At 51.6% G+C, this 135,190-nt stretch overlaps 11 protein-coding genes across 23 annotated transcripts in view; 6 read left to right on the forward strand and 5 right to left on the reverse strand.

Moving 5' to 3' along the window:
* Positions 1-1,031: 1,031 nt before the first annotated feature.
* On the forward strand, positions 1,032-6,305 carry STX4 (syntaxin 4). Its single transcript, XM_035722421.1, has 11 exons — positions 1,032-1,415; positions 1,605-1,706; positions 1,820-1,919; positions 2,055-2,129; positions 2,640-2,710; positions 4,269-4,377; positions 4,450-4,526; positions 4,746-4,883; positions 5,636-5,746; positions 5,854-5,952; positions 6,048-6,305. Exons 1-10 carry the CDS (start codon positions 1,386-1,388, stop codon positions 5,932-5,934), a joined length of 894 nt encoding a protein of 297 aa, XP_035578314.1. The 5' UTR covers positions 1,032-1,385; the 3' UTR covers positions 5,935-5,952; positions 6,048-6,305.
* Positions 6,306-11,031: 4,726 nt separating this feature from the next.
* On the forward strand, positions 11,032-12,545 carry LOC113932105 (10 kDa heat shock protein, mitochondrial-like). The gene is made up of 2 exons (XM_035722229.1): positions 11,032-11,059; positions 12,175-12,545. The coding sequence occupies exons 1-2, from the start codon at positions 11,032-11,034 to the stop codon at positions 12,543-12,545; spliced, it is 399 nt and encodes a 132-aa protein (XP_035578122.1).
* An 11,134-nt stretch (positions 12,546-23,679) lies between these two features.
* Positions 23,680-32,852, reverse strand: ZNF668 (zinc finger protein 668). 3 transcript variants are annotated; one of them, XM_027612843.2, is made up of 3 exons: positions 32,692-32,852; positions 25,654-26,750; positions 23,680-25,102 (listed from the first exon to the last, which is right to left on the reverse strand). In XM_027612843.2, the coding sequence occupies exons 2-3, from the start codon at positions 26,310-26,312 to the stop codon at positions 23,890-23,892; spliced, it is 1,872 nt and encodes a 623-aa protein (XP_027468644.2). In that variant the 5' UTR covers positions 26,313-26,750; positions 32,692-32,852; the 3' UTR covers positions 23,680-23,889. The 3 variants fall into 3 exon arrangements, with proteins under 3 accessions (XP_027468644.2, XP_027468645.2, XP_035578313.1); XM_027612844.2 differs by lacking the exon at positions 32,692-32,852 and adding an exon at positions 32,343-32,452 and having other exon boundaries at positions 25,654-26,334; XM_035722420.1 differs by lacking the exon at positions 32,692-32,852 and adding an exon at positions 30,481-31,767 and having other exon boundaries at positions 25,654-26,334.
* Positions 32,853-33,100: 248 nt separating this feature from the next.
* ZNF646 (zinc finger protein 646) lies at positions 33,101-42,457 on the forward strand. 4 transcript variants are annotated; one of them, XR_003523060.2, is made up of 4 exons: positions 33,303-33,483; positions 34,554-39,966; positions 41,259-41,728; positions 42,163-42,457. XR_003523060.2 is itself a non-coding variant. In XM_027611503.2 (3 exons), the coding sequence occupies exons 2-3, from the start codon at positions 34,626-34,628 to the stop codon at positions 41,378-41,380; spliced, it is 5,463 nt and encodes a 1,820-aa protein (XP_027467304.2). In that variant the 5' UTR covers positions 33,101-33,381; positions 34,554-34,625; the 3' UTR covers positions 41,381-41,414. The 4 variants fall into 4 exon arrangements, 3 of the variants coding, with proteins under 3 accessions (XP_027467304.2, XP_027467305.2, XP_027467303.2); XM_027611503.2 differs by lacking the exon at positions 42,163-42,457 and having other exon boundaries at positions 33,101-33,381; positions 41,259-41,414; XM_027611504.2 differs by lacking the exons at positions 33,303-33,483; positions 42,163-42,457 and adding an exon at positions 33,101-33,292 and having other exon boundaries at positions 41,259-41,414.
* Positions 42,062-47,669, reverse strand: PRSS53 (serine protease 53). 3 transcript variants are annotated; one of them, XR_004819348.1, is made up of 11 exons: positions 46,919-47,669; positions 45,962-45,982; positions 45,694-45,856; positions 45,090-45,355; positions 44,811-44,965; positions 44,426-44,645; positions 43,507-43,657; positions 43,177-43,421; positions 42,968-43,093; positions 42,496-42,712; positions 42,062-42,199 (listed from the first exon to the last, which is right to left on the reverse strand). XR_004819348.1 is itself a non-coding variant. In XM_027611506.2 (11 exons), exons 1-11 carry the CDS (start codon positions 46,974-46,976, stop codon positions 42,180-42,182), a joined length of 1,662 nt encoding a protein of 553 aa, XP_027467307.1. In that variant the 5' UTR covers positions 46,977-47,669; the 3' UTR covers positions 42,062-42,179. The 3 variants fall into 3 exon arrangements, 2 of the variants coding, with proteins under 2 accessions (XP_027467307.1, XP_035577999.1); XM_027611506.2 differs by having other exon boundaries at positions 42,948-43,093; XM_035722106.1 differs by lacking the exon at positions 42,062-42,199 and having other exon boundaries at positions 42,480-42,712.
* A 697-nt stretch (positions 47,670-48,366) lies between these two features.
* VKORC1 (vitamin K epoxide reductase complex subunit 1) lies at positions 48,367-50,480 on the reverse strand. 2 transcript variants are annotated; one of them, XM_027611509.1, is made up of 3 exons: positions 50,196-50,480; positions 49,318-49,427; positions 48,367-48,825 (listed from the first exon to the last, which is right to left on the reverse strand). In XM_027611509.1, exons 1-3 carry the CDS (start codon positions 50,366-50,368, stop codon positions 48,617-48,619), a joined length of 492 nt encoding a protein of 163 aa, XP_027467310.1. In that variant the 5' UTR covers positions 50,369-50,480; the 3' UTR covers positions 48,367-48,616. The 2 variants fall into 2 exon arrangements, with proteins under 2 accessions (XP_027467310.1, XP_027467311.1); XM_027611510.2 differs by lacking the exon at positions 49,318-49,427 and having other exon boundaries at positions 48,720-48,825; positions 50,196-50,454.
* Positions 50,481-57,629: 7,149 nt separating this feature from the next.
* Positions 57,630-62,227, forward strand: BCKDK (branched chain keto acid dehydrogenase kinase). Of its 3 annotated transcripts, none has more exons than XM_027614059.1 (12): positions 57,630-57,745; positions 58,331-58,710; positions 58,809-58,877; positions 58,969-59,079; positions 59,398-59,445; positions 59,526-59,645; positions 59,728-59,826; positions 60,027-60,100; positions 60,397-60,525; positions 60,616-60,705; positions 61,162-61,320; positions 61,413-62,227. In XM_027614059.1, exons 2-12 carry the CDS (start codon positions 58,516-58,518, stop codon positions 61,555-61,557), a joined length of 1,239 nt encoding a protein of 412 aa, XP_027469860.1. In that variant the 5' UTR covers positions 57,630-57,745; positions 58,331-58,515; the 3' UTR covers positions 61,558-62,227. The 3 variants fall into 3 exon arrangements, with proteins under 3 accessions (XP_027469860.1, XP_027469862.1, XP_027469861.1); XM_027614060.1 differs by lacking the exon at positions 57,630-57,745 and adding an exon at positions 58,123-58,167; XM_027614061.1 differs by lacking the exons at positions 59,398-59,445; positions 59,526-59,645.
* A 3,455-nt stretch (positions 62,228-65,682) lies between these two features.
* Positions 65,683-75,959, forward strand: KAT8 (lysine acetyltransferase 8). The gene is made up of 11 exons (XM_027611603.2): positions 65,683-65,926; positions 67,261-67,335; positions 67,419-67,594; positions 71,212-71,265; positions 71,366-71,530; positions 72,326-72,415; positions 74,612-74,752; positions 74,852-74,945; positions 75,066-75,216; positions 75,356-75,510; positions 75,772-75,959. Exons 1-11 carry the CDS (start codon positions 65,716-65,718, stop codon positions 75,834-75,836), a joined length of 1,377 nt encoding a protein of 458 aa, XP_027467404.1. The 5' UTR covers positions 65,683-65,715; the 3' UTR covers positions 75,837-75,959.
* A 685-nt stretch (positions 75,960-76,644) lies between these two features.
* PRSS36 (serine protease 36) lies at positions 76,645-93,836 on the reverse strand. The gene is made up of 21 exons (XM_035722230.1): positions 93,740-93,836; positions 93,399-93,434; positions 93,157-93,192; positions 92,771-92,933; positions 92,062-92,342; positions 89,388-89,554; positions 86,261-86,501; positions 86,023-86,152; positions 85,322-85,578; positions 85,056-85,219; positions 84,451-84,688; positions 84,177-84,318; positions 83,638-83,903; positions 83,440-83,561; positions 82,922-83,198; positions 82,676-82,833; positions 79,853-80,201; positions 77,971-78,133; positions 77,368-77,639; positions 77,112-77,278; positions 76,645-76,988 (listed from the first exon to the last, which is right to left on the reverse strand). Exons 1-21 carry the CDS (start codon positions 93,774-93,776, stop codon positions 76,680-76,682), a joined length of 3,975 nt encoding a protein of 1,324 aa, XP_035578123.1. The 5' UTR covers positions 93,777-93,836; the 3' UTR covers positions 76,645-76,679.
* A 21,063-nt stretch (positions 93,837-114,899) lies between these two features.
* FUS (FUS RNA binding protein) lies at positions 114,900-125,844 on the forward strand. Of its 3 annotated transcripts, none has more exons than XM_027612025.2 (15): positions 114,900-115,006; positions 116,553-116,577; positions 116,671-116,825; positions 117,561-117,705; positions 117,927-118,117; positions 118,313-118,520; positions 120,135-120,169; positions 121,668-121,700; positions 122,797-122,900; positions 123,309-123,438; positions 123,949-124,050; positions 124,200-124,323; positions 124,657-124,757; positions 125,086-125,233; positions 125,481-125,844. In XM_027612025.2, exons 1-15 carry the CDS (start codon positions 114,994-114,996, stop codon positions 125,518-125,520), a joined length of 1,554 nt encoding a protein of 517 aa, XP_027467826.1. In that variant the 5' UTR covers positions 114,900-114,993; the 3' UTR covers positions 125,521-125,844. The 3 variants fall into 3 exon arrangements, with proteins under 3 accessions (XP_027467826.1, XP_027467828.1, XP_027467827.1); XM_027612027.2 differs by having other exon boundaries at positions 117,927-118,093; XM_027612026.1 differs by having other exon boundaries at positions 117,564-117,705.
* An 8,727-nt stretch (positions 125,845-134,571) lies between these two features.
* Positions 134,572-135,190, reverse strand: part of PYCARD (PYD and CARD domain containing) — a 1,522-nt gene continuing 903 nt past the window's right edge. Inside the window, exon 3 of the mRNA XM_027612253.1 lies at positions 134,572-134,935. Coding sequence (XP_027468054.1) covers positions 134,679-134,935 — 257 coding nt within the window. The 3' untranslated portion in view covers positions 134,572-134,678. The remainder of the gene's footprint in view (positions 134,936-135,190) is intronic.

Genomic DNA, 135,190 nt, shown 5'->3' on the forward strand with positions numbered 1-135,190 from the left:
ATCCATTGAATGAGTGACCGTCTAGAGAGCTAGGGCAGTGTCACCACGAGAGGCTGAAGCCTGAAAGACTAGGGAACCACGAGCTTTATCTTCAGATATATGAAAGGCTAAATTTCTGTCCACAGATATTTATTGAGGACCCATATGTGCTGGGTACTGGGGATTCAGGTAAGAACAGGACTGCCATGCCCTGACCTCAAGAGCTCACAGTCCACTATAATGTGGAATGTGTGCAGATTTTTTTGCGGGCTTCAGAGGGTAGACCCAGATGCTAGGTAGGGAGTTAGATGTAAGTGGCAGACTGCTCAATGTAATACAGACACTTTTCTCAGCTTTAGTTGCCCTGAAATGGTCTCATGCTCAGAAGGTGGTGAGTGCGGCGGAACTGCAGTGTTCAAGCAGGGCGCCAGCCGCCCACTTGTCAGAGGCTGCGCCAGGAGTATGCGGGAGAAGAGATTTCTGCCTTGGGTGAGGTCACTTTCCACCCCCAGATTCTCTGCCTACAAAACCCTGCAATTCTCTGACTCTGGATCTTATTATTCTCTGAATTTCAAGGTCCCATGATGCTGACAGCCGCGAATTCTAAGTTCTCTGTCTGCCCACACCCCCGGACCCAAAAGAAATGAAGCCGAATTCAGCAAGGGGCCTACCACCCACTGCCTCAAAAGGTCTCTGGGGATAGCCAGCAGCCCCCTCCCCGCTTCGTGGGGGCTGGAGGGGCGTAGCTTGGGCGCCAGGGTGCCGGAGACATCGTGGGGAGAAGGGTGTTCCAGAGACGGAGTTGACAGCGCCGAGACACATGACAATCAAAGCGTCACGTTCTGTGGTCCGCGAAGGTGGGACCGGGCTGGTCATGTGACGTGGGAGGAGGGGGGCACCATGGGGTGATGTGAGATGCAAGGCCTCTTACATTACGCACCAATGACGCATTCCCACCCGGTTTGGCAACTAGATTTCCGTTGGAAGATGCGACAGTTCCGGCAAAGGGGGCGGGTTCTCACGTCCTGGCAGCTTTGCTTCCGTTCGGGGCGCTGCAGCTTCCGACCTCAGCCTCTCCCTCGGGCGAGGAAGAGACGCGACCCCGTGCGCATGCCCCGATCATCCCAGAGGGGCGGGGCTGAGGCTGCGGGAGCGGGAGGGGGGGGGAAAGAAAAGGGAATTCCAACCTGTGGAATCTTGGGGGGTCCCCGAGGTCGGCTTCTTCCCATTGACTGTGGATGGTGCCCGGGACAGAGCCTCTGGTGGCTCGTGGGGGGGTTTGGGGGTCCGCAGGGTGAGGGTGGAGGGGAGCGTCAGTGTCAGAGTGCGAGTGGGGTACGGGAGTTCCAAACTTAGTCTTGAGGCCCTTGGGGCTTCGGCGCCGGGGAGAGGGAGCTCGGGCCACCATGCGCGACAGGACCCACGAACTGAGGCAGGTGAGAAGTGGGGGCTGCAGGGTTGGACACGGGCGGACGGGACAGGGTCTGGCTGGAATACAGGACTCCTGGTCTTCGGGGCAGGGAGGGGTGGTTGAGGGCTAGGAAGGAAAGACCCGGAAGTCCGTGAGTCCTGCGGGGAGAGAGCAACAGCAAGGAAGTGATGCCAGTTGACCCCGGCCCTGGCAGGGGGATGACAGCTCGGACGATGAGGACAAGGAACGGGTCGCGCTGGTGGTACACCCGGGCACGGCACGGCTGGGGAGCCCGGACGATGAGTTCTTCCAAAAGGTAAGATGCTGGGGTCTCTGCCCTGTCTTCGCGAGGGGGCTGGATGACCCGAGGAGCAGCGCGGTCCGGAGTACCCCCATATCTCCTTCAGCCCTCTCGGTCACCTTCCCCAGGTCCGGACAATTCGACAGACTATTGTCAAGCTGGAGAATAAAGTCCGAGAGTTGGAGAAGCAGCAGGTCACCATCCTGGCCACGCCCCTTCCCGAGGAAAGTGAGTGAAACCCCAAGTGCAAACGCAAGCTCAGCCGGAGGGATTGTGGGGATTGTAGTTCCATGCAGGTGGTGGCCACGGAGGTTTGTTGAGGTAGGGGCTGCTGTTTGGGAGTCATGGCTTTCTCTTGTCCAGGTATGAAGCAGGACCTGCAGAACCTGCGTGAGGAGATCAAACAGCTGGGGAGGGAGATCCGATCGCAGCTGAAGGGTAAGCTCCTAGGACCTCAGACAGATCCTTCCCTGTGGTCCAGCCCAGCTCCTGGTATATCTGGGGAGTGTGTGGCCCAGAGAGGCCAGTGAGGTATCCAGGTCACACAGCAGGCCTAGACCTAGAATCTCTTTCTCCTGGCTTCCTACTTTCCACAGCACATGCCTGCCTCTCGAGCTCCTTTATTTGAAACAAAACTATTTACTCCTGCAATTCTTGCTGCCCAATGTGCATCCTTTGGACAGGCAGATGGGGGTTTCTCAAGAGGCCTCTGTATACCTGTGGGAATTCTCTGATGTACTGCAAAGAAAAATACACTTTCTCCCATCAGAGGCTCAGAATTAGTCATTTATGATCAATTATAATTCCCAAAAGAATCCCATGGAGATAAGCACCTCTCTGTTATATGGATGGGGTATGGCCCTGGCCCTGTGTCCTGGTTCCCACATGATTTTCCGAAATCACAGATCAAATCCCCTTCCCCACTAATACCCTTGTATCTTCCCACAGCCATAGAGCCCCAGAATGAGGAAGCTGATGAGAATTACAACTCAGTCAACACAAGGATGAGAAAAACCCAGGTGGGTTATTGTTCCCAGAACTAAGACATTTTGCAAGGCTTTCATAGATCATTAGATGGCCGAAGTAAGGAGGAAGGGCTCTTAGAGATCAAGTCCAACCTGATGGTTTTCAAATGGGGAAACTGAGATTGAGAGAGAAAAAGGACTTGCCCAAGGTCAAGACTCCTGATTCCCAGTCCACTTAACATCCTGTCACCTTCTCCATTTAACGAGAAGTTGCTGAGTCCCCAGATATGACCTGGGTTTGGCTGTGGAAGGCATGCTTTCTAGAAACCAAGATCGGGAGTCAGGCTTGACTAGATGACAAAGACATTACTCAGATAGGGTTTGGTAGCTAATATCCCTGCCCAGGGAAGAAGGGGGAACAGTCATAAGTGACTGGGAGGTTTCCTGCCCATGTGACAGGGACATCCTCTGCCCCATGGGTGGAATTCAGGAAGTCAGGAAGAGGAACTTCTCTGGAGGCGGAAGGTCACTGAATCAACATCTTAGTAAGGAGATTTGAGGTGATCTAACTGCCCCCCCCCCCGGGGTGCCCAGTGAGGAGTAATTTGACTTCCTGGAGGTCAGAGTTGGAGTAGGTGGGCCCAGAGCTCAGCAAGTCCCCTAGATTGAAGGTAGAGCAGTTTTGGCATCTTGCAAGGGTGCAGCTGAAGGCCTGAGAGCAGATATGTCTCTGAGGAAGGAGCTCCAAGGAATGAACACATTGAAGGCGGCAGGGGAATGGACAAGATGAGAGGACGTTTCAGGGGGAGCCTGTGGTGGTCATTGGTGTGAGAGGCTGAGGGCCCAGCTGGACCTGTAAAATCTAGGCAATGGACTGACCTCCAGGCATACTAGCACTCCCTTAGTCTAAGCAGTGAGGCTGGTGTTCAGCAAGCATTCACAGGTATTTATTGAGTGCCTGTTGTGTGCTAGACCCTTTTCTAGCTGTTTGGGATCCAGCAGTGAACCAAAGAACCCTATCCTCATGGAGCTTATGTTCTGGTGGGGAGAAACAAACGCCATAATAAATACGTACGTTATTTTAGAACATAGTTAAGCATTAAGGGGAAAACTGAGAAGAGGGCTTGAGAGTGCTGGGAGAAGGCAGGTTGCAGTTTTAGTAAGGTAGAGAAAACCTCATTCAGAAGGTGACCTCAACCCAGAACGCGCCCGATCTCATCTGATCTGGGAAGCTAAGCAGGGTCAGGCCTGGTTAGTACTTGGATGGCAGAAGGTGACCTCTGTGGGGCATGAGCATTCTAGGCCCAGGGAGCAGTGAATGCAAAAGTCTGAGGTGGGGGTGGCTTTGGTGGGGGAGGGGGGAGGAGTTCACCATGGCTGGAGGGAGTGAGTGAGGGAATGGCTGGAGGAGGTAAGGTCACAGGGGAAATGGGGGAAAGGGAAGGTCATGCAGGGCCTTATAAGCCCTGGTAAGGGCTTTGACTTTTACTTTGAGAGAAGGGTGGTCAAGGGGCAGGCACCTAGAACAGCTTACGCTGTTTGTTCACTGTACCTGTGGGGATGTTGAGGCCAAATCCTTCCGGGGTGCCCAGCCTATATTCTCTACCGCTAGCACGGGGTCCTGTCCCAGCAATTTGTGGAACTCATCAACAAGTGCAACTTGACACAGTCCGAATACCGGGAGAAGAATGTGGAGCGGATTCGGAGGCAGCTGAAGATCAGTGAGTTGTGGCGTCTGGCCTCCAGGGTCAGGTAACCTGACCCAGCTCTGAGCCCGGCTTTTTCCTTCACAGCGAATGCTGGAATGGTGTCTGACGAGGAGCTGGAACAGATGCTGGACAGTGGGCAGAGCGAGGTGTTTGTGTCCAATGTAAGTGGCCACAGCTATCCTCCCTCTTCTGGGACTCTCATCTTCTCTGATTGAGGGGATACGGAGGCCCGGGGGGGAAGGAGGTAGCAGGCCTAGAGTCACTCATCAGGGCCCCAGCCCCAGTTCTAAGCCCGAGAGCTGCCTGAGAGCTCAACAGGAACTTCCGACCTGCTGCCGGGTTCCCGGTGACCTGTCTGTCCGTTCCTGTCCACTCCCCAGATACTGAAGGACACACAGGTGACTCGACAGGCCCTAAATGAGATCTCTGCCCGGCACAGTGAGATCCAGCAGCTTGAACGCAGTATCCGTGAACTTCATGAGATCTTCACTTTTCTGGCTACTGAAGTGGAGATGCAGGTGGGCACCCAAGAAGGCCGGCCGGGCTTGACGTGAGGACTGTGTTCAGTCAGAACCGCCCCGCCCCCCCCCCCCCCCCCCCGCCGGGACTGTGGGCCCATCTCCACCCTCCAGCCTCTCTCCCCGAGGCTTTCGTCCCCCCGCCCCCCAGGCTGGCCCTCACTCCTCAGAGGGCCTGCCTCCGCAAATCTGCATGAGGTTGGGGTGGGAGGTGGTGGTCTTCTGCTGCACCTGGTTTCATGGGGGTGAGGTAAGCTTCCAGCCCTGTCCTGGAACTGACCCCTAGTGCTGCAGCCAGTGGCCTTGGGGCCACTAGGGGAGGGATTTCATTCAGTAGGGGTACTAGGACCTGAAGGCTGGCGGTGCCATGAGGAGGCAGGGATGGGGAAGGCTTCACAGCTGTTGAGAGGCAGGCCTAGAAGAATGGGCGAATTCAGACAGATTTACGAAGGGACAAAAGTTCACCCTCTGTGAAAAGGTATGAGCACTTGCCTCCAAACCAGCACAGCAAATGAAGGCTGTAGGGGGTAAGGGAGCAGGGCGGAAGGGACCACATGACAAAAGGGAGCCCGGAAGCCACCCTCAGGTGTGCGAACTTTTGTCAGATGTGGTCCTGCCCCACACCTTTGTTAGTGCTGTGTTTGCTGCCGGAAAACGTCCTTCAGGCGGCTAGCGTGAGCAAGCAGAGGGGCTGCTGGGCCCTCCACCCCCGGTCATCCCTACCTGCCTGAACCACCCCCTCCTCTGAGCAGGGAGAGATGATCAACCGGATTGAGAAGAACATCCTGAGCTCAGCAGACTATGTGGAACGCGGGCAGGAACATGTCAAGATTGCCCTGGAAAACCAGAAAAAGGCTCGGAAGGTGAGCCTCCCCTCCCCTGCTGTCCCCTCCCCCCCCCCCCCCCCCCCCCGGCCCTGGTGGCCTTCCCTCCCCGGCTGAGTGAGTTTCCCTGAACTCCTCTCCCGCAGAAGAAAGTCTTGATCGCCATCTGTGTGTCTGTCACTGTCGTCATTGTGGCAGTCATCATTGGTGTCGCCACATTGGTTTGAGAGCTTCGCACATTCTCGGTGAGACACTGTGGGCCTGCCCCCTGGCCTGCCTCATCCCAGGCCCCAGCCTTTCCCTGTCCCCTCAGTTCCTCTTCTCCTGCCTTCCCTTGCAGGCACTAAGAGCACCAGAGACCCAGGTCTGCCCTCTCTCCGAGCAGCTGAGGGGGGAGGGCAGGACAGAGCCTCCAGCTGGACCCCCTTCCTCACACTGGCCCCCGAGCAGAGGGGCGGACGGTTCTCCTGCAGTTGCCAGCCTCTCATTCATGGGGGCTTCCCCACTCAGGCCCCAGTGCCTGGGGGAAGGCCTGCAGCGTCCTGTTTGGCTGGGACACACGGTTTTGTAAGAAATTAAAAAAAAAAAAAAAAAAAAAGGTGCTTGGAGACTGCCGTGTGCATGTGTGTTCCTGGAAGGGGCAGCTCAGACCCTTCAGGCATCCAGCCTCCCCTTTTCCTGGCCATCCTTGGGGCCAGGCCCAGCCCAGGGAGCCTCAAATCAGACCGTTCTAGGTGCTGTGGCCACAGCAAGCTGGCACTGCCCTTCTCTCCGTAGGAACAGGTGGGACAGGGAGGGGCTAACACCTGCATCTGGCTCAGTATTGTCCTTGGGGAAAGACAACTGGGAGTCCCTAACCCCAGAGCAGTGAAGCTGGGCCAGGCCAGGCTGGGACATAGGTGAGGTGTGCGTGGGCTTCGGGTATTCCTGAGGCCAGGAAGAGGCACCGTGAGTAATGGAGGCTGTTACTTCAGATACAGTGAACAGGGAAAGGCCTGTCTCAGAAGGGGCAACATTTGAGTGGAACATTAAATGAGGAGGAGCCAGTATGGGAAGAAACGGGGAGAGTTGCCAGGCAGAGGGGAGCAGCCCTGTGCCCAGAAAAAGGCGTAGCCTTTGACCGAAGAGTCTGGTGTAGAGAGCCAGGGACTCTGGATCAACACACCCGGTTACTAGGGGGTTATGTGGCTGGAGCAGTAGAAGAGGCGGAGGAGCCTGAGCCCTGGTTTCTCTGAGGCACCTAAGCTCCAGGCCCCAACTCTAAATTTCTAAGAGTTCCGAGTCCAGAAGCCTGGTTTCCAGAGCTGGGTATGGCACCCGTCCCCGGACACCTGGTTTCAGGGGTAGGCTAGCTCCTGGCTCCGAAGCCTGGTTGGAGTGGGGCGGCGCCTGACCCCAAACAAGGTCTGGGGGCCGGGTTCCAGCCACCGCCTCGCGTCCCCCTTTCGATGCCACGGGCCCCTGCTGCTGCTGTCGCCGCTGCTGCTCCAGGCTGCCCTTGCCCCGTCCATCTGGCCGCAGTAGCGCTGGCTTCGAGTGCTGGGGTGCCGCGAGTCACAGAAGGGCTGGACGAGATTGTCCTCGGTGCAGTCTCGGACCCCGCCCCTGGACCCGGCCTGGGGGAGGAGCCAGAGGGCCGGATTAGGCCCCAGGGACCCCGGCCTGCTTCGCCTCCAAGCACCTGGGCACCCGCCTGCAGCGCCTCCCAGTGGTCCTAGAGCGACGCTGGCTTGGCGGTTGCAAGGCGCCTGCGCCAGGTCCGAGCCTTTGCCCGGCCCCTCGTGTAGGGGGCGTGGCCTGGCCGCAACTGGAAAATGATTGGCCCGCGGAACAAATGTTGCTCCTAAGGAGCATCAGGATTGGTCTGTAGGACTTCCAGGGACCTCCTGGGGGAGCGAGCCCTGGGTATTAAACCACAATTAACCTTGCGCGGATATGGGAGGGGCCTCAGCGAGTCCTCCGTCGCACCCAAAAGTGATTGGATCACAGGGCGGGGCATGATCAAACCTCTAAATGACGAGGAAGGGGCACGGGTTTGAGAGCGTCTGACCCGGGTAGGTGAGTCAGGGACTTCACCCGAGAAGGCGTGGCTGGGTCCCCCCCCTAACCGCTGAACTTGGCAGCTGCACGAGTCTGGGAGGGTACCCACGCCTCCGTCCTGCCTGAGCTCATGTGTCTTATGTACAGATGAAGCCCTAGATACCTCAGGAAAGAGCTCCTCATTCTCACCAGTGTGCAAACACAACCTGGATGTCCACTCTCTGGGAAAACTGCAGGGCCAGACGGATCCTGCCCCACTAGAAGACTAATTTGGATACTGGGCCTCCGGGCTTCCCTAATTCTCCATCTCTTCCCCGGCGGCCTGCATCTTCCCCGGAATTCTGCCCTATTGGTCGCCTTTGTCCACCCCCTCACCTTTCTGCCTTCAGAGGAAAACTGCACAACCCACTGGCACCTACTGGGATCTGACAGAGATTATCAGATCTATGCCGGGACTGCGTCACATCTACGCACCTGGGTGTCAGTGTGCGGTATGTGACCTCGGATTGGCTTTGCTGGACGGCGGCACCCCTGAAAGCCTGCTTACCTGTCTGTCTCACCCAGGAAGTGGTCCAGAACCTCCTGACAGACGTAACTAGATGGCCAAGTGAGGCCTTGGATGCCAGGCCCAGTAGTTTGAACTTTTCCTGGGGGCTAGGGGACACATGGAAGGTTTTTGAACAGGTGAGTGGCAAGTTTGGGGCAGATTTAGCCGTCAGGTGGACCCATGCACTGGAGATTTCACAGGCTCCCCTGTGAATACCCTTTCCCTGGGGGGAACTGACCTAAATGAGGAGTTAAGGGCAGGTTTTTCACTGAAATCCTGTCTTGGCTGCTGGCAGCCCAACTTTCAGGGAACAGGGTCTTGGTTGGATGTGGCTTTTCCAAATCCATCTTGCATCATAACTTTTCAGCTCTAGCTCTCCCCGCTTATTGCCTCATTGACTTGATATTTTATGGTTCAAATTGCCAGGAAAAAGAACCTGACTGGTCTGGGTCAGGCTACTTTGACCAACCTATAAATTGTCTAGCTCAAGTCAAGACTTTACCGTTGACCACGATGTATGTGAAGTGTTTACATGGTACAAAACACTGCTGCAGAGTGTGTATAAAGGAGTAGTGGACGGCCTCAGTGATTGACATTTCTTGTGCAGCCCTGTGATAGACTGTATTATTGTTCCAAATATATACTGTCCTTTCTACTGGACCACTCACTATAGGATTATATCCATTTGTGTAGGCTTGGCTATATGTCTTGCTTTGGCCAATGGGATGTGAGTAGAAATGTAAAGTATCACTTTCAGATATTTAAGTGTCAGTAAGTAGCCTGGCGGCTTGCCTTTTCTTTTCCCACTTGCTGCGAACCACTGATATTTGGAGAATAGTTTTTGCCACATCAGAATAAGTCTAAACCAACTGTCACAGAACTAGTACCCAGAAGTGGGGTGCTACCACGTTAAAAATGAACCTGAATTATGTGCCATTGGCTCTGGAGCTAGGCAGCGGCTGATGAGGAAACCATTAGTGGAAGTTGGAAAGATGGTGATGTGTGTTAGGCAGCGGTGAAGCATTTGGTTAAACGGTAGGCTGGAAATAAGTAAGAATATAAATAATGTCCAGGGTAGGGGGATGGGTTAGCCTGGTGATGGGCATTGAGGAGGGCACGTTCTGCATGGAGCACTGGGTGTTATGAACAAACAATGAATCATGGAACACTGCACCAAAAACTAATAATGTAATATATGGTGATTAACATAACAATAAAAAAATTTAAAAAAATGGAAAAAAAAAAAGAATATAAATAATGTCCAAATGAGCTTGGGGCTTTAGGGAAAAAAGAATTTGAGAAAGAATATTAGTAGCATGACTTGATTGCTTTGGGGGTGCATTTGACAAGTTACTGTAAGAAAGAGATGACTCCGAAAATAATTGGCCAGTTTTTAAGCAGAAATGGAAGAGATGGGCGCGTGGGTGGCTCAGTCGTTAAGTGTCTGCCTTCGGCTCAGGGCATGATCCCAGGGTCCTGGGATCGAGCCCCGCATCGGGCTCCCTGCTCCGCGGGAAGCCTGCTTCCCCCTCTCCCACTCCCCCTGCTTGTGTTCCCTCTCTCGCTGTGTCCCTCTGTGTCAAATAAATAAAATCTTTAAAAAAAAAAAAAAAAGAAAGAAATGGAAGAGATTATAGAAACCCCAGGAAGGTGATCTACATTTTTAACCAGTGAAAGATACAGTTGACAAGGCCCTTAAGCTGAAAAGTTTGAGTGAAATTCATCTTTGTGGCAAGGGTCTTATCAAGTGTATGGCTCTCATGCCTTTTGTAGAAACTTCTGAATTGGTCGGTGTGGTTCCCAGTAAAGCCTTTCAGTTAGTCAAGGTGATTCAGAAAAGCGAGATTAAGAGTACAACTCCCAAAGGAGTTAGTAGGTTCCATTTGCTTACAATTAAGTCTAAAGAGAGAGGCATGTCTGAAAAGAATTGTGGGTTTGGCAGTTAGCCCATAGAACTGACTGGAATCAAATAGATAAGAAGCTTCTTTCCCTCCACACAAAAAGCCACTAGGTTGGGTTTTTAAAAGACCATGAATGTTCAAGACCTTGAGGGTTCCCAAATTTCTATGGGCATGAAGGAGACGGAAAGCTGCTTTGCCTCAGAAGGGCATAATCTCCAATGTTTTCTCAAATGTGGCGAAGGAGAATAAACGGGAAAGGATGAGCTACTCTATGGGAACTAGGGAACTGGTCCCAGGAAGCAATCCCACTCCCAGGTAAAGGTGGGGGGCCTTTGCAACATCTGCTCAGCAGGATGTTGCAATTACTCTGGACCAGTAAGTGCTGTGTGTCTCCCATTCTTCCTTCTAAATGGGAGTGTTTACTGCTATTATCCTGTCCCTGTTCCACTTCATCTGTTGGATGTGTGTGAGGAGGTGGGGGCAGAGATAACTTGTGATGATGATGATGATGGTGATGATTTTGGTTCATAGGTCTCTGGATCAAGAGAAGCCACCTCTGGACCTGATATAGAGACCATTAGTGGTCCTGGACTTGAGCCTAATGCCATGATTAGATGGGTCATTTGGGTGGTCTCCCTGGGGAAGGATATGTGTTTATTTTGCATGTAGAAGAAACACAAAGGCTGTATTTGTGACAGAGAAGGCAGACTAAGAGGATTTCACAATTGTTCAAAAACCTCATTCATTAACCCTCTCTGTGGGGCCCCGCCATATGAAAAGATTATATATCCCTACTCCACTGACATCAGCTTTGGGTGTGTGGCTTGCTTTAGGCCATGGAACTCGAGTTCCATGGAGTAACGTGTACCACTTCCAAGAGGAAGCTTTTAAGAGCCATCATGGGGCCTGACACCTTTCTTCTCTTCTCTGTCTTGAGATTGAAAATTCCAGATTGAAGCTGTTCCTTCAGACTAGATTCTGGAATGAAGATGATGTAGAACAGAGCCACAGCTGTCCCATGGAAGATGTTGGCTCATAATATCCTCAGGAGCTTCCCAAGTGAAATCCGAAACCAGCCCCTGTACACAGAGAGCACGGAGAGATCGAACAAAGAGGCAGGCCACTGCAGATCGGTACATGGCGGGGTTAAGAAGCAAGGGGACTTGAGGCGCCTGGGTGGCTCAGTTGGTTAAGCGACTGCCTTCAGCTCAGGTCATGATCCTGGAGTCTCAGGATTGAGTCCCGCATCAGGCTCCCTGCTCAGCGGAGAGTCTGCTTCTCCCTCTGACCCTCCCCCCTCTCATGTCTCTCTCTCTCAAATAAATAAAATCTTAAAAAAAAAAAAAAGAAGCAAGGGGACTTACATGCAAGGCTTGTCTTGGGCAGCCACCAGATGAGTAGATCTCTGCACCTCCTCCCACCAAGTCTTTTTTTTTTTTCAGCTCCCACCAAATCTTAAAAATTTATATAGAGGCCTTGGGTGCCTGGCTGGCTCACCGGGCGTGGAGCCTTCTTAAAAAAAAATGTTTTATATAGAGCCTTAACTGGGTTCAGGCATGTATACCATCCAGATGGTCTCAAAAGCACAGTGCTCTCTCAAAGCTGCATTCTTGGGGCAGTCTCTGGGCGCAGGGAAGGCAAGTACATTCCAAGGACAGGGGAGGGGTATGAGGAACCTTTGATTATGGGGGTGCTGCTCACAGGTCTACTGGCAGTGATATCCTCTCGGTGACTTCCCCCAACAGAGGACATGGAATATGAGTGAGAAAAACACATTTGGGGCGGCAGCTCCAGAGCAGAGTACAAACTGCGGCGGCTGGAGTCATGGCAGGGCAGGCGTTTATTTATTTATTTATTTTTAAAGATTTTACTTATTTATTTGACAGAGAAAGACACAGTGAGAGAGGGAACACAAGCAGGGGGAGTGGGAGAGGGAGAAGCAGGCTTCCCGCGGAGCAGGGAGCCTGACATGGGGCTCGATCCCAGGACCCAGGGAGCACGACCTGAGCCGAAGGCAGACGCTCAACGACTGAGCCACCCAGGCGCCCCAGGGCAGGCGTTTAGAAAGTTTCTTCCCCTCTTTGACCGAGTTTTAGTTGAAAGGAGTGCAGCTGAAACTGTAACCAAAGGAGGTATTATGCTTCCAGAAAAATCTCAAGGAACAGTGTTGCAAGCAACAGTAGTAGCTGTTGGATCCCGCTCTAAAGGAAAGGGTGGGGAGATTCAACCAGTTAGCGTGAAAGTTGAAGATAAAGTTCTCCCAGAATATGGAGGTACCAAATTAGTTCTAGATGACAAGGATTATTTCTTATTTAGAGATGGTGACATTCTTGGAAAGTATGTGGACTGAAATCATTACTAAAATGGCACGAAGTGAAGCTGCCCATTCCAGTGAAGTTGTGAAATCTCTCATCATGTAAATAATTTTCATTTCTCTCTTTTATAATAAACTAATGGTATCCAAACTAATAATATCCAGTGTCTCTAAAATTTAGTTTTAGTGTACTGATATAAACATTAGCAAATAAAAAAAATAAAAGAAAAACACATTTGTTGTGAGCCACTGAAATTTTGGGATGGTTGTTATTGCAGTGTAATTTGATCCTAGCTGACTGATAAAAGCTCCCTCCATGTTGCAGAGATTCTCTATTCAGGTCTCCTTTCCTATTTTTTTTTTTTAAAGATTTCATTATTTATTTGAGACAGAGAGCACAGAGGGAGAGTGTGAGGGAGAAGCAGATTCCCCACCCAGCAGACAGCCTGATGCGGGGCTCGATCCCAGGACCCTGAGATCATGACCTGAGCTGAAGGCAGACGCTTAACCGACTGAGCCACCCAGGCGCCCCGTAGTTCTCCTTTCCTATCATCAAGACAATGACATACCAAAATGAGCTGCAGTGGCTCTCTAAGGTCTGAGGCTTGCCCCTTGTTTGGAGATATTTACCCTCAGGTCCAGTGAGCCTTCTTGATTCTTGCTGGTTCTTGGCAACTTGTGGTAGCTGCTTATGTGAACTAGAAAAACATCTGGGGGATGGGGCCCCAGACCTTCTAGCGTCAACTTGGTGCCTAGTAAATGCCAATCTCACATATGTTCTAAGACCACCATGGCACCATTACAAGGGACTTGTCCAAAAGGAAAAACAATAGAACCCAAACTTGCCTTAATTGCATGGATGTCTGCCCTTCCAAGAAGCCCCAACATGATGGATAATAAGTGGAAATTCTGTATTTTTGCCTATGGGTACATCTGCATGAAAGAGAGACCCAAACTAACCATGGCTTACACAAGGCAGGAGTTTATTTCTCTCTTATACAAAAGTCCAAATTAGTATGGTGGGTCTTTGCATGAAGTCATCAGGACCAATGAATAATAATAAAAATTTTTAAAGGTTTTATTTATTTGACAGAGAGAGAGCGCAAGCAGGGGGAGTGGCGGGCAGAGGGAGAAGGAGAAGCAGACGCCCAGCTTAGCAAGGAGCCCAATGTGGGGCTCGATCCCAGGACCCTGGGATCATGACCTGAGCCAAAGGCAGACGCTTAACCAACTGAGCCACCCAGGCGCCCCAATAATAAATTCTTTTATTTATCTTGTTTTCGTTCCATCCCTGGGATATTGCCCTCACCCACATGGTCTAAGATGGTCCCTCACCACTTCCACAGTTTAGCCCTTGTGAAGCAGAAAAGTCAAGGGGGTGGCTTATTCTTTACCCTAAATTGCAGAAGTTGCACTGAGAATTTCTGCTGTAATCCTATTGACCAGAATGTAGTCACATGGCCAAGAAATACAATCTTCACCCTGGGCAAGCTTTTTGTCCGGATAAAAGTTCTAGGGGACCTGGGCAACTACTCCCAGGAAACAAGCTAACCTTGGAAGGATGAATATTGGGGGACCATCAGCAGTCACAGCCCCACACTACCCGTGTTAACCCATCCCAATTGTATTAATGTCCTATTACTCCTGTTACAAAGTACTACAAACGTAGTGGCTTAAAACAACACGCATTTATGCTTTTACAGCTCCGGAGATCAGAAATCCAAAATTAGTTTCACTGGGCTAAAGTCAAGGAGTTGGCAGGGCTGGCTCCTTCTGGAGGAACTGTTTGCTTGCCTTTTTTTTTTTTTTTTTAAGATTTTATTTATTTGAGAGAGAGAGAGAGAATGAGAGAGAGCACGAGAGGGAAGAGGGTCAGAGGGAGAAGCAGACTCCCCGCTGAGCAGGGAGCCCGATGCGGGACTCGATCCCGGGACCCCAGGATCATGACCTGAGCCGAAAGCAGTCGCTTAACCAACTGAGCCACCCAGGCGCCCTGCTTGCCTTTTTCAGCTTCTGTTGGATGCCTGCATCCTTGACTAGTGGCCTCATCCTCCACTTCAAAGAACATTTTCCATGCTCAGCTTCCGCTGTCACATCACCTTCTGCTCTGATTCTGACCTTCCTGTCTCCCTCTTATAAGGATGCTTCTGATTACTTTGAGCCCATCCAGATACTCCAGGATAATCTCCCATTTTACAATTCCTAATTACATCTGCAAAGTCCCTTTTGTCATCTAAGACAACATTCTGAGGTTCCAGGGATTAGGATGTGGACATGGTTAGGGGGCCATTGTTTCGCCTACCATACCACCCCATTCCACATTTAAGTCATTCATTCATTTATTCATAAAATATTGAGCAAGAGTTATGTACCTGATATTATGGAAAGTGCTGGAGAAATAGAGGTGAAAATACAGACAAGGTCTCTGCCTTTCATGGAGTTTTTATTTTAGTGGAAAGGACAAGTAAAGAAATAACTAAGATATTCCCAAACCATGACATGCATGACAAAAAATGGCAAGGGGTTGGAGATGGCTGTCCTAATAGGTAGTCAGGAATGGCTTCTTAGAGAAGGTGACTAATCCAAAGGACAGACCTGAGAGCTCAGGGCAGAACAGAGCCATGGAGGAGGATTCCTTCTAGAACTGGAAACCTAAGGGAATTTGCTCAGCTGGATTTTGGAATTGCTTTGGATCAGTGACTCCTTTTTACCTTCCATTTCTCCCCATTTTGAACCAGAATGTCTATAACTATTATCCTATGCATGTCCCACCTTTGCACATTGGGAATACACGACTCGTTTAGTTTCATAGGTCCAAAAATGGCAGGAATTGTGCTCTAGGAAGGATTACACCCAGAGCCTCATCTGCATCTACTTTTAGGTAATGAGATTCAGGACTTTGGACTTGATAAGATTTGTATGAGATTTTTTTTGGGCTCTGACTTGATGCTGTAATGGGATGAGACTTTTAGGGACTTTGGGAGGAAGTGAATGTATTTTGCATGTGGAACAGACAAATCTTTGAGGGCTAGAGGGTGAACTGTAGTAAGGAGAGTAATGGCTGCCAAAGATTACGTGCCCTAATCTCTATGAATATGTTACCTTACATGACAGAAGGGACTTTGCACATGTAATTAAGTTTACTAATTGGTTGGGGCACCTGGGTGGCTCAGTCGTTAAGCGACTGCCTTCGGCTCAGGTCATGATTCCAGGGTCCTGGGATCGAGTCCCACATTGGGCTCCCTGCTCCGCGGGAGGCCTGCTTCTCCCTCTCCCACTCCCTCTGGTGTTCCCTCTCTTTCTGTGTTTCTCTCTGTCAAATAAATAAATAAAATCTTAAAAAAAAAAGTTTACTAATTGGTTGACCTTAAGATAGGGAGAGTATCCTGAATTATTCAGGTGGACCCAATGTGATTACATGAACTCTGAAAAGCAGAGAAGCTTCTCCAGCTAGCAACAGAAGAGGAAGACAGAAGTCAGAGAAATTTGAAAGAGGAGGATTTGATGTGCCATTGCCAGTTTTGAAGGGATCCCAGCCAAGGAATGTAGATGGCCTTTAGAAGCTGAGATCAACCTCTGAATGACAGCCAGCAAAGAAAACAGGGACCTGATTTCTACAGCCAAATGGGACTGAATTCCGTTAATAACCTCGTTAAGTCTGGAAGTGGACTCTTTGCGAGAGCCTCCAAATAAGAACCCAGACTGGCCAAGACCTTGACGACAGTTTTGTGAGACCCTAAGTAGAGGACCCAGCTGAGTCAGCCTGGACTTCTGACCTATAGAACTATGAAATAAGAAATGGGTGGGGCGCCTGGGTGGCTCAGTAGGTTAAGCATCCGACTCTTGATTTCAGCTCAGGTCATGATCTCGGTGCTGGGATCATGCTCAGTGGGGAGTCTATTTCTCCCTCTGCCCCCTGCTGGTGTGCTCTCTCTCTCAAATAAACAAATAAATCTTAAAAAATGGGTGTTGTTTTTAAGATGCTAAGTTTGTGGTTATTTAATATGCAGGAATAGAAACCTAATACAGTATGACTGGAGCTGAGACTTGAATGAGGAGAAAGAGCATCATGGATGGGCAAATCTGGGGCAGTGTGTTCCATCCCCAGGGAGGAGCAAGTGCAAAGGCCCCAAGCCTGGGAAGAAACAAATTTGTTTGCTGGAGCCTGCTGAGTAGGAGTAGGTAGATGAGGTCAGAGCAGGGATAGGGACTGAAAGGAAGTCAGGGTCCAAGTGGAGGGATTTCTGTTGAGAGGGGACTATGTGTAGATAATTGAGAACTGGCCTCCAAATCTTGGTTGAATTCAGAATCACTGCCCTGCCCAGAAAGCTTGCTGCCTTCCCCTATCTCATCCTCAGCCCTGGTCCTGGAGCATTCTCCTGTGAGAAGCCCGTAATTTATCCAGCCATTTGGCTGGGTAGGGGGTGATGACTGTAGTCTATAGTACAGACTGAGAAGGGATACCAGCTGCTGCTCCAGCAGCAGGGCCTATGATATGGCATTCCCAGGATGTACTCACTACCTGGGACAGTCCTGCTAGAGAGCCAGGGAGGTAAAGGAAGTTAGGGTGGAAGAAAAGTGAAGGTCAGGAGTTAGACCGGACATTATCCAGATAATAAAACTGGACAAAGACATCACAAGAAAAGAAAACTACAGGTGTATTTCTTACAAAAATCCTCAACGAAATACTAACAAACCAAATCTAGCAATATATAAAAATTATTATACAGCATTACCAAGTGGGATTTTTCTCAGGAATGCAAGGTTGGTTTAACATCCAAAAATCAATTAATGTAATTTTTTACTTTTATGTAACCTCTACACCCAATGTGGGGCTCAAACTCATGACCCTGAGATCAAGAGTTGAATGATCTTCCAACTGAGCCAGCCAGGCATACTTCAATTAATGTAATTCTGAATATTTTTTAAAGATTTTATTTATTTATTTGAGAGAGAGAAAGAGAGCACGAGCAGGGTATGGTGCAGGGACAGAGGGAGAGGGAGAAGCACACTCCCTGCTGAGCAGGGAGCTGGACCCATGGCTCGATCACAGGACCCTGAGATCATGACCTGAGCCGGAGACAGATACTTAACCAGCTGACCCAGGCATCCCTAAATAGATTTTTTAAATCCCAAATTCATGGGTCAGAAGATTTAATATTGTTAAGATGGCAATACTTCTCAAATTGATCTATAGATTCAATGCAATCCCCATCAAAATCCTAGCTTCTTTTTATTTTTCGCAAAAATTGGCAAGCAGATCCTAAAATTCATATGGAAATGCAAGGAATCCAGAAAAACTTGAAATAGAGGAATAAGTTGGAGGAATCACGGGTCTCGATAAAACTTACTACAAAGTTACAATAAGCAAAATAGTGTGGTACTAGCATAAAGGAAGTAAAGAGATAGATGATGATAGATAGATAGCTATGTATATCTTCATGGAATACAATTGAGATTCTAGAGATAAACGATGTGTACAGTTAGTTTATTTTCAACAAGGGTATCAAGAGAATTCAATGGAGAAAGAACATTCTTTTTAACTAATAGTGCTAGGATAATGGGATATGCATGTGCAAAAGAGTGAAATCAGACCCCTCTCTCAAACACATACAAAGATTAGCTCAAAATGGATCCAAGATCCAAATATAAGAGCTTTTAGCTATAAAACAATTACAGTTTACAAAAAAACTTTTTTTAAACATTTTATTTACTTATTCATGAGAGACAGAGAGAAAGAGAGAGAGGCAGAGGGAGAAGCAGGCTCCCAGGGAGCAGGGAGCCCGATGCGGGACTTGATCCCAGGACCCTGCGATCATGACCTGAGCCGAAGGCAGACGCTTAACCATCTGAGCCACCCAGGCGCCCCTACAAAAAAAATTTTTATAAATTTTTAAAAAGGATTTATTTATTTTTAGAGAGAGAGAGAGAGAGAGAGAGAGCACATGGGGCTGGCGGGGAGGGGCAGAGGGAGAGGGAGAGAATCCTCAAGCAGATTCCCTGCTGAGTGTGGAGCCAGTTGCAGGGCTCCATCCCAGGACCCTGAGATCATGACCTGAGGCAAAATCAAGAGTTGGATGTTTAACCGACTCAGCCACCCAGGTGCCCCAAAAGTTTTCTAAATTTTAAGCTTATAAGTTTATAACTAGGTTGTAAACTTTATGTTTCTAACCGACTCAGCCACCCAGGTGCCCCAAAAGTTTTCTAAATTTTAAGCTTATAAGTTTATAACTAGGTTGTAAACTTTATGTTTCTAACACTCTAACACTCTAGATAAAAACAGGCACAAATCTTCATGAACTTAGATTAGGAAATGGTTTCTTATGTATGGCTCACAAAGCACAAGCAACTAAAGAACAAAATAGATAAATGAGATATTCTCAAAATCGAAAACTTTTGTGCTTCAGAGGGCACCCAGAAAGTACAAGGACAATCCACACAATGAGAGAGAATTTTTGCAAATCATAGGAAACTTCTATCTAGCATATAGAAACATTTTTGCCACTCCACAGCAAAAAGTCAAATAGTCCAATTAAAAAATGGGTAAAGAACTTGAAAAGACATTTATCCAAAGATGATGTACAAATGGCCAATAAGCACACAAAAAGATGTTCAACATTGGTCTACATCAAGGGAATGCAAATCACAACCACAAATTCACACCCACTAGGATGGCAATAATAAAAAGAGAATAGGAGCTGTTGGTAAAGGTATGAAGAAATTGGAACAGTCATACCCTGTTGGTGGGAATGTAAAATGGTGCAGCCACTTTAGAAAACATTCTGACAGTTCTTCAAACAAGAGAATTGAAACACATGTCCATGTCCAGGAACACCTGGGTGGCTCAGTCGGTTAAGCTAATGACCTTCAGGGCGCCTGGGTGGCTCAGTTGGTTAAGCGACTGCCTTCGGCTCAGGTCATGATCCTGGAGTCCCGGGATCGAGTCCCACATCGAGCTCCCTGCTCAGCAGGGAGTCTGCTTCTCCCTCTGACCCTCTCCCCTCTCATGCTCTCTCTCTATCTCATTCTCTCTCTCAAATAAATAAATAAAATCTTTAAAAAAAAAAAAGCTAATGACCTTCAGCTCAGGTCATGAACCCAGGGTCCTGGGATCGAGTCCTACATCGGGCTCCCTGCTCTGCGGGGAGCCTGCTTCTCCCACAGCTTGTGTGCACTCTCTCTCTCTCTGACAAATAAGTAAATAAGTAAGTAAGTAAATAAATAAATAAATAAGAAAAACATGTCCACATAAAAACTTGTACATGAATGTTCATAGCAGCATTATTCATAGTAGACAAACAATGGAAACCCAAATGTGCATCAAGTGATGAACGGATTAGAACATGTATCTCCATGGGGTGCCTGGATGGCTCAGTTGGTTAAGTGTGGGACTCTTGACTTTGGTTCAAGTCGTGATCTCAGGGTTGTGAAATCAAGCCCCTCGTTGGGCTCTTGCACTGGGCATGGAACCTGCTTAAGGTTCTTCTTCTCCCTGTCTCTCAAAAAAATAAATAAATAAAAAATAAGTGAAAAACACGTATCTCTATACAATGGAATATTATTCAGCAGTGAAGAGGAATGAGTACTGACACGTGCTACAGCATGGCTGAACCTTGAGAACGTTGTGGGAAGTGAAAGAGGCCAGTTACAAAGACCACATATTGTATGATTCTGTTTGCACGAATTGTCCACAAGAGGCAACTCCAGAAAGATAGAAAGTAGATTAGTGATTGACCAGGGCTGAGGGAAAGGAAATGGGGTCGGGGACAATAGGGAGTGACAGCTAATGGGTGTGGAGTTTCTTTCAAGCAGGTGAAACTACTCTAAAATTAGATTGCTCGAGGGGCGCCTGGGTGGCTCAGCGTCTGCCTTCGGCTCAGGTCATGATCCCAGGGTCCTGGATCGAGCCCCGCACTGGGCTCCCTGCTCGGCGGGAAGCCTGCTTCTCCCTCTCCTGCTCCCCCTGCTTGTGTTCCTTCTCTCGCTGTGTCTCTCTCTGTCAAATAAATAAAATCTTTAAAAAAAAAATTAGATTGCTCGATAACCCTGTGAATATACTAAAAACCACTGAATTGGATATTTTAAATAGATTAATTTTATGGCATGTAAGTATTATCTTAATAAAGCTGTTAAAATAATTTTTTAGAAAAGTCAGACCATCTGAGTCCTTAAGGAGCAGGAACTGGGGTATAGGATGCCTGGGGTAGCAGAGAAAGGGAACCAAGGCATGGGTGCACTGTCTGGTCTGAGAAAGGGAACAGAGGCTGTGGATTCCTTCTAAACATCCATGGGACCCACTTCATCCTTCATTGTAGATAGATACCATGGGTATCTATTGATTAATTAGGGTATATGGATCTTGCTCAAGGTCACAAAGCAAGTTAGTAGTAACCAAAACCCCAGTCCAGTCTGTTTCTTTCCTGGACCCTGTCAGTCTTTGGTTCCAGCCTGGACAGGCAGAAAGCCTGGGGTCAGTGCTTGTCCTGCTTTGGGCAGTGAGTGTCCTTGGCCAAACTGGTGTCTCTTCCTGCAGCCACGACACCCTGCTCCCTGCTGTTGCCATGGGGCCCCCTTGTCCTGCAATGGAATGCAGGAATAAGAACGCTTTCTAAAGCTAATGTCTGAGGACCGGGCACGGCAACTGTGAGTGAGGTCCCTGACGTCAAGGGAATACTTGATACTTCTGTTCTGGAGCTACTGGGGTTCACAGTCCTGACATTGCCAGCTGCAAAGTCCCCTATGACTGGCCTGTGGGCCTGGAGAGGGGCTGCCCAATGGTTACTTCCTGAGGCTGCCAGCTTGGTCTGGAGTTGGTAAGAGCAAGTCTAGAGATAAGAGCATGGAAAGGGGGATCTGGTTCACTCTGATCTTTGGATTCATTTTGGCTTATAAATCAGGAAGGCCCTAGTGGCTGGACTTTATAATCCAGCATCAGTTCTTGAGTATCCTTCTAAGAATATTCTAGAGGAATTTGAGCTACTAAGATGTAATTAAGCCCATACTAATCACACTGCCTTGCACTTTATTTTTTTCACTTGACATATTTTTGGGATATCTTTCAACAACATGGGTTAATAAGCCTCATTTTTAAAAAAATAGCTGCATCATATATTTTACAGCAGCTAGCCTTATTTAATTAGTCCTTCGCTAATGGACATTTAGGGTATTCCTGGTTATCACAAATTTTGCTGCACTGAACATTCTTTTTTTTTTTTTTTTAAAGATTTTATTTATTTATTTGACAGAGAGAGACAGCGAGAGAGGGAACACAAGCAGGGGGAATGGGAGAGGGAGAAGCAGGCTTCCCGCGGAGCAGGGAGCCCGATGCAGGGCTCGACCCCAGGACCCCGGGATCATGACCTGAGCTGAAGGCAGACGCTTAACTGAGCCACCCAGGCGCCCCTGCACTGAACATTCTTATCTTCGATTTTGCCATGGAACATGGAAGTGGAAAAAGAACTCTGTGGTGTAATTCTTTGACGCATGCTTGCCAAGTCCTAGGGTATACGCATTTAACTTTTTAATAAACATGATCAAATCATCTTCCCAGGTGCCTGGGTGGCTCAGTCGTTAAGCGTCTGCCTCCGGCTCAGGTCATGATCCCAGGGTCCTGGGATCGAGTCCCACATCGGGCTCCCTGCTCGGCAGGAAGCCTGCTTCTCCCTCTCCCACTCCCCCTGCTTGTGTTCCTGCTCTCACTCTCTCTCTCTCTGTCAAATAAATAAATAAAATCTTAAAAAAAATCATCTTCCCAAAAGGTTATACCAATTCACATTAAACATGGGCCTTTTTTTTCTTTAAAAAGTTGTGTAGCCTTTCAGAATATGGATATGACTATAATTTAACAGCCTATCTTTCTCCACTGATTTAAATAATCACATTTATCGTAAACTAAATTCCCAGAAATAGGGCAGTTTCTAAACCTTTCTCCCCCACTCCATTGGCTAATGGATTCTTGTGCCAATAACTTATTTTAACTTCAGTGCATTGCTGTTTATCTAGTATATCAAATATATCACCTCAAACATGTATTACATAGAATTTTGGGTTTTTAAGTTGTGTTAAAAACCTTTTTGGGGGGCGCCTGGGTGGCTCAGTTGGTTAAGCGACTGCCTTCGGCTCATGTCATGATCCTGGAGTCCAGGGATCGAGTCCCACATCGGGCTCCCTGCTCAGCAGGGCATCTGCTTCTCCCTCTGACCTTCTTCCCTCTCGTGCTCTCTATCTCTCATTCTCTCTCTCTCAAATAAATAAATAAAATCTTAAAAAAGAAAAAAGAAAATTCCATACTGCTGTAACTTTCCTATAAAAAAAAAACCACAAACCTTTTTGGGGGTGCCTGGGTGGCTTAGTCTGTTAAGCCTACAGCTCTTGATTTAGGTTCCGGTCACAATCTCAGGGATCGAGCCCCAAGTCAGTCTTCATGCTCAGTGTGGAGTCGGCTGGAGATTCTCTCCTCTCTCTCTGCCGCTCTGCCCCCTCCCCACTCACGCACGCCCTCTCTAAAATAATAAATAAATAAATAATCTTTAAAAGCAACAAAAAACCTTTTTGGATGACAATGAATCTAAGGATTAAACTAGGAAGAATCAACATTTTTAATGTCTTTCCATTCAGGTACATGGTATGTCTCCATTCAGTTAGGGTTTAGAACCTTCAGGATGATACCATGTTTTTCATATATGTTTTGCATGTTTCTTGTGAGGTTTACTTCTTCATAGTTTATGGGTTTTGTTGTTACTATGAATGGAACTCCTTTGTCCCCCAAGTGGGTTTTCTAGTTTGTTATTGCAGTATGCGGGAAATATTCTAATTTTGGACCTCAGTGTATTATCTGTAAAAGGATAGAACTACTCAATAAAAGGTTTCCACGATGGGCTAAACAAAGATAAATAGATTTGTTCATTGTTGGACTTATCAATGACTTTAATACACTTTTGATCACCAACAATCCCCAAGAAGAGCATAGGGAATTTCCTGTACTTCCTTGACCAGGGAACTCTTTGTCAGGACATTCTGAAAATATACATTGGGAAACAATGCAGCCAAAGACCCTTCTAGTTTCTAATCTGTCAATCTAGGGGTCTCCACTGAACCTTACCCCATGCCCAAACTCCCACTCCCTTTCCCCCAACCAAAAAACAGAAGACAGCCCAGTATCAAAGTGAAATGCTTTAATGAGTGTTACTCAGAACCACACGTGTCTCTCAACAGCGCTGCCCGCCTCCATTGTCCCCAGCTCTTTGTTGGCAAGGAGAGCTAGCTGCCTGGGGTGGGGGGCAGGGATCTGGAGTCTAAAGAGTGAGCTGGGGCAGAGAGGTTCAGGAGACACCCTGTGAGGTCTGGGCTCTTGGGAGTGAGGTGGAGGGGGCGATGGGCCTCACGCGGGTCCCTCTTCAGGCATTCCTAGCAAAGCCACAAGGGGCTCGAGGGGCGTGGGGGTCCCGATGGGCACAGGGTGGGTGCGCTCGTGCTTGCGCAGGTCGCTGGCACTCAAGAAGGCCTTGGGGCAGTGGGAGCAGGTGTAGGGGCGCACAGAGCTGTGGGTGCGGCTGTGTTTGCGAAGCCCTGCCCGGTCAGAGAAGCTCTTGCCGCACTGGGTGCAGGGAAAGGGCCGGAGCTCTGGGTGTGAGCGCTCATGCCGTCGCAGCAACGTCAGCGTGGAGAACGTCTCCTTGCACTCCCGGCACACAAATTGCGGTGGCTTCTCATCATTCTCCTCGCCCCCCACCTCGCCTGCTCCCCCCAAGGGACCAGGAGCCTCCCCAACCCCAGCATCTTGGCACTCCACATGTTCCACCGTCATGCCCACCACTTGCCACTGGGTGGCCATCACACCACCTGATTCCGGGGGCAGCCCCAGCAGCCCTGCTGGGGGGTCCCCTAGCCCTGCACCTGCTGCCGGGGCCGCGGGGCCCTCGCCTGCCACGCTGACTGGCAGTGCCAGCCCCACTACCAGCTCCTGCTGTGGGGGCGCCCCTGCGGCCTCGCTACTTCGATGGGTCCGCTCATGCTTCCTCAGGCTTGATGATACCACGAAGGACTTCCCGCAGGCGTTACAGTGGAAGGGACGCTCGCCCGAGTGCACCCGGCTGTGCTTAGTGAGACTGGCTCGCTCGGCGAAGGCTCGCCCACACTCCTCACAGCGGAAGGGCCGCTGGCCCGAGTGCACCAACGCATGGCGCTTGAGGTCCCAAGACGCCACAAACGTCTTGTCACACTGCAGGCACTTGAACGGCCGGTCACCCGTGTGCACCCGCCGGTGCATGGCCAGGTCTGCGGGCTGCCGAAAGTCTTTGCCGCACTTCTCGCAGCGATAAGGCTTCACGCCCTCGTGCGCCCGCTGGTGGCGCCGGAAGCTCGAGGGGTCGGAGAACATGCGGCCGCAACGCGGGCACAGGAAGGGCTTCTCGCCGGAGTGGGTGCGCTCGTGGCTCTGGTAGGAGCTGAGCTGCGTGAAGCCCTTGCCACAGGCTGGACAGCGATAGGGCTTCTGAGCCGCATGGATGCGCTGGTGGCACGTGAGCGAGGATGAGCGGGAGAAGCTCTTGCCACACTCTGAGCAGAGGAAGGGGCGCTCACCGGTGTGGGACCTGTGGAGGACGGAGGACCGGACGTGAAGGTGGCAGGCCTATCACCTGACCCCTGCTGCCTGTCTGCCCTGTACAGTAGGGGCTCCTAACATCCTCGGGGAACACAGGGCTGCACCCCCGGAGTCAGAAACCTTCAGGCTGGGTGTCTAGATCCCAGATAAGACCCCCTCTCTGCAGACCAAAGGCCAGGCTCCACTCCCACCTACGGGCCTCCACCAGAGATCCTCTGGGTGGCACGACTTCCGGCCCTGCCCCCTATCCAGCTGTCCAGGGACCCAGGCCAGTTAGATCCCCGCAGAATCCTCCAGGGCTGGCTTCCAACACAGTCTGCCCCGCCCCCCGCCCAAGCTGGGGCACCCGCTTCTCGCGTTCTTTCACTCGGCTCTCCCTGCAGCCCCGCCCCCCTCACCTTCCATTGGCTCTTTTCACTCTGTGAGACTCAACCCCTGTTCCCATTGGTCACAGGGCAGCCTTGCCCCACCTCCGCCCCATTGGCCGGCTCTTCCCGAAGCTCTTCCCAGCCGGGATCACCCACAGCACAACGCCCTCACCGCTCGTGGTTGCGCAGGTCCTTGAGCTCCGCGTAAGCCTTGCCGCAGCGCTCGCAGCCGTATGGCCGCAGGCCCGCGTGCGTGCGCCGGTGTTTGCGGAACACCGAAGGGTCGGCGAAGCTCTTGCCGCAGTCGGCGCAAGCGTAAGGCCGCTCGCCTGTGTGACCACGCTGGTGAATCTTGAGCTTGGAGAGCGCGCCGTAGGCCTTGGGGCAGTGAGCGCAGCGGAAGGGCAGCTCGCCAGCGTGCGAGGCCAGGTGCACGCGCAGGCACACGGGCTGCATGAAGCGGCGGCCACACTCGGGGCAAGGGAAGGGCTTTTCACCAGTGTGGCTGCGGCCGTGACTGCGCAGCTCGGGTGCCGTCTTGTAGGCCTTGGGGCACAGCGGGCATGCGTAAGGCCGAGGCTTAGCCGATGCACCTGACACCTTGTCCCCGCCAGCATCCTCTGCTTTGGGTTCTGTCTCCGGCTTCAGCTTCGCTTCCGCCACCTCCTCTGCGCAGTCTACAGGACCGTGTGTGGCAGCGTGACGTGCTGCCCTAGGCGCATTTGGAAATGTCTTAGTACAGGACAGGCACTTGTAGCGGCGACCCGAACGCTTGTAGCCGGGGGCGGGGGCGGGGGCGGAGGACCGGGCCTCCGCAGACTCCACCTCCATGGCTCCAATGGGCGGAACTTCTCTAGGAAAGACGCAAAGTTACACTCAAGCCACATGCCTTTGCCGTTCTCCAAGGCCTCTCCTTGCTAAGGTCTCAAAGGGGGGCTCTGTCTTATCTGCATTTCTCTCACCAGGGATGGCCATATCTTTCCTTCTAAGCATTCCTGGCTCTTACACTCTGCCCTCGAGTTTCCTCTCTGGTCTGTTCATTGATGAAAGAAGTTGGACCAGGTAACCTCAGGGGGGCCAAGAGAGGTTGGCGTCATCAAAATGCCCCCAGCCTCTGGGCTTCTTCAAATGCTGTAGCATTCCCAGAAGACCCAGGTTCCATCCATCTCACCATCTTCCTTCTTCAGCTCAGAGGCTAAGGCCTTGTGCCAGGGCACAGGGTCCTCTGCAGGGCTGCAGACACAGAGGCTATCTGGATGTGGGTCTGGCCTGAAGGTTGCCAAGTGCCCAGGGAAGACAGAGGTAGGTCCAGAAGAAGGCAGAATTAGTGGGCTAACTGGTAATTGGCACCGTCTGTCTGAAGCGAAAGGTCCCCAGTGTATGTATTTTGTCTTTCCCCTCTGGTTAGTCAGAGGCAGCAACTGTTTGCACACAATTCTGGCCTTGCACAGCTGGAAGGGACTCCACCCCAGGCAGGAATCCTGGTCCACCCTCTGCTCTGGAATTGCTGTTGGGCTCATGTTCCCAAAGCTCTGGAAATGGGGAACTCATTACCCTCAAGGCAGCTTGGGCCACTGCTAGCAGTTAGAAGTGTCTCAGTCATAATATGTCTGATTTAGCCTGGCCTCCTGGGGCACCCGCTCTAGTTAGGCCCCTTCTTTCTCATTCAGTGCTTGGACACCCTCCACCCAGCTGCTCCTGGGGATCATGGCTGGGAGGAAATAGGATTAATGGCTGCATTAGTCTTAACACCAGCTCATCCTCCCAAGGGGATGAAAAGAAGAGGATTATGGGCAGATCCACTTAGGGAGTACTCAGCAGCAGCTGCTGGGGGCGGCCAGTGTGAGGGGGTAAGGACGCTGCCATAGGCAGGGGAGGGAGCCAGGTGGGTCCCGAAGCTAGGCTGGGAAGAAGGAGACCTGAGTCTAGTGCTCCTTTCTAGGCCTGTTTCTTCATCTGTATACCTCAGGGTTTGGTGGCTTCCAAGTTATGACCCACGGGGAGCCCTTGGGGTAAGTGGCAAGGGCTGCATCTTTAGAGTCAGTGCCCTTATGCCCAGTGGCCCTGCCCCAGTCCCCTGCCCCTAGACGCATAATATGCTTTGTGTACAGGCAGCCAGAATCTTCATAAAGTATCATGTCATACTTTGTCCCCTGCTCAGTAACTTTCCATGACTTGCATCACACCATGCAAGCTCCCAGGTCCCTCCTGGCTGTTACAAATCCCACCAATCCTTCCTTTGAGCCCCACTTCCCCAGGATGCTTTTCCTGCATCTCCCCTATGGTTTTTGGACCCAATCCCACACAACTCTGTTCTAACCTCAGCTCGTTCCCCCGCCCCCCCCCCGCCCTTTCCCACCAAGTGCTGGGGCTGGAAGGTGAGTTAAAGGGCATGAGGCCTAACCTTCCCCATGGCTTGAATTCCCCCTAGAAATTCCAGCGGATTCTTCCCTATCTCTAGATGAGGCAGTCACACTACCTCCTTTCCAGACCATCTCTGGATAGTCTGATAAAGTTTCCCTTTAATAAAAATTATAGCTCCTATAGCACTTGCTAAATAAAAGGCAGTATCCTAAGCTCTTTACATGTATTAACTCAAACTTCACGTCAACACCACGAGAAGAGTTCTATTATATAGATTCCTTTTCTACAGAGAAGGAAACTGAGGCCCAGAGAAACAATGTAGCACTGTAGTTAAGTGTCCCATCTCTGAGGCCAAACTGCCTGGCTTACAATCTTGCCTTAATTAACTTCCTAGCTGTGACCTTGTGCTATGGTACCTCGATTTTCTCATCTGAAAAATGGAGGTAATAATAGTACTTACTTCACAGTGTTGGTTGAGTTATATGAATAACTGCCCTCAATTATTGAGAGTCTTCTTAGAGCCAGACACTTTGCTGAGCGTGCTACCTTATTTCTCTCACAGCTTCCTGAGATAGAGATTCTTGTCCTCATTTTACAAACAAATGAACTGAGGTTCCAAGAGGTTTAGTGACTAGCCCATGGTCACAAAGCTAGACTCACAGCTGGGACTTGAATTCAGGTGTTTAACTTGCCTTGAGTTACTGGGATCTTTATCAGCTGTCTGGGCCCCCCAGATTTGTCTGCTGCCTGGGCCTGCCCTACGCTGACCAGAACCCAGAGTTCAGGCCACATCTTCATGTTCTCTCATCCCTGTGGAACTGCCTTGAGACCAGAACCAGCACCCTTTATGTTTCTGTGTCCCTCTCAGAGGGCCTGACCCCTGGGTTCTAAGCTCTGGGCTTCAGTGTTCCTATCTGTGAACCAGAAATCAGAGAGCTGGAGGTGTACATCTCTCCTCCTAAAGCACTTCCTTGGGGGAAAAGGTAGGGAAGCACCAGGTTGGTTGCAGCAGGTGCCCAGCTCCATGAAGAGCAGGGGACCACGTAGGCTAGGCCCCTATCTAAAATCCCACCATGAGGTCCTCACTTCATGGTTTACCAAGGACTCTTCCACCCACCACTCTCTAGACTGATGTTTCTCCCAAGTCAGGTCTGTGAACACTCTGCGTGAGGATAATCACCCAGAGAGTATGGGGCTGGACTCAGAAATCTGTACTTTAAACAGGCTCTTGGGGTCATGACAGCCAACACTTAACACTTAAGAACCAAAGACATGGGCGCCTGGGTGGCTCAGATGGTTAACCATCTGCCTTCGGCTCAGGTCATGATCCCAGAGTCCTGGGATCTAGTCCCACATCGGGCTCCCTGCTCCTTGGGAGCCTGCTTCTCCCTCTGCCTCTCTCTCTCTCTCTCTCTCTCTCTCTGTCTCTCATGAATAAATAAATAAAATCTTAAAAAACAAAAAAACCCCAAAAAGAACCAAAGACATATCCTTAGGTCTTCACAAAGCTTCTAGGAGAGAGGCATTTTTACTAGGCCTCTCTTCAGATACGGAGATTCACCCCCCCTCCCCCCCGTAAGGGAAAACACTTGTATAAGGACACCAAGCTAGTCAAGAGGCCAGACTCAAATCCAAGTCTTCAGGCCCCTGGGCTGGGTTCTTTCTCTACTAGTCTGTATTTACTTCAGGTTTATGAACCAAATCAGGAGATTTTCCACTGCTCCTAGAACAAAGACCTGTATCTTTTCCATGTGGAAGGCTACCTCACCTCCCACTCCTCTTTGTGGTCTTACGAGGCTCCACCCACACAGGCTCCCTTTCTTTTCTAAAAGAGCTATGGGGCGCCTGGGTGGCTCAATTGGTTAAGCATCTGCCTTTGGCTCAGGTCATGATCCCAGGGTCTTGGGATCGAGCCCCGCATTCGGCTCCCTACTCACCGGGAAGCCTGCTTCTCCCTTTGCCCCTCCACCTGCTTGTGCTTTCCCTCTCTCTGTCAAATAAATGAATAAAATCTTAAAAAAAAAAAAAAAAAAGCGAAATTCCTTCCCACCTCAGGGCCTTTGTACTAGTGGCTCCCTCCACCAGGACCACTGTTCCCCAAAGATCATTGTGTAGCTATCTCTTTGATTTCATTTGGGCCTCAGCCCCCTGTCACCTCCTCAAAGTAGGCTTTCCTGACCACTTTTCCTTCTTTTTTTTTTTTTTTAAGATTTTATTTATTTATGTGAGAGAGAGAGAGCTTAAGGGGGTAGGGTCAGAGAGAGAGAAGCAGACTCCCTGCTGGGTAGGGAGCCTGATGTGGGACTCGATCCTGGGACTCCAGGATCATGACCTGAGCGGAAGGCAGTTGCTTAACCAACTGAGCCACCCAGGCGCCCCTCCTGGCCACCTTTCTTTATGCTGTTTGTATTCTCGCTAATCACTATCTCCTCCTCTTTAGTTTCCCAAATGGTGCTCATTAAGATAACATTCCCTGCAAGCTTACCACGGGCCAGGTCTCATTCTATGCATTTTGTGGGTACTCCTCAAGCTAAGCCTCACAACTGCCTAGAAATTTCTTATGGACTGAATGCACGCATGCACAGAGGATATAACAAGAGGGTGGATATCTACAGGCCAGGAAGAGAGTCCTCACCAGGAACTGAATTGGCCAGCATCTTGATCTTGGACTTCCCAGCCTCCAGAACTGTGAGAAATAAATTTCTGTTGTTTAAGCCCCTTAAGTCTGTGTGGGGTTTTGTTGTTGTTGTTATGCATAGCCTGAACAGACTAAATTAAACAGTATTATTTCCGCCATTTTACAGACAAGGATACTGAGGCACACAGACATGACGTCGTGGCCACAACCAGTGTTCAAAGCCAGGTGGTCCGGCTCTCAAACTTCTGCTTTCTGTCCTGATTGTTGCTTTGGTGCACTTACACATCTTATGGCTGGATTATTAATTCTCTGCCTCCAGCACCAGGGTCTAGGCTGGCAAAGAGCCAGGAACCTTCATTTTTTTGGTATCCTCTACACCTAGAACTGTGGCTGATGCCCCAAAACAAAGTGAATGAATCAACCTCTGAAACAGAACTCAAACCCACGTCTATTGCCTCTGCCTCCTCCATAGTAGGAGTTTGTGAGAATTTCTGTAAACAATTATTTATTAACTGAATTTCTCTGCCTTTCCAAGTTCACAAGGTCCAAATATCACCCAGTATCCTACAGTGGGTTCATTGCTCTGGTGAGGGAGGCTTGTCTTTGCTTCACTACTGGCTTAGGAGGGAGATGCAGGCCTGCGGCCTGAACATGCCAGAGATGCACTGATTTCATTCCCAGACAGCTTAGGCTAGGACCCTGTGAGCTGGGATGAGGTAAAAAAAGAATTACTTTTTATCCCCCCTGCACCTTGGTCTCCCCATGTGTAAACAAGTAGACATCAATAAGGCCTCACCGGCCATGAGACCTGGTGAGATGGTGAATGGGGAACTGTAAACCGTGCAGAAGTGAGGGCTAATCATCTCCTAGGCCTCCAAGCTGGTCAGTTCACAACCTAATCCTAACCTACTTTTTCAGCCTCAGCTCCAGCGGCAGTGTCCCCCTCCCAACAGCAAACTAAGCCCCAGCCTCAATTCTCAAAACTTTCTCACCTAAATGCATCTCCACTTGGAGTTCTCGCTGCCTCGGGAGCCCTTGCTTACCTTCTCCCACGGGAAAAACTCTTTTGCATCCTTCAAATACCCCCTTCCTCAGTGCCCTCAAGAATGCTTAATAGGCAGTAGAGGTAAGGACGCCACGGCGCTTTGGGCCTCAGTTTTCTCATCAGTAAAATGGGATCTCTCAGGTACGTGGGAGTTTGAAGGGCTTTAAGGCCTAAGACACGCTAAGGGGCCTAGAGCTGCAGAAACCCTGCGCCTCCAGTTCCCAGCAACTATCTACACGTCGGCGCCCCCACCAGACAGCCCCGCAGGGCAGATCCCTGGGCTGACTCGTCTCGGAAGGCTGGGAAAACGTGGCCTCGGAGAACGAGTCAGGAAGGAGTGAACGAAGAATGAGAGATGAACAAATGAATGGGCCAAGGGCCGGACGCTGGACAAAGGCCTGCAAGATGGCGTTCTCTAGGACCGCGGGAGGGGCGACTAGCACCTCGGCCGGGGAGGGGTGCCGCCGGCGCCGGGGACCTTGTGAGGCGGGCCGCGCGCCTGGGACAAAAGCCCGCAACATGGCGGGCTCTAGGACCCCCAAGGCCCGCACCGTGCGAGGCTGGCAGCCGCGCCGGCCGAGCCCAGGAGTCCGCAGCAGACGGCCCGCGGGCACAGCCGGCGGGTTCTAGGACCCGCTGGGCCGGAGCCCGCCGGCGCCCTCCCGGGGCCGCACTCCTCCCGCCCCGCCCGCTCTGCTCGCGCCAGGCCAACTCCATCCGTCCTCTGCACCCACAGGGAAACTGAGGCCTCTCGGACTGCGTCCGCGCTGGGGCGGCCCGGGGGTCCCCGCGGCTTCCCGCTGGCATTTCCTACCTTAACGAACTTGGGTTGGCTCCGTGGCGTCAGCGGCAGCTGCTCTCGCCGACGGAGCCCGGGACACTGCCAGGGAGGGGCAGGCGCTAGGACCCAGTGGGGGGAGGGGGAAGGCGGGGCCCGCAAGCGGAAGTGGGCGGGAGCTTCTCCCGCCCGGGAGGAAGGCAAAGTTGACCCGAGCAATGCAGGCGAAGGTGGCAGAGAGACATCTTGCAAGGGTTCTCTGTGGGTGCTAATGACAGGGGACGCCACACAGGTTTACGGTATACACCGGGCTATTGCTAGCTTGGGGCCAAGTCACCAAGAAGAAGGCGGGAGGACAGAAGGGCCATAGCAAGCTTTGTAGTACCCAAATCCGCTTATATTCCACCACATTTCCCTCAGCAAGGAGTGAATGAAACTCCCTCCATCCGTCTTGGGAAGGTTTTCAGGGAGCTCCACGAAACGTGTCGCTAAAGTGCCGAGGCCAGAGCAGCAGAACGCATTTTTTCCTCGTCTGCTTTCAGCTAATATGCACCGGAACAATTTTCGCAGCTCTTGCCGGAAGTGTGGCTAAGACTAGTGGCAAAACAACCCAGCGCTTTGACCCCCCTGGGCGGGGTCACAGTCCCGTTTCAGCTACCTCTCCCTTAGCCCCGGAAGTGTGTCTGTGTAGAACCGCTGCTTGGAGGCGGCACAGGAAGTGTTCTCGAGGCAGAGCTTTCGAGGGGAACCTTTTGCGGCTAGGACACTTCCTGTTTCCTAGTAACAATAGGAAGTGTCCGCAGAGCTGGGGGTGGACTCTGGCTCCGGCCAGCTGCGCCCTCTTTCCTCTCCCTCTTTCCTTCTCCCTTTTCTCCTTTCCTTCTTTTCCTCCTTTCCCGCCTCCCAGGAACCCTGGCGAAGTGTGCGTGTGTGGGAGCGCGAGAGCCCCCCGCAGCCACCCCTTGGGGCGCGCGGCTGCAGTTAGGGTGAGGGTCCCAGTGCGCAGGCGCGCTCCCGTTCGCGGTCCCCAACGGACTCACCCGCGGCGGGAACGAAAAGGGGCCACCCGAGCGAGGTAGGGGTCCTGAGAGGAAATTGGCCGAGGAGATGAGTGAGGCGAGAAGACCTGGTTGGTGGCTGATCAGGAGAAGGGGCTCGAGCGAAGGGGCTTTGTGAGGTGAGAAGTCGGGGAGCAGGTTCAGTGAGGGGGTTTAGATCCGGAGATATGAGTTGTGTGTATAGAGGTCCCATGGGAGTGAAGAATCAGAGTCAGCGAAGGCCAAGGTGATGGAGGAGGCATAGGGGCCTGCTAGGGAGAGAGTAAGGGCTTTGGAAAGAAGATTGCCCCAGTCACTGGGTTTGCTCCTGTGTAAGCTGGGATAACAGGCGCTGCAGTGTGTTTCGAGGATTCAGTGACACAACGAATATTCTTTACTTAACACAGTGCCCCACACATGGTAATGCCCACTTAGCATGTGTTGATGTCACCATGCATATTTTAAGAGGAGACAGAAAAAAATGAGAAGGGTAAGAAAGAAAAAGGTAGGGGGTGAAGAACAACCAGAAATGAGTTGGAATTTCCAAGATACAAGATAATTTGGGTTCAGGGGAAGTAGGTGAAGGAAGTGGCCAAGAGAGTCTTAGGAAAGAGACCTTGTGACCCTGAAAGGAATAGGGGAGGTGGGGGAACAAGCCAGCCCTTTCTTTGAAGAGGGTCTAACCCTACCTCTCAGGTCCTCAGCTGTCAACTGAAGAAAAAGACTGCTTTTCAGTGTCTCTAGGCCACTCTGTTTAGCGGAGGGGTCAAGGAGAGAGGATTGGACTTCGCCCATTTGAAGGTCCTAGAAAAGGTTCAGGTTTCCTTTTAAGAGGTCACAAGAGATAGGTTGGTTGGTTGTTTCCGAATTATACAGAGGAGAGGGTTAGGGACAGTAGATTTTTTGGATTTGGTCTGATGAATAGAGGTAGGTAAGTCTGTGATCAGAGATGAGGTTGCATCCCTCTAGACTTCAATGTCCTTATCTCTGTCTCTAGGGATGAGTTAGGCCTAGGGGAGCTTCCATATTTGGGGAGCTTTTGTGCAGGGAGGCCTTAAATGATGGATGCTTTCAGATCTAGCAGAAAGCAAGTCCCTGGGCATTACTGCTTGGGGACCATTTCTGTGACCTCTGATGAGCTTGTTGCTTGTAGAGCCAAGAGGCAAAGTTAACTCAGGCCTTCCTTCTGACCACCACCCCCTCTTCCTAGGCCTCCCAGAGGAAGATGCTGCTGCCACCTGCCTGGTGTTCCTGAACCTCCAGGTTTCTGCCACACTGCCCCATGGAGGACACGCCCACCTCACTCAGCTGCTCTGACTGTCAGCGCCACTTTCCCAGTCTCCCGGAACTGTCCCGGCACCGCGAGCTGCTCCATCCATCTTCCCAGCAGGACAGTGAGGAGGCAGACAGCATCCCTCGGCCCTACCGCTGTCAGCAGTGTGGGCGTGGCTACCGTCACCCGGGGAGCTTGGTCAACCACCGGCGGACCCACGAGACTGGTCTTTTCCCCTGTACCACCTGTGGCAAGGACTTTACCAATCCCGTGGCCCTCAAGAGCCACATGAGGACTCATGCTCCCGAGGGCCGCCGTAGGCGCAGGCCTCCCCGCTCCAAGGAAGTCATTCCGCGCCTGCAGGGGGAAACAGCATCCTCTGACTCTAGGGACCAGAGGCTTAGCCCTGGGGAAAGCTGGACAAGCCAGAAAAAACATGCCGAAGAGACATCTGGCTGTGAGTCTGGGCCTGACCCCAGGGCAGCTCTGAGCGCTAGGGAGGATCCACCCACCAGACAAAGAGAAGGCTGGGAAAGGCAGCCAGATTCTGAGGAGGGTGCAGAGGGCTGGGGGCCCACTACCAGTTCTGCCAGAGCCACCCCGCTCCCCACCGCAGCCAGCAGCCTCCTTAGCAATTTGGAACAGTATTTGGCTGAATCCGTAGTGAACTTCGCCGGGGGCCACGAGCCCCCTCAGTCAACTCGTGCTGAGGAGGAACGGCGGTACAAGTGCGCTCAGTGCGGCAAGACTTACAAGCATGCCGGGAGCCTGACCAATCACCGCCAGAGCCACAGCCTGGGCGTCTACCCTTGTGCCATCTGCTTCAAGGAGTTCTCTAACCTCATGGCCCTGAAGAACCACTCCCGACTCCATGCCCAGTATCAGCCTTACCAGTGTCCTCACTGTCCCCGTGCCTTCCGGCTCCCCCGAGAGCTGCTGGACCACCAACAGTCCCATGAGGGTGAAAGGCAGGAGCGGCTATGGGAAGGGAAAGGGACGCCCGCCACCAACGGGCACGTGGAGGAGAGCAGCCAGGACCAGCTCCCGACTACACAGATGCTGAACTGCTCCGGGGAGCGCAGCGCCTCTGGGGAGCTGGAGGACGGTGGCCTAGAGGAGTACCGGCCTTTCCGCTGTGGGGACTGCGGCCGCACTTACCGCCATGCTGGGAGCCTCATCAACCATCGCAAGAGCCACCAGACAGGTGTCTACCCCTGTTCCATCTGTTCCAAGCAGCTGTTCAACGCGGCTGCCCTCAAAAACCATGTGCGGGCTCATCACAGACCCCGGCAGGGAGCCGGGGAGGATGGGCAGCCATCAGTGCCACCAGCCCCCCTGCCTGGGGCTGATACCCCTCACAAAGAGGAAGAGGTCCCTGCCACCACCCTGGACCACCGCCCCTATAAGTGCGACGAGTGTGGTCGGGCTTACCGCCACCGGGGGAGCCTGGTGAACCACCGCCACAGCCATCGGACAGGAGAGTACCAGTGCTCACTCTGTCCCCGCAAGTACCCCAACCTTATGGCCCTGCGTAACCACGTGCGGGTCCATTGCAAAGCTGCTCGCCGCAGCGCAGGCCCAGGGGCTGAGGGTCCCCCCAGCCACCTCAAGGGAGAGCTCCCTCCTGACCAAGTGGAAGCAGAGGCAGCCCCACATACAGATCAGGGGCGTGGGTGCAAACACGAAGAGGAGGCGGCTGCGGCCGATGTCCCCCCAGCAGCAAATAGGACAGCACCACAGATCTGTAGCGTGTGTGGGATGCTCTTTGAAGACCCTGAGAGCCTTGAACGTCACGGCCGGACCCATGGGGATGGGGAAGACAGCAGGACAGAAACCAGGGCGTCCCCTCCTCGGGCATTTGCTTGCCAAGATTGTGGAAAGAGCTATCGCCACTCAGGCAGTCTTATCAACCACAGGCAGACCCACCAGACGGGGGACTTCAGCTGTGGGGCCTGCGCCAAGCACTTCCACACCATGGCCGCCATGAAGAACCATTTGCGACGCCACAGTGGGCGGTGGGGCCGACAGCACGGGAGGCGGGCCAGCAGTGCTGGCAGTGGGGGTGAAGCCAAACTCCCGTCAGGCGGGAACTGGGCCCAGGACTTCGTGGGAAACAGCAAGGGCCTGGACTGTGCGCGAGACCCTTCAGGGGGAGGTCCTAATGGAACCGCAGGCAGCTCGGAAAGCAATGAGGGCTGTCTGCAGACTGAAGCCGAAAGGGCTAGATGTGGGCTCGAGCGGGCGGAGGCCCGTATCCAGGGTGATAAAGAGAGCAGGGGTACTGAGGAAGGGCTGGAAAGGAAGGAGGCCTGTTTCCTAGACAACTTGGACATCCCAGGCAATGAGGAAAGCAATGGGACTCGCTTCTGTGATGGTCTCCCTGGGGTGGACGAAGACCGGAAACGAGCCCCTGGCCAGCCCAGCTCCCCGCACCACTCTCCTGTCACTGGCTGGCAGGCGGAGGTCTCCCACACGTGTTCGGACTGTGGGCATTCTTTTCCTCATGCCACCGGCCTGCTGAGCCACAGGCCGTGCCACCCCCCGGGCATCTATCAGTGCTCCCTCTGCCCGAAGGAGTTTGACTCTCTGCCTGCCCTGCGCAGCCACTTCCAGAACCACGGACCCGGGGAGGCCGCCCCTGCACAGCCTTTCCTCTGCTGCCTCTGCGGCATGATCTTCCCGGGACGGGCTGGCTACAGGCTTCACCGGCGCCAGGCTCATGACTCCTCTGGCCTGACCGAGGGGGAGGAAGAGGAGGGGGAGGAGGAAGGAGCCGCAGGGGCAGCCTCCACCCGGAGCCCTCCGCTGCAGCTCTCTGAAGCAGAGCTGTTGAATCAGCTGCAGCGGGAGGTGGAGGCGCTGGACGGAGCTGGTTATGGGCACATCTGTGGCTGCTGCGGTCAGACCTATGATGACCTAGGGAGCTTGGAGCGTCACCACCAAAGCCAGACTTCTGGGAACACCACAGACAAACCTCCCAGCCACTTAGGAGAGTCAGGCGATGCCATGGGAAGGGTTGCAGGTGACGACCGTGTCTTTGAGGGCACGGTGACCTCTCTCTCTGGGGAAGGTGGGGACACAAAGTCTGGAGAGGGAGTGGGTGCTATGGTTGTAGACAGCCTTTGCATGCGGGGGGAGGAAAGTCCGCCAGAGGCCCAGCCCCGCCCCTTCCGCTGCAACCAGTGTGGCAAGACCTATCGCCACGGGGGCAGCCTGGTGAACCACCGCAAGATCCACCAGACTGGAGACTTCATCTGTCCCGTCTGCTCCCGCTGCTACCCCAACCTGGCTGCCTATCGGAATCACCTGCGAAACCACCCGCGCTGCAAGGGCTCCGAGCCCCAGTTGGGGCCCGCCCCGGAGGCCGGAGGCAGCAGCGAGCCTCGGAACGTGGCAGAAGAAGGGCTGGGGCAGGCAGATGGCGGAAAGCTCCAGGAAGAACTTAAAGTGGAGCCCTCGGAGGAGGTGGCAAGGGTGAAAGAGGAGGAGTGGGGGGAGGCCACCGTGAAGGGGGAGGAGGTGGAGCCGAGGCTGGAGACGGCAGAGAAGAGCTGCCAGACCGAGGCCAGCTCTGAGCGGCCCTTCAGCTGTGAGGTGTGCGGCCGGTCGTACAAGCACGCTGGCAGCCTCATCAATCACCGGCAGAGCCACCAGACTGGCCACTTCGGCTGCCAGGCCTGCTCCAAAGGCTTCTCAAACCTCATGTCCCTCAAGAACCACCGGCGCATCCATGCAGATCCTCGGCGGTTCCGCTGCGGTGAATGTGGGAAGGCCTTCCGCCTGCGGAAGCAGCTGGCCAGCCACCAGCGGGTCCACGCCGAGCGGGGCGCGAGCGGGGGCACCCGGAAGCTGACGCGGGAAGATCGGCCCTTCAGGTGCGGGCAGTGTGGGCGCACCTACCGCCATGCCGGCAGCCTCCTGAACCACCGGCGCAGCCACGAGACCGGCCAGTACAGCTGCCCCACATGCCCCAAGACCTACTCCAACAGCATGGCCCTGAAGGACCACCAGCGGCTGCACTCAGAGAGCCGGCGGCGGCGAGCAGGGCTGTGCCGGCGGGCAGCTGTGCGCTGTGCCCTGTGTGGCCGGGGTTTCCCTGGCCGGGGAGCTCTGGAGCAGCACCTGCGAGAGCATGAAGAGGAGACCAAAAGTGGTCAGAGAGGCACGGAGGACAGTGAGGGGACCCTGGCCGATGACCAGGGACTAGAGGAAAGGTCGGGTGGTCCTGAGTCAGTTCTCCAGCTGGAGGACAGAGCCAGGAGGCTGCGGGAGCAGAGGCCGAGCCCCACCGGGGCAGCAGGTTCAGAACCCACCGAGCCGGGACCCGGGGACGTGGGGAATGCCGAAGAGAGGCAAGGAGACGGGGGGCCAGTGAGTCGCGGTGGAGATTGGGTTCCTCGGGGTCATGTACTGACCAAGCCAGCAGATGAGTCAGAGGATAGTATCCCCAAGAGTCCTTGCCATCTTGGCAACACCCAGCCCAACGGACCTAGTCTGAGTTCTGTGGCTGGCTGGCACAGTGCAGACAGCCGACCTCAGCTCCAGCCCGAGAGTCCCCCATTTTCCTGCAGCCGTTGTGGCAAGACATACTGCCAGTCGGAAGGCCCTTTGAACCGCCACAGCACCCCCGAGACAGACTGCCACCATTGCCTGCCCTGCTCCAAGGAGTTCTCGAACCCTGTGGCCACTAAGAGCCACAGCCGCAACCACGTAGCTGCCCAGACCTTTGCCTGCCCCGACTGTGGTAAGGCTTTTCAGGCCCATCATGAACTAGCCAGCCACCTGCACACTCAGGCCAGCGGCCTCAGTCAGATGCCACCCCAGATACGGGAGGCCACAGGACCTGAAGGTGGGACTGTGGAGGATGAGGTAGATAGCCCCGGCCAAGGGGAAATCCAGAAGTCCCCACCGGAACCCCCCAGGGGCCCAGGAGAGAATGCTGGGAGAGCTGATGGGGGGCAAGGAGTAAAGTCCCCAGTGGCTGAAGACGAGGAACGGCCCTTCCGCTGTGCCCAGTGTGGGCGGTCCTACCGCCACGCCGGTAGCCTGCTGAACCATCAGAAGGCCCACACCACTGGACTCTACCCCTGCTCCCTCTGCCCCAAACTTCTACCCAATCTGCTGTCCCTTAAGAACCATGGCAGGACCCACACAGACCCCAAGCGCCACCGCTGCAGCGTCTGTGGCAAGGCCTTCCGGACTGCTGCCCGGCTGGAGGGTCATGGGCGGGTCCATGCACCTCGGGAGGGGCCCTTCACTTGCCCTCACTGTCCCCGCCACTTCCGTCGCCGAGTCAGCTTCCAGCAGCACCAGCAGCAGCACCAGGAGGAATGGACAGTGGCCAGCTCTGGTACGGGGGCATGAATGGCTTGGGCAGAGGACAGAAAGGTCCCAGAGGAGGTGGGCACAGAGTGGGGGTGGGGGGGCGAGGAATGAGAGGAGAGGGTCCTATGGCTTCCAAGAGGTGTCGGGGGGCAGGGGGGCTTGGATGTGGAGAAGAGTAGTTTGAGGATCCTGCCTTGTGAGGGCTGAGATTGAAACCCTGGGCCAGGCCAACAGCATGGTGGGTTGGACAGTGGGGTGGGATAGGGTGTGCGCAGGGGCAGAGGCAGCTGCTGTGCAGGAGCCGAAGAGGAAGGGGCTTTTTGTTTGGGGAGGGGAGGCGAGGCAGCTCTCTGGCTACTACCTCTGGGAACTCCCCTGATCCAGCCAGTAAAGGAATGATTTCCAGAGAAAAATATGGTCTAGGTGGTGCTCTTTCCTTGAGGGGGGCAGGGAGCAGGAGAGTGAGGAATGGGGCGTGGGAGGCACCCCCAGACTAGACTGCTCTGTGGCTTTTGTGCTGACTTGGCCAGGGAAACCGGGCCACCGGTTGGCCCCCAGCTCCCTGTCCCTCTTCCCTGCATCTTGTCTCTGGTCCCCCTCCTCATTTCTTGGAAACTAGACCTTTGGTCCTTTGCTACTGATACTGCCCCATGTCTCTTCTTCCCCTTATTGAACCCTTTCTTTGCTGCGCATCTCCTTTTTAGGAGCCAACCAAACCACTCCTTCTACCTGCATACCCTCCTTCCCACCAACACACCTTTAACTGGAGAACTGAGTCACAGATAATTGTTTCTTTGAAGCCAGGCACAGCTGTAGCAACAACAGTCATTAGCCCCTATCTCCCGTCCTCTATCAGGGGGAATCTCCCTGGAAAGTCACTCCACCCAGCCCAGCTGGAGGATGAAGCTGCGGGGGGAGTGGGGCAGCCTGTTGTTGAGCCCTGGGCTCACACCTTCAGCCTCCCCTAGAGATGTATAGGCCTTCTCCCAGGACCCATTCCATTTAGCGGCCACCAAGGGTGGGCGTCTCTGAGATGGCAGGTCCTTGACCAGAGATTGTCAGGGAAGGAGGGAATGGTGGGTGAGAGTCCCCTGAGAGAGCTGACGAGATAGCTTTCAGGGTAAAAGAGTTCTTGTGACCTCAAGGGAATGAGCAAGAAGCCAGTTAATCAGGCCTGGAAAAGTAATTGGGAGTTCTCATGCAGGCCTCTGGGGCCATGGGGGATGGCGGCAGGGTGGCCTGCAGGCCTAGGGAATGGGGTGCAAGCTGTGTGGGGTTTGCCACCCTCAGTCAGTGACCACCTCTCTTTCTCCCCAGGAGTCCCAAAGGCACCAGCAGCGGGGAGAGGGGACTTGTCATTGCCCCCTCCTCCCACCCCCACGACCTCACTTCTGGATCCTTCACCCCAGTGGCCTGCAGACCTCAGCTTCTCCCTCTAAACTTCAAGTCTCCAAAGATCAGAATACGGGCGGGGTGGGGGGGGGGGTGGCGGGTTGCAGGGAAAGGCTTGATCTCCATGTTTTGCTCAGGAGTAGTTAGGCATCCCCATCTCTCACTCTCCTCTCCCACTGTGCAGAGGGCCCAGATCTCGCTTCTTGCCCAAGGAGGGGCTAAGGTATTCCTCATGTCCTTGTCCTTGAAGGCTCTCCTTTCCCCAGCCTTTGTCACTATGCTCTTCCCTATGACCAGCCCTGCAAGAAACCCGGTGCCAGGCTCTGCCACGATGTGGGGCCACGGTCACCAGCCAGATTCCAACACCAAGGAGAGGCCGATTCAGAGAGCCACAGGTGGGAATGTTGCCTGTGGAAGGGGAGCCTTTTGCTACAATTTGTAACTTATTTTCTAAAGTCTATTTTGTAACAATTTATTTAAGTTTTAAAAAAAAAGGAGAATTGCTCCCCCACCCCCTTAAAAAAAAAAAAAAAGAACGAATTTTCAAAGTAAGTGGCTGGTGTGATCATATCTGAGGGGATGAATAAGGAAGGCTGGGGACGCCTGCATCGCACAGCAGAGCTGGGTGTGGGGGAGCATCCACAGGCGACATCTCCCTGTGCTGCAGGGTGGGGAGTAAGGGCAGCTGCCGGTCCAGGCAGGCTCCTTCCCAGAGCCCGCTGGGCTGTTGGGCCCACCCCAGTGCCTGGGATCACGGGGGGCTGCGGGGGGGTGAGGATGGGAGAGGGGCAGGGGCAGTGACGCAGGATTTGTCTCACTGTGTCTGCAGCATCCCAGAGCCACCTGTCAACAGCCAGCTGGTTTGCCTGTCAGGAAGAGGAAGGAGGGTGGGGTTGGCCTCATCCTCAGAACTTTCCTCCCTCCCTGGAAGAGGAAGAAGGTACTACTTAACCCCCATGACAGATGAGAAAACTGAGGTTTGAAGAAGTTGAGAGGCCTGCTCCAAGTCACAATGATGAAGAACCAGAATTTTGTCCACTTACCCCCCGCCCGCCGCCCTCCGGGGCAGCTAGAGGTGGGTCAGAACAGATCTTTTCCCTGGATTGAGAGAGCATGGGTCTGGAGAGGGACGGGTCAGCAGGGAGGCCCTAGGGCCACATACTCGTGTTGGCGGAGCAGCTCTCGGGCTCGGCCTCGGGCTCCGGCTCCTCAGCAAAATAGACCTGCCAGTCCAAACTGCTGACCCAGTTCTCATACGCAGGGAGCGCCACGAAGACCGCAGGCCTTGCGGGGCCTTGGCAGGCATCTCCAAAGCTGTGTAGCCCAGCCAGGAACCATGTGCCCCTCACCTCGTGCACCAGGGGTGCCCCGGACAGGCCCTGTCAGGGGGCAGGTGACACTGGGTGACTTCCTCTTCTCCCTAGGCCGCTGTGGGGGCAGAAGGGGCTAGGGGCCAGGCCGAGGCTCTGGCTGTTTGGGAGCCAGTTGGCAGAAAGGCCCCGTTTCAAGTGAGAGGCAGGTCTGGAGGCCAAGGCTGGCAGAAGGTCTGTTCGTGAGTTACAGGACAAAGATGCCAGGGGTTGGTGGGGTAAGGTTTGGGGGACCGGGGCTCACCTCACAGTGGGGCGGCTCACCCACAACACTGGAACACACCATCCCTGGCAGAATGGGGACGCTGTCGCTCCCAAGAGTTGCATGCAGCCGGTTGCAGGCCCTGGGCCCCAAGAGGGTCACAGGCACTGTCTGAGGGGATCTGGCGCCTGTAAGGCCAAGGGAAAAGACCCAGCTGCCCCAGTGGCTTCTGAGATGGATGGACGGTTGCTGGTGGGCCTGTCCTACGTACCTGCTCCGTGGCGGGGCAGCCCCAGGACCCAGCCACGTTCCCCATCGGGCAGATGGTGGTCGGAATAGGGCAGGCAGAGCGGCCGAAGGCTGGGGCCTAGTGTCACGGGTTGGGCCAGCAACAGGAGGGCCACATCGTAGCCCCCCTCTGGGTGGGTGTAAGCCCCATGCAGGACGAGTTGCTTCAGGCCCCACTCCTCTGGTCCGGCCCCCAGCCCGATGCTCCATTCCTCTGGGGTCTGGCGCCTGGGCAGAAGCAGCATTGACGGCATCGGGTGGCAGGGCTGCCGACCAGGGCGGGGGACACAAAGGCAAGAGAGACACGGCTCACCCGATGAAGCAGTGGGCAGCAGTCAGCACGACCTCCTCTGACACCAGGGCTCCGCCACAGGCCAGCTTCCCCTGGTGCTTCAGCCTGGCCTCCCAGGGCCATGTGGAGGGGGCTCCTGCCTGGGGACCTTCTCTCCTCAAGGATCCACAGGCTGGAACAGACGGGATGACATCACCTGCCTTCTTGCTAAGTGCTCCCTGCATGCCTGGCCCTGTGCTAAGCACTTCCCACGTACTATCCAATCCTCACAATATCCTTTTAAGTTGGATTTTGTTACCCTCGTTACTGAAGTAACCACAGTCCCAGAGAGGTTAAGTGACTCTCTAGCTCGGCAACCACAGGCAGGTAGCCAACTTGAGACACAAAAGCCGGGGCCCAAGCTTTTACACCCCGATTGTCTGGCCTCGTGAGAGTGGCCCCCATCTGTCTGCACCCCTCCGGGCTTGGACTGGCCCCAGAACTCCTGGCTCACTGGTACTTCTCTTACCATCAAGACACAGCTCTGTCCTAGGAATTCCTTCGCATGCAGTTTGCGTGTCAGTCGGCCTGGCATCCCAGGGCGTGGCTAGAATTTTGAGTGGGAGCCCTGCCCTGTCCCATCTCCCTGGGTCCCTGCTTGGAAACCTGCAGTTTGCTCCCACAACCTTCAATTAGATCTCAGATCCCTCTTCTTACCTAAACTCTAAATGCACGAAGTTCTAAAGTATCTTCTGCCTCTCAGCCCTAAATGGGGCTGTTCCTCTCTTAAGGGCCGAAAGGGGCCTCCAAAGCCCCCTAATTAGCCCCTGACTGTATGTGAATGCCTTGTCCCAATCCTCTATTCTGAGCTCAAATTTCCTTCACTGTGCTGCCCAGAAGTCCTTATGACGCAGGCCTGGGCGTCCCCGCCTGTCCCACTGCTAACGCCCCCTGCTCATACCTACACAGCTGTCCTCGTCACTGATCTCCGGGGTCCCCGGGTTCTGGGACAGGAAGGCCGCCCCCTGAGCTCGAGCCTGCAGCCAGGAGCTGTGAGCAGCCGTGCTGGTCAGCAGCACAGGGGTGTCTTCTTGGGCACAGCTTGATGCAAAGCTGATGATCCCAGCCTGAACCCAGTGTCCGTCAGGCTCACGGCACAGCACGGGGCCCCCAGAATCCCCCTGGAGCCAGGCAAAGGAGTCAAGGGTGGACAGTTGAGCCCCAGCCATGGGCAGACACCCTGTCCCCTAACAGTGGCAGCCCACCCATCCCTGTGGACTTGAGCACCGAGCCCACGGCTAGGCCCCCTCCCCTTCTGTTCCCTTGCCTTGTCTCCCGCATCAGACCTGACAGGGCCCCTGCACCCCAGGCTGGGCGCCCCCGCACAGCATCCCCGGCCGAGCTGGGTTGGCCAGCAGCCGCTGGTGCAGCTGGTTGTAGAGGCAGTTACACGTGGGGCGGCTGATGAGACGCAGGCGCAGATTCCGCAGAGTCCTGGGAGCTGGCACGAGAAGGGGGGTTGGGGGGGAGCAAGGGAGACAGCAGGCGGACAGTTGGCAGCTGGGGCTGTGTGACCTTGGGCGAGCATAGTGCCTCTCTGGGCTTCAGGCTGGGCCACCACTTACCACCATTGGTGTCCTGATCCCAGCCAGTGGCCCAGCAGGAGGTCCCAAAAGGAAAGCGATGGGTAGGTTGGGGCAGGCAGAGGGGTGTGTGGGCCGTGGGGTGGGCAAGTCGTAGCAGGGCCAGGTCTGAGCCCTGGCTGTAGTGGTTATAGGCCCTCGGCAGCTGCAGAGCCGTCACCCCCACCTTCTCGGCCCCTGGGCTCAGCCCCTCACGTTGCAGAGAACCCAGGACAACTGACCAGGAGTTCAGTTCTGTCATTGCTGCCCTGGAAGGGGAGGGACAAGGCCGAGGCACTGAATGCAAAGGGGGACAGTGACACCATGGGAGACACTACTGGGTAGGTGAAAGATGGGCAGAAATCAGCCCAGAGCTTTAAGCCAGGTCCTTCCCTCTCCCAAAACTGTTTTCTCGCTTGTAAGGCTTCTACCACAAACGGTTCAGATTAACTTGATAACGTGTACCGAGCACATGGCACACTCTCAGTAAATGGTACTTTGTTATTCTAGGGGCAGGGGTCAGTTTTACGGGGTTTGGGGACATATCACCCACTCCCCACCCCCCCGCAAAAGCCAGAAACTCAGCTTGACCCCAGCCATGACTCACTTTTCAAAGCAGTGAGCAGCAGTGAGGACCCAGGTGTCGGCCACCAGGGATCCACTGCAGATGTGGACCCCCTGCCTCCTCACACTCGCTTGCCACGGCCACTCGCCAGGTACTGTGATGCCCTCCCGAGGCTCAGGGGGGCCAGGGCCACGCTGCCCACATACTGTAAAGAGGGGTGGATCAGACTGACAGAAGACCCTGGTCCTGCCCTCACCACAGGCCTGGGCCAGATCCAAGAAAGGCCTGACCCCATGTCCCCAGAGCTTACCGTGCTGAGCCGCTTGAAGACCTGGGAAGAGAGAGACACAGGTGAGACGGGGGAGCCTTACCTGCTGGGCCCAGCCTTGGTGGAAGGCAGAGGTTGGGGGGGATGGGCCCCAGGTCCTTGTCTATGACTGTGCGGCTACCTTCCCAGCCCCTCCCAGAATGAAAATATATGAGGTCAAGAAAGAGCTTTTATTAGAACCTATTCAGAGTGTACACTCAGTAATTAATTCTCCTCCTTCAGCTGTGCTCAGCAACTCCTAGGCCTGAGAAGCAGGGCCAGGGTTCAGCTTGGGACGGGTCCAGCCCTCCTCCAGGCTTCAGAACCCCCAACTCCAGCCCCCGCCACTGAGTCAGGGAGGCGGCCTATGTATGTGCAGAGCATTAGCTTAATTGTGCCCTCAGCCTCGATGCCTAAGAGGAAGGATTAGAGGCCGACGTCATGTCCAAGGGGGGGAGGGCTCCAGGAGATGGAGACTCACCCCACCCCTGTTCTGGCGACTCAGACTCCCCCACCTTTCCAGAATCTGCCGGAAACTCTACCAAAGGATCCCCTGCCCTGCCTGTGTCCCATCACAGGCACATCAACATCTGGGCCAGGAGAGGCCAGGAGAGATGGGACAGAGAGATGGAGAGACAGAGCCAAAGGGCTCCCAGAACCTGCCGAAGGTCATTCTGGAAGTAGAGAGGCAGAGAGGGACACAGGGTACACACAGGCACAGTGACTACAGGCACAGACTGTCATCTGGCCCAAGAAAGTCCCACCCGTTTTGTCACAGGTGGCCACATCCACCTCCCCTCCTCCACAGCCAGACACAGGAACATCAGCGAGGGCCTACTGTCACCCCGCAGGCACGCGCCCTCACCCACACCGAGCTGCAAGGCTGCTGGGACAGAGGGCGGCTGGCCCCTGAACGCCCCCCATCCCACGCCCCTCCCCGCTCACACACGGGTGGCTCACCCTCGACGAGGACCACTGCTCCCAGGATGAGCTGCCCTGGTCCCCAGCTCTGCTGCATGCTGCTCCAGGCCACTCTGCCGCCCGTGGTGCTCCGCTTTTCGGAGAGGCCACCTGGGTCTCCCTAGCTCCACCTCTGCTCCGCCCCCGGTTGGCTAAGAGTCAGGTGTCATTGCTTTTCCTCAGGCCCGGAAGGGAGCCAGCGGCTCCTAGCTCTGGGGCTGCGACTGTGTTACCCCAGGCTCTTCACCATCCCTCCGTGCGGCTCAGCCGTGGCCAGACTGCGTGGGTTCAAATCCTAGTTTCCCTAGTTACTGCCTGAGCGACCTCGGACAATTAGCCTGTCCGTGAACTCAGAATTGCTGAATGTGAAAATGCCCGGACCAGAGCCTGACATAGAGTAGACTTTGCCCCAGCGTGGAAGCTGTCCTCTGGGGACTGGGAAGGGCACTGTGGGCAGACTCCCAGGTCTCACTTTATTTCAGCTTTCCCACCTCTCTCCCAGGCCCACGTGCAGGTGGGTCTCACATACCTTCTCCCACCTTGCTTCAGAGGCCGCGTGTGCAGGGCTGGGGACTGAAGACCAGGGCTCTCTACCGGCAGCATGACTGACAAATCTCAGCACCTCTCTGCTGCCTTCCCAGGGCCCAGGGTTACAGCAGCGCCCACCTTTCTGGCAGGTGGTGGAAGACTCAGTTGGGAGGGAAGAACACTCAGGGCGCACCCTTTTTCTCTTCCCCACTTCTAACTCAGGCCGGCCCAAACTGCTCAGGAACCCTGACCGCAACACAGAGACACGAGCCAGATGGCCCCGATGGATCCGAATCCCGAGGGCTCCTTAACCCCCTCCCTGGCACCAGCTGTGTGATCTTAGGTAAATTACTCACCCTCTCTGTACCGCAGTTTCCTCATCAAGATAGGGATAAGAGCATCTACCTCATACAACTGGATATGTAAGGGCTACATGAGTTAACATACGTCATGTTCTTCAGCAGTGCTTGGCATGTGGGTAAGGTGCTTAATAATATATCAGGAAAAATAAAACAAATACTCAAAACGTGTCCCTGGTCCCCCAGGGTTGCCAAGGCTGGCTTGGGGTGGTGGATAAGGCAGCTGGAGGGGTTAAGGTTAGACCATAGGAAGAACTTCCCGGCTAGCATGCACAGAACTAGAAGGGTAGTTTGCCCTTGCAAGTGTGTGCTTGGCCCTCCCAGAAGAGAAAGCCTGGCTCTCGTTGGGCAGCAAGGACGAGCTGCCAGCCTGTTTTTTTGTGGGTGGGGCTGATGGCGCCCCAAGTCTTACTCCACACCCCGGAGAAGGGACTAACCACCCTTTCCAGGCGGGCCCTCCACTCTCCCTCGGACTCACACCCTTCCAAGTCCAGAGGAGGCAAGACTGGGGGAGGCCCAACACTAGGGTCCCTCGCAGACAGATGGCTCAGACTTAGCCAGTTTATTTAAGAAATTTTATTGCTCAGAACCTTCCCTCCTTGGGCAATGGCAGGAGCTTCGGAAACCAGCCCTTGGGGACAGAGCCAGAGGCACTAGTGTGGAGGAAAGAGTGGCACATTTGGTCCATTGTCCTATGTGGGAGTGTGGTGGGGTCGGGTTGCAGACTCTTCTAAGGACCCAGACATGGCCCCCTTGGGCAAGGCTCACATGCCAAAGCAGGGCATGAGGTCAGCCTGGCTTGGGTGAGGGCTCAGTGCCCCTTGACCTTGCCCTGCGGTTCCTGGACCTTCCGGAAGCTGAGCACCACCAGGCCCACATTGATGGCATAGGTGGTGATGCAAACGATGCAGAAATCATAGAGTACGAAGAATAGGATCCAGGCCAGGTAGACAGAACCGACAAGAGACACCAGGGAACTCAGCACCAGCAGGAGAGATGCCCAGCGGGCCCGGAGGCAACCTGCAAGGCAGACAAGGCTCAGGCATGGGCTTCAGGGACTGGCCATCTCTGGAACACTGCCTTGACTTTATGGTACCACCCAGATCTTGGGGGCTGCTGGGGAAGAGGCTCTGATGGGCCCCTCACCAGGCCTTGGTTCTCCTATCTGTTCAATGATCCTTGGAACCCAAATAGTGAATTTTCCTGCTGAGCTCTGCATGTGATGAAAGAGAAGCAGTCCTTGGAGTCCCGTCAGAGAGTAACTTTTGAGATTTTTCCACAAAAGTGGAGTGAGTCCTAGGAAGTCTTTAAGGGCCCTTCTGGCTCTGACAGTACTGAAACCAAGGGAAAGACTCGTTAGTTCCCGCCCCCAGGAGGCTCAGTGATGAGCCGCTGGCTATCTATCGGCCAGCTGGGTCGCCAAGACTGCAGGGGACCGGACTGGGCTGGCCCGGGGGGAGGTGGCCTGTCAGGAAGAGGTGGGGCCTGCAGGGAAGGGGCGGGGCCACTCACCCAACAACAGCTGTAAAGTGTAGAAGATGCAACCGAATATGCTATTGGATTGATTGAGGATGCTGTCCTGGCCGAGCACGTGTTCCACCAGTCCGAAGCCCCGGCCCCACCTGGTGGAGGGCAAGACCCAGGTTAGGAGTGGCAACGCAGGGCCTTGGCCCTGTCCTGGTGGGGTGATTTCCAAAAAGCCACCTAGGCTGGCCTTCCCCTTCCCTCCCCACGCCCTCCTGAGTCCAAGGGTCAGTGAGCTCCTGGCTGGCCTCCCTTTGGCCGCGACAGGATTCCATGTCACTGTCCCTGTCCTCCCCTATCCCCAGGCCAGGCCGGGCCTGGCCATGGCTCCACCATATGCCCCTCTTTTCATCTTAGACCTTCAGTAATTCTTAAGATGGCAAAGTAGGTAGAACGGTTGACCTTGCTTTACAGGGAATCAGGTGCAGACTCTCTCTGCCCTGGACCCCTAAATCTCCAGCTCCCTGGCCGCCCACTCCTCTCCTCTGTATTCGGTCAACCCCAGGCCCTCAAGCATAGACCTGGACACCTTATCCCCAGTCGCGGCCATCCTCAAGACCTCAAAACCATCACCAGTCCCTATACGCTATCCCATTCCCCCTTCGACCCCGGTTACCGTTATTCCTTGGCGTCAGGATCTCCGTGCTACTCCCCAGAATAACCACAGCGCCCAGCACTACCTGCACCACCGCGCCCCCGCCCCAGGCCCCACACTCCTATCTCGGACACACACCGTCTCCGCCCAGGCAACGCCCCCTCGAGCAGCCCCGCCGCCATGCGGCCGATCCCCAGCTCCAGAATCATCTGGCAACCTGGCCGCCAAGACGAGCAGCCCAGCCTCTCGAGCCTGCCACTCCCGCGCGCACCTGGAGGAGAAAACGCGCGAGCAGCTGATGGCGGTACCCACGTCGCAGAGCGCGCGGTAATCCCGGTCCCGGGCGCGCGCCGCCTTCACGTGCAGCGCGTAGAGAGACAGCACTAAACCCGCAAGGCACAGTGCGAGCCGCACCCATCCGGGGTTCCCCCAGGTAGCGCCCATGTCGTCTGGTCCCGCCCGAGGCACCCGCCGCAGGGAACCAGCCACGGAGCAGGGGCAGGGCAGGATGTGGCCACGCCTTCTCCCGCCCCTCTGGCCGGGCGATTGGCCTTCCGGGTCTCGCACTCCCTCATCCAATTGGTTGTTCCTACGACTTTGACAGGCGTTCTGTGGCAAGGTAGGAAAACAGAGAGGAACGCCGGGATTGGAAAACCAGATCAGGGACGGGTAATTACAGAGCACAGGGCCTGCCAGACATAATGGGAGTTGTAGTCGGAGCGGCCGCAATGCCTCGAGGGAAATGGAGTCCCCGAGGTTTTAAAAATTATATTAATGTAGCTAACAGCATAGCGTTTACGCTATGCCGAGCTCTGTTCTAAACTTTGGAACATCCAGGGACTAGGGACAGGCGGACCAGGGAATCCAGCGAATACTGCCATCCGATCAAGAACCAGCATTTTCACTGAAATTATTACTTCAGATACTCTTAGGCCTCTAATCTCCAGTCGTCCTATCTTGCTCAGCTGTTCCCTCCTGCCTCATCAGCGCCGCCTGCAGGCCAGTCTCTCTCCCTCTCTTCCTCTCGCTGTTAAATTCCCCGCTCTATTAGCACCTCCATACCCTTGACATTATCCTAACCTATGTTCTGTCGTGGCTCTAACCTGGCAAAACCTGAGTCTGGATCAACCCAACGGTCCCTCTTTTCCAAGCCTTCGGTGGGCTAGCTGCGCGCTTTCCCTCGCACACATCCCATCTATTGATGACCCATCTCTCCTACACCTCTCCTTCCTTCTCATCTGCGTTGAAACTTGCTTGCTTCTCTTTCCCCATTTTAGAAACAGTAACAAATCTCCCTTCGCAATCAAGGTTTTGGGAAGATTTTTACACTTCCAGTCTGTACTTCCTCACTTCTTCCTTGCTGCCCAGCACACCATAAACTAGCTCCTCCCCCAGAGGGAGGAGCTGACGACTAACGACTGACGTCACCTCGATGCTAAATCCACTGCGTATGTATATGTGTGTGTATATGTATATGATCTCTACACCCAATGTGGGGCTCAAACTCACGACCCTGAGATGAAGAGTCACATGCTCCTCCTACTGACCCAGCTAGGTACGCCTCCAATGGATTTTTTTTTCCTACATAAAGATTATATTTTTAAACTTTTTGCAGCAAAAGGAAATTGTAGTATTTGTACAGTATCCAAGTGAATAAAGAGCGTGCCTAAGGCTATCTCTGATCTGGTTCTTTCAGGGCCCCTCCCTAAGGCTATCTCTGATCTTGTTCTTTCAGGGCCCCTCCCTGGAGTTCTGCTCGATTGGTGTGGGTTGGGGCGGGTTACCTTTCTTGGAAAGGGAGGTGTGGCTGCTCTGGCATCTGGCCCTACCAATGGATATTTTTGAGTTCTTACCATGCTTGACCTCTCAACGGTATTAGTCACTATTGCACACTCCTGCCCAGGAACTCTCTTTCTCTAGATTCTGTGATACTTCGCTTTCCTACTGGCTCCTCTCTCTCTGGCTGCTCCTTCTCAGACCCACTCTTTTGTTTTTTAAGATTTTATTTATTTATTCGACAGAGAGAGAGAGGGCGGGAGAGGGAGAAGCAGGCTTCCCCCCAAGCAGGGAGCCCGATGCAGGGCTCGATCCCAGGACCCTGGGATCATGACCTGAGCCAAAGGCAGACGCTTAACAACTGAGCCACCCAGGTGCCCCTCAGACCCACTCTTCTTCCAGGCAGCATGATCAGCAGAATAATGGTTCCCAAAGATGCCCAATGTTCTAATCCCAGTGACTCGTGGATATGTTAGGTTTCATGGCAAACAGGAATTAAGATTGCAGATGGAATTAAGGTTACTAATCTGCTGGCTTTAAAACAGATTATCCTGTGCAACCAATATAATCACCTAAAAGTGAAAAAGGGCAGGGGAAAAATAAGAAAGGGCAGCAGAAGAAGGGAGTCAGAGGGAGGTGTGACTGCGGAAGGAAGACGCAGAGAGGATGCAGTATTGCTGGCTTTGAAGATGGAGGAAGGAGGTCATGAACTAAGGAACGTTGGGTGGCCTCTAGAAGAAAGAAAAGGCAAGGAAATGGATTCTGCCCAAAAGTGTCTGGAAAGGAACTGTTGATTTTAGCCTGGTAAGACCCTTGTCAGACTTCTGAACTGCAGAACGACAAGAGAATAAATTTGTGTGGTTTTAAGCCACTAAATCTGTGGTGATTTGTTAGAGCAGCCCTAGGCCTGTGTCTCTTCTCCATTATCCTATGGGGTCACATCAGCCCTAGTCAGTGCTGGAAGAGACTACAGAGTGGTGCGAATACCAGAAGGTGGGAATCATTGAGGACATACTGCTGTTCAACAAATCATCACAAAAAAAGAATGGCTTGAAACAAAAGCGGTCATTTAATTTTCTCTTAACAGATTTTATAGGTTGGGAATTTGGGAAGCGAGTTTTGGCTGAGAATTCTGGTTCCCATAGTTGCAGTCAGATGATGGCTAATACTGGAACAATGGGAGATTGAAGTAGCTGAGGGCTAATCTAGGAATTCTTTCTCTTTCTCTTGTAGTCTCAGGATCCATAGAGTCTCTCTGTAGGGGCTAGTTTGGGTTTCCTCGCAGCATGGCAGTCTCCACGCTACAATAGCCAGCTTTTGAAATTGTCCTGAATGATTTCCATTTTCTAGCATCCATATCATTCATTGTGTGGTCTCTTTCCACACTAGACAGGGCTGACCTGGGCCCATAGAATAATCCAGAAAATATGGTGTGTCACTTTCATGGCTAAGTCATAAGGAGATTGTGGCTTCCATCTTGCTCCCTCTTAGATTGCTGGCTCTGTGTGAAGCCAGTTGCCATGTTAGGAGGACACTCAGGCAGCCCTAGGGAATGGACCACTTAGTAAGGAACTGAGGCCTTTTGCCAACAACCAGCATGACCTTGCCAGGCATGTGAGAGAGCCACCCTGGAATTGGATTCTCCAGAATCAGTCAAGCCTTTAGGTGGCTCTAGTTTTAACCAACATCTTGACTGGAACTTCATGAGAGGTCCTGAGCCAGAACCACCTAGCTTAGCTGCTTCCGGATCCCTGACCCAAAGAAACCGTGTAGGATTCTAAATGTTTATTGTTTTGAGCTGTGATGCTGTGGGGGTAATTTGTTACACAGCCATAGATGATTAATACAGGGCAGTCAGACTGCTTGCATGGCAGCTCAGGATTCTAGTACAAGGGCTCCAGGGAGCGAGGGGGAAGCCGTATCATCTTTTATGATTTAGCTTAAAAGTCACACAGTAGGGTGCCTGGCTCAGTTGGTGTAGCATGTGACTCTTGATCTTGGGGTTGTACGTTTGAGCCCCACATTGGGCATAGAGATTACTTACAAATAAAGTTTTTTTTTTTTTTAAAGTCACATAGTATCCCTTCCACTGTAACACAAACGTCCTCAGTTCCAGGGGGAGGAACATAGAACTCCATCTCTTGATTTGAGAAGTGTCAAAGTCGTATTCTAAGAAGTTCATGTGGCGTGGGCCATTTTTGGAAATACAAACTGCCACATGGGACAGCATTATTTTCTCCCCTGTCTTCTCTTACTCCCTACAGGTCATGGCTTCCAACCTCTTTGCCCTGAGCCTACATCTCTCTCCTGGGCTACAAACCCCACAGTGGGATCACCTCTTGGCTGTCACCACCTGGATGCCTCACAGGCCATTCAGATGCAATGCAATGCACCCCAGAGTGAACCCCTTAAACTTCCCCAAACCTGTTCCTCGTCTGGGGTTTCCCATTTTAAACACGGCCCCTTCATCCACCCAAGCCACCCCTCCTGGATTACTCTCTCACTCCCTTTAATCTATGCAGACCACTACGCTGGTCCAAGCTACCTTCACCTCCTGCCTGAATAAATGCAGTAGTCTCCTCACTGGCCTCCCAGGTATCCTTGTCCCTCATCCACAGATTGATTCTCTACACCACAATCAAAGTGATCCTTTCAAAAAAAAAAAAAAAAGAATGATTGTAGGGGTGTCCGGCTGGCTCAGTTGGTAGAGCATGCGACTCTTGAACTTGGGTCGTGAGTTCAAGCCCCACTTTTGGCCTAGAGCTTATTTAAAAAAAAATGATGATGTAGTTCTGTCACTTTCTGCCTTTCAATAGCATCCCATTTCAATAGCTCAGAAAATAAAGCCCCAAATTTCCTTCATTTTTTCTTTTTTTTTAAGAATTTATTTACTTATTGAGAGAGAGAGAGAGAGAGAGAGCACAAGAGGGGGGAGGGTCATACAGAGAAGCAGACTCCCTGCTGAGCAGGGAGCCCGATGCGGGACTCGATCCCGGGACTCCAGGATCATGACCTGAGCCGAAGGCAGACACTTAACCAACTGAGCCACCCAGGCGCCCCTGGTCTTACATTTTAGAAGAGAAGAGAAAAGGGGCGCCTGCGTGGCTCGGTCAGTTGAGCATCCAACTTTTGATTTTGGCTCAGGTCATGGTCTCAGGGGTCGTGGGATGGAGCCCCACAGTGGGGCTCAGGGCTCCATGCTCAGCAGGGAGTCTGCTTGAGATTCTCTCTCTCCTTCTCCTTCTGCCCCTCCCCCCGCTCTCTTTCTGTAAAATAAATAAATCCTTTTAAAAAAAGAAATGAAAAAGTGCGCAATTGGGGCGCCTGGGTGGCTCAGTCGGTTAAGCCACTGCCTTCGCCTCAGGTCATGGTCCCGGGGTCCTGGGATCGAGCCCCGCATCGGGCTCCCTGCTCGGCGGGAGGCCTGCTTCCCCCTCTCCCGCTCCCCCTGCTTGTGTTCCTGCTCTCGCGGTGTGTGTGTCTCTCGCTCTGTTAATTAAATAAATAGAATCTTAAAAAAAAAAAAAAAGAAAAGAAAAAGTGCGCGATTAATACAATCAATACATAAAGTATATAATATGTTGTTGGTGACAAATGCTACAAATAAAATAAAAAGTAGAGCAGAGTGGGGAGAATGGAGGTGACTGCAAGTTTAAATAGGATGGTCAGGGTGGTCTTCATTCAGTTGACATTTGCGCAAAGGCTTGAAGGAGGTGAGGGGTAAGCTATGCGGATATCTACGGGAAGGGTGTTCCAGGCAGAGAGAACAGCCAGTGAGAGGCTCTGAGGTGGGCTGTACCTGGTTTGTTTAGGGAGCAACAGGGAGGGCCAGTTTGGCTGGAGCCGTTGTGTGTGTGTGTGTGTGTGGTGGGGGGGTAAGGACGGAGAGAAAAGAGGGGGGCAAGTCTTTTAATCTTTCTGTAAAGGGAGAACAATAACAGTACCTGCCTCAGAGAGTTGCTATGGAGAGAAAATTAATACAACCCAGGGCTCTTGGAAGAGTGCCTGACCAGCGGTGAGCTCTGCAGGAGTGTCAGGAAAGCCCTGGGTGCATGTCCACCCTCGGCCGCTAGGTGACAGCGACGGGTTCAGGCGGCGCGCCGCTCGAGCGAGCCGGGTTAAACGGGGTGAAGTCCTGCCCGACGTCTTCCGCCTCTGTGCCACCGTGACAGCTCCCCTCTCCCGGACGCGCCGCGGCCACGTGAGCACGGAGCTCTGGCACACTGCAAGCCCTCCCAGTCCTCTGCTTCTCGGCGCGTGCTGTCCTCGCCCCCGGAACCACCCTTCCCTCTCCCTTCTTCCCACCGGCTCAAGCCGAGCCCGCCTCCGGAGCTGAGTCGCCGCCCGGCCTCACTCCAGGATATTGCCAGGATGCTGGAAAAGAAAGGGTGGGAATGGTGTGGGGATGAGGGGGCACAGAGGAAATCCAGAGACTCAGGGAGCCCTATCCTCATGGTCTACGGAGACCTTCCCCCAATTCCTCAGGCAGGCCAGCCATGGTAAAGGGTCCCACCTCTGCTGAAGTTTAAAGACAGCCTTTGGGCTCCAAAGATGTTGCCTGCTTCATTTAATCCTTTTTTAATTTAAAAATTAAAAAAAATAGGGGGCACCTGGGTGGCTCAGTCGGTTAAGTGTCTGCCTTCGGCTCAGGTCATAATCTCCGGGTCCTGGGATCCAGTCCCATATCTGGCTCCCTGCTCAGCGGGGAGTCTGCTTCTCCCTCTGCCTTCCACTCCTCCTGCTTATGCTCTCTCTCTCTCTGACAAATGAATAAATAAATAAAATCTTAAACAAAACATATTAAAAAATAATAAAACTAAAATTAAAAAATTTAGAAAATATATAACCATGGTAAAGAAAAATCCAGTACAAATACAAGTACACACACACACACACACACACACACACACACAGTAAGGTCTCTCCTCCATCATCTCCTGCCTGGAAAAAGTAAATTGTTTTTTCACTGGTCTCTCTGCATTTGGTCTCACCAACACCCAATCTCCCAAACACTACAGCCACAGGGTTGTGTCTAAAGAGCAGATCAAATTAAAACCCTTCAGTGACTTCTTACTATCTCAGGACAAACGCAGACTTCTTGCCCTTTATGATCTGGTTCTGGTCACCCCATTCGGCCCCTCTTCTTCCTAGACTCCATATGGCTGCAGGTATATCCTCAGATTATCCAGGCTGTTCTCTGTCTTGTCATGCCCTTCCCACTACGGCTTGGGCACCTGGCCACGACCTACTCAAGCTGCACCTGTACCAATGTCCCAGACCCTATTTGATGCTTCCATCCCGTGCAGCCCTCATCAGGATTTATGACACTGAAACTGTCTTCCTCTGTGGGTCAGGGAAGAGTCTACTTAGTTGATTCAATGCCCAAGCTCCTCTTCTGGCACTGAAAAGTCACCCAATCAGAGTGACAGGCACGAATGAGTAATAATAACACACTCACATAGTGCTAATTCCATGCCTGGCACTGTTCTAGGTACTTTACATATATAAATTCATATACGCACACAACCCCAAAGTTGATAGATCCTAATTATACCAACACAGAAATTAAAGCATTGAGCAGTTTAAGTAAGTTGCCCCAGACAGTAAAAGTGGCTGAACTAGGGTTTGAACCAGCAGTCTGGTTTTTCCACAAATGAGTCAAGAAATGGAAGGAGAAGGATGGGACCGCAGGGAAGGGAACCAGGTAGGGTTTGGTCTGTGTGCTTCACATCTAAGGGTCTTCCCGCCCTCTCCCATTTCGCTCCCAGGAAGCCCATTTTATAAGGCAGGAGACAGAGACCCAGGGAGACCACAGATAACTCCGAGAGACCTGTAGAAGGAGCCGTGGAATTTATTTGGGGGTCCAGCAGCAGGGGCATAGCTGGGATGGTCTCGCTCCAAACTACAGCTCCCAGGAGGCACCGGGCCCCCAAGGCCACATGACGTCACGGCGGCAGAGGGCGCAGGCGGCTCGGCTATCCCGGCCGGTCGACTGTTGGGCCGTTCCGCTCGGCCCTCGGCCCTGGCCCTGGCCCTGGCCCCGCGGTAAGTGGAGCAACCGGCGCGGACCCTGCCTGCGGAGGCTTGGCGGCGCTGGCTCGTAGCCTCCGCCATCGAGCTGGACCGCGGAGTGCGCGTGGACGGGGATGGCATCTACCATATAGGGGGGATGCGGGCCGAACCAAGTGACCCTGCGGAGGGGGAACCCAGACGGCGACTCCAGGGCCGCTACTTCGATGCAGCCCGCCCCCGGGGGCAGAAAGCTGTGTGTGCCACACACGGGCAGGCCACGCTCCTGGGGGGCCCGGGTCTGAGGGTGTTGGGTAAGGGGTCAGCCCCGCCCCCTGAACGAGGGTGCCCAGAACCACCGGGAGGGGTGTTGTTTTCAGGCTGGACGGGTCTGAGGATCCCCTCCCTTCCAGGCACCAGATAGAGCGTCAAGTTGAAGAATAGCCCGGGAAAACAAGGTTGTACAGGCTTGGCCTGTATGTGTTTGGGGAGGTGGTTGAATGGGTGGGTCGAGATTGCCCAGGTCTGATGATACCAGTGCCACGTGGAGAGATGGTGCGAATTGTTTGGATTCGGATCCTTACAACTCCCCTCTTCCCTCCCCCCGCCCTCCCCCGGCAGATGGGAGCTGCTCCCTGGGGGCTGAGCTTGTCAGCATCCTTGACCTGCAGTCGCTCCTGAAGTCAGAAAAGAGCCCCTGCCCACCCAACACCCCCCTTGCCCCGCTTTGGGGTCGCCTCGGTGTATCTGGTCCTCTGCGCTAGCGGCCACCTAGTCCAAAAAGAAACAAAGGAGCAGAGAGGACGATGATACTGGCGTCCGTGCTGGGGAGTGGTCCCCGGAGCGGACCTCCACTCCGGCCCTTACTGGGGCCTGCACTCTCGCTCCGGGCCCGCTCCACATCAGCCACCGATACGCACCACGTGGAGATGGCGCGGGAGCGCTCCAAGACTGTCACCTCCTTTTACAACCAGTCGGCCATCGATGTGGCAGCGGAGAAGGTCCGGAGCTGGAGTGGGTGTCCGGGGAAGGGGTGGGGCTGATGTGGTGGGGGCGGGGCGTTGCAGATCCAATGCTCAAAGCCCATCTGCCCCTCCAGCCCTCAGTCCGCCTCACTCCGACCATGATGCTGTATTCAGGCCGCTCTCAGGATGGCAGCCACCTTCTGGTAAGATTCCAGCCCCCTATTTCTGTGTTGGTTCCTGGAGCCCTGGCACAGCCACTCAGGCCCTGGCCCTGACTTCCCTCTTTTTTCCTAGAAAAGTGCCCGGTACTTGCAGCAAGAGTTGCCAGTGAGGATCGCTCACCGCATCAAGGGCTTCCGTAGCCTTCCTTTTATCATTGGCTGCAACCCTACCATACTGCACGTGGTAAGGTGGCCTCTGGGGGGCGTGGGTTTCTCTCGAGGGGACTGTAGATCAGTGTGCCCCCAACTGCCCAAGGGACATATTGGGAGACAGGACCAGAGTGGCAGAAACTTGTCTGCCAAAAGGTTTCAGGGCCAGAGGGCTCAGACCCAGGCCTTAAGAGGCCAAAGTTCCATATTCATCGAGGCTTAAAAGGCCATGATAGGGGTTTAAACCAAGTGAGTTGGGATGGATGGCAATCCCCATGGGTAAGCATGGGTGGCTGTTCTCTACCCAGGGGCCAACGGCATCCCTGTGAATTCCTACACCTCTTCCTTGCAGCACGAGCTGTACATCCGTGCCTTCCAGAAGCTGACAGACTTCCCTCCGGTGAGGGCTGGGCCAGGGCAGGGTGAGGGGCTGAGAGGTCAGGGCTGAAACATCCAAGCTCATGACTCTGTGGCCTATAGATCAAGGACCAGGCGGACGAGGCCCAGTACTGCCAGCTGGTGCGACAGCTGCTGGACGACCACAAGGATGTGGTGACCCTCTTAGCTGAGGGCCTGCGCGAGAGCCGGAAGCACATAGAGGTCAGGGGCAGCACAGTGGGCACCCGGGCCTATCGGGGGGCCTGGGAAAGGCACGGGGTTTCTGAGGCCCCACTCTTCACAGGATGAGAAGCTTGTCCGCTACTTCTTGGACAAGACACTGACTTCGAGGCTTGGGATCCGCATGTTGGCCACACATCATCTGGCGCTGCATGAGGACAAGGTGGGGTGCTGGGAGAGACCTGAGAGACCTACCAGGTGGGGCAGAGGGGACTGAGCCAGGGTCTCCCTTGGGCTGGGGACTGGACCAATGGCCTGGGAGAGGCTTGGGGCTGCTTCAGCGGTCCAGAGAGATTGCAAGCATTTGGTGGCCGAGGTGTGGGTCAAGGTACTGCTTAGTCCTGACTTTCTTTCTCCTGCCAGCCCGACTTTGTTGGCATCATCTGCACTCGCTTATCGCCAAAGAAGATTATTGAAAAGTGGGTGGACTTTGCCAGGTGAGGCTAGAACAGCTAAGGGGGTGGATGTCTTCTGGGTGGGAAGGCTTGGGTCTGAGCCCTTGCCTACGGCAGGGTTTCTCAAATGTGGCATTTTGGGTCAGATAATTCTTAGGGGCTGTCCTGTGCCTGTTAGGATCTTTAGAAGGATCCCTGGCTTCTATTCAATGCAACTCCCGGTTGTGGCAAGGAAAAATATCTCTAGAAATTGCAAAATTCCTCTGGGGGTGGTGGGGGCAGAATCACCGCCATCTGAGAATCACTGGTCTAGGTTTGAACTTTGCTCCTATCCACAGACGCCTATGTGAGCACAAGTATGGCAATGCCCCCCGCGTCCGCATCAACGGACATGTGGCCGCCCGTTTCCCCTTCATCCCTATGCCGCTGGACTACATCCTGCCTGAGCTCCTCAAGAATGCCATGAGGTGGGCTGGCTGGATATGTTGGAAGGGGGCAGACAGGAACTGGGATGAGGCTGGGGTACCACCACCTACTGGTCTTTCCTCCCCGCGTAGAGCCACGATGGAGAGTCACCTAGACACTCCTTACAATGTCCCAGATGTGGTCATCACCATCGCCAACAATGATATCGATCTCGTCATCAGGTTTGCCCTGAGTGGGAGTTAGGCTAGGATACGTGGGGGTTCCAGGCACTGTTTCTTCCTTGCTGCATGACCTTGAGCCAGGACCTGCTCCACTGGTCAGACAAGATACTCTCTGGTTCTGAGAATGCCATGAGCTGGGTATGAATGGATCTGGGGCCGGCTGCAGGTGCCAGGGCCCTATCCTTGTCAGCAACTGAGGGGCCTGGAGTGGGGAGTTAGGATGTTGGGTTGACAGTTAAGTGTAAAATCCCGTGAGAAGGTACAGCAGCCAGTGGCCCAGGCAGAAGTGAGGATGGAAGGATGTTGCTTATAAAACACAAGGCCCCAGGGTCTAGGTGGATCACATTCCATCTTTGGGTGGAAGGGGCAAGAAGGCAGACTTAGCACTGTTTGTTTGGGAGGTAGTGAGGCCCCCACCAAAGCTGAGCCCAGCCCATGTTATCACCATCTTGCCAGGATTTCAGACCGGGGCGGGGGAATCGCTCACAAAGATCTGGATCGGGTTATGGACTACCACTTCACTACAGCTGAAGCCAGCACCCAGGACCCCCGGATCAGCCCCCTTTTTGGCCACCTGGACATGCACAGTGGCGGCCAGTCCGGGCCCATGCATGGGTGAGGCCCTGCCTGGCTAGGAGGGAGGGATGGGGGGGCCCCAGGAGACTCAAGCCTCTGAAGCCTCTGTCCTATGCCCCTGCCCATCCCAGCTTTGGCTTCGGGCTACCCACCTCACGGGCCTACGCGGAGTACCTCGGTGGTTCCCTTCGGCTGCAGTCCCTGCAGGGCATTGGCACAGATGTCTACTTGAGGCTCCGGCACATCGACGGTCGAGAGGAAAGCTTCCGCATCTGACCCCATATCCCTTGGCCTACTTGCCTGCCTAGCCTGGGCCCTCCACCCTGCCAGGACCTTCTGGGTGAGGCAGGGTGCCACCCTGCTCCACATGCTGCTGCATCTTGGGTCTTAGGGCCCCAAACAGATGGAATTACATGGAGCCCGGTGCCACCCCTCCTCTACAGAGGCCCACTGCTTCCCTGCCTCCAGGCCTTGGAGGAGAGGAAGTGGGGACCCTTGAGACCTCCAACACCAGCTCCGTTATTCTCGTTTCTGGGGAACCCCTACCTTGACCTGCTGTTTGTTATTAAAGTTCACATTTTGAATGCCCTCTTGGGCCCCGTGTGTGGGGAGGGCAGGTGGGCTTTTGTTTCCACCCTGTTCTGGTTCCCTGGGCCCTTGGGTTTAAGTAGCTCGTGTCCCAGTCTCGAACTGTCCAGACAGCCTGTCAGGCCAGGTATAGAATTGCCCCCAAATCTCTTTTCATTTAGCAAATGCTAAATTTCATGTAACAGATGTTTCTGGGTCCCAGGCGATATCGAAGGCCCAAGTTGGCCCAGCTTCAGGCCTCAGTTCTGACACTTCCCTTATTGAGTCACAGGTTCTGGAGGTGAAGGTTACCAGACTGGGCAACCTCCTGAGCCACCTGATTCCTGAGCCTGAGTGAGGTTAAAAATACTGCCTGCCAGTTGTGCCTGCTTCTGCCAAGAAAAAGGAACACACAAGATTATATCCCGGCATGCCCCAGGGGACAGTGGGGCCCTGGTAGGGGGGGCAAAAGAAAAGGGCTCCAGACAGCAGGTGGCGACCCAAGGGAGGGGGAAGAAAGGCCTGAAAGCCTGCTTGGTGGGACTGGTGATGGAAGTGGGGGGTTGAGGGGAGACAGGAATTGTATCTGGATGTCAGATGTGACTTACCAGGCTGAAAATCCTGCTGGCTCTGGCACGGGGGTGTTGAGGCTGGAATCTGGCCAGGAAGCATGGGCTTTCTCCTGTAGGCAGCAGGAATCCATGGACAGATCTTCAGCTAGAGAGGGATGTTTCCAGTTGGATTTCCCAGGAGAAGACGCTGAAAGGAGGGTTTGTGTCCATGTGATTTGTTGAGAAAGTGCTCCAGTTAGGGAGTAGGGGAAGCAGGAAAGGGAAGGGCAGGAGGCCAGACAAGGATGTCATCTCAGGCAAAAGTTCAGAGCCAGCTACTAAGTTCTGCCTTAGAGGTGGAGGCAGAAGAGCTAAGTTCCATAGTCATTGATGAACTCTGCTTGACAATCATCCGTTGGGAAGTAGGGGTGGGTAGGTACTTAAACTTTCAAGCTGAAAACTTCCCTTTGCAGTTTTGTTTTTTTTTAAAGGTTTTATTTATTTGAGCGTGCGCAAGAAGGGGGGGGGGGCGCCTGGGTGGCTCAGTCGTTGAGTGTCTGCCTTCGGCTCAGGTCATGGTCCCGGGGTCTTGGGATCGAGCCCTGCATCGGGCTCCCTGCTCGGCGGGAAGCCTGCTTCTCCCTCTCCCACTCCCCCTGCTTGTGTTCCCTCTCTCGCTGTGTCTCTCTCTGTCAAATAAATAAAATCTTAAAAAGAGAGAGAGGAGGGCGAGAGGGAAAGGGAGAGAGAGAATCCCAAGCAGAATCTGCACTGAGCCCGGAGTCCAACACAAGGCTCAATCTCACAACCCTGAGATCATGACCTGAGCCAAAATCGGAGTTGGACACATCACTGAGATCTTGACCTGAGCTGAAAGTGGGAGTCGGATGGACACTTAACCAACTGAGCCACCCAGGTGTGTGCCTGCCCCGTTCGACCCCCCCAACCCCCACACCCACCTTTTCAACTTTTTTAAGGCAAAACGGCTCTCTTAGCCCAAGGGATAGTTTGACAAAGAGCCTCTGGCTTTTGAAAGCACATCAAAGGTAATCTGGATCTGAAGAAGCAACAAAAAGAAATTCCAGAGGGTCTGGGTGAAGCATCTACACAGTTCTAGAAGTAACAGATTTGCACATGAGAAGGAGGATTAGAGGGAGAATAGTGAGGAGGTTGGTGTAGTAACCTGGATCAAGGATTTATAAAGCCCAGGCTAATCCTCAACTAGAAAGGACAGCACCCCTGTAACAAGATGTTGGGTGAAGTCAAAAGTGAGGCACCAGAACCCTGGGTGGAGAGAATAACAGTCTTGAAGATGGGGGGTGGTATGGGGAGTGGGAGAAGGCATTGGAATTTTTTTTTTAAGATTTTATTTATTTTATTTGAGAGAATGAGAGAGAGAGAGAGCGCGCACATGAGAGGGGGGAGGGTCAGAGGGAGAAGCAGACTCCCCGCTGAGCAGGGAGCCCGATGCGAGACTCGATCCAGGAACTCCAGGATCATGACCTGAGCCGAAGGCAGTCGCCCAACCAACTGAGCCACCCAGGCGCCCCTGAAATTTTTTTTATTTTTATTTTTATTTTTTAAAGATTTTATTTATTTGAGAGAGAGAGAATGAGAGACAGAGAGCACGAGAGGGAAGAGGGTCAGAGGGAGAAGCAGACTCCCTGCTGAGCAGGGAGCCCGATGTGGGACTCGATCCCGGGACTCCAGGATCATGACCTGAGCCGAAGGCAGTCGCTTAACCAACTGAGCCACCCAGGCGCCCGCCCCTGGAATTTTTTTTAAAGATTTTATTTTTTGACACAGAGAGACAGTGAGAGAGGGAACACAAGCATGGGGAGTGGGAGAGGGAGAAGCAGGCTTCCCACCGAGTAGGGAGCCCCATGTACGGCTCCATCCCAGGACCCTGGGATCATGACCTGAGCCAAAGACAGAAGCTTAACAACTGAGCCACCCAGGTGCCCCTGGAATTTTTTTCTTTTTTTTAAGATTTATTTTAGAGGGTGAGGCCGGGGAGAGGGAGAGAGAGAAACCGTCTTAGGCAGATTCTGTGCTGAGCATGGAGCCTCACATGGGGCTCGATCTCATGACCCGAGATCATGACCTGAGCCAAAACCAAGAGTCCAACGCTTAACCAACTGCACTACCCAGGCGCCCCAGGGCATTGCAATTTTTTTTATTGCCTGACTTATTTCTTTGGATTCTTATGCAGCCAGACACTTGGCATTCACTGCCCACTCTCCCCCCAATTCTTTAATTTCCCCAAAGCCAAGTTACCAGTGCTTCCCATTGCCATCACCTCACTCCCAACGAACTCCACTATTTCTTGATCTGAAACCTGAGCCCCATCCTCAGGCCTTGAACATTCCACCCCGTTAGAATTGCTTTTAATCCCAGTAACCAATTTATAAGTCAAAGAAGATTCAGAGAATGGCCAAAAAGAATGTTTATTGAGCACCTACCGTGTTTGACACTGTGCAACACACTTATATACAGAAGAGACAGGTAAATATATGGCTTACCCTTTATATAGCTATATGGATTATACAGTTATATGTAATTTAACCTTTACGGTCGCTCCGAGGATGGACACCCTTGTACAATTTACCCGGAGTAGGGTCAGAACTCTGGATTCCTCATTCACTAAGCCCAAGACGCTCTCCAGTATGTCCCACTGCCTTTGACTAGCTTGACACCCTAAAGGGATGTCTGTTGTAGGGGACCTGGTCCTTTCTTTAGAAAGGTTTCATTCTATGAGAGCAATTTACTCGCTATCCCTGGACAACAGACGTCCTGTCTCCCTCACCCTGAACAAGGAAGGCAGCTCCCTCAATCTCTATAAAAGGGGTGATCTGGGTTAGTCTGGCGGAAACGGGCGGCGCGGGGGTGGGTGTTAATTCCAGGCTCAAAGCCCTAAGCCAGGCAGCCAGGGAGGCCGCTCTGGCTCGCCCGGTACCGGGTGAAGTGGGGGCAGCGCCTCCGGTAAGTGGCACATCCTGGCTTCCTCGGGTACCAGGCCCTTTAAAAAGATTGGGCTGAGTCATCACATCAGGAAAGTCTTCCTCCTCTTTCAACTCGGGGGTTCAGCCATATTTCCAGACGGAAAAAAAAAAAATTCCAGACCAATTGGCACAGAAAGGTCAAACTTGTCCGGGGGCCGGGGGGGCGGGGGCGGTTGGAAAGCCGCACTAACCAATGAGCTCTTCCCACATCACAGACCCCACCCTCAAGCCGGTAGCGGCCTCCGCCACGCGTCGCTGACCCGGAACTAAAGGGCTGCGTGGCGCCGGATTCTGGCGTCATCTCCACTACAGCGATGGCGGCACAGGGAGCAACTGCGGCGGTTGCGGCGGCGGCTTCAGGGGTCGCGGGGGAGAGCGATCCCGGGCCCGGGGAGAATGCGGCGGTCGAGGGGACCGCCCCATCCCCGGGCCGCGTCTCTCCCCCGACCCCGGCGCGCGGCGAGCCGGAAGTCACCGTGGAGATCGGAGAAACGTACCTGTGCCGACGCCCGGACAGCACCTGGCGTGAGGGCGGGGCCCAAGGCCAGGGGGCGGGGTCTGAAGGCGGGTTCTCTCGGGGGCTGGGCGTCGTGAGGGCGGGGCTTGAGGGAAGAACGCGGAGTTTCGGGATCTCCCGGGCGCCGCCTCGTAACCGCAGTAGTCACCACAGTCACCGAGTTCTTCTAATGCTGTGTAGGGCTTCCATTCCACTTGCTTGTCCAATCTTAGGCTTCATTGCCTTTTCAGACAAAACCGTGGTTCCTTGCTGGTGTGTCTTGTCTCTGCGACTTCCTCTTCCAGCCCTCTTCTACAACTGCCAACGGAGAGGACCTACGGAAACACAAAAACGAGCTTCCCTTTTCCTCCCCCCCCCATCTTCAGAATAAACCCCGAATTCCTTAGAATGGCGTGCATCTTTGTGACCTCTCTGGTTTCTAGCCACTCCTAGCAAAGGCCATTGCCGGAGCAGACCACATTGTACCCACTGAAGACCATATGCCTTTTACCGCCTGTGCCCGCTGCTTTGAATGCCCTTTCTTCCCTTTCTCCTGCCTGGTTCACCTGGCTAGCGCTTACTCAACCTTTTAACATACCATAACTCCTGTGATGCCATTGCTGATTTCCTTCAGGCAGAGTGAGTCGTTCCCTTCTGTATGTGCCTGCAACATTTTCTTCATACCTCAGTCAGCCATGGTATATGTGACATTATGTTGTCATTGTCAGTCTGCATCTTCCCCTATCAAAGTGGGAATTTCTGGAGGGCAGGGCATCTTGTGATTCACTGCAATGTCCTCTCTACCCAGCAATAACACAGCATAGGACCAGACACGCAGTGGTTGCCTTACTCATTTGTTGAATGGTCTGTCAGTTGTCAGGCACTATGCTAAAAAAGCTTTAGAGGCATTGACTCTCCCTCTGAGGTGGGCACTATTATCCCTATTTTGTAGATGAAGAAACTGAGGCTCAACCAAAATAATTTGCCGTTAAATAAAGGAAGTGGGGAGCTAGGATTATATATAAACCCAGAGCCAGCCCTCATGACTCCTGAACAAATGAACAACTGAGTATAACACAAGCATTGAATTTGAAGCCAGACTTAAACCCAGTTAAGTGTTAGCTTCTTAGCACTTTTCAAATACGTGAGCCTGGGTAAGTCTCAGTTTTTCATCTGCAAAGTAAGAGTAACAGCTCCAACCTGGCCCACTTCACAGGCAGTGATCGATGGAATGGCAGATGTAGGCAGGTGATGTTAGCCTATGTATGGCCCTGGCATCTGGAAACTGCTCCTCGGTGTGAAGGATCCTTCTTGTCCCATCCCTGTCTGCCTTCCTGATGATCCTAGCCTTTTTCTTTCACAGATTCTGCTGAAGTGATTCAGTCTCGAGTGAATGATCAGGAGGGCCGAGAGGAATTCTATGTACACTACGTGGGCTGTGAGTGACTTGGGGGCATCGGGCCTGGGTGGGGGTTGGGGAGAGGGGTGGAAGGGCAGCACCCTCATGGCCCATCCTCACAGTTAACCGGCGACTGGACGAATGGGTAGACAAGAACCGGCTGGCGCTGACCAAGACAGTAAAAGATGCTGTGCAGAAGAACTCAGAGAAGTACCTGAGCGAGCTGGCTGAGCAGCCTGAGCGCAAGATCACTCGCAACCAAAAGCGCAAGCATGATGAGATCAACCACGTGCAGAAGGTCCGGGCCCCCTCCCCTTCTCCAAGGCCCCAGGAGGCTCAGCTGCCTCTGCCAGCTCCCTTGAGTCCCAGTGCCCAAACCACAGCAGCTCCCGTTTCTAAAGCTCCTACGGTGTGTCAGGGACTTTACCTGTGTTTTGTCAAATATTCTTCACAGAAGAAAAATGAGGCTCAGAGAGGGCAAGCACTTGGCTGCAGTCTCACAGGAAATGGCACAGCTGGGACTGGAACTCAGGCCTCCTGCACCACTAGCCTCCTTTGTCTCCTATTTGCTGTGCCACCTTAGACAAAGAATTGAAGTCCAAAAGGAAGGAAGAGAATGAATGATATTGGGCACTTGCTGCTGCCAAGCACCGTGCTGAGTCCTGCACGTATATAAGCTCATCATATCCTTCCTAACAATTAAAGTGCCACGGGGATAATGGTTTCTGTAGGTGGGAAAGCAGGATCAGAGAGGTTAGGTAACATGCCCAAGGTTACACAGCTAGTAAAAGGGTGGGCTGGAATTAGAATAATAATGGCAAACATTTATTGGCTTGTGAGCCAAAGTTTTAGGCTAAGTATTTTAATACATGATCTCCCTGAAGTTTCACAGCAACCTTGTGAGGTAAGCATCATTATTGTGTCCAGTTTATAGGGGAAGAACAGATAGGTTTAAGAACCTGGTCAGGAATTAGATTTGCCAACTGGATTGTCCGACTTCAGGGCACCAGCCCTTAACCATGACTTTGCCACGTCCTGGAAACTTGGGCCACTTGATCCAAAACCTGGAAGGATCCTTCTTGATCCAAAACCTGGGTATTTTTCCCCAACCCATGCCACCCCTGGGGGTTATTTCCCCCCACTCTGAGCCTCAGTTTCTTGATTTGTAAAATGGGGAGTGTAGATGAGACCGGGGTTTATTGAGTTCTCAAGCACTTAGACATTCATTAGTTTCAGCCAGTGTGACGTCTTCCTTCTGAGTGCTCATTGTGTGCTTTGGGCCAATGTTTTTTCCAGCTGTGGGGCATAGCCAAATTAGCTCAGTGGGTTGTAACAGGCTTTTAAATTTAAAAATGAAAGAGAGGGGCGCCTGGCTGGCTCAGTTGGTGGAGCATGCAACTCTTGATCTCGGGGTTGTGTGAGTTTAAGCCCCATGTTAGGTGGAGAGATTACTTAAAAAAAATAAAATAAAAATATGGGGCGTTTGGGTGGCTCGGTCGGTCAAGTGTCCGGCTCGATCTCAGCTCAGGTCTTGATCTCAGGGTCATGAGTTCAGGCCCCGCGTTGGGCTTCACGCTGGGTGTGGAGCCTGCTTTAAAAAAAAAGAAAGAAATAGGGTAAGATAGGCAATACCACAGTACGTTGCCCTTTATTAAAGGTAAGAATTATTTGTGAGAAGCTTTTATTTCAAGTACAGATACATGTACTGTGTATACACAGATAGGTCAACTGGTTTACAGTGCTGACTGCATTTCAAAAAAAATCTGAAATACCCTAAGCTAGAAAGACCCCTCAGGGTCTAAGGCAGCAGTGTCCAGTTGACCTTCCTGTGATTAGTGGAAATATATCTGTACTGTCCGATCGAGTAGCCCCACTAACCATATGTGGTGACCGAGCACTTGAAATGTGTTTGGTGTGGCTAAAAATTCATTTTGTGTTCAACTTAACGAATTCACATAGCCACACGTGGCCAGGTCTAAGTTTCTCTTAGTTCCTCGACCAGGTTGCGCTGGCAAATTTAAGTCTTAAAAATGTACGTCGAAGCTGGTAGTTGGCAGGGCGGATGACAATGGGCCAGAGGTGATAAAATCAAAGGATGGATAATCGGCGAGTTAATAATCAGCAAGGTTCTTCGGAGCCTAATTAATGTTTAATTCTAAATAAATTGCAGCATTTAAGAAAAGTAGTGTTTTTGTAGTTCTTTAATGCATTTGCAGAAGAGGATTGTCTTTTATGAGAGTTGGGAAGTGGGTTTTTAAAGAGGCACATGAGGAGGAAAATCTTTCTTCTCGCATCTTTGCAGGGGTTAGGCTCGGAGTTAGACCAACCAGGGTCCTGTGCTCAATGGTGCTGGGTACCAGTTCTGTAACCTTGCCGCTCTTTGTGCAGTGTGGATAATGAGCACTCTTGTCTCAGGGTCTTTGTGAGGACTAAAGAAAATACTGCCTGTGGAGTGTTTGGCACTTGGAATAAATGGCAGCTAGCTAGTCCCCAAGGGCAGGTGACCTCACCTCTCCCTGCCTATTTACTTCTCTGTAAAATCAAAATAAAAAGGCTACATCTCAGGGTGGCCGAAACGGTTACATGAGGCCAGACAAGCAAAGTGCTTTGTGGAAGGGGGTCTGGGTAAAATGCTGACTCCTTCCTCCCTTCTCAACTGCAGGGCGAGGCTGCTGTCTCCCCTGGTGTAGGTCATAGGCCTTCTTGGGCCCTCTCTCCATTATCAGGCTGTGCTTGGTTGCTCCTACAGAGTCTGGCTGAGGAACAGGATGTGCTGGGAGTGTGACATGACTTCTAGTCTCTGCCTTCTAAGGACTTGGGAAAATCAGGGAAACTAAGTGGGAGCAGTCAGAGGGGATTGCTGTTAACCAGCGCGTTCCCGACTTGGAAAGGAGAGGGTGTGTTGTGTGTCGGAAGAATTCAGTCAGGTCTCCGGGAGGGGACGGGCAGGGCGCGGGCTGGGCGCGAAGCCTTGAAGGACAGGAAAGAGCCCAGTAAAAAATGATTACACACGATGGCTCACAAAACTGCCTCATCTCACACTCCCCTGGCTCACGCTCTGCTCGAGGTTGAGTAAGTGTTTTTTGGCGGCGAAGGAGAGGGAACTGCATGCTCACAGCACGAAGGCCACAGAAAGAGGGGCCTTGAGAGTGTAGACGTGGAGGGGCTGCGACTGGAGGCTGGGAATCTGCGGAGGCGTCGTTAATGGTCCAGACTTGAGATGGTGGCAGTGGCTCTTTGGAGTTGGACAGAGGAGAGTTCCAGAGAGGGACCGATTGCAGAGACATCAGGGAGGTAGAACTGACGGACCGTGGCCCTTGATTGAATGCCAGGCTGAGAGGAGGAGGAGCTACACTGAAGGTGATGCCCCCAGTGAGACGGGGACCCCGGGAGGATGAATAGGTCTGCAGGGAGGACGGGTTGAGTTCCTTTCCGGACACCTCGAGTCTGATGTGGCTGCGGGAGGGACCTCGGGAGCAGGCAGCTCCCTGGACCTGGTGCTCAGGAAAGAGGTCAGGTCACGCTGGGGAGTCCAGCACCAGTTCCTGCTATGGGCACGGAAGAGGAGATCCATTCTTCATCTGCCTCATGACAATTTTGGCAGAGCTGGATTGATCCTTTTGTATAGCCCAAGGACCGGAAGCGGGCCTCCTGCTCCTAGCCCTGTTCATCTGGCAAAAGGTCCAAACGTGGGCATGAGGGATGTGTGGGTGGGTGGGTGGAAAGGCAGGAGAGGAGCTTGGCCCAGCCAGCTTCAAAACCGAGTCAAACAAGTTAGCTGTTCGTGCGGTTATTAGTGTCATCCGGGGGATGAGGTCTGGAAGATAGGAGGGAAGCACCGGGCTCTGGTTCAGGGGAGGGACAGCTTGAGCACCACTTCTGTTCACCTCTGTTCCCGGCTCTGTCCTTGCCCAGACCTACGCAGAGATGGACCCCACCACAGCAGCCTTGGAGAAGGAACACGAGGCGGTAAGCAGGGGCCGGGCTCCTGCCCGCGGGCGCTCCCTCGGCCGCCTTCCCTTGCCCCGACTGAGCCAGCCACTGCCCTGCGCTCCCACCTTACTCACAGATCACCAAGGTGAAGTACGTGGACAAGATCCACATCGGGAACTACGAGATCGATGCCTGGTACTTCTCACCGTTCCCTGAAGACTACGGGAAACAGCCCAAGCTGTGGCTCTGCGAGTATTGCCTCAAGTACATGAAATTTGAGAAGAGCTACCGTTTCCACTTGGTGAGCCTGGGCCGGTTGGGCCCGGTGAGAGAGGCGGCCGTGGAGGCTGCGGGCCCGAGGCAGCAGGGATAGGGAAGAGAGACAGGTCCAGCAGAGTTGAGTCCAAGGAAAAGCTGCCCGTGGCTCAAGAGACCCGGGTTCTAGGCCTGGCCTTGCCTCGGCTGGTGTGACCTTGGCCAACTCGCTGCCTTCCCCCAGGCCTCAGTTTCCTCTCCTGTGGAATGGGGACGGTAATCCCCGCCCTTACCACCTCCTCAGGTCACCCCAGACACTACATGTTTATCGGGGCCAGCCCAGTGCGAGGTTCCTCGGGGCAAAAGAGGAAGTGAGCGTAGCCCCTGAGCAATGGGGCTGGAAGGTGGGGACGGATGGGAGGCGTTGGCAGGGGTGGCCCGGGGGTGGGGTGCTGGGGGCTCGCAGGCTAGCGCAGCAGGGCGTTTCCCAGAGGGCGTGACCTGAGGCAAATGTGTGCGGTTTAGGGATTGCCAGTGTCATGGATGAGAGCCCTCCAGAGTCCTCCAGAGCTAGGCTGGCCTGAACTTGAGACCATCTAGCTGTGTGATATTCAAGCCAGTTACTTAGCCTCTCTGCGCCTCGGTTTCTTCATCTGTAAAATAGGCTCTGTCTCCTCAGGTAGTTGGGAGGCTTACGTGATGTAGGTGAAGTACGGAGCCCAGGGTCTGTAGATGGGGAAACAGAAGAGAGACCTGTTGCAAGCCACACAGGGTGGGATGGGGGCACCTAGCAGAAAACCTCAAGGTCTCAAGCCTTTGTCTCCCCGTCCCTACTCCCCAGGGCCAGTGTCAGTGGCGGCAGCCCCCCGGGAAGGAGATCTATCGCAAGAGCAACATCTCTGTGTATGAGGTCGATGGCAAAGACCACAAGGTGAGTTAGGGGGCCGGAAGTGCTGTGGGGAGGTGGGGGGAAGCACCTCCTGGATGATCCTCATTGTCGCTGAAGGGTAGAGGCCAGCCTGAGGACAAGCCCCCACCCGGGAGAGACCTGTGAGGTCATGCTTAGCCTGGCGCTTGGCCTGTGGTTGGTGCCCGGTAAACACCCGGCTCTGGGGCGCCAGCCTGGGGGACAGGGTTTCTGTTCTGTCCCTGAAGACTTTCCTCCTGATGGGGTGGCTTAGGTTGGGGCAGTCCTGGCCCAGAGTAGAGATTGTCATGCCTGAGGCTGCTTCTAGAAGCGCTTTCTCTTTCTGCCTGAAGGAAAGTTTTCTTCCCTGGGAGGGGACGGCTTTGTGTGACTTGCTGCCAGAGAGCTGGGTAGCTCTGGCCGCAGAGTTCCTTGTTTCTGGCAGGAGGACCTTGGTGGGGCAGGGTGGGGCATTTGGGGCCTTGCTTTGCTGCCATTGAGCACCTGGCCTTTGCCTGGTCAGTCTGGGAAGCTCTGACCAAATGTCCCTGTTTCCCAGGGAAGGGGACGGTAGAGGGTAAGGCCTAGAGGGCAGGCTTCTGAGGTGGCTCTTGCTTCAAACAGTGCTGTCATTGACTAGCTGACTGTGGACAAGTGACTTAACGCTGTTTGTTCCTCTTTCCTCATCTGTAGGACAGGAGTCATGGTTATGTTTACCTAATAGGATTGTTGGTGGAACAAATGAGCAATGTCAAGTACTTAAGGCATCAAGTAGGTGTTTAGTAAACATAGGCCTTTGTTATTATTGGTGACCTCCTTGAGTTCAGCCAGCCTTGAGGTAAATAGCTCAAGGGGAATATTGGCTCTTAGCCTGGCCTGGGTCCCCGTGCTTTGCCTTTCTGAGCATGAACAGGGGGAGTGGCAGAAAGGGCTCTAGCAGGAGACGTGGGTGTTCTCTCTAACTCTACCCTGTTAACTTTGAAGCCTCGGCCAGGGACTGCCTCTTCCCGGAACCTCAGTTTCCTCCTAGGTAAAATGGGCTAGCAATGCCAGACTTCACAATTGTTGGGTCAAATAAGAGTGGATGTAAAAGGTGTCATAAACCAGAGGGTCTCCTGATCTGTGCCATGAAGCCAACATCAAGGTCTCATTATCCGTCCTGATATTGGTCTCTAGCCTGGGTAGGTGTTTGGGCCTACTGCAAGGAGGCTGCTGAGGCCCAGCAGAAGCGTGTGGCCAAGTGGGCAGACCACTCAGGCTTTGGAATCAGGCTCAAAGCTCATCCATCCAGCAAACATTTACCAAGCACCAGGCTTCATGCTTCGCCTCGTGCTGGGTATTGGGGATACAGCTACGGATAAGACAGAACGCACTTACCGGTTTGAATCCTGCCCCAGCACTCACCAGCCATGGAGCCTTACACCAGCCACTTAGCTCCTCTGAGCCTCACTTTCCTGATCTGAAACCTAAAAGTTAATGTCCCTGAAGATTGAACTCCTATTTAGCACTCAGAAGTGGTAACTGTTTGGGACCCCTGGCTGGCTCAGTCGGTGGAGCGTGTGACCCCTGCACTCGGGGTTGTGAGTTCCAGCCCCATGTTGGGTGTAGAGAGTACATAAAAATAAAATCTTTAAAACAACAACAAAAAAAAGAGCTTTTCCTGCCCATGACTCCTGTTCCCATGCTATAACTTAAACAGACACCTTTGGGGCGCCTGGGTGGCTCAGTCGGTTGAGTGTCTGACTCTTGATTTTGGCTCAGGTCATGATCTCGGGGTCATGAGATCCAGCCCTGCACTCAGTGTGGAGTCGGCTTGGGATTCTCATCTCCTTCTGCCCCCCCCCCCCCGCCCCATTCGCGCACACACACACTCTCTCTAAATAAATAAATAAATAAATAAATAAATAAAATCTTTAAAAAAACAAAACAAAGCAACTCACCTTTTTGCACGGGGGTTGGGGGAGAAGCGGTCACTGATTAATCGAGCTCTCTGGTTTTTAGTTTCCCTGTCCATCCAGAAAATGACTGTAAGACTCCTTTCGGTTCTAAGCGCTCTTGTTCTGGGGGGGGGGGGGGGCACTTCTCAGCGGTTCGGCATTGGCTGCTCTCTGAAGGCGGGCGTTTGCAGAGCGGGTGGCGGCCGCTGCCCAGGCCTCCGAGAAGCTAGGTGGGGAGTTATACCTGCTCCCTGAGCCTGCTTCCACCTCCCCTGCCCCTCAGATTTACTGTCAGAACCTGTGTCTGCTCGCCAAGCTTTTCCTGGACCACAAGACCTTGTACTTTGACGTGGAGCCCTTCGTCTTTTACATCCTGACTGAGGTGGACAGGCAGGGGGCCCACATCGTTGGCTACTTCTCGAAGGTGCTGGATTGGGAAGCCCAGGTTGAGGGAGGGTGGGGACTTTGACTGGCAGAAGGGGCCGAACCTCCCCAGAGGTCCTGACCACACACATCCCTGTAGGAGAAGGAGTCTCCAGATGGGAACAATGTGGCCTGCATCCTGACCCTGCCCCCCTACCAGCGCCGTGGTTATGGCAAATTCCTCATTGCTTTCAGTGAGTGGTTCCTAGCCTATGGAGGAAGGGGCAGCTGTGGTGGGGGTGCCATGGCGGGGGAGGGGGGGAGGCGCCAGGGCGGGGCAGGGTCCTCCGAACCCTCCTTTCCACCGCCGCCAGGTTACGAGCTCTCCAAGCTAGAGAGCACGGTCGGCTCCCCTGAGAAGCCGCTGTCCGACCTGGGCAAGCTCAGCTACCGCAGCTACTGGTCTTGGGTCCTGCTGGAGATTCTGCGAGACTTCCGGGGCACACTATCCATCAAGGACCTTAGGTGAGGGCCCTGGAACCCTTAAAGAGGGAAGGACTCTTCCAAGATTGGCCATGATCCCATGTCCTTGTCCCCTTTTGCTGTCCCAGTCCGACCCCACAAGGGAACTCTCCCCAACGTCCGTGCTAATCCCTTTCTGCAGCCAGATGACTAGCATCACCCAGAATGACATCATCAGCACCCTACAGTCCCTCAACATGGTCAAGTACTGGAAGGGCCAGCATGTGATCTGTGTCACACCCAAGCTGGTAGAAGAACACCTCAAAAGTGCCCAGTATAAGAAACCACCCATAACAGGTAAGTGGGGGGCTGCCCAGGGTGTGTGTGGTCAGGGGGTAGGTGTTAAGATCTACTGGGAGCCAAAGCTACCTTTTGACTGTTACATGATCCCAAACTGGTCCGACCAGCTCCTGGGACGGAAGCCTGGGGCAGGCTCCTCATTCCCAAGGTTTCCCTGCCCCCTCCCCAGGACTCAGTATGCCCTTGTTCTCGCCTAGAGGTGAAACCTGGCCCGGGCCCAGAGGCCCAGCCCTGCCTCTCATGCCTCTCTCCCCACAGTGGACTCGGTCTGTCTCAAGTGGGCGCCCCCCAAGCACAAGCAAGTCAAACTCTCCAAGAAGTGAGTGGGCTGCGCCCCTGCTGCTGGACCCGTGCCTCCCTGCCCCCCTCCCCCCGCCTGTAAATATGTACAGACCTGTTTCGTCATTTTTTTTAATAAAGTAAGTTCTGCCAGTGGTTCTGGACTTTGGAGGTGGGAGGGAGAGGCCAAGAGCTGATGTTCTTCGCTGCACATGTCACGCACAGCCAGTTGTGCTCAAAACATTTCACTCCTGCTTGTTCTTTCCGTCCCTCACCCCAGGCCCAAGCCCACGCCCAGTTCCGGTGGGGGCTCAGTCCTCCGGAGTCTAGGAGTCGGGCTTCAAGGAGGGCATGGCAGCCGATGGGGCAAGACTGGGGCCTTTTCTGTTCTTAAGAATATGCTGCCCGGAGGCAGCCCCAGCTCAGGAGACAGGAAGAGGGTGAAGGGATGGGGCTCATCAGGCAGAAGGAGCGCTCAGGGTGCTGGAGCCAGCCCTTCAGCAGCAATTAACTAGGCAGGTACCCAATCTTCTGGAAACAAAGCAGGGAGCCAGGGCTCGTTTTCATCGTTAAGGGTCCTCAGGGGCTCCAGAGGAGCCCAGCCAGCGGGTGGAGGTGGCCAGAGGTTCTAGCCAATACCACAGGTAGTAAAGCCTCTTTGACTGTGGGTTGTAGTCCCAAAGAACGAACCCAGAAGAGAGGGCTCAAAGATCAGGACGGTGCTCTGGGCTCCCACAGGTCCGGGGAGGAAGGAAGGGGTGGCTCGAGCCAGTCCCCCAGGCCCAGAAGATGTCAGGGAAGGGCCAGCTCCGTTCCCGGGCCATGCATCTGTCCTTGGGTGCAGTGTGGAAGTCCAGGAAGCAGGGTCAGCTCCCAGGATGACTAGCTTAGCAGACGAGGCCCAGGGTCAGGCCCAGTGGCAACAGAAGGACGAGCCCCTGTAAGCCCCAGGCTGGGGCCAAGCTGAAGGCCTGATGGTTGACACAGAGATGGCCATCGGGCTGGGACTCCTGGACCTGGGGCACCGCACGAGGCTGCAGCTCTGTCACGTGATAGTGAATCCAGGTGGCATAGCTGGAGGTCAGAGTGTACACGCCAGGCCTGTTGGGGGCCCCACAGGCATCGCCCCAGCTCACAATGCCTGCCAGGTACCAGAGGCCCCCCACGGGGCAGGAGAGTGGGCCCCCAGAGTCACCCTGAAGACAAAAGCCATAGAGTACTGTTAGGATGGGGCCCCGGGCCTCAGGTCGGCCATGCCAGCCCCTCTGGCCCTCATCTGCCAAAAGGCACTGGTCTCACTGGACCCCCCCTGCATTTACCTGGCAGGCATCCTTGCCCCCCTCCACGTAGCCGGCACACACCATGTCCTGCTGGATAAAGTGGGGCTCGTCAGGCTTGGCGTTGATGTTGTACAGGCAGTTACACGTCTCACGGCTGATCAGTGGTACCTCAAGTTGCTGTAGCTGCCGGGGGACCAGGAGGCTCACTGTGGGAGCAAAAGATGCTTACCTGGGGCCTCCTCCCCTGAGTCAGACACCCCCCCCCCATGCCTCTAGACGTCAGCGCCCATCTCACCTGAGGGCGCCACGTGGCCCCATCCAGTGACAGTACATTGGAGGCCATTGGGGAAGGAGGTGTTGGCTGCAGGGAGGCAGATGGGCCGGATGTAGCGGGAGAAGGTGACCGGCCTCCCGAGCCGGAGAAGCGCGATGTCGCCCTGGGAGCCCTCCTGGCGGTAGCTGGGGTGAGAAATGACCTGGGCCACGGTGCGGACCTCGGCCTCAGGGGTGTAGGAGTCCAGCTGGTGGGCCCCCAGCTTTACCTCATAGTCTTCCTTGAGGTGCTCCCTGCAGGCAGAGGGGCCAAGGCTGGGACCCAGGAGACCTCTCCTAGTTCCCTGATCCCTGTTGGGGATCCCCGTTCCATCCACCCCCAGGTTCTGGTCCCAGGCAAAGGGCCTTTTCCATCCCAAACTGCATATTAGTTTTATCCTGTGACCCGTGACCTCTGGCCTTCACTCCTCACTGATCCTTTCGGACTTAATTATTGCTACCCCTGGACCCAACAACCCAAGAACTCTAACCTCCGGCCTGGGCTGATCCCTGAACTTTGACCTTAGCCCACTTTGACTCCCCCCCGGCGCCCCCCCCCCCTCCGCCCCCACCACCCGGCTGGTACCTTGGGAAGCAGTGAGCAGCTGAGAGCACCCACTGCTCAGACACGAGAGACCCGCCACACACGTGGGTGCCGTCGTAGGTGATGCTGACCTGCCAGGGCCACTGGCCGGCAGCTGCGCCAGCACCCCCGGTGATGCGTGCTTGGGAGGCCACACCACAGGAGGCTGTCCAGGGAGGAAGGGGAGAGGGTCAGGTCCCTCTGGGGCCCCCCGCACCGGGTTCCTCAGGCCTGCCGCTTCCTGTTGATCTGGTTTGGAGCTTGGGAAGTGAGCTCACGGGAGCCAGCCACCCTTCTGGCCCCAATCCACTGCTCAGTGGGCACGGCTGGTTCTGCCCCCTCACCGTCCTTGTTACCTAGCTCGGGTTTCGTCCAGCTTCCTCTCTCTCAGGTCCTCCTACCTTCCGTTCCGTCCACTCCTTACAAGTCAGAAGATCTTTATAAACCACAGATCTGATCGGGTCGCACCTCAGCTTGAATCGTTTCCTGGCTCCACACTGCCCTCCAGATACATTCCCGACCTTCCAGGACGCTACCACCTAGTCCAGCCATCCCTCCAGACACTTCCTGTCACACACACTGGGCCACACACTTGCTTGCCTCTAGACCTCTGCTTATCCAGGTCACTCTGCCGAGCACACCTTTCCTCATCCCTACTCAGCTCAGCAAACCTATTTGCCTACAGAGGTGATCCCAAACGTCAGCCTCTCCTTCAGCTGCCCTCACGGGGCTGGCTGAGTTGGACGATGCTGGGGGCTCCGGCCCCCCACCCCCAACACCGCCCCCTCACACAACTGTTGTGCTGGGGTCTGTGACAGCACAGAATCCGGGCATTCCCCGCTGACGGGGCCTGGAGCAGACCTCCTAGTGCCCCGTGCCCAGCACACGGGGCTGGGCACACAGCCGGAGTCGTGGATGCGTGCTGAACAAACAAGAGGCCTCCCACACTGAGCATCTGGTTTCCGGGACAGCCTCACCCCCACGGAGGCTGCGGCCCTTGGGAGCAGGACCCGACAGCCCTTCCCAAAGTCACCTTCCTCAGAGCAGAGCAAACCGTCCGGCCAAGCTCCTTCTTCTGTCCTCCTAATAACGACAATAGCTACTAATGAGTGACTGCCCAAGCAACGCGCGGGGCTGCGAGAGGGCTTTCACTCACTGACTTTATCTCCCTGAGTCCTCACTGGGGCCCCAGGAGACAAACATCATCGACTTCATTCTGGAGGTGAGGGGACTGGCCAAGAATACACAGTGTGCGGTGAAGCGGGGACTGAAAACCAGACTCAGAGTCGCGTGGTGTGCCTTGGTTGGTTTTCCTCAAAGGTCGTACCTTTGGACTCAGACGTGGGTTTAAAATCCCAGCTATGCCTCTCAGTGGCTGTGTGCTCTTGGGCAAGTCACTTCTCCGTACCTCAGTTTCTTTCTCCAGAGAATGCCGGCTACCGTCCCCAACTTACAGACTAATGGGAGGATTTACACAAGGCAATAAGGATGGGCAAGTGGGCCCTACCGGAGAGAGGGTCAGGCACTCATGAAACACTCCGTTGGAATCTGAATCCAAGTCCCCTTCCTTTCCCCTCCCCCACACAAGCCTCACCTTCATCCCCGTCTGCTCCTGGAGGAAGAGAGAAAGAGGGAAGGGTAAACAGGAAAGGCCAGAGTTCCCAGACCCCTGAGCACCTGCCACTTCTCCAGAGGACTGTCCCCCACCCCCACTCCGCACCCCCCAGGAGGCCAAAGCTGAAGGGAGAGGGAGAGGCCCGGAGCTAGGGAGGCTGAAGCCGAGATAAAGGATAAGGGATGTGCCCAGAAAAGGGTTATACCCTTGGCCTATGTCCACCACCCCTCCCCCCAAGCCCCACATTCTCTGACCGCCGCAAATACTCACCAAGTCCGGACCGGAATAATCCAAGTAAAAGCAGAATGGCCACAGCCCCCAGCCACCCAGGCCCCAGGCCTGCCCTGTGGGCCATGGCCCAGGACCAGGGCCCCTGGGGAGAGACACCAGGCACCCTAGGGAAGGTACCTAGGGCTGGTTTCAAAACGCAAGTTCCAGGTATCGGCCCCAGAGGGAAGGGATCCTGGAATCGTGCTGGGAAGGGGAAAGAGACGTTCAAGGCTAGCTTCGAAGGCAGGAATAAGGCGCGAAGGGAGACGCTGGGGTCTCCGCAGTCGCCCGTGAGGACACGTCTCCAGCCGGGCCAGGCTACGCAGAGACCTTCCAGAGTGCTGGATCCCTGGAGAAAGGCACCTACCTGCCTGCCCCTCCCCTAGCCCCGCCCTCCTCGCTTAGCTCCGCCAGCTTTGCTAACACGGTCCTAAGTCCTTCCAGACCCCCGGGGGTGGGTGTGTGTGTGTGTGTGTGTCTGTTCCAGGCGGGACTGGAAATCCTTGATAGCTAGACTCCCTAGAATGTGACCCCACCGCCCTCTGTCCCAGGTCTTGCAAGTCTCCCGGACCAGTAATGTCCCCCAGGTTCTGGCCCCGTCTTTGTTGTCCTGGGGCCGCTGTGCTCCTCCTTTCTTCCCTCCTTAGGCCGGGTGTCTGAGCCCAGGACACCTGGGGCCGCCCCGGACCTGCCATTTCAGGCCCTTCCATAGAGCCTGCAGCTGCATCTGTGTGTGGTGAGGTGTGTTGAGTGTGATGGCAATGCCGATCATCTCACAAATATTTCCCGAGTGCCTACTATGTTCCAGGCACAGGAGACAAAACAGACACCACCTTCTGCCTTCGCGGAGCTCACCGTGAAATAGGGCTGACAGCTCTGAATCAAATAATCACATAGCAATTACAGAATAATTTCAAGCTAGGCACTATGATAAAGAAGGATGGGGGCTCTGGGGGCCTGCTCACAGGAGCTTCGCATAGGCTGGCATCAGGAAGGTGCTATTAGAACTGAGGCCTGAGGGGCTCTGGGAAGGTGTTAAGGCAGATGGAGGAGAAGGGCGGTCCGGGGAGAGCCTTCTCAGGTGGACGGTGCAGGTGGCACAGGCTCTGGGGCCGGAGGCCCATGTGACCGGGTTGGGGGTCAGGTTCATCCTCTGTCCGTGTACGGGTCTATGGGCAACTAGGCATGTACGTTGGCTTCGAGCCTCAGAAAAACAGAGCCCCATTTCCCCACCTACTTTCCATAAGGCTAAGACCTCTTAAGCCAAAACTTCAGGGCCCCTCCTGGAGGGCAGGGAATTCCTGGAGTGGGTGAGGGGCTAGAGGCTAACTGCTGGGGAGGAGGGGGCAACATTGGACACTGCGGTGGGTTGGGCAGAGGGTTGGGTGTATTAAATGTTTGTGGGGGATGGCATATGGGTGACTGACTGGGTATGGGACCCAGGTGGGGATGTAATATTCTCTTCGGGATCTGGCAGCTAATGATAAGCCTGGCTCTTTAAGAACCTCTGCCTATCGGGGTGCCTGGGGGGCTCAGTTGGTTGAGCGACTGCCTTCCACTCAGGTCGTTGATTCATCAATCGATTCATCGATCGGGGAGTCTGCTTCTCCCTCTAATCCTCCCCCCTCTCATGCTCTCTCTCTCTCTCTTTCAAATGAATAAATAAAATCTTAAAACTAGTTTGTCTTTGAAAAAGCAAACAAACAATAACCTCTGCCCGTCTCCTCAATCTCCCAAGAACTTCCTACTTCCCCTCCCCTATCCTCTGCCCACTCAACCCAGAGATGGTGACTCCGGCCCCAGAGGCGACCCCTCTGCTACTCTCATCAGCTGGCTTCCACCCCAAGCACTCCTTCCCCAGGTCTCCATTTGCCCCTTTTCTGTGCTCAAACATCACCTCTTCTGTGATTCTTTCCTAATCCCCAGCCAGGGGTGTCCATGTGTGCTCCCCATTACATTGGGAGCACTTCAGGGACTGATCTATCAGACCCCCAGACCCCCTGACTTAGTAGTTCGCAGGAAATGTGGTTGAATTCACGCAGGAAGGCGCACTACTAAATGGTGGGTGAGGGGGGCGCTTGGGTGGCTCAGTTGATAAAGCATTTCAGCTCATGTCATGATCTCTTGAGACCCCGGATCAAGGCTCCCTGCTCAGAGGGAAGCCAGCTTCTCCCTACCCCCCGCCCCGTGCTCGCTCACTCTCTCTCATGCCCGCACCCTCGATCTCAAATAAATAAATAAATAAATAAAATCTTAAAAAAAAAAAAAGGTGGGTGAGGGAGTGGGATGTACACACAAGGACACATGTTGGTGCTCAAACTCTGGGGACACCGGGCAGGCTGTGCAAGTGGGGGACCGTCGAAGGTGTGTACTGGGGACACTGGTGGCACATACCCCGGGGCATTCATCAGGGTGTGCACATGAGGGGGCAGCCGTCTGTGGGCATGGGAGATGCTAGGTCCCGGACTCCCAGACTGAGACCCTTCCCTCACCCTCACCGGCAGTCCTTGCTCTGAGGGGCGGCGGCGGCGGGAGGGGGGGGGCGGGGCGGTGAGGGCAGGAGGTCTGAGCTAGGGCTGAGGTGTCTAGCAGGTGCTAGAGATGCCGATTCCGCTGGGGAGGTGACGCACGCCCAGCTGCCACCCCACGTCCCCCGCCCTGGGGCGGGAATGAGGGATAGCTGCCACGTTATCGGGGACACATTTCCTGGGAGCCCAAGGCCTGACTCACAGAAGCCCGGGAGGGATGGGCCCAATTCCCGGGCTTCCCCCAGCCCCTCGGCCTGCCCACAGCAACGCCACAAGGCCACGTGCCTGTGTTTACACCTTTATTATCCGCTGCCCGCTGCCCCCAAGGCTCCTGAGCCCTCAACAGCCGGGCGCTGAGGCCCGATGACCCGAAGGCCCTGCAGCCCAGGTGGGCGGGGCGCTGCGGAGGCTCCGGCAGGGGAACAGAGCCGGTTGGGCCACATTCCAGCCGCGCTGGGCGGGAAGTGGAGGGCAGGAGGGGGTGGGGGGGGAGAAGGACGAGGCGCCCCCTCCCCCCCCCCCCCCAGACCCAGGCCCCCTCAGTCCTGGATCAGGGGGGTTAGTAGCAGCAGGAATACAGCAGCCTGAGGGGAGCCTGGGGCGCTGGCCATGTAGGGGGGGCACAGGTCGCTGCCTTCAGGGGGCCAGTGGGGGTAGCCACTGGGAGGCAGGAAATGGGCCTCCCCCACTGTCTGGGAGATCCAGGCCTCTTCGGGGCCAATGGCAGCAAATAGCTCCCGGCTCCCCGGAACAGCCATGCCCATGAGGACCCAGGAGCCTCGCTCGGTCAGGCACAGGAGCGGAGGTGCCGAGGTCACCTGCGTATCAGAGCCAAGCCCCAAAGGGTCTCTCACCCTTCCTCCTGATTCCCTGCCCCTTCTTAGAGTCCAGCCACAAAGCACTGCTTGTTCCCATCCTTGGGCCTCCTGGCCCCTGGTCTCTCTCAGGTCCGGCCAGGAAGCACTGCTGCTTCCCACTTGGGGCCCAGCACTCAAGAATTCCAACCCTGTTCTCTCTCTAGGGTCCGGCTGCCCAGCACTGCCTCTCCCCTCCCTTTACCTCACATCTGTCCTCCTGACCCTCCGAATACAGAACACAGAGAGTCCCAGGGGGCAGAATGCCCTGATAGAGACAGTGACAGAGTCGTGGCATCAAGATGGAGACAGCTGCGGCCACCGGGACTAGAGAGGAGAGAGGGCTGTCGCAGGGATTCTGGCCTTCAGTCACGTCTCACCCCCCAGGGCCCCGGGCTCTCACCTCGGTCCCGGGGGTCCTTCCAGCCCAGCACCCAACAGCTGGCCCCCAGGGGGATACCCCCTGGGTGAAGGCAGATGGGCAAGGCTGATGGGGAGGGTTCCACCCGGGAGCTCAGCTCCAGGAGGGCCAAGCGGGGCCGAAGTCCCAGGTGCCGGGGCAGGCGGATGCTGATGACCAACCGGGATACCTGGTGGCCCTGTGGGAGGGGGCTGGCCCCTGCCTGGCCCAGGTACACTTCAACATAAGGCACTGTGGTAGAGCCTGGCCTGTTGGAACAAAGCCCAAAGTCACCTTCTCCTTCCCCAGTCGCTGTAAAGTCCTTCCCAGTGCAGGGGACAGGGCAGAATGAACTCCATTCATCAGGGGCAAGGTCACTCCATTCATAATTCCTCCTTCCAAATCTCTCTTCTATCTCAAAACACTTGTCGCAGTTCCCTGCACCATAAGAGCCCTAAAGGGAGAATATCCCACTATTTTAAGAGTCCTTTCGCCCATCTCTCCAATTTTTCCTTCTTGTCCAAGAGATGGGTGAGACCCACCTGAGGACACAGTGAGTGGCTGCCAGAACCCAGCCTGGGGCCACGAGGATCCCAGTGCAGACTCGATCTCCAGCTACGTGCACCTCTGCCAGCCAGGGCCACAGGACCCCCATCACAGCGGGCTCTGGTCTCAGGCCACAGGCTAGGGAGAGGAGGTGACCACTTAAGTGGGGGCTCCACAGCTGACCCCTGAAGACCCTACCATGGATCTTAGCCCATGTAGGAGACTCTAAGTCCCAAAGCCCTAAGGAGACTTTAAGCCCTGAGCCCTCACCACCATGTTCTGTGTGGGGGGGACAAGTCTGTGTCTCGGTCTCCTCCCCCTCAGGGCCCCAGTCCCAGTTCAGCTGGTCTTCGAGGGAGGCTCCCCCAGTCACATGGCTGATCCACCGGCCATGGGTCTGCAGGGGGTGGAAGACTCTGGGGCGTAGGCAGCCACTGGAGAGATCGCTGATTCCAGCCAGGAACCAGGTCCCCTCCTCCTTGCACAGAAGACTCCGATGAGAGTAGTTCTGCAGCAAGAATGTGTGCGCGTGGGTAAGAGGCTCTCAGAGGTCCTGGGGCTTTCCTGTACTCCACTCTCTCTCCATACTCAGACATAACACGTCCCACCGCCAGTACGATTCTGTATAAGTCAGCCCTCACTTTAGGATTCTCTTTAAACCTGGGGGTAACCAGAAGGCCCGACACGGCCCAGGGCCCATCTCAGGCCCCTCCCCAAAGTCCTCCAGGGCCAGACTCCGCCCCCAGCGCCTTCAGGACCCGCCTTAATCTCCGTCCCGGCCCCAGAGCCCCCGGCCTCATTCCCAGGCCCTCGCAGACCCTGCCCCCACCGCCCCCTACAAATTCGGTCCCGCAGGCCCCGCCCCCGTCGCTCACCCAGCAGCGGCCCGCCTCCTCCTCCTCCTGGTAGGCGGGGCAGAGCGCGTGCGGCGGGTCTCCCGGCGGCGGCACCGACGCCCCCTGGCGGCCGTACAGGCAGTGACACCACCAGCCGCTCAACAGCTCCGCCTCCAGCTGTGAGTTGGGGCCAGGCGCAGGCTCTGGAAGGGAGAAGGGAGGGAGCTGGCGCTGCGGCGGAGCCCCGCCCGACTCCGTCCAGCCCCGCCCGACTCCGTCCAGCCCCGCGCGGGCCCCCTGCTCACCCCCGCGACCCCAGAGAGCCAGGCGGCAGCGGCTCCTGGGCAGGAAATAATGTTCTGGGTGAGGTAGGCACACTGGCCGCGGGGCCGTGCTCAGGTTCACCGGCGCTCGCAGCTGCAGCAGCGCCAGGTCCGAGGCGTCGTCCCACGAGGCATTCTCGTGCAGCACGAGGCGCGCCACCAGCTCTGCGCGCCGACGCGAGGGCAGCAGCACGCGCCAGTTGTCCCGGTCGCGGGGCGGGCCGTCTGAATTGATGGGGCTGCGGGATGGTGGAAACTGGGGACGTGGGCTGGATCCTGCACACTCAGCTCAAAACCACGCACGTCTCGCTTGGACTTTGGACTTCCAGAGAATTGGGCACTCAGCCCGCAGCATCCTGGATCGAACTTATAATGCCCCCTACTCGCCCCCAGTAGACAAGGACCCCGCTTTGCAAGCTGGATCCTACACCTGCCAGTGAGACCCCGCACTCCAGACCGATGTGCCCCTCCACCACCCCGACTCCTACCCTACACAGGGGATTGTGCCTACCTCACCCAGAACACGATTTCCTGCCCAGGAGCCGCTCCACCCCTCCACCCCTCCACCCTCCTCCTACCCTATACAGGGGAAGGGCAGGGGACAGGTAGATAATGTCTCAGGCCGATGCCGGGGGTGGGGGTGGGGGTGGCAAGAACATGTCTGAGACTGGGTTTTCACTCACTCCAGAAAGCAACTGGCAGGTGCCAAGACCCAGCTTTCAGACACCAGCGCCCCATGGCAGGGTCTGGATCCTGGCACCATCACCTGGGCCTCCCAGGGCCAGGTCCCTGGCCTTGGGGCCTTGCCGCACTCTGAGGGGTGAGAGGCCTGGGTCAGGGGGCCTCCCAGACCCCCAGCAGTTTCCACCCCAACTCAAATCTCCCATGTCCAGCCACCATCTAGGGGTCCTGCTCCCTCACCTGGCAGGGCAATGGTGCAGTTCTCATCCCAGGGACCTGACTGGGGCTCCCAGGACTGGGTGGGAAAGGCAGGCCCAGGCTCTGAGCCTATCACCTGTTCCCGTATCCATGCCTCATAGGGAGCCACCGCAGTGAAGACTCCAGGGCGGTTCCTTCGTCCACAGCCAAAGCCAAAGCTGGTGATTCCCGCCTGGAACCATCGGCCACCTTCCTCACAGACCAGAGGCCCCCCAGAGTCTCCCTGGTGATAGATAATTCAGGGTCAGGGATCAGCCTGGAGAGCCACCCAGCTTATACTGGGTCACCTCACAAAGGTTCTACACCTCTTCTTCTTGCCCAGCATAGAGCCACCTTCTAGAAATCTGCCCTGTCAGAGCCTTGTCCTCTGCATTGCCTACAACTGTAAACAGAAGAAAGCCTTGTAAGGCAGAAAGGCTGATGAGCATTAAAGGCCGTGCTACAGAGACCTGCAGGTCTCATTCAGAGCCAAATGATTCCTGTTCAATAAGGCTCAAATAAACCCCGTTTTGGGTTTCTAAGTGCACCCAATTGTTAAAGTAAATCAGAGATGCCAACATTCAGGAGCAAGAGGCTATTGTTAGAAATAAGCTGTTAGAAAAGCAGCAAGGGGGCGCCTGGGCGACTCAGTTGTTTGATCATGATCTTTCATGGTCATGATCTTGGCGTCATGGGATCAGGCTCTGTGCTCAGCAGGGAGTCTGCTTGTCCTCCCTCTGCTCCTCACCCTGCTTGCACGCTCTCTCTCACTATCTATCTCTAAAATAAATAAACAAAATCTTTTTAAAAAATGCAGCAAGAAGGGATAGTTTGAAATCGAGTAAGCAGGAAGAACTACAATGAACAAACACTAAAACAACATTGTTCCTAAGACATCTTCTGTAGCCGAGGTCAGGCATCTCTGTGACCTGAGGAGGTCCCAAGGAGGGCTCAGAATCATTGAGAACTGTGCTGTGCAATATGGTAGATGTATCCACATGTGCCTATTTAAATTTAAATTTAAGCTAAATAAAATTTAAAATTCAATTTTTTAGTCATACTGAAAACATTTCCAATATTCACTAGCCAATGTGGCTAGTGACTACCATACTGAACAACGCAGATATAGAATATTTTCATCATTGTAGGAAGTTTTAATGGACAGCACTTGGTTTAGAGGAATTTGAACTGTTTGCAACCCTGTTCAAGAAGGGAACCTCATAACTGGGAGGGACCCTGAAGACGATCTAGCTTGACTAATCCTCATCACCACCATGCATGCTTGAGCGCCCTCAAAAATGTGTGCCATTGGGGGTGACTGGGTGGCTCAGTCGGTTAAGCATCTGACTTTTTTTTTTACAGGATTTTTTTAAAAAGCTTTATTTATTCATTTATTTATTTAAAGATTTATTTATTTATTTATTTATTTATTTATTTATTTATTTATTTGCCAGAGAGAGAGAGAGAGAGAGAGAGACAGCGAAAGCAGGGACACAAGCAGGGGGAGTGGGAGAGGGAGAAGCAGGCTTCCCACCGAGCAGGGAGCCCGACGTGGGGCTCGATTCCAGGACCCCGGGATCAGGACCTGAGCCGAAGGCAGATGATTAATTACTGAGCCACCCAGGTGCTCCCATTTATTTATTTATTTTAAGATTTTATTTATTTATTTGAAAGAGAGAGAGAGAAAGCCTGAGTGCGGTGGAGGGTGGAGCAGAGGGAAGGGAGAAGCAGACTCCCTGCTGAGCAGGGTGAAATGCGGGACTCAATCCCAGGACCCGGAGATTATGACCTGAGCCAAAGGCAGATGCTTAATGGACTGAGCTACCCAGGCTCCCCTATTTGTTTTAGAGAGAGAGAGCGAGCAGGGAGGGGCAGAGAGAGAGGGAAAGGGGAAGCGGACTTCCGGCTGAGCAGGGAGCCCAAATGCGGGGTGATCTTCCAAGGAGGAGATCATGACCTGAGCCCAAACCAAGAGTTGGATGCTCAATGCCCCAAAGCATCTGACTCTTGATTTTGGCTCAGGTCATCATCTCAGGATGGTGAGATCGAGTGTAGAGTCTGTTTCTCCCTCTCCCTCCCCCTGCTTGTACTCTCTCTCTCTCTCTCTCTCTCTCTCTCTCTCAAATAAATAAATAAATAAATAAATAAATCTTAAAAAGAATTGTGTGCCATTGGAGGAAAGTTTCTGGGGAAAATGGTTAAAATATACTATGTGTTGGCTTTCAGCAAGGTATCTGGAAACCTCTGTAAAGGATTAATCCTTCTACTTGTTTAAATTTTATTTTAAAGTAATCTCTAGGGGCGCCTGGGTGGCTCAGTCATTAGGTGTCTGCCTTCGGCTCAGGTCACGATCCCAGGGTCCTGGGATCGAGCCCTGCATCGGGCTCCCTGCTCCGCCGGAAGCCTGCTTCTCCCTCTCCCACTCCCCCTGCTTGTGTTCCCTCTCTCGCTGTGTCTCTCTCTGTCAAATAAATAAATAAAATCTTTATATATATAAAAAAATAATATCTGCACCCAATGTGGGGCTTGAACTCACAACCCTGAGATCAAAGAGTCCCACGCTCTATGGACTGAGCCAGCCAGGCACCCCGGATTAATTCAATTTTTTTAAAAAAATAACTATTTGCTGAATAGCTACTAAGGAACAGATGCTGTGCTGTGGACTGGGATGTGGGATAATAATAACAATAGCTAATACTTATTTAAGCTCCTATTAAAGACTAGGCACTGTCCTAAGTATTACAAATTCATGTACTCATCATAACCACCCTATGAGGTAAGTAATTCTATCATCTCTGTCTTCCAGATGAGAAAGTCTGGACATGTGGAGGTTAAATAATTCAGCCAAGGTCCCACAGCTCATAAGCGGTGGTGCTGGACTCCTAACCAGGCTGACTCACTCTAGAGTCCGACATGTAACCTCTGCATTGGACTGCCATGAGTAACATAAGCCCTCTTGTTGAGCCCCGAGTTCTGTCCATTTATAATCTTCTCATCAGTCCTATCCACCGGCCATCTTGCCCTCTTTTTGCAGATACGAGAGAGATGAGCTTGGTCTATTCCTCTTGTTTCCTATTGGTTATAGGGCTCTGCCTGGCCCTGCGGGGCAGATGCGGTGGCCTCCCCTCACCTGGCAGGTGTCTCTGCGGCCCCCCGCGTAGCCAGCACACAGCATCCCTGGCAAGAGCTGGAAAGTGAGGTTGAAGGGGCCAGGCCGGCTATAGAGACACTGACAGGCGTCCTCTCCCAGCAGCCTTAGCTCCACTTCTTGTAGCACCCATGGGAGAGGCAGGTGCTCTGAGGGCAGAATGGGAGAGCAAATGCTCTGAGGCAAGTATGAAGTCCCCTGGTCCCCAGCTCAGCATTGTGCCCTCCAGGCACCTCCTGAACATCTCTGTTTAGATGTCCCATGGCACCCGAGCCTGCTACATCCCAAACCAGTCATTATCACCTCCTGCTCCTCTCTGTTCTTCCCACAACCTCCTCTCAGGAATGGCCCCACAAGCACCTAGTAAGAGCTTCCACGGATGGTTGTGCAGTGGAGAAAGGTATCCAGACAACAAATAATGCATGTGGGGGCTAAAATCACTCAGCTCTGGGCCCCCATAGGGGTTGTGTAGTCTTGAGAGGGCACCCTTTCCAACAAAGATGCCGTATAGACTAGCGTGGTCCCATACCAAGTTGCCAAGCATAGAGTCTGGGTGTCAGCTTTGACCTCTGTCTCAGCTTCCCCTCCCCAGTCAGTTCCCAAGTCCTGAAAACCTCTCATGTGTGACCTCTTGGATTTTCACTGCCACTGCCCTAGTTCAGGAGGCACAACTTTGGGCCTGGATGATTGGCCCAGGCTCCTCACTGGTCCATTCCCCAACCCACCCTTCAGTTGTTGCTGACAGAGGCATGTTCTTTTTTTTTTTATTTTTTATTATTATTATTTTTTAATTTAAATAGGTTCCATGCCCATTGTGGAGCCCAATGCGGGGCTTAAACCCACGACCCTGAGATCAAGACCTGAGCTGAGATCAAAGAGTTGGATGCTTAACCGACTGAGCCACCCGGGCACCTCATGACAGAGGAATGTTTTTAAAGCTCAGCTCTGATCTTACCAAGAACAATCAATGGATCCCACTGTCTACATCTGAGGCCTCAGCCCTTTCCTGAGGTGACCCTGCCTTTGATGGGAACCAGGTCTCAGAATCCAGGAACGGGTGGGGGAGAGTTGTGAATAGAGCTCCTTCCCTTCCCAGAATCCTGAGAGGTCAGGTGATGGTGAGGCTGTACTTAAGGGTCACCCAGGGAGGTTTGGGGATTGTCCTAGGGATCCTGGGAGCTGGTGGGGTACTCTGGCCCTCGGTTTGACCTTAAGGCTTTCATGGTCCACACCTAGCCGCTTTTGCAGCCTCTGTTGCCTATGCCCCTTCTACTCCAGCCCGGCAACCTGGCCCTTCTCCATCTCATATGTCTCATGTGGATACCCAGAGTGGCCTCCATCTCCCCCCACCTTTCTGTAATGCTAACTTATGTCCTCTTTACAAAACCTCCCCAGAAATCTCCTGTTCTGGGTGCCCTTTGTCAGGATGGTCTGGGCCCATCTACACAGACTTCCTAGGTGCTCAGAATGACCCTTTCTTGTCATCCCCTGCCCTCCAAGCACAGGCTGTGGCATCTCCTCCTCAAGCACCCTTGCCAAAGCCCTGGGCACTACACAGGTCTGATCATGGCATATGCAGAATAAATGTGGGGGCCTTGCTAACATGGAAAGGTAGCACTGGATAATGGCGATGATGGGGAATGGGAAAGTGGTCTACTTCCCCCCACACCTTCTAACATAGTGTTTGTTTATCTGCTGAATTTATAGCTTGTCTACCTACTAGAACTTAAGTTCTGAGAAGCCAGGGAGTTTTGCTGGTTATGTTTACTGGCATATCTTTAAGTCAGTGCCTGGCACAAGAGGTGCTCAAGAAATATCTGTTGAGGGTGGGGGATGGGTTAGCCTAGTGATGGGTGTTAAAGAGGGCACGTTCTGCACGGAGCACTGGGTGTTATGCGCAATGAATCATGGAACACTACATCCAAAACTAATGATGTGATGTACGGTGATTAACATAACATAAAATAAAGAAATATCTGTTGAACGAACGAAAGATGAACTGAATGAATGAGGGTGGGTTGGGAGAAGACAGGAGGTGGGTAAGTAGATGAGTGAGGGGAGGAAGACAACAGGGAGAGGAGGGCAGAAGCTGACATTTGCTGAATGCTTACAATATTCCGGGCTCCGGTGCACGATTACCTAGGGCAAAAATTCCTAAAGTGCATTCGTGACTGCTCTGATAGGCACCGTGCTACAGACTTTACACGGATTTTCTCATTTAATCCACCCAACAACCCCATGAACTGGGCACTGTTTTCCTCAATTTTCAGAGGACGAAATGGATTGGGTGAAGTGCTTTGTCTGAAATAGCAGAGCTAGGATGGGAACCCCAGTCGGATCCTAAATCCAGGAAAGAGAAAAACTAGAAGGGAAGGTGAGGAGGGAATCGCGGTGGATGAGTCAGTAGTCTTACCGTGCGAGCCCTCACGGAGGAGGAGAGACGGGGATGGGCAGAGCACTTAGCCACCGCCTGGCAGAAATCGGCCCTCCAGGCCCCCGCCCGAGGCCCCGCCCCGTGGGTCCCACCTCCCGAGCCCCCGCCCCAAGGGCCCGCCTAGACCGGGCCCCGGCTTTTAGGCGTCGCCCCGAGGACCGCTCAGTAGGCCCCCACCTCTCCCGTAACCCACCTCCCCGGAGGGCCCCCGCCCTCACTCACCCGCTTCCTGGATGTCCCCCCAGCCGGTGGCCCAGCAGGCCGCGCCGTGGGCGAAGCGGTGCGAGGCGCGCGGCAGGCAGACCGGCCGCACCGCGGGGCCCAGCTGGGCGGGCGAGGCCAAGCGCAGCAGGGCCAGGTCGGCGCCCAGTTCCACGCTGCTGTAGTTGTCCGGCACCAGGATGGCGGCCACTGCGCGGACGTGCGCGCCGTCCAAGAGCCCGTCCTGGGAGTGCACGCCCAGCAGTACCGACCACTCGGTCGCAGGCTCCAGGGTCCCGTTCCTGCGCCGAGGCCCAGGCGGGAGGGGGTTAGGTCGACCCTAAGATGGGGGCCGACTGTCGTGGGGGTGTGGGGCTCAGAGGCCCGGGAGAAGGTGGGATCAGCGGGAACCCAGGAGGGGCGGAGTCGGATCCGGATTTGGGGCTGGGGCGATCCAGGTTGAGCTAGGTTCCCAAAAGGGGGAGGAGTGGATCCGATTTAGAGGTGGTTGATAGGGGACGTTAGACAGACGGAATTAAGATTCGGGTGTTTGGTGGAGCGGTGGGGCGAGTCTGCAGGCGGCGTCAACCACATTCGGAACCAGGATACCCCCGCAGAGGGGCGGAGAGACGGGCGCAGCTCGGTTCCAAGTTAGCGGTTGAATACACCGGGTCAAGCGGCGGGGCAGGCTTGGCTTTTGGAGAGGGGTCGGACGTGGGCGGATACTCACTTCACGAAACAGTGAGCAGCCGAGAGCACCCAGGAAGGGGCGACGAGGGAGCCCCCGCAGATGTGGCCCCCACTCTGCTGCAGGCTCACCTGCCACGGCCAGCTGCCTGGCTGCGCGTCTGAGCCCCCCACGATTCGGGCAGAGGACTCAGGGCGACCGCAGTCTGCGACGGGGTACCATGGAGGTCAGAGCCTGCCGGGTCCCTGACGCCAGAGGCCCAGGCAACTCCCAGACAAAGCCCCTGTCTCCCACCCGACTTCCGTTTGCCCCTCTGAACAAAAACAAAGAGGACCTAGGCACTGCTAATTTTCCCGTGACTTTCACCTCCCTCCTCGCCTAGCCACACTTAACTTCCTGTAAGATGAGGAACCCCCGCTCTTCCTTACCTAGATCTTCAGGTTCTTCCTGCGTGGGACTGAGAGCTGGGAGTTGGAGGGTAAAGAGAGGAAGGTACTGGTGACTTCCAGCCCCTGACACTGCCCAGCCCCCATCTTCCTGTTCTCCATCCTCTACCCCCTACCTCTCCCTTCCCCAGTTCCCTGCTCTTTCGGCCCCCTGCCAACACCCATGCTACCCCTCCTGTCTTTTCTGCCTCCCACGTGGCCTTCCCCCAGTCCAGCTGCCTTACCTGAGTCCTGGAAAGCTCCTGGGATGGGGCTGATGGCTGGAGAGAGGGAACCAGAAAGAGGCTGGAGACTACACTTTGATATGCCCTCCCCAACTCCCCCCTCCCAGCCCCCCCACAAGCTTTACAGCTACTCCATCTCCCCAGGACACCCGGGGTCCCTTTCCCCTCTCATACACTATTCTCTCCCTTCTGACCCCTCACTCCCTCCTTTTTCTGATGTTCTCCTGCCCGTCGTCCTCTGACACCCCACTACCCACACAGAACCCAGGAGTCCTGCTTCCCGGCTCCCCAGATACTAGGACCCAGGCCCCTTGCAGCCATCTTCTGTCCCCTGAAGTTACCGAGGATCACAAGCGGAAGGAGCAGGTGCTGGGACATGGCCCGTTTGAGTCAGCTGGAGGCACGGAGATGAGTGAGGGTCTGCTCCCGGCCACAGCTCTGTCACTGCCTAGGCAGCCTGTGACACCGGATGGTCCCAGGAGCAGCCCCACCCTCCCTGGCTGGAGCCCATCTCTGGCAATCTGAGAGGATCTGGGACTGGAAGGGGGAAGTAGGGAGCCCAAAGGCCCCACCCAGAGCCCTGTGAGCATCTCACATCTCTGGAGGCCCAAGGTGGGGGTGGGAGGCAGATGTCCTAGCTCCAGGACACGGTTGGGTGGGGGACGGAGGAGTGGAGGACCCTGTGGGCAAAGGTGGAAGGAGAGGACAGCCAGGTGCTGGGAGGCTGATGTACGGGGTCCTTGGTGAGGCAAGGCTGTCGGTGAGCCCAGGCCCTTGGGACAGAGGAGGTGGCCCCTCAGTGGCGTGACTCACCTGAGACCTCACCTCTGATCGGGGTGTGGCTTACCCCAGTGGCTTGGCCTTTTCTTCTCACACAGCTCTAGTTACTGGAGTTGCTGGCCAGGTCTGGGAAGGGAGCTCTAGGGAATTCAATCCCATCCCAACAAAAGGATCGCAGATTCCGTCCGGTTGGACAGGGCCAAGGATTCTGGGAGGGGGCTGGGCAGGCTGGCAAAGCCAAAAAGGACACCACCCTTTTCTGTGTTAGAGTATTCTCAAGTGTGGTCACTCTTTGTGTGACCTTGGGAAAGTTGCTCAGCCCTTCAGTGTGTATCAGTAGGAGGCCACGAAGAAACATATGGTGCCTCAAAGAGGGGGCGTGTAATTGTGGGGCGTGTAATGAAGGAACTATTTACAGAGGTATAGGCAGGGTTAAGGGAAACCCACAAGGGATGGTGAAGCACCCTGGGGCTAGCAATAACGGAGAGCCCTGCCCTGCCCTGACGGGAAACAGAAAGGGAATGCTGCCCCTGGAGGAGAGGGCTGATCCGATCAGCGCTCCTTCAGTGGAGGAATGCAACCTTTTATCAACTTGTGGCTCAGCAGGGAGGGAGCTGGGAAATAAAAGTCTCCATCTCACTTTCCTCCTACCCTCTGATCACCTGCCAGTTTCATATAGGAAACTTCCCAGAAGCCTGAGTGATAAGGAGGCCCTGGTGTGGCCCATAAAGGTCGCTCTGAGGGAACAGATTAGGATGGAGGAGAATGGAAATGGAGAGTCACAGTATAGCCACACACAGATTTCCCCTGCTACCCGCAAGTAGAGCATTTCTATGAAAACTTTTGGAAGTGGGAATGACATAAAGCAAAGAAACCATTATTATCAATTATATGGAAAATATTTTTAGCGTTCCCAGATTCAAAAAATCACCTCTCTTAGGCTCTTCTTTCTTTCTTTTTTCAAAGATTTCATTTTTAAGTAATCTCTGCACCCAAAGTGGGGCTTGAACCCACAACCCCGAGAATGAGAGTTGCACGCTCCACTGACTGAGCCAGCCAGACGCCCCTCTCTTAGGCTTTTCCGATACCTTAGGACATATCTTGGTAACAAATGCACAGTATAAATTGAGGTCAAGCCCAGATGCTCGCATAGTTCAATGGTACGACAGCTTGCTGCTGAGACGCTGAGTGTAGTTCCCGGGGAGGAGATCTCAAGGTCCGTGCTGCCTGCAAAACAAACACGGAGCGCTATTTTCACTTCTCACCTTTTTTCGAAAAAGTGAAAATCCTCTTTGGATTTCTTTTGGTTAGCGAAAACACGTACTAATGTAGACCTTTCCTTTCTTTTTTAAAGGAACTCTTTTTTTTTTTTTTTGACACAGAGAGAGAGAGAGAGAGAGAGAGAGAGACAGCGAGAGAGGGAACACGAGCAGGGGCAGAGGGAGAGGGAGAAGCGGGCTTCCCGCCAAGCAGGGAGCCCGATGCGGGGCTCGATGCGGGGCTCGATTCCAGGATCCTGGGATCATGACCTGAGCTGAAGGCAGACGCTTAACGACTGAGCCACCCAGGCAACCTAATGTAGGCCTTTCCTAAAAGCAAAGTGGCACAATGCGAACTTTTGAAAAGCAGGGGATACCTGTATATCTATTTTCTTAACAATAATATAGGCTAGTAATAATATACAACTCTATTAGTCCAGTTTCCCTAGAAAATAGAGGCCTGGGCAAAGCCCACAGGTTTGTGCGTTATTGGGAGGTAACAATCCCAGGGGAGCAAAAGCAGGGGGGAAATGCGCTGTGATTAGGAAGGGAGTAAATGCAGACAAAGGGCCCCAAGCATCGACTGGAGTTAATTGATAAGCTTGCTACCCTTAGCTAGTCCACAGAGACGATGAAGGTAAGCTTGGTGGCAACAGCTTCGAACTCGTTAACACAATCCTGGAGTTTCAGTTTGTTTGTCTAAAGTAAGCTCTACGCCCAACGTGGGGCTTGAACTCACAACCCCAAGATCAAGAGTCGCAATTCCTGGAGTTTCTAAGTCTCCTCAGACACTCATTTGCAGGCATGTGCCCCTCCAATGATGACGGACCAGCCATTTACACAACAAAGACTCAGAAAAATGAGGCAATGGGCAAACAAAGTAGGAAAGAAGAGACAGGGTGTAGTTTGGTTAAAGCAAAAACATGCATATGCCCCGAACACCCTCACCTACAAACTGCTTCCTGCAATTCGGTAGTTCTCAAACCTTTTGGTTTCAGGACCTCCTTACACTCTTACATTCCTTATCGAGGAATCTATAAGAGTTTTTGCTCATGTGGGTTATATGTATCAATATTGACTGCCTTTGAAATGGAAACTCAGAAACACTTAAAATTACTTATTAATCCACTAAAAATTAATCTGTTACATGTTAATGAGGGTAACTTTTTTTATGAAAAATAACCATATTTAAAAAAACAGTGAAAAGAATGACATCGTTTTGAAAGTGAAAAGAGCAACATTTTTGCAAACCTTGCTAGTGTCTGGATGAATAGCCTACAGCTGGATTCTCATTTCTGCTTATGCAGCCAGCCTTTTGGAATATCACTAGTCAAGTAGCCTTTGGAAACCTGTATTGGATACTTGACATCATGAAAATAGTTTTGGCCTTGGGCACCCCTTGAAAGGATCTTGGGAACCCTTTCAGGAGTTCCCAGACCATATCTGAGAACTGCTGCTCTAAGACAATAATTCCTTTTTTTTTTTTTTTTTAGTAAACAATGTCCAATGTGGGTCTCAACTCCCGATCCAGAGATCAAGAGTCACATGATCTATTGACTTAGCCAGCCAGAAACCCCTAAGGCAGTGATTCTTAACCCTTTCTCCAACTCAGTAGATCTGAGAAATAGGACTTGCTCCTTTAAATGTGTTGATGCAAAATGAACAAACCTTTCAGAATCCCTAAAAGTCAGAAAGTTTTATTTGAGCCCAAGTTAGGACAGCTGCCTGGGAAAAACGGTCTTCACAGGGAAGAAAGTGCCCCAGAGAATGAACAGTTCTTACAGGGTTATATACTTTTTTATATCTTACAAAAGTCAAAAGATTATAGATTAACATATAGGCAGGAATCATAAGTTTTAACATCAAGGAATTCAGGGAGTAGGAGCATCGACCATATCTTAAGGAGAAGATGGCTTTCCTTTAGGCGACTCATTTACAATGTATGCTTGGTGCGCCATAAATCAGGCTTTTGGTTTTTTGTTTTAACCTTTATAAAGATTTTATTTTTTAAGTAATCTTTACACCCAACGCAAGGCTCAAACTCACAAACCTGAAATCAAGATTCACATGCTCAGGGTGCCTGGGTGGCTCAGTCGGTTAAGTTTCCAACTCTTGACTTCAGCTCCGGTCACAATTTCGGGGTCCTGAGATCGAGGCCCACATCAGGCTCTGTGCTCAGTGGGGAGTCTGCTGGAGATTCTCTCTCCTTCCCCCTGTCCTCTCTTGCTCTCTCTCTTTTTCTCTCAAATAAATAAATATATTTTTTAAAGATTTTACTTATTTATTTGACAGAGAGAGACACAGTGAGAGCAGGAACACAAGCAGGGGGAGTGGGAGAGGGAGAAGCAGGCCCCCCGCTGAGCAGGGAGCCTGATGTGGGACTCGATCCCAGGACCCTGGGATCACGACCCGAGTCGAAGGCAGACGCTTAACGACTGAGCCACCCAGGCGCCCAAATAAATAAATATTTTTTAAAAAGGATTTATTTATTTATTTGAGAGAGAGAGAGAGAGAGAGAACATGATCAGGGGGAGGGGCAGAGGGGGAGGGAGAAGCAGGCTCCCTGGTGAGGAGGCTCAATCCCAGGACCCCGGGGATCATGACCTGAGCTGAGGGCAGATGCCTCACCGACTGAGCCACCCAGGCGCCCCAATAAATAAATCTTTAAAAAAAAAAGAGAGTCGCACGCTCTACCAACTGAGCCAGCCAAGTACTCCCTGGCTTTTAGTTTAAACAAAGTTTATTTGTCATGCTGACTTAGAAAGAAATGTAGGGGCATCTGGGTGGCTCAGTCAGTTGAGTGTCTGCCTTTGGTTCAGGTCATGATCTTGGGGTCCCGGGATGGAGTCCCACATTGGGCTCCCTGCTCAGCGGGGAGTCTGCTTCTCCCTCTCCCTCTGCCCCCGCCCCCTGCTCTCACGCTCTCTCTCTCAAATAAATAAATAAAATCTTAAAAAAAAAAAGAAGAAAGAAATCTAAAATGGCTTCCCTTATATATCAGGACTTTAGAGAGTTTTGTCTGTCATCAAATGGCACAGTGGCTCACCAAAGCAATGGATCTTGGGCGGGGGGGAGGGGGAACACTTTCCTCTAGGGAGACAGATTGAAATTTCTGGGTCGTGCAAGTACAGTTTGCAGAAGCTGCCCCCGGGGATTCTGATAGTTCTTCCCAGCCCAAGATGTGTTTGCTTGAGAATCACTGCTCTGTGCTTCCTGAGAGCCAACAAACACAAAGAGGGAAACCCAAGCAGAGTTTCTCTTCTAGGTACTAGGACAAAAAATAATTTTCTCCTGCAGGTTTTAATGGAGAGGAAACTTTGGGGTAATGCAATCCTCCTCAATAACACCATTATGGCAAAAGCAACAAAGAGTGTCATGAGGTTGATTTTTATTGTGTTGCTTAATGGCAGCCAATAACACCACAATCAAACCGCAAGTCAATAAAATAATTATATGGTGGTTGCCTCTGGGTAAGAGAAGCAACACATAGACACACAATTCTCTGCTGGTCTGATCAGTGGAACAGGAAATTACAGATCAGCTAACATATTCATTTTCTATTGCTGATGAAACAAATTATCATACAATTAATGGCTTAAAACTACACAAGCTTGCTATCCTATAATTCTGAGGGTTAAAAATCTGACAAGTTTCTTGCTGGGCTAACATCACACTGGGTGTCAACGGGGCTGAGCTCCTTCCTGGAGGCACTAAGGGAGAACCCATTTCCTTGCCTTTTCAGCTTCTAGAGGCTGTTCTCATTCATTGCCTCCAGGTTCCCTTCCTCCATCTTCAGAGCCAACCAGGTTGCCTCTCTCTGACCTTCTTCTCTTTTATATAAAGCCCAAGGTGGGGCTTGAACTCACAACCCTGAGATCAAGAGTTGGATGCTCTAACGACTGAGCCAACCAGGCACCCCTCTCTGACCTTTCATCTGTCTTCACATCTTTCTGTCTGACCAAACCAGGAAGGGTTGTCTGAGTTTAAGGATTCACATGATTAATGGGCCCACCTCGATAATCCATGATAATCTCTCCATCTAAAGATCTATACCCTCAATCACATCTGCAAAGTCCTTTTTGCCATATAAAGTAAAATTTATTTTATAAATAAATAAATAAATAAAGTGTTAAAAAAAAAGAAAACTGGCAGTATTAACTAAAGCTAAATGCATACCTGTATTATGATTCCAAAATACTTCTCTGCCTAGACACAAGAGAAATGAGTGCACCAAAAGACATGAGCATAGCATAGTGCCCATAGCAGCTTTATTCACAAGAGCCAAAACCCAGAAACAGCATAAATGTCCAATGATAGGGAAATTGGCAATTTATACCACAATTTATTATTGTGGTGCATTGATAAAATGGAATACTATGCAACAATAAAAAAAGAATTAGTGACCTGTGCAACAACAAAAAAGAATTACTGACCTGTGCAACAACATGGATGAATCTCACAGAAATTATTTTCACCAAAGAGAAGTATCGTACTCTATGATTCCAATTATATGCAACTTAAGATTAGGGCACCTGGGTGGCTCAGTCAGTTAAAGTGTCGGCCTTCGGCTCAGGTCATGATCTCAGGGTCCTGGGTTGGGATCCCTGCTCAGCGGGGAGTCTGCTTCTCCCTCTGCCTCTGTCCCTCCGCTCCCCTCCCCTGCCCCGCTCGTGCTCTCTTCCTCACTGTCTATCTCAAAAAAAATAAATAAAATCTTAAAAAAAAAGAGGAACAAACAAAGGTAATTGATATCGATGGAAGCCAGAATAGTGGTTACCTCTGTGGAAGTACTGACCAGGAAGGAATACAAAGGAACTTGCTAGAGTGCAGGAAAGTTCTGTATCTCGATCTGGGTGGTGGCTACACAGGTGTACACAAATGCAAAATTTCATTAAGCTGAATCTTTGAGATTAGTACACTTTATGCACCTTACTGTATGGTCATTACACCTGAATGAAAAGAAACAAAACACATTTTGCAAGTAAGTGAATTCCAGGGTCACTTAAGGATAAAACGAACTGAACCGGATCCAAAAATGCTTTCCTAGGCCACAAACTTTGGCAAAAGGTAGAGCATTACATCAGATACACCAGGGAATATGTTATGTATTTTCTGAAAGTTTAGGCAAAATAATGAACCCCTTTAGCGATTGGAGAAACAATAAAAGCATGTGTAAGCAAAGTTGTTGCTATTACATTCCTGATAAAAAAGATGATTTCTTTTAAAAAAATTTGGTAACAGGTTACTTACTTTCTGAATTGGCCTTCTCACTAAGAAGGTTGATTATCACTGACCTAGAAAAAAAAGACATCCTTCAGATAATCCTTTAAAAATATTGTTTCTCTTGTATGTCAATCACTTCTCAATAAAACTGGAAGAAAAATATTGTTTCTCTCAGCCGAGCTTTTGAAAGGTGCTGGGTGGAGGAAGCAGGAGAGCGTTTCACAGGTTAAGGGCAGAGCCTCGCACGTGTCACATAAGCTACCGCGGCAGGCAGCACTGCATCTCCTCGTGAAGAGAGAATGTGCACAAATGTGAAGTTACTCCACTTCTGGTCAGGACTGCTCTGTGAAGATCTTGTGGGCAGGACCATATGTCTCCTCAGAAAAGAATCGGGAGTGTCTCCTCTAATGTGCCCCAGAATGGGTGCCATTACAGAGCAAGCCCGCAAACATTTCAGTTTGGAAACCGTTAAAGAAGATGTAACCCCTTGTAAGGTTGCTAGATAAAACAGAGGATGTTCCGTTAAACCTCAGGTAATCAATGAGTAATTGTTTTTGGGTAACCATGTCCCTTGCAATATTTGGGATATACTTATACTAAAAAATAATTCGTGTTTATTTATCTGAGACTTAGATTTAATTGGGTGTCTTGTATTTTTATTTGCTAAATCTGGCAACCCTATTACCTTGGCCATAATACTGTCTTGCTAAGTTACTGTGTTGTCTCCTCTGCTTAGAAGAATGAGACTTTCTGGAGTGGCCTCCAAAATAACCTGAGGTAGGCTCTAAAATGCACAGTCCATGTTACTTGATGGAGTGATCCTCTGAATGGGGATATTTGAGAAATTACTGAAGAAAGTTGAGGACATATTGACTGCACTTGGTGGGAGAAGCCTAGTTAACTGGTAGGATCCAGACGAGCCTCCTGGTGCTCCCCCTTGTGACGGGAAGAGTAACTGCTCTTCCTTCCATTTCACTGTGAGGCACCAGCATCACCTGCCTCCATCACCTGGCCTCCAGGGACCATATTGGTCACCACAAGTCTCCCAATGTTTCTCTCAATATAGCCCCTGAGCAACTGAGGCCTATGGGAGCCAGGAATTGCCCGAGGGGGCACCTGGGTGGCTCAGATGGTTAAGAATCTGCCTTGGGCTCAGGTCATGATCTCCAGGTCCTGGGATGGAGTCCAGGGTCGTGCTCCAGGCTCCGCGGGGAGTCTGCTTCTCCCTCTCTCTCTGCCTCTCCCCCTGCTTGTGCTCTCTCTGTCTCTGTCTCTCTCTCTCCCAAGTGAACAAATAAAACAAACATCTTTAAAAAAAAAGAAAAAAGAAATTGCCCCAGGACTCAGTATTTTCGTCTCAAATGAGCAGCCCTATTTTAAGAGTACCTCACTTTATTATTAGCCATCAGGGAAATACAAATCAAAACCACAATAAGATACCACCTTACACCAGTTAGAATGGCAAAAATTAACAAGGCAGGAAACAACAAATGTTGGAGAAGTTGTGGAGAAAGGAGAACCCTCTTACACTGTTGGTGGGAATGCAAGTTGGTACAGCCACTTTGGAAAACAGTGTGGAGGTGCCTCAGAAAATTAAAAATAGAGCTACCCTATGACCCAGCAATTGCACTACTGGGTATTTACCCCAAAGACACAGATGCAGTGAAAAGGAGGGGCACATGTACCCCAGTGTTCACAGCAGCAATGTCTGCAATAGCCAAACTGTGGAAAGAGCCGAGATGCCCTTCAACAGATGAATGGATAAAGAAGATGTGGTCCATATAGACAATGGAATATTACTCAGCCATCAGAAAGGATGAATACCCACCATTTGCATTGACATGGTTGGGACTGGAGGAGATTATGCTAAGTGAAATAAGTCAAGCAGAGAAAGTCAATTATCATATGGTTTCAGTTATCTGTGAACATAAGGAATAGCATGGAGGACATTAGGAGAAGGAAGGGAAAAATGAAGGGGGGGACATCAGAGGGAGAGATGAGCCATGAGAGACTATGGACTCCTGGAAACAAACTGAGGGTTTTAGAGGGGAGGGGGGTGGGGGGATGGGTTAGCCCCGTGATGGATATTAAGGAGGGCACGTACTGCATGGAGCACTGGGTGTTATATGAAAACAATGAATCACGGATCACTACATCAAAAATTCATGATGTATTGTATGGTGACTAACATAACATAAAACAAAAAGTGTACCTCACTTTATTTTATTTTTTTTAGATTTATTTATTTTAGAGGGGGGGAGGGCTAAAGGGGAAGGGAGAGAGAGAATCCCAAGCCGACTTCCTGCTGAGCACAGAGCCCAATGCTGGGCTTGATCCCACAACCCTGAGATCATGACCTGAGCCAAAATCAAGGGTTGGATGGATGCTCAACCGACTGAGCCACCCAGGTGCCCTGAAAGTACCTCAGTTTAGTGAGATGTGTTATATTATGCCATTTGGAGGGTGGTTCCTGAGAAACAGAGGGAATGATCTGATTGGTGCCTGGGATAGAGACCCTCTGCCTCCAAGGAGAGCAGCTGTGGGGTTCTCCTGCACGAAACCGTGGCTGAGCAACGGCTGTCCCTGCAGATGAGAGAGGAGGCCAGAGGGGGTGAGGGCAAGATTTTTGAGAAGTGGCTAGAAGCAATAGGGCCCTGACTTGGAGGCCTGAGCCAGGAAGCTTTCTGAACTCCTCTGGTCAACAGGGGGCATGGGGCATGGTAGGAGGTCGGGTACTCATACCATAGCAGTCATTTGTCCTGTGGGTGGTTTTTGTTTTCTAAATTCTAAACATCTAAAATGAGTGTATGAGGGCGCCTGGGTGGCTCAGTTGGTTAAGCGACTGTCTTCGGCTCGGGTCAAGATCCTGGAGTCCCGGGATCGAGTCCCGCATCGGGCTCCCTGCTCAGCAGGGTGTCTGCTTCTCCCTTGGACCCTCCCCCCTCTCATGCTCTCTCTTCTCTATCTCATTCTCTCTCTCAAATAAATAAATAAAATCTTTAAAAAAAATAAAATAAAATGAGTGTATGAGGGGGCTCCTGGCTGGCTTGGTCAGTAAAGCATGGGACTTTGGATATCAGGGTTGTGAGTTCAAGCCCCACGTTGGGCATAGAGCTTACTTACTTACTCACTTATAAATAAATAAATAAATAAATAAATAAATAAATAAATAAATAAATAAATAAAGCGTATGAGGAAGAAAGCTGTAGGTAACAGAAACCCAGTCAGACTATCTTACTACAAAAACAGGTGCATTATTATCAGGATATCAAGGGTTTCCCATTGAATCCCAAAAGCTTCCAAGGGACTAGAGCTATATGGGCTGGACTTCTAGACCTGTACTGTCCATTATAGAGGTCGCTAACCACATGTGGCTGTTAAAATTAAAATTAAAATTGATTAAGCAGAAACTGAAATTCATTTCCTTAGTCACACTAACTGCATTTCAAATGCTCAATACCACGTGTGGCTAGTGGTACCCACGCTGGACAGCAAAGATGTAGAACATTTCTTTATTGCAGAAAGTCCTATTGGACAGCTCCTGTTCGAGATTATGTATCCAGCTTACAATAACCATTGCTCCTATCTGCTCCCATGGTTCACGGGAATGGGGTCCTGGCTGTTATTACATCAAACTTTAAAATTATTTGCCCCTGCTTAAAAATTTTTCTGTGATGGAGTGCCTAGTTGTCTCAGTTGGAAGAGCATGTGACTCTTGATACTGGGTTCCTGATTTCGAGCCCCATGTTGGGTGTAGAGATTACTTAAATAAAAAATAAACTTTATGGGCTGGCTGGGTGGCTCAGTTGGTTAAGCGTCAGACTCTTGGTTTCCGCCGAGATTGTGATCTCTGGCTCATGAGATCGAGCCCCGTGTAGGGCTCTGCGCTCAGTGCAGTCTGTTTGTCCCTCTCCCTGCCCCCTGCTCCAAAATAAGTAAATAATTTTTAAAAAAAGTTAAAAAAGATAAATAAACTTTACTGGGATCGAGCCCCACATTGGGCTCCCTTCTCGGCGGGAGGCTTGTTTCTCCCTCTCCCACTCCCCCTGCTTATGTTCCCTCTCTCGCTATGTCTCTCTCTGTCAAATAAATTAAAAAAATCTTCTGTGGCTGCTCAAGGCTCCTTTTTAAAATTTTTATTTATTTATTCAACAGAGAGAGCACAAGCAGGGGGAGCATCAGAGGGAGAAGGAGAAGCAGGCTCCCTGCTGAGCAGGGAGCCAGATGTGGGGCTCAATCCCAGGACCCCGGGATCACGACCTGAAGGCAGACGCTTAACCAACTGAGCCACCCAGGTGCCCCGGCTGCTCAAGGTTCTTATAATTAAATTAGGCTTCTTAGTATGGTCTGCAATGCCCAGAAGAAATGTCCTTGACTCCTTTTTCCAATATCATACTACCAGCCATTTTGAAAGACACAAACCTCACTTACCTGGCAAGTTCTTGGTCCAGAACTATTGACTCAAGCGGGGCTGATCAGGGTGTTAGAAAGGATGGTGGTCTGCAGGTGATCTTGCCTGGCCCTGCCCTCTGATAGAGCATGATTTCTCATAATTCTGGGTGAGTTCCTTTGGTAGTTGACCTTTCCTAGAAATGATCTTAAATTTCTGATCACTAAAGTCCACTGCCTGGGTTAGGTTAGTACACAAACTGTCTAAGGTATGACAGGCTGATTTGTACTGAGCCCCAATCAGCTCATAGAAGAAACCGTGTGGCTTTCTGATCCTTTTTTGCTGGGGACCATTCCACAGAAGAGATCTCTTAGGAGATTTGGCTCTAGCCAGGGATCTCTAAATTGATTTTTTACCCTGCTTTCATATAGATTTTTATAATAGACCGTAGATCAGTGGTTTTAATTCTAATTCAGGAGTTGGCAAACTGGCCCTCCAGCCAAATCCGGCCATCAGCCTCTTTTTGTAAGTAAAGTTTTATTGTAACACAGCTACTCCCATTCATTTACCTATTGCCTATGACGGCTTTTGTGCTGCATAGGGTTGTAGTACTCGTGAAAGAGGTCTTTACAAAGACTAAAATATTTGCTGTCTGCACTTTACAGAAAATGTTTAATTGACTCTTGTTCTAGATGGGCAACTTGTGGACCAAATTCCTATTTATTTATTTATTTTTATTATTTCAAAGATTTTATTTATTTATTTGAGAGAGAGAGAGAGAGAGACAGAGAGAGAGAATCTGAAGCAGACCCTGTGCTGAGCGCAGAGCCCAGCTCGGGGCTTGATCCCATCACCACGAGATCATGACCCGAGCTGAAACCAAGAGGTGGCCACTTAACCAACTGAGCCATCCAGGCGCCCCTAACATTATATAGTTTTTAAAGATTATCAGTGAATAAAACAAAGATCACCAAAAGTTTGAAATAGCTTTTTTAGCTGAATGTGTTTGACAGAAGAAGAAAGTCACTGGGAGGGTTGCTGAGTGGGAGAGGTCAAGAGTTTTAAGTATTAGGAAGGGGTTTTCATGGTAATATGCTAATTAAGAAGGTAAAGTGAACACTTTGGATAGAATGGAATGAATCCATAGGTCTGACCCAGTTGGTTAAAACAAGGCCCATTGCTCATTGGTCAGGAAGGAGTCTTCAGTTTTGTCCCCTAAGGGTCTGGCATCTGGAAGTCACTCAAAGTCCACACCTGTTTATTAGCTTCAGTTGGTTGGAACCAGTTGTGATGAAATACAATATTCAGTTTTGCTATCTCTTAGACAAGTATTGCTCTAAATGGAAATCTTCCCTTTTAAGAGATACAACTTGGAGACCCTGACTCAGTCAGTAGAGCATGTGGCTCTTGATCTCGGGTCGTGAGTTCAAGTCCCACATGGGGATAGAGTTAACTTAAAAAAAAAAAAAAAAAAAGAATAAGAAATCCACCCTAAGTATGTTTTCTGCCTATTTCAATATACTATTTGAGATTGCTAGTGGGAGACCTGACCGGAACAAAAAAGAAAGGGGAAGATGGTGATAGCTATTCCTTTCCTTCCTTCTTGCTAATCAGACCCCAATTTTGTTGAGCCACTGGGTGGGCAGCAATTTGTTCATGGATGTAGGTCCCCTACCCTCGTACGTGACGTTGGTTCTGAGCCTCTTTGGATTAACACTGCTCCTCTATCAGAAACTGGTCAAATTCTGACCCATGGAAAGTCTGGTGGGGCTTCTGAGAAAGAAAAAATCTTTTCAAGGAGAAAGGATCATTTTCACAGGGCAGGATTGTACTTCCTGGCCCCCTGCCTTGTGGTTGAGGAGAGCCATGTGACTAGTACTGGCCAATGAATTGTGAATGGAAATGAATGTACAACTACTGGACCAGAGCTTTAATTCTGAGACCTCTGGCACTTGCTTCCCCCCACCTCACTCCAATAACAAGCAACGTTCTAGTTTGGCCCCATTCTGAGGATGACGCAGAGCAGAGCTCTTGGGGGACATGAAGCATAAGCAAGTAAACTCATGTGTGTTAAACTACTGAGATTTTGGGGTCGTCTATTACTAGAGCATAATAATCTAGCTCAGCAGTTCTCAAAGTGAGGTCCAGGGACCTCTCTGGGTTCCCAAACCCTTCTAGAGGGGCTGTAAGATCAAAACTATTTTCATAATAATACAAAGAGGTCATTTGCCTTTTTCACTCTCTGGAGTTTTCCAGAGACTACATAACCTGTAATGATAATTAAAAATTTATCAATTTCTAATATGGTAACTGTAAATAGCCATAACCTACCTAAAGAAAAGCTTCTTGGGGTTACTTTCTTCTTTCTTCCTTTCCCTACTTTCTTTTCATACATGTATACATCTCCCCAAAATATTTGTTTTAGGACATGTCTTACCACACAAAAGTGTATCTTTAAATTACTGTGCTATCCAGAGCTTTGTATTTTATCCATAGGAGAGCATCTTTGCCCATTCCACTTCGGGCTTCTGAAGTACTAACATAATTTATAAACAGAGTAGCTGGCCAGCACATCTGCTGAAGCACGTGCAATGGTCCCTGCGGCCTGTGCATCCTGAAACAGCCTCTGTGGCGCACAGGTCCCGGTGGTGCTCCCACGGGCCCATCCAACACTTCCGGCCATGAGGTCCCCCGCATGCCAGCTGGAATCCACGCTGTTGGAACCTAATTTTTTTTTTAATTAAAGATTTTGTTTATTTATTTGAGACAGCAAGAGAGAAAGCATGAGCAGGGGGAGGGGCAGAGGCAGAGGGAGAAGCAGACTCCCCACTGAGCAGGAAGCTCCATGTGGGGCTGGATCCCAGGACCCCAGGATCATGACCTGATCCGAAAGTAGACGCTTGATCGACTGAGCCACCCAGGCGCCCCTGAACCTAATTTTATATTATTTGATTTATAAAATCATAGGCCCTCTCTGTTACAGGAAGTTTCCTTGTTGTTCCTTTCCCTACATTAAGGGGGAAAAGCTTACATCCTTGTGTTTTATTTTTCCATCTCTATGTCCCTCTTCCTCTGTTCAATATCAAAACATGTTTTGTCTTTAGGCCTGTGCCCATTTGCCCTGGGTTCCCCCAGTACAGAGATTAAAGATTAAAGGTTTTATTACTCAGACAGTTTAGAAGGTAAAGTAAGTGGCACCTAGGTGGCTCAGTTGGTTAAGCGTCTGACTCTTGGTTTTGGCTCAGTTCATAATCTCGGGGTTGTGGGATCAAGCCCCATCCTGGGCTCTGTGCTCAGTGCAGTCTGCTTGAGATTCTCTCTCCTTCTGGCCCTCGCACTCTCTCAAATAAAATAAATAAATAAAATCTTAAAAAAAAAAAAGGTAAAGTAAAAGTCTGAATTATTGAGGAATTACTAGGTAAAGCAGGTCCTGTACATCTATTTGCTTTTGGTAATAATTAAATAGCTTAGACCAAAGCTGGAACAAAGGTATCTTTGGGGCGCTTGGCTGGTTCAGACAGTAGAGCATGTGACTCTTGATCTCTGGGTCGTGAGTTTGAGCCCCACGTTGGGTGTAGGTATCCTAGATCGTCCTGAGGTTTTTCTGATAAATTCCAATTGCTCTCCGGTACTTGGGTGTATTCAAATGTTTATTACATTCCTTAGGTAACACCACTGATTAACAGTTCTGGAAACTAATTCAAGATTTTTCAGGAAGACTCTCACCCAGGGAGTTTACTTGAACCATTTCAATGTAAATACTACATGACTTGGACCATAGGAGGAGGCTCTGAAATATGAAAACTCTGGTGAATTACAAACCTGTAACTCCCCTACATTTGGGTGCATTTTGATATGATTATCAGCAAATTTCTACACTATTTTGGTACTGCTCCAGAGGGTTTTGCCTATTGTCATAGAAAAGTAGCAAATAATAATTACACCGAGCAGGGTTATGTTATTTTTCTCTGTGGACTAAAACAAACCATGCCTGTGTCTCCAAATTTACACTCAGTGGTGGTTAGGTTTTCGGGATAATATCTTTTTTCTCCTACCACAGAGAAGAAACACATCTTCTGCTAAAAATCACTAAGGCCAAATTTACCCATAAAAATGTCTTCTTATTTCAGAAAAGACCATCAGGTAAGAAAATGTCTGAAACGAGAAGCAAAATTTCCAGTTTATTATGCCATGTTTATCAGACTTATTTTTTCAGACAAAATTTTCCTAAGTTATCTCATATGAAGCTTTCACTAAAGAAAGGAGTTGCTAAATTCTCTGGTTTCTAATCAGCTAAAAGGTAGGCGCCTTAGGACAAAATTCTTTTTTATTTTTTAAATTTTTTTCCAAAATTCTTAAAAACAACATCACCACCACCATTGGAAAAACAACTGTTTAGTGGGAAACAGAAAAAGCCGTTTGTGGAAATGATCAGGGACGTCCTTCTAGGCACGTGCGTGTATTTGTGCCTTTTTGGTGTGTGTAGCCTTTTCAGGCTCATCTTGGTGGCCCCCCCTGATTTCAAGGACTTAGTAGGGAAAAAAAATAATGTAAACTATCTCACTGATTTTTTTTTTTTAAAGATATTATTTATTTATTTGACAGAGAGACACAGCGAGAGCAGGAACACAAGCAGGGGGAGTGGGAGAGGGAGAAGCAGGCTTCCCGCGGAGCAGGGAGCCCGATGTGGGGCTCGATCCCAGGACCCTGGGATCATGACCTGAGCCGAAGGCAGCCGCTTAACCGACTGAGCCACCCAGGCGCCCTGATTTTTTTTTTAAGATTTTTTATTTATTTGAGAAAGAGAGAGGGCACAAGGAGGGGGAGGGGCAGAGGTAGAGGGAGAAGCAGGCTCCTTGCCGAGCAGGGAGCCCAATGCGGGACTCGATCCCAGGACCTTGGGATCATAACCTGAGCCAAAGGCAGACACTTAACTGACTGAGCCACCCAGGTGCCCTGATTTGTTTTACTTTTTTTTTTTTATGTCACTCCTAGGGGTGCGTGGGATCAAGCTCCTGAGTCGGGCTCTGCACTCAGCGCAGAGTCTGCTTGGCCCTCTTCCTCTGTCCCCCGCCCCTGGCCTCCGATCTCACATGCTCTCTAAATAAATAAATAAATAAATAAATAAATAAATAAATAAATAAATAAATAAAATCTTCAAAACAAAATAAATAAAATGTCACTCCTAGAAAATTTAAAGTACATAGGTGGATCATACTGCTCTAGATAGTTCCCTTGAGACAGCCATTCAAAAAAAGGTTTTCATATTTGTAGTTTTCCTTTTAGTTGCCCCACAGAGAAAGTCAGAACTCTTCTTAATAGTTTTACTTGTATCTTCTTGTCAAAATAAGCAAATGAATCTGAAATACATATATTTTTGGCATGTGAGGGTTCAAATCTTTGCATGAACAAGTCAAGCATAAACGAGTTTTGTCAGATTCTTTTGCATATTTGTCAGGAAGCCCCTATACTGCTGCTCTTTCTTGGCCATTCTTCCTTCTCCTTTGTCTTTAGAGCTGGAAACTCTAGGGTCCTGGGTCCTTGAGAAAGGCGATGATGCCGGAATACCACCAGAGCCTTTTGTGTCCCATTTTTCATGAACCAGGTACCAGAATTCTGGGATGCCCAATTTGTTCCCCCGGCACATCTAACCCATTTGGAAGTAATTGTGGCACAATGATGGGACGATTTCCCACTGTCCCCAGACTCCTCACCCGGTGCCTGTTCAGTTTCCTGGCTCTGCCTCCTGGGAGGCCTTGCCCTTCCTGCTCTGACCCAGTGACCTGTGCGGCCCTTTACCAGCTGGCGCAAGCGGCTCTTCTCTTAGGGCCACCCAATTATCTGCCCAGTATTTACTTTCCCAGTTCTCTTTACTGTGACAGCCTCTCCTAGAGACACGAAACCTGAGCCGGGTGGGGTGCGGGCCCATAGGGGCACTTCCTATCCTGCCCAAGGAAATAATAAAGCAGTTATTTCTTCCTTGAAGCCATGTATCTTGAAGGATGGGTGACAGAGAAAGGGACATTTATTCACACCTACTATGTTCCAAGCCAAGTACAGATGATTTGCAAATGGAAATATCATTTGATATTTACAATTGATCTACGAGGTCACCTTCTTCTATTCCTGTTTTGAGTGATATGAAGTAACAGAGTCTTTTCATGCCTCGAGGCCTCTGCTTAGGATAGTGTGGGTTTTGTCCTACAGAATAGCTAATGGAGGGGCGCCTGGGTGGCTCAGTTGTTAAGCGTCTGCCTTCAGCTCAGGTCAGATCCCAGGGTCCTGGGATTGAGCCCCACATCGGGCTCCCTGCTCAGCAGGAAGCCTGCTTCTCCCTCTCCCACTCCCCCTGCTTGTGTTCCCTCTCTCACTGTATCGAACCCCAGGTTGGGAGTAGAGGTTACTTACAAAAAAGAGAAAAAAATTTAAAAAAAATGAAGAAAGAGGGGCGCCTGGGTGGCTCAGTTGGTTAAGCGGCTGCCTTCGGCTCAGGTCATGATCCTGGGGTCCTGGGATTGAGCCCCATGTCCGGCTCTCTGCTCAGTGGAGAGCCTGCTTCTCCCTCTCCCTCTGCCTGCCACTCTGTGTACTTGTGCTCTCTATCTGTCAAATAAATAAAATCTTTAAAAAAATAAAAAAAAAATGAAGAAAGAAGTTCCGCTGCTGCTCCTTTCCCCAAACCTTGAGCTCTGAATTGGCTGCACTGGCCTGGAGGAAGGGGTGCCTTTCTCTACTTAGCACTGCAGGCTGGAAGTGGCCCAGGTCTGGCCTAATGCCAGAACACCATCCCTCCACACTGTTCCTCAGGCTCAGTAAACACTCCTGAGAAGAGGGACATATTCAGCTCTCCCTTCTGAGCCTTGTAGACAGGGACCCAGCCAAAGTGCAAGGCCAGGACAAGAACTCCGTCAAGCTGTCTCCTCCCTCCTTCTGTTCTTGCTGGTCTTGGGCTGACAAATCCTTTTTCAGCTGGTAAACTCCCAGCTGAAATGTCATCCCCTCAGGGAAGGCTGATCCATCACATTCTACTCACTGCAAAACTAATCACGCCTCCCACCTGGTGGTCCCACCCTGTAACATCCTTTTTCCACCTTTGCCGTACTGTTCTGTAAGAGTCAATTTCTTTTTTGAATTGGTCAATATACATTCATAGTAAGAAATTAAAATATAAAAGAGGATCCAAGGAAAAGTGAGTTTCCTTCATGCACTTGACCCCAAGTTTCTCAGATTCTTTCCCCAGAAATAAACAGTCACTAGTTTTTCTTTTCTTCCAGATATTTTATGCTTAAACACACACACACACACACACACACACACACACACACACACACACACACACACACACACCGGCTGGCTATAATGTCCTGGGGTTCAGGGACTGGATCTTTTTCATCCTTCTCTCTCCAGGTCTGCCCCAGGCTTCGTACATATTATGCAGTGCTTGAGCCATGTTTGCTGAAGCATAGAAGTTAAAGAGCAGGAACTGTGAGCTAGGTGGGAACCTGGCTCTGCTACCTTTTGTATAGCTCTGGGCATAGCTTTGGACCCTTCTGTGTCTATTCGCTCATCTGTAGAATGTAATCCTCACATCAACCTTTTATTGTGAAAAGTAAGATTAAACTATACTCAAAGCATTCAGAACAGTGTTTGATACTTAGTAAGCCTTGTCATAGTATTACACTATTATAAATATGTTATATATATATAAAATATACATGAAATTATCATTATTAAATATTAGTCACATCACTAAATTGCTTATTTTGTACACCAATGTATCTTCAGTGCCCAGAACAGGGTCTGGAACACTGTAGGTACTCAGTAAATATTTGTTGAATGAATGAATGAATGAGTCATGGACTTCCGTCTTACTCCAGAGTCACACTGTCCTTCCAATCGGGTAGGTGACAAAGTGTTCAAGAACCAACAGGGCCTAAATCAGGAATTTTAGTAGAAGTTTGCGGGCAGGCCTAGGGCATAGTCCTCAATCGTTTCTCTAGGAAAAAGTGTCAAACCTACAAAAGAATTTCTGGAACCCAGGTCAAAGGTAATTTGAGAAGGAAAATCTGCATGGCAGGTGTAGCAGGAATAACTTCATTTGTCTTATTTAATACTTTAAAATTTCCTTCTCTAGGCCAGGCTGATTAGAACGCAAGTTGCAAGTTAAATTTGAATTTCATTTTTTGTCCTTGTTCTCACAGGGAGTGAACAGGCTTCAGAACACTGCAAAGCGTTCATGTAACCAACAAAAACAGTGTTTTGCAGCCACACAGACCTGGACTGGAATCAGGTCAAACCCTCAGCCACTCTACAATCTGGATCGCACTTGGCCTTAGTCTCATGTTTCTTGTCTATAAAATGGAGATACCTTTACTTTCTTCACAAGATGGTGAAGGGAGAGCAATTATCCCCTTTTTTTATTTTTTATTTTTTATTTTTTTTTTATTTATTTTTTTTTTTAGAAAGTGTTTTTTTTTTTTTTTTTTAAAGATTTTATTTATTTATTTGAGAGAGAGAGAGAGAATGCGAGATAGGAAGCATGAGAGGGAAGAGGGTCAGAGGGAGAAGCAGACTCCCTGCTGAGCAGGGAGCCCGATGCGGGACTCGATCCCGGGACTCCAGGATCATGACCTGAGCCGAAGGTAGTCGCTTAATCAACTGAGCCACCCAGGCGCCCTATCCCCTTTTTTTAAAGATTTTATTCATTTATTTGAGAGAGAGAGAGCACATGAGCAGGCACACAAACAGGGGAGAGGGGCAGAGGGAGAGGGAATCTCAATCTGACTCTGGCTGAGTGAGGAGAAAATGCGGGGCTCTATCTCACCACCTGAGTGGAAACCAAGAGTCCAATGCTTCACCACTAAGCCACCCAGGTGCCCCTAAAGATTTTATTTTTTAGTAATCTCTACACCCAACATGGGGCTGGAACTCATAACCCGGACATCAAGTCACACGCTCCACTGACTGAGCCAGCCAGGCTCCCCTGATTGTACATTTTGAAACCACTTAAACTCTCTATAAATATCAGTCATTAGTGGATCTCCACACTGATTCCTTGGTAGGGCTTTAGGAAAATAAAAAGCTCTTTATCAGTAAAAGGAGTAAGGAGACCCCCTAATCTAATCTCAACCCTCTCTGAGGTTCAGAGAGCCTGGGTTTTCCAGGCCCACCGCTAGTCAAAAGCAAAGCCGAGAGGGCTTGGTGGGCGATCAGTGCTGGACCAGATTAGGACCCAGGGGTCGGGGCTAAACTCCAGGTCTTCTTTTAGGTCAACCCTCACAATCCACAAATCCTGGTAGGGACCAAGGAAACGCAGCCCCGAAAGCCGACGAAGTGGAAACCAAGACGCGGGGTTTGTGCTGTCGGGGGAGGAACGTTCCAGCCAGAGAGGGAGGTTGGAGCCGGAGGGACCAAGCGTCTGGTGCAGTAGAAGGGCAGTGGAGCGCAGGGGCTTGCCATCCTGAGTGAAAGTGGGGCCCAGTGAAAGGGGCCAGCCAGAAAGATTTCGGTTCCCGCCCTGCGACTCCCGGCTTTGACTAGAGTTGCGTCCGCAGACGCCCTGGGCCCCTCGCTCCGCCCCCAGAGGGTAATCAGACTGTACCATACCTTTATAGCGGTGGAGGTGAATCGTGGGCTAGTCCTGCAGGGCGAGTCAGAGTGCTTTGCCAAAAAAAATAGGATTACACATGTTACTTAGAAGGTTATTAGTTAATATGCTTCCCCTCTGTCTGTTAGGATCCTCTATAATCCCTGAAGAGTTGTAGGAGTCCGGCCATGCTCCCCCCCTCTCCTTTCCACATTTGGTGCGTTCCTCCGCGGTGCGTAGGCGGGGAGGCGTACATAAACCTCGACGCAGGAGGCGGGGCTGCTCAGTCCTCGAGGCGTCGGTGCTCCGTGGTGTTGGAATCTTGTTGCTTGTCGGCCTGTGCGCGCGTGCGCGGACATGGCCTCAAACGGTATGTAAGGGCGCGAGGCGGCGTTGGCGTGCCGGCCTGGGGCTTCGCTCCCTCCCAGCTGGGCTTTTGTTTTTCGGTGGGAGCTGGGCGGTGATCGCGTGTAGGGTCTTCTCGCACCACTGTGGCGGGAAGCAGCGAGAGGGGTGGAAGGAGGGAGGCGCATGTCGCCATTTTGTTTCGCTCCTCTGGCGCCTTTCGCCGGGTAGGGGGATCTTGCCTTCGCAGTCCCTTTACTTGAGATGAGATTTAAGAGGGACGCTTCTTGGTGATTTGAAACGTGAGACACAGATGGAAATGCTCGATCCCGAAGGCTTTTTTTCCCCTCGTTCCTGGCCGCGAGCTCGGGCCCGCTTTGTCGCAGTGCTGCATCCGGGCACTCGGTGCGCGCACGCGCTCTGTTGGCCCCTCCCCCCTTTCTCGCGGCGCGAACCCCCTCCCGCCTCGTGTTAGCCCTGTTTTTTGTCGCGATACCCTCCGCTGGAGACTCCGCTGCGCGCGTCCGGTGTGGGCCTCGCCCCCGGGGTCCCTCGGGAAGGGGCGGGACAGCCTGGTTCCCGCCTCGGTTGCCACGCGGCCGGGGGCGGAGGCTCGGGATCGGGGCCGTGCGCCCGCTTAACGGTTTGGGGGAGGCCCTAAGGGGTCGTCTAACGGACTTGGGACCGGGCCCGAGGGTTTTCCCGCCTAAATTTCCGCTTTCTGAGGTGGGAACCGAAAGGATCGGCCACCCGAGGCCACACCCTCTCCCGGTCCTTTGCCCTTTTCCTGCGGGGGAAGCGCCTCGTTTCCTGTCCTGAGGAGATGAGTTGATCTGACTGGTGCTCCTTCAGTGGGGCGATGTAAAAGCGCTTTCGCTATCTTTGTTTTGCCAACACTCCCCACAGCCTCGGGGAAGGCAAGGTAGATGAGAAAACGGAATCATTTAGAGCCACGGGGCTCGGGACTTGAGTACCAGTTGATTGGCCTCCCCAAGGCGAACTCTCTGATGATCCCTGTCATTTGGGTTCAGAGAGTTCTCTTGGTTACCTGGCTTTGCACTAAAAGCCCATTTTGCCATTCTCCAAGATGGGGCAAGGGGTGAAGAATGCCCTCATTTGAGACGCACCTGTTCTTCGGGCCTTGGTTGAGAGATTGGGGGCCACATCCCCATCATTGCTGCCTCCAGCTTGCATTAAAATGTCCCACTTAAGTAAGTTTGTGACATTAGCTTGACTGTTGGTGATACCTTTCTACAGAGTGGGTAAATGTGTAGATTGGTGCAGTTCCTGACATCAGTTGAATTTGCAGAAAATGTAGTTTTCCCACCAAGATTCCAGTGTTTTTTTTCCAATAGTAAAAATCGGGTGTTTGTAGAAGTTCGGTTTTTATTTCACTGTAAGAAAACTCGATTGTGACTTGCCAGCTTCTCCTTCCTCTCACAAGGGAATTTTTGCCTTTGTTGCAACATAGTTGATATTATCTGGAGGCCCCAGGGCCTGAGTTAAGAAATTTACTTCTATTCTACTCTCAGGGATGACTGAAGGTAATGTAATTGTATTTTCTTTTGCAGACTATACCCAACAAGCAACCCAAAGGTGAGTTGTCATTTCATGGCTTCTAGTTTGTAGAGTGGTAAGGGGTGGCTAAGGTATCTTTTCCTGATTGCACTGTTTTTTTTTTTTTCCCAGCTATGGGGCCTACCCCACCCAGCCTGGGCAGGGCTATTCCCAGCAGAGCAGTCAGCCCTATGGACAGCAGAGTTACAGTGGTTATGGCCAGTCAGCAGACACTTCAGGCTATGGCCAGAGCAGCTATGGTTCTTCTTACGGACAGACCCAGAACAGTGAGTCTCTTTTACTGGGTTACCCCGCCTCTTCCTGCTCTTTTTGAATGTAGCTTTTCTTAATCTTAAACCGTGGTGAAATGTTGAAACAGTCTTTTCCTTTAATTAGTCTGTAATCCTTAAAACTTTGTGGAGTGTGAATCTTTTCAAACAAATACTTAATTGGCTTGTAATTCTGGTTCTTTTTATTTTTGACTTTCTACCTTTCTGTTCATGCTCTCCTTTTCTCCATTTCCCCTCAGCATGACAATGAAATGTGGGGGGGGAGTATTCCGTAAAGGGCGAGTTTTAGACTTCTCATACAGGGAGGGGATGATTTGCTTTAAGATGTTTGTGTATATCATGATGATACACAAGGGGTGGAATTTGCCCTGAGATCCTGATATGTAAATAATGTGGGTTGTCTTACTTGTATTACACATCTGTGAGCAGGTTAAAATGCTGTTAATGAACAAGACTCTCCTGGGTTATGAGTTAGGATTCGTAGTAGTCCTGGAGACTGGCTTTGGGATAGGTGGGATGCGACTGGCACTCCGAAGTTGGTAGAAGTTAGATTATTAGCCTTAGGCTGGAAGGGGAAGGGCATCTTTGACCAAGATTTAAAAGATTTCCAAGCAGCTTTGACTTTTGAAGTACGGGTAGCGTTAGGTAGCACATAATGTTTTCTTCAACCTGTTCTCTGCCTTTTTTTTTTTTTTTTCATAGTCTTTGGGATTTCTTTTCTTTTCTTTCTAGCAGGCTATGGCACTCAGTCAGGTCCCCAGGGATATGGCTCAACCGGTGGCTATGGCAGTAGCCAGAGTTCTCAGTCATCTTATGGGCAACAGTCCTCTTATCCTGGCTATGGCCAGCAGCCAGCTCCTAGCAGCACTTCGGGAAGGTAAGGAGTTTTGGGGGAGGGAGGCCTGGAATATGGTTAGGGCTGAAATTTGATAAGGAATGATGTGCTCAGCAACAGGAACAATTAGGAGTAATGGTGGAGGGAGGGGGGAGGAGTCTTTGAAATGGGGGTTGGGTACAGAGAATGGAATGTGCCAAACACGAAGTTTTAGACATGCTGGCATTATGATTCTGTTTTTTTTTTTTTTTCTTTTTCCTTAGTTACGGTAGTGGTTCTCAGAGCAGCGGCTACGGGCAGCCCCAGAGTGGGGGCTATGGCCAGCAGTCTACCTATAGTGGACAGCAGCCAGGCTATGGACAGCAGCAAAGCTCCTATAATCCCCCTCAAGGCTATGGACAGCAGAACCAGTACAACAGTAGCAGTGGAGGTGGTGGCGGAGGGGGTGGTGGAGGTGAGGGGTCTTCAGCTTTGTCTCATCCCTATTTTCTGTAGAGGTTTATATACACTGCTTGGCCTCTTGCCCTAAAAGGTTCTTAAAAATTTTGCTTTCTTGTTTCTTAGCTGTCTTTATTTTCATTGTCTTTTATCTTTTGGCACTGTTTAATGCCGTGTGCGTTTTTTCTTTAAAAAATTCCTTTTCTTACAGGTAACTATGGCCAAGATCAGTCCTCCATGAGTGGTGGTGGCGGCGGTTATGGCAATCAGGACCAGAGTGGTGGAGGCGGTGGCTACGGGGGAGGCCAGCAGGACCGTGGGGGCCGCGGCCGGGGCGGTGGCGGTGGTTACAACCGCAGCAGCGGTGGCTATGAACCCAGAGGTCGTGGAGGTGGCCGTGGAGGCAGAGGCGGCATGGGGTAGGTGTTCTTGTGAGCTAGGGAGTAACATCAGTGGGGAGTGTGGAGGGTTGCATGAATCTCCTTTGAAGCTCAGTTTCTTAGTGCATGGTTAGTTCTAGGAGGGCTTGGAGTTGGGGGTATTGATGGTTTCTTTGTACATCCCCATTTTTTTTTTTTTGTGAGAATTTGGGAGCCTGAACTCTCACCCACACCTCTATTGACCTCTGAATAGAGATTTGAGTACTGACACTTGTATTTCCAAAGAAAAAGGAAAAAAATACATAGGTGTATATGGATTGGGAGTCATTGATATCCTAGGCAAGAAACGTGGAAGTAAAGTTTTCTTTCTGTGCAAGGAAAACCGATGATCCCACTCCTGGTAATAGGGAAACTTGTTACATGTCTTCCCATGTGTCCTCTAAAGGAGTTGTTAATGCTTAACCTGATGACTTCAGCTTCCAGGAGTTGGCTACTCTTCCCGTATTCTGTAGTCATTTGAATCCATGAGCTTGATTTGCAGTAATTTGACTGGCAGTAATGATTTTGTGTGTGACTTGGTTTATGGGGCTGTCTGAAGTGTGCAGACCTTTTGGACAAAATATGCTTGACAGTGGTATCCGATCTATTTGCTCCACTGTCCCCCTCCCCTGGTTACTTGTCCAGCTGGACCTTCTCTTTCTTCCCCTTCCCGCTGTAGTTGATTTGAAGTAAAACCTTAGATTTGATGTTAAAGCATTGGTCAAATCTGTTGGTAAATATGATTTGAAGGACCCTCCTCTGTCTCCCTTTGGAAAGGGGAGGAATGTCAGTGTGTTACTCCTTTTTTGGAAAAAGTAGGTTTTTTAAATGAGAGTTTGTGTATGGTAAGTATTCAGAGGTGGGTGGGGGCAATCTCAAAAACTGCACAAAAATAAGGAAAACTCTGTTGTGTGCGTGTGTTTAATGCAAAACTTTAAAAAGAAAAACAACTGTTATGTGACTGTTAACTTGCTCTGCATTTTATGTGCCACAGGTATGAAAGGTGACATTGCAAAATACTCCGCTCTTCTCGCAGTGTAGAAGGGGTGACCCCGGGGGTGGGGGGAGATCAAAAACAGCTCAGTAGTTAGGATAGGGCTTAGCTAAGTTTGTCTTGCTTTAAGGGGAAATTGCCTTTGGTTTTGACTTTTTATGGAATGGGGTTGGGTCTGCTTGCTGCTTTCAAAGCAAAAATCACAAAAGTGTGTTCAGGGCTACCCCAGCCTGGTGTGAAATGTCTTCTGGGTGAATTGGGGGTAGGGTTTTTAAACCAACTACTGGGTTGTCAACCACTCGCAACAAGAGGAAAAAACACCTGCTACATCGGAAGAACGACCAAGGAAAATGGGTCATTTTTTTTTCCAGAGGAAATAGATATATAACCTCTTAAAAGCAAAATCCTTAAAAACTGTGTCTGAGAAATTGCACACGTGTGTGTGACACGCTCAAAGGTCAGACAAGGGGTGGTCAGGAAGGGGAATGTATTTTAGTAGTCACTTGTATCTTTTTCCCAAAACACCTACCCATGTTTGGGGAATGTTAAACAAAATCAAAAAACGCCCTTTTGTAGCCGTTGGAAGCTTCATGTCCTTTCTTCTAACTTGTCTTCTCCAGCGGAAGTGACCGTGGTGGCTTCAATAAATTTGGTGGTAAGTGAACAGAGTTTCCAAAATTCCCAACTCCCAGCAATGCTTTGTCTGATTGTTCATTTGCAGATGTCTTAGCGTGTTTTAAGTGTCAAAGGTTTTGAAGTGTCCAGAACCACCTCCAGAAAGGGGTGGGGTAGAATTCCACCTGCTGCCAGATGTGTGCTAACCTGGAGGCAGGCGGGGTAAGACTCAGCAGTCGTCTGGTGCCAAATTGGTTTGACCCAGGTTAATAAGAGGAGTTTAGTAGGCCTCTGACAGGAGTGTTGCCACCCCTGGCACTTAGTGACCCACCATTATGAGAAACTGGAGAGTGTGTGCTGGAACACGTGGTGCCAACTTGGCTTTAGGATCCTTTTGATCACTGTGTCCAAGGCGTGTGTGTGTGTGTGTGTGTGTGTGTGTGTGTGTGTGTGTGTAACAACCTCCAAATGTTTTAATTCTGGAAGGGGGATGTGAAATGCTGCCCTGCCCTGAGGATGGTGAAGTTGGTATATATTTATATATTAAATGCTGAATGGTGTCAATGCAATTCTACGTCTATGTACTTAAACTCAACTCAGATGGGCAAATAGAAACTAGCTCTGGGAAGGAAGGTGTGGACTACTACAAGAAAGGTTGGGAGCATGTGTGGCTCATGGGAAATAACCAGGTCTTAACAGCACAAACTGAATTCATGGAAAAATGGCAAATTTGAGAAGTCTCCCAGTAAGCTGGAACTTTTCTGGTTTGGTTAACTAACAAAAAGGTTTCTTGATTTGTCTCAACATTTAAAGCCAAAGGCTCGGGTTCATGACTTAGGTGTCATTGAGTGTGGGTACAACATATATGGTGAATTCAGATAAACTTTGGTCAAAGATGGTCTCTGGAAAAAAAATAGAGGCTACATCATGGAAATAAGATTTCTGGTCTGTTCCCTGGGACATGCTTTAAAAATAACAATAGTTATTATGTATGTTTTTTTATTTTTATGTGGTTGGGGAATCAACATGGTTTTAAGAATGGTTTGTAAAGATGAAATTAAAAATTGTTCCACAAGGGATAAGTGTCTTTGGTGTTAAAGTTTGGAGAAACTGGATGGATGCATATCACATTGCTGGTGGTGAGCCCATTTCTCTCTGGGGTGAGAGAATAGGGCCAAGCGATGAGTTGGTTTTGTTAACTGCAATGGGTCTCCCTCCTGACCCCCCCCAGTCTGTGCTGAGGACATTTCCCAGCCTGAGCTGGGGGCGGCAGAATTTTCTGAAGTGTGGAGTTGTCCCTGTGGGGACTCAAGTTACATACAGATCTTAAGAAAAGGGGCCTGTGTCTTCCCCAGCCCTGTCTAGGATTTTCTCTGGGCAGGCAACCCAGGACAGGGTTTGGATGAGGCTGTGAGCACTTACCTGATAATTTTGCAAGAGTTTGGATTGGTGTTAAATTTTTTCCTTGTTTGTCTCTCCGTGTTGACTAACAGCTTCTCTTTCCTTGTTTGTTTTTTTTTTTTTTCATGTCACTTAAGGCCCTCGGGACCAGGGATCACGTCATGACTCTGGTGAGTCCACAGCTGGCATGAAAGAATGGCTAATGTGGTATTGGGATTTTTCTTGGCTGTTCTTTGACACTTCAGGGATCTGAAAGAGTAGGGGTAGAGGGGCGCCTGGGTGGCTCAGTTGTTAAACGTCTGCCTTCTGCTCAGGTCATGATTCCAGGTCCTGGGGTCAGCCCTGCATTGAGCTCCCTGCTCCGGGGGAAGCCTGCTTCTCTCCCCGTTTTTGCATCTGTGCGCGCGCGCGCGCGTTCTGTCAAATAAACAAATACGGTCTTTAAAAACAAAAAAGAAGAGGGGCACCTGGGTGGCTCAGTTGGTTAAGCATCTGCCTTTGGCTCAGGTCATGATCCTGGGGTCCCGGGATGGAGCCCAGCATCAAGCTCTCTGCTCAGCGGGGAGTCTGCTTCTTCCTTGCCTTCTGTGTGCTGCCTCCCTTGGCTTGTGCTCTTTCTCTGTCAGAGTAATAAATAAAATCTTAAAAAAAAAAAAAAAGAGCAAGGGTAGAGAAGAAGGAAAATGAAGGGAAGGGGGTTTAGGTGTAGTTAAAATTAGCAGTGATCTGTAAATGAATCTCTTCAATGGTTTCTTTCCCCAGCAACTTAGTAGGTCTGGGAGCATTCTGATAAGCTGCATTTCTAACAAGTCCTAGGAGATGGTGATATATTTCTTTGTGGACATGTTCTGGTACTGCTGATTTAAAGCAGTGGATTTTAACAACGGGGATCGTGACCAAATTAGTAACGCAAGAGACCCATAAAGGGAAGGATTTAGTCTCTCTTGGTTGTGTGTTGGGTTTTAGTGTAAAAGTTTTTTACCTTGGGTCTTCAGTTGGGAAAATTGACACACACTGGTGTACTTACTATGTGATCTTAGGCAATGAACTCCTGAGCCCTGGTTTCTTTTGGATAGTAACACATTTCAAAGGATAGTTGTAAAACTAAATTTAAATTTGTGAAATGGCTAGCATACAGGCACTCAAATAATAGAAGGGAGATGGATTTCTTTCATTTGACCTTAAATCAGATTGGTTTCTTATCCAGTATTGTTTTTACCTTTGCTGGTTTTCTTCAAATTCACTTTGTTGTTGTTGTTCAAGCAGAACAGGATAATTCAGACAACAACACCATCTTCGTGCAAGGCTTGGGCGAAAATGTTACAATTGAGTCTGTGGCTGATTACTTCAAGCAGATTGGTATCATTAAGGTACTGTGGAACATGGTGTTTTCTTTTGTGTCAGTGCTGCAGGCTTTTGGATTTCGTACATTAGTAAAAATAAAATGGTTAGCTTAATCTGTTGAGGAAAGAACATTAGATGTTGCTATTTTCTAAAGGAAAGCACATCTTCACACAGAAAGGCACAGTTGATAAAGAAGGGAGTGTCCTAAGCTTTTGAATTTGAGTTTTATATTCTTTGGTTTTATTGGTCAACATTGAAGTGAGAGATCATTGTAATGACTTTAATTCAAGTTATACGTGAGATATAGGAAACAGTAACTGGGAGGAGAGGAGCTGAAATAAGGTTATGATAAACCTCAGGTTTTTGAGAAGGAAGGTGGAATGTGGGTGGTGCTATCTTGTAGGACTCATGTTATCTCATGTTGCTTTTTTCAGACAAATAAGAAAACAGGACAGCCCATGATTAATCTGTACACAGACAGGGAAACGGGCAAGCTGAAGGGAGAGGCAACAGTGTCGTTTGATGACCCACCTTCTGCTAAAGCAGCTATTGACTGGTTTGATGGTATGTATGGGGAGGGAGGCTGGTGTGGGGGTGGGTGGGATAGGGCAACTAGCCTTGGGAAACAGGTTACATTTTGAAGGTTCCTTTTACGTTTTCCAACAGTTTTTATTTGCTACTTTAGTGTATACACTTGACCATTTAACAACACGGGGGTTTAGGGCCGCCCAACCCCTGTGCAGTTACAAATCTGCATATAACTTGACTTCCCCAAAACTCAGTCATTCGCCTACTTTTGACTGGAAGCCTTATTGATGAGTCAATAAACATGTGTTTTGTATATTGAATGTTAAGACGTTTTTAAGAAAATTTAACATGCTGTGCTCTATTGAAAAAAATATGCATGTAAGTTCTAGCCCATGTTCAAGGGTAAACTGTTGTCTTTGGCTTCTACGTCTTCTGATTACAAACTTTTTCAGGAAGGTGTAGAGTCTTCTCTTGATTGTACCAAACTTGCTTTTGGATCCACAATTCTTAATAAAAGGTCTCTTTATATCTTTTTTATTGCATTAGGTAAAGAATTCTCTGGGAATCCCATCAAGGTCTCATTTGCTACTCGGCGAGCAGACTTCAATCGGGGTGGTGGCAATGGTCGTGGAGGCCGAGGGCGAGGAGGTGAGCAGCTACGTGCTGCTGCCGGTATAAAGAGGTGACGGGTAGAGTAAGGAGAGGGGGAGGGATGGTAAGGGCTTGTGTAGGAAAAGGTTAGGTTTAGGCTAAGCAAACTTGTAAGGGGAGCAGACCCATATTTCTGTCTTCACTAGGACCCATGGGCCGTGGAGGCTATGGAGGTGGTGGCAGTGGTGGCGGTGGCCGGGGAGGATTCCCTAGTGGAGGAGGTGGTGGTGGCGGCCAGCAGCGAGCTGGTGACTGGAAGTGTCCTAATCCGTGAGTGAAACTTTTTTTCTTAGTCCTTTAAATGTGTGCTGTTTGGTACAGTGGCAGAGTTGGGAGGTTTTCTAAACGGATGGTCAAGGTCACACTGTGATGGGGACAGATTTGGCTGAGAGCTTACCTAATTAAGGTGGTTACAGTGGGAAAGGTACTTGACTGGGTTCAGTAATCTGTAGTTTCTGTTCCTGGTTCTGCTGAGAAGCCTCTTTTGCCTTTCTGAGGCCCCCGTTTCCTCACTGTTACCTTTAAGGTCACTGGAATCTTCTCCTACGTCTTGGTCTTGTTTACTCCCAGCCTTCCAAACTAATTTTCTTTCTTTTTTCTCAGTATATGTGAGAACATGAATTTCTCTTGGAGGAATGAATGCAACCAATGTAAGGCCCCTAAACCAGATGGCCCAGGAGGGGGACCGGGAGGCTCTCATATGGGTAAGAAGGGACAGAGCTGGTAATAAAGGAGTTGGGACCACAAAGCCCCCCCTTTTAATGTTTTGTTTATTTATTATAGGCGGGGGGTGGGGGAAGGAGGAAGGGGCAGGGACAAGCTGACTCCACGCTTGGTGTCCGTGATCAGTGTGGAGCTCGAAGCAGGGCTCCATCTCAAAACCCTCCCTGACCTGACTGAAACCAAGAATCGGATGCTTTAACTGACTGAGCCACCCAGGTGCCCCAGAAAGCCTTTAACTTTAAGCAGGGAGGTTAGAGGGAAGGTAGGGATTTGGGGGGTATATGACCTATCCTATTTCTTCTGCCCTAGGGGGTAACTATGGAGATGATCGTCGTGGTGGCAGAGGAGGCTATGATCGGGGCGGCTACCGAGGCCGAGGCGGGGACCGTGGGGGCTTCCGAGGGGGCCGGGGTGGTGGGGACAGAGGTGGCTTTGGCCCTGGCAAGATGGACTCCAGGTAAGAGTCTTAAGATTGAAATACATTTTGAGGGCTTGATTGGAAACCTGAGATTATAACCATAGTGTGGGGTATGGAAGGAGGGGTGGGAGGATTATCTTGGAGAACGAATCTGTAGATCCACATTTACATTCTATCCTTATGAAGACGAGACCTTTCCTGGGGTTGGGTTAGCAGGGGAAGATTTTGGGGGTTGGGTGGGTGGAGAGGTTGGCAACTCAGACCTAATAGATACTCTCTTTTGCAGGGGTGAGCACAGACAGGATCGCAGGGAGAGGCCGTATTAGCTTGGCTCCTGAGGTTCTGCAACAGCTTTTCTTCTTGTACCCAGTGTTACCCTCATTATTTTGTAACCTTTCAACTCCTGATCACCCACGGGTTTTTTGTGTCGGACTATGTAATTGTAACCATACCTCTGGTTCCCATTAAAAACCATCGTTTTAGTTAAATTTTTTCCTCTTCCCCCTCTTCACTCCACTGGAGGATTGATATCTGGGTCAGGAATGTGGGGAGTTTTTTTCTTTCAGATCATCCTGCCTAGCAGGAACTGGAATAATTTGTTCCTGCTTAGCAGGAACTGGAATAAAGTGTTTGATACTTGGTCCAGGGGAGAAAAAGTCAAGTGGCATCTTTGAAAGTAGAGATTAAAACTTTTCTGTCATGGCAAAAATTGGATGTATGAATGGGGTAAGTGAAGAACATGTGGTGTCATGACTGTGGCCCCAAATATGTTCAACTATGTGCGAGTTTGTCTTTTACCACGTTTATTTACATGTTGGTCTTAGTTTTTTATTCTATCAGTTTTACCTTTAAGATTCTTGGCTCTTTTGACACCTCTCTAAGGGCGGGGCTCACATAAATTAGATTGGCTTTTGGGGCAGTTTTCAGATTGGCCAGCACACATAGCTAGCCAAAGCGGGTCTTTGGGACCTTTAGGAAGGAGTGTGTACCTATTTCATGGCAGAGGTTCTGTGGCCTCACTCACTCACTCACTTTACAGGCAGAAGATGGAATGCATGGGTTATTTGGCTCTCAGAATCAGAAAATGGTAGAGCCAAGATTGAGGCCTAGTCTTAGGACTTAATTTTCATTTCTTAGCATTTTCATTCTGAAATCATTGTTCTTAAGGGGGCAAACTTCTATCCCAAAACCTTCGTTTGCTTAGGTCTTACGAGGATGCGAAGTTTGAGGGAAGAGGGTTGGGAATGAATTGATGGTAAGAAGAGAAGGTTTGCTGGGAAAGGAAGGTAGAGGTAGCTCCTTCTATTTCAAGGTGAGCGCCCCTCCGCCCGTTTTCCTGAAGGTGGGCATGGGTCGATAGGTGCTATGAGGAGACAGTGTGTCACCTTCGTATCCTGCCTCGACTCAGGGCTGACATCTGGTATTTTGAGATTTTAGGCTGGAGCCTTAATTGGTGGTGGATGGCCCTCCATTTTCAAAGGAGGGTGTTGGGAGATAGAGAAAGGGTAAGGGCCACTGAGTTAAAATCTTAGTTATTTCCCCTCTACTTTACCATATGTGTTTCCTGACCCCCAAAACTTTTTTTTCCCCCAGCTCTCAAGTCTGAGTTTAGAAGACTTGTTTTACCTGTCAATGAGTTGTAGAGCATGAATTTTAGTTAACACAGAACTAAAAATCAGAGCAACAGCAAAAGTATTTTGCTGTCAGAAGCATAGCTTGTGGAGTTCCTGGGACGACTCTTTGGGAAGTGCTTTCCTCTGTTGAAAGTTGTCAAGTATGTTGAAGGGTGTTCTCTAGAGAAGGATGCTTCATCAAATCTGGTTGTGAGGCAGGGAAGGGATTGCCTTGTCAAAAGAAATCGTTGCTTTACTCTCCCTACTCTGGGGGGTGCTCAGTAACCAAGAATAGGTTGAAAATGGCTGAGGTTCTCCCAGGTAATCCTTTGGTTTGGCTATTGAGTTTGGTACGTGTGAGAAGCCTCTTCTAGAGCCTAAGGCTGTGGCAGTGGTGTGATCAAGCTGCCTTTATATTTCTTTGATCTGCTATTTCTTTGATCTGTTCGCTTAAGTGATTGGTTTAATAACCTGATCCATATCTCTGAGAAGTTTGTTTCTGCTTCACGTAATAGAGTTCCAGTGTTAGGGTTCAGTTCTGGCTCCTGGATCCCTTCTGCAAGGGGTGAAGGAGGTTGGAGCTCCTTGCGAGCTTGAGACTGACTTGGGACTTGTTAGTATTACAATCTTACATCCTTAAAAGGGCTTGGTGATGGCCTTGCTCTTTTTTTTTTTTTTTTTTAAGATTTTGAGAGCAGGAGAGCCAAGAGCATGAGCAGGGGGAGGGGCAGAGGGAGAGGGAGGCCAGCAGATTCCCCCAGAGTGGGGAATAGGGAAAGAAAAATAGGGTCCCAGGTGTTGGACTAGTGGGTGGATCCAGTTTGGGGGTTTTTCCAGGACAGTGGGTGAAGATGGAAATACCAGCAGAGGGAATTGGTTGGTTTGGTTCCAAGCAGCTTGCTCTGGTTGCAGGCGCATTGGTGAGAAAACATAAGAGACCCATGGGGTTTTGGAATTTGGACTCTCTCTGTTCTTTGCATTCCCTTGTAATAACCTGGCCAGCACTAACTATTCCTGCTATTCCTGCCCAGTTTTTCCAGATTATTTCCTTCCTTTGAGCCTTCAGTACTTAGCCTCTTTCCTCTTTATTATTTTAAAAGTTTTGTTTTGTTTTATTTTTTTAATTTTTTTAAAGATTTTATTTATTTATTCATGAGAGAGAGTCTCGAAGCAGAGGGAGAAGCAGGCTCCCAAGGAGCAGGGAGCCCGATGCGGGACTCGATCCCAGGATCCTGGGATCATGACCTGAGCTGAAGGCAGACGCTTAACCATCTGAGCGACCCAGGTGCCCTAAAAGTTTTATTTTTAAGTAATCTCTATACCCATTGTGGGGCCTTGAGTCCCTATGCATCAGGAGTCACATGCTCTTCTGACTGAGCCAGCCAGGTGTGCTTCTCATCTCTTGCTTTCTATTTTGAAATAATTTTAGACTTTGAAGAATTACTTAATCAATTTATTATTATTTTTAAAGATTTTATTTGTTGGAGAGAGAGAGGGAATACAAGCAGGGGGAGTGGGAGAGGGAGAAGCAGGCTCCCAAGGAGCAGGGAGCCCGATGCGGGACTCGATCCCAGGACCCAGGGATCATGACCTGAGCCGAAGGCAGACACTTAACGACTGAGCCACCCAGGCACCCCTTATTTTTAAATGTTTTATTTATTTGGGGGGGAGAGAGCATGGCGGCGGAGGGGAGGGCCAGAGGGAGAAGCTGACTCCATGTTGAGCAGGGAACTTCATGTAGGACTTGATGCCAGAACTCCAGGATCATAACCTGAGCTGAAGGCAGTCGCTTAATCAACTGAGCCACCCAGGAGCTCTGTTTATTAAATTTATTAAAAATTGTCTCATTCACCTCTCTCATGAAATACAGTCCTCATGGTGCTGACACATAAGAGCCAAAGAAGTAAAGTCAAGTGGATCTTGCCAGCACATTTGACACTAGGGCTCGTAGAAATTATTGGGTCCCTAAACCCCTGGTGTTCGTAGTTAGAAAAGCTTTTGGAGGCAGTTAAATTTGTTTTGTTTTTTTTTTTTTTAAGATTTTATTTATCCGAAAAGGAGAGAATGAGAGACAGCACGAGAGGGAAGAGGGTCAGAGGGAGAAGCAGACTCCCTGCTGAGCAGGGAGCCCGATGCGGGACTCGATCCCGGGACTCCAGGATCATGACCTGAGCCGAAAGCAGTCGCTTAACCAACTGAGCCACCCAGGCGCCCCTAAACTTTGTATTAAAGTAGGAATAGATGAAGTACTCAGGAGCAGGAGTTTGGCTCTGGAAATAGTGCTCCCTCTGCTCTTTGGATGGTGGCTTTTGTCCTAAAATTTGGGGCTGTAGTGCCAGAAGGGCCTTTTTTTTTTAAGATTATTTTTAGAGCGTGTGCAAGTCTGGGGGGAGGGGCAGAGGGAGAGAATCTCATGCAGACTGCTCAGAGCATGGAGGCCATGACCTTGAGATGGAGACCTCAGCCAAAATCAAGAATTTGATGCTGATGCCCAACTGACAGCCACGTAGGGGCACAAGAGAGAAGGGCTCCTTTAACAGAACAATTGAGAGCCACTAGGTGAGCGAGGAGCGGGACTATCCTTAGGTTAAGGATTTGGGATTCTCTGTCCTGCAGTGGGAACCAAATCAGGTGGCTTTAAGTGGAGAAGTCCCAAGGATGGTGAGTGGGGTGGGTATGGAAAGACGAAACATTGAGAGAACTGGAGCCAAGCATTCCAGGTGGCATCCTGCACCCGTGCCTCAGGGTAGCAGTGTTGCACAACCACACCGATGCCCTGGAGCTTGCTCACCGCGGGGTTGTTAGGGTTCAACTGCAGCCCCTTTAGGAAGTGAGGACTTGTCAGACCTAGACTGACGGGGCTTTTATTTTTATTTTTCCAGAGTTTGAGAGAAGGCTGGCCTATTCTGTACTGTTTCCATGAGTAAAACACATCTGCATCCTGATAGAGGAAGGCCTCTGCAAACCTCAGACTGAGATGGTGGAGCCGGATCCTCTCCAGCAGTGTGTCTTAAGTTGAACACATGAATCATTTGGGAATTTTGTTAGCATGTGGATTGAATCATTTGGGAATTTTGTTAGCATGTGGATTCTAACTCACACATGTTCTCCGGCAATATTGATGTTACTGGTTCAACTGCACACTTAGATCCATACTTTGTAAGTTTTGCAGAGTTTCCTTTTCTGCTATTTTCCTCTACTTTTCCTGTGAAGGGAACTTGACTGTAAAACTATAAATGGCGCTAGCTAGGAGCTAAGCTAAATGTCACCTTATGGAAAGTTGGGTCCTGCTTTATAGATTTTTCTAATTAGCACAGGCCTAGCCAACACTAGCTTTTGTTCTTGTTCTCTTTTTTCCTTTTTATTTTTAAAAAATTTTATTTATGGGGCCCCTGGGTGGCTCAGTGAGTTAAGCGTCTGCCTCCAGCTCAGGTCCTGATCTCGGAGTCCTAGGATTGAGCCGTACGTTGGGCTTCCTGCTCAGCAGGGAGTCTGCTGCTCTCTCCTCCTGTCCCTCCCCACTGCTTGTTCTCAAAATCTTAAAAAAGATTGTATTTTTTTGTCAGAGTGGGAGGCACAAGCAGGGGGAACGGCAGGCAGAGGGAGAAGTTCTCAGTGGGGAGCCTGATCCCAGGACCCCAGCAGACGCTTAACCAACTGAGCCACCCAGGCGCGCCCCCCCCCCGTTTTTTAAAAGATCTTATTCTTAAGTAATTACACCCAACATGGAGCTCAAACTTAAAGCCGTGAGATCAAAAGGTTCCACCAACTGAGCCAGCCAGGCACCCCTGTTACTTGTTCTTTTTTCAGTCTTGGGATGCTTGGAGATTAGAGCAAAAGTTGATTGAGGTGTTATTTGTGGTTTTTTATTTATTTTTTTAAGGTTTTTTATTTATTTGACAGATACACAGCACAAGTAGGGAGAGCAGCAGGCAGAGGGAGAGGGAGAAGCAGGCTCTCCCTGAGCAGGGAGCCCGATGCGGGGCTCAGTCCCAGGACTCTGGGGTCATGACCTGAGCCGAGGGCAGATGCTCAACCGACTGAGCCCCCCAGGACCCCCCAGGTGTTATTTATGTGAAGTCATCAGGGCGCTCAGGAACGAAAACATCCTAGTGGAGATATTTGTTAACACTAATGTGTACTAGCTATGGACCAGTTTGCTGTTATCCCTACTTTATAGTTGGGGATGCTGAGGCACAAACTGGCCCTAAGGCTCAAAACTGATGAGAAGTGGAGCAGGGATTGGAGTTCGTATCCTTTGGCTGTAGAACTTCTATCTTTGACCACTATGTTGTGCTGTGCTTAAAGACTTCGGGCAGAGTTCAGTTGTCCAGGGGTACCTTGGGTGGTGCAGTAGGTTAAGCATCTGACTCTTGCTTTCTGTTCAGGTTGTGATCTGGGATTGAGCCCCCTGCTGAGCCCTGTGTCAGGCTTTGTGCTCAGTGTGGAGTCTGCTTGAGGTTCTCTTTCTCTCTCCCTCTGTCCCTCCCCCTGCTTGTGCTCTCTAAATAAGATAACTACAAAAAAGAAATTCAGTTCTCTCGTGCTTCTCCCCTGCCCCCAATCTCCCCAAGAAAAAAGGCCCCAAAGGGGCACCTGGGTGGCTCAGTTGGTTAAATGGCTGCCTTCGGCTCAGGTCATGATCCCAGGGTTCTGGGATCAAGCCCCACATCAGGCTCCTTGCTCAGCGGGGAGGCTGCTTCTCCCTCTCCCTACCTCTCTGCCTACTTGTGCGCTCTCTCTCTCTGTCAAATAAATAAATAAAATCTTAAAAAAGAAAAGGGCCCCAAGAAATTTTAACCTAGGGAGCAGATTCTTAGAACCATTTATTTTGCTTCAGGCCTGCGTTGGTTTTTTAACTGCTTTAAAAAAAAAAAAATTTTGTCAGAATAAGCAGGGGGAGTGGCAGGCAGAGGGAGAAGCAGGTTCCCCGCTGAGCAAGGAGCCTGATGTGGGACTCAATCCCAGGACCCTGGAATCATGACCCGAGCTGAAGGCGGATGCTTAACCGACTGAGCCACCCAGTGTCCCTGTAACTGCTCATTTTAAGGATAACTGTTGTGCAAGAAAGTGTTAGCTATGGCACCATCATCTGAGAATCCGTTTTATGTGGAGTTTTTTTTTTATTAAAGATTTTTATTTATTGAGAGAGAATGGTAGAGAGCATGAGAGGGAAGAAGGTCAGAGGGAGAAGCAGACTCCCCGCTGAGCAGGGAGCCCGATGTGGGACTCGATCCCGGGACTCCAGGATCACGACCTGAGCCGAAGGCAGTCACCTAACCGACTGAGCCACCCAGGCGCCCATGGAGTTTTTTTTTTTAAGATTTTATTTGAGAGAATAAGAGCAGGGGAGAGGTGCAGAGGGAGGAGAAGCTGCCCCCCCCCCCCCCCCCGCCCCAGGTAGGGAGTCTGAAGCGGGGCTACCTGAGCTGAAGGCAGATGCTTAACTGACTGAGTCACCCAGGTGCCCCTTCATGTGGAGTTTTACAAAAAAATGGTTAAGACACCGGAGATTCAGAGGAGTTACCGTTTATTACTTTTTGCATGCAAGGCACTTGAGAGGTTGAAAAGCTGCCTTTTTATGAGGGCTCAGTCCTATGTAAAAGACTAAAAAAGGTTTGCTTTACCATGTGACCCTGGGAAATACCACTGGAGCCCAGATAATGGCATTCCTGTGAGTACTCTAGGACAAGATTGCAAGGTGTCCAGAGTTAAGGGATCAGCGTGTTCTAGGCAATGGGGTGTGAGCAGATACTGCTGGGATCACGGGATATGTGAAAGGAAGACAGGTTGGATGGAGTCCTTAAAGGTCAAGGTGAAAGAGTTTAGGTGTCCTAATGTTAGCAGTGAGGCTGTCCTTTCCGTGGTCAGTTTTGATCACTGTAGCCCGTGAAGGTAGACTTGAGGTAGAGAAGGTGTTGGAGGTAAGGCAGGCATACGCCCGGTGGTGGCAGTGAGGTTGAAAGAAGGCAGTTGGGTGTGAGTCGGAAGAGCTAGCGAGCGTAGGCAGGATTAGTCTTGCATGCTAGTCTTTTTCTTTTTAAGTAGGCTCCACGTGCAACATGGGGCTTGAACTCAACAACCCTGAGATCAGGAGTTGTGTGCTCCACGGACTGAGCTAGCCAGGCACCCCTGATGTTATTCTTGGAAGTTAGTTGGAAGAGCTAGCATCCACAAGACTGACTAAATTTGTGCTTTGTTGGAACATGTTAGGGTTTACTGTTTCTACTAGTTAAGGTGATACCATTTTATGTCAAAATACGGGGATGATGAAGACTGCTTCAGTTTTGGATATGGCAGGGTCCTTGCGGAGCATGTAAGTGACATATAAGAACATACTAACATCTCAGGATTGAGTATGGAATGGGGATCATGAGCATTTATTTTATGGGATGGCTGGTTAAAGAACGCCGAGCCTGTGGTGCATGGGTGGCTCAGTGGGTTAAGCATCTGCATTCGGCTGGGGTTATGATCCCGGGGTCCTGGGATCAAGTCCCACATCAGGCTCCCTGCTCAGTGGGGAGTCTGCTTCTCCCTCTCCCTCTGCCCCTCCTGCACGTGTTTGCTCGCTCTCAAATAAAATCTTAAAAAAAAAAAAAACTACAGGAAGCTGGTAGGGCTGATTGCTGCATTTGGAAAGTTTTGCATTCCTCCCGGAGTCCCACCTAGCGTTAGGAGCATTTAGTCCCATGTGATGAGTGGGTGGCTTTGACATATCTTACCTTGGTGCTTCCTCTTGTAGCAAACTACCTGTTTTCTCTGGTGATTCAGTAGATCAGGATAGGGACGTTTTATACAGACTGTCGGAATATTGTGTGTACACCCCTAAGGAAGTGTGTGGAAGCATAAACACTACATTTCTAGTTGTGTCCTCTAGGTGAGTGATTCCAAGTGAAGTCTGCACAGCTTTGTTCATTGTGAACTGGTGTATCACTGAGTGGCACAGAACCACTCATGTACCTGCATACCTGGATCACCTGCATCTGATGATCTATCCCTTACGAATAGGACACTGGGCTGGTGTCCCTGCTTGTTGCTTTGTCTACCTACCCCTATCTTGCTTCAAAGCCAGAAAGAATTTGGGTGCAAAGGGTATGCAGGATGTAATCCTAGCATCCTGGTTCCCCAACAGCCTTTGCAAACAGCACTCCATAAGTGCTGTATACCTCTGGAGGCAAAAATTCAAGAGAAGAAAGGGCTCTTAGAACTCATTCCCAAAGTTTTGGTTTTGTCCTTGGCCTGTTTTCTGGGCAAAGTATAACCTGTAACCCCTTTCTCTAGGGGACGGCAGGGAGCAGAGGGAGCAGTGAAGCCTGCTGGAGTCTGGGCTAGTGCCAGAAGGAACCCTAGAATTCTGCTTGATTTCTTGTGCTCTTCTGTGTGTAGAGGATACTCTGTCTCTCCCCTTGAAGTGTGCTCTAACTTTACATTTTTTTTCCTTAAGGAAAAGTGAAAGAGAAGCTGTGTAGACTCGTCTGTTGTCAAATGCCTCTGACAGCTGACCCATTACAGTTCCAGAACTTTTGTACATACGTCTGTTTTCGACCTTGGCCACAGGGCTAACCATGGGTAGCACTGGAGGAGTTACCGAATGGTAAATGAGGGGATATTCCACGGTGACTCTGAGGCAGAAAGGATAAAGCGGGGAGCCTGCTGCCCTAGGACCAGGCAGTAAAGTAGAGCTTTACTTGGCCTCTGTGGCATTTACATCTGTAGCTTAGCTCTGCATGTGCTTCCAGGCTGGAAGTAGGAAAAACACACAAGTACAAGTTGGCTTTTCATATATTGTGTATAAAAAGAGATTCAGATTTGGGGTTAGTTGGCTGGAACTGCCAGGGACTCTATTTGGGGCTGCTGTTGGGGAAGACACCTCAACTTTTCTCCAGGTCGACCACCAGGTAGGGGTGGGTGTTCTTCAGGGCCTGAAGGAGCAGATCTTTGCAGGTCTTGTCCCAGGCTGGAGCAAAGCTGAGGAGCTTCCTCATCTTCATTGGGTTGGTGGACTCTGCCCGCACTGCCCCGTACTGCTCCTCTGACAGGACCTTCCCGTACAGGGCGTCCAGCACCCCATCCACGTCTGTGACACGCGTGATGAGGGCTGCCCGGTGCTGGTCCACAAAGTGCAATCCTACGGGCAGAATGGAGGCGAGCAGCTGAGCCAGTTCCCAGGGTGGATACTGGGGTCTGTTCCAGCTGAGCTCTGCTTTCTTCAGAAATTGCTCTGTAACCCTAAGGGGTGGGGCTCAAGGTGGGCAGCCCACCCACACTACAGATAAGGTGGAATGAGTGTAACTTTGTTTCTCTCTCCCTCCCACCAGCCCTGTACCCCCCAACCAGGTGTGGCCCAAGGGGTACGTCTGTGGGTGGGAAGGGTAGGCCCAAG

The sequence above is a fragment of the Zalophus californianus genome, chromosome 10 (assembly GCF_009762305.2).
Source record: "Zalophus californianus isolate mZalCal1 chromosome 10, mZalCal1.pri.v2, whole genome shotgun sequence".
Lineage (NCBI taxonomy): Eukaryota > Metazoa > Chordata > Mammalia > Carnivora > Otariidae > Zalophus > Zalophus californianus.

Excerpts from the sequence above, each read along its gene's own strand:
- PRSS36 (XM_035722230.1), bottom strand. The coding sequence starts at position 93,776 with ATGTCCCAGCACCTGCTCCTTCCGCTTGTGATCCTCG. Across the intron at positions 92,343-92,770 it reads GCTGCTCACTGTTTCGTGAA|GAACGGGACCCTGGAGCCTG; the intron begins GTGAGTATCCGC and ends GCCTCGGCGCAG. Across the intron at positions 80,202-82,675 it reads GGGCAGCGGATAATAAAGGT|GGATCCAGCACTCTGGAAGG; the intron begins GTAAACACAGGC and ends GCCTTTCTCCAG.
- KAT8 (XM_027611603.2), top strand. The coding sequence starts at position 65,716 with ATGGCGGCACAGGGAGCAACTGCGGCGGTTGCGGCGGCGGCTTCAGGG. Across the intron at positions 65,927-67,260 it reads ACGCCCGGACAGCACCTGGC|ATTCTGCTGAAGTGATTCAG; the intron begins GTGAGGGCGGGG and ends TTTCTTTCACAG. Across the intron at positions 67,336-67,418 it reads CTATGTACACTACGTGGGCT|TTAACCGGCGACTGGACGAA; the intron begins GTGAGTGACTTG and ends CCATCCTCACAG.
- STX4 (XM_035722421.1), top strand. The coding sequence starts at position 1,386 with ATGCGCGACAGGACCCACGAACTGAGGCAG. Across the intron at positions 1,920-2,054 it reads CACGCCCCTTCCCGAGGAAA|GTATGAAGCAGGACCTGCAG; the intron begins GTGAGTGAAACC and ends TCTCTTGTCCAG. Across the intron at positions 4,884-5,635 it reads CTACTGAAGTGGAGATGCAG|GGAGAGATGATCAACCGGAT; the intron begins GTGGGCACCCAA and ends TCCTCTGAGCAG.
- PRSS53 (XM_027611506.2), bottom strand. The coding sequence starts at position 46,976 with ATGCAGCAGAGCTGGGGACCAGGGCAGCTCATCCTGGGAGCAGTGGTC. Across the intron at positions 44,646-44,810 it reads GGGTGCAGGGGCCCTGTCAG|GGGGATTCTGGGGGCCCCGT; the intron begins GTCTGATGCGGG and ends GCCTGGCTCCAG. Across the intron at positions 42,200-42,495 it reads GAGCTGCTCCGCCAACACGA|GCAAACCAGCTGGCTGTTGA; the intron begins GTATGTGGCCCT and ends TCTTCCTGACAG.
- ZNF646 (XM_027611503.2), top strand. The coding sequence starts at position 34,626 with ATGGAGGACACGCCCACCTCACTCAGCTGCTCTGACTGTCAGCGCCAC. Across the intron at positions 39,967-41,258 it reads ATGGACAGTGGCCAGCTCTG|GAGTCCCAAAGGCACCAGCA; the intron begins GTACGGGGGCAT and ends CTTTCTCCCCAG.
- VKORC1 (XM_027611509.1), bottom strand. The coding sequence starts at position 50,368 with ATGGGCGCTACCTGGGGGAACCCCGGATGGGTGCGGCTCGCACTGTGC. Across the intron at positions 49,428-50,195 it reads TCGCGCGTTTTCTCCTCCAG|GTGGGGCCGGGGCTTCGGAC; the intron begins GTGCGCGCGGGA and ends GCCCTCCACCAG. Across the intron at positions 48,826-49,317 it reads CACTTTACAGCTGTTGTTGG|GTTGCCTCCGGGCCCGCTGG; the intron begins GTGAGTGGCCCC and ends TCTGCCTTGCAG.
- ZNF668 (XM_027612843.2), bottom strand. The coding sequence starts at position 26,312 with ATGGAGGTGGAGTCTGCGGAGGCCCGGTCCTCCGCCCCCGCCCCCGCC. Across the intron at positions 25,103-25,653 it reads GACCTGCGCAACCACGAGCG|GTCCCACACCGGTGAGCGCC; the intron begins GTGAGGGCGTTG and ends CGTCCTCCACAG.
- BCKDK (XM_027614059.1), top strand. The coding sequence starts at position 58,516 with ATGATACTGGCGTCCGTGCTGGGGAGTGGTCCCCGGAGCGGACCTCCA. Across the intron at positions 60,526-60,615 it reads CTCCTCAAGAATGCCATGAG|AGCCACGATGGAGAGTCACC; the intron begins GTGGGCTGGCTG and ends CTCCCCGCGTAG. Across the intron at positions 60,706-61,161 it reads GATATCGATCTCGTCATCAG|GATTTCAGACCGGGGCGGGG; the intron begins GTTTGCCCTGAG and ends CCATCTTGCCAG.
- FUS (XM_027612025.2), top strand. Across the intron at positions 120,170-121,667 it reads TGGCTTCAATAAATTTGGTG|GCCCTCGGGACCAGGGATCA; the intron begins GTAAGTGAACAG and ends ATGTCACTTAAG. Across the intron at positions 121,701-122,796 it reads GGGATCACGTCATGACTCTG|AACAGGATAATTCAGACAAC; the intron begins GTGAGTCCACAG and ends TTGTTCAAGCAG.
- LOC113932105 (XM_035722229.1), top strand. The coding sequence starts at position 11,032 with ATGGAACTCGAGTTCCATGGAGTAACGT. Across the intron at positions 11,060-12,174 it reads CGAGTTCCATGGAGTAACGT|ATCCCAGGACCCAGGGAGCA; the intron begins GTACCACTTCCA and ends ACATGGGGCTCG.